This window comes from Passer domesticus, chromosome 3 (genome assembly GCF_036417665.1).
Source record: "Passer domesticus isolate bPasDom1 chromosome 3, bPasDom1.hap1, whole genome shotgun sequence".
Lineage (NCBI taxonomy): Eukaryota > Metazoa > Chordata > Aves > Passeriformes > Passeridae > Passer > Passer domesticus.
The window spans coordinates 50,745,617-50,853,098 of NC_087476.1; the positions used below are offsets into that span (position 1 = coordinate 50,745,617).

The 107,482-nt window shown below is 35.4% G+C and overlaps 1 protein-coding gene across 4 annotated transcripts; it reads right to left on the reverse strand.

The window, feature by feature from the left end:
• Nucleotides 1-16,990: 16,990 nt before the first annotated feature.
• Nucleotides 16,991-91,653, reverse strand: TBC1D32 (TBC1 domain family member 32). 4 transcript variants are annotated; one of them, XM_064413035.1, is made up of 35 exons: nt 91,499-91,514; nt 89,793-90,068; nt 89,241-89,395; nt 85,811-85,972; nt 84,465-84,642; nt 83,764-83,835; nt 82,487-82,612; nt 81,526-81,604; nt 81,273-81,373; nt 81,125-81,186; nt 80,492-80,636; nt 79,666-79,725; nt 77,131-77,230; nt 76,733-76,870; nt 75,258-75,350; nt 74,865-75,007; nt 74,021-74,145; nt 72,876-73,077; nt 69,556-69,638; nt 67,796-67,934; nt 67,184-67,271; nt 65,621-65,739; nt 64,922-65,038; nt 61,383-61,471; nt 51,093-51,215; nt 49,734-49,842; nt 48,804-48,897; nt 40,893-41,018; nt 33,978-34,061; nt 25,561-25,630; nt 24,652-24,767; nt 23,548-23,702; nt 22,006-22,146; nt 20,019-20,207; nt 16,991-17,734 (listed from the first exon to the last, which is right to left on the reverse strand). In XM_064413035.1, exons 2-35 carry the CDS (start codon nt 89,805-89,807, stop codon nt 17,576-17,578), a joined length of 3,957 nt encoding a protein of 1,318 aa, XP_064269105.1. In that variant the 5' UTR covers nt 89,808-90,068; nt 91,499-91,514; the 3' UTR covers nt 16,991-17,575. The 4 variants fall into 4 exon arrangements, with proteins under 4 accessions (XP_064269105.1, XP_064269107.1, XP_064269103.1 ...); XM_064413037.1 differs by lacking the exon at nt 89,793-90,068 and having other exon boundaries at nt 20,019-20,079; nt 91,499-91,653; XM_064413033.1 differs by lacking the exon at nt 89,793-90,068 and having other exon boundaries at nt 91,499-91,653.
• Nucleotides 91,654-107,482: the final 15,829 nt, after the last annotated feature.

Below are 107,482 nucleotides of genomic sequence, written 5' to 3' on the forward strand. Positions count from 1 at the left end.
TCAATTTGTGATTCTAGAATGGAGATTAGGCTTTTACTAATAAAGCTTGTAGTGAGCCTTAGAACAGAAAAGATAACCACATTGCTCTTTTTGCTACTCATTTCTGGGACTGAAATGTGTCTGAACTTTTTCAAAGGTGCAGAACAGCACTTTGGGATATTTTGAATAGTCTATTCTTCTTAATGGGCTTTAAAAAAATACCTATTCTGGATGTTTTTCAAGTTGAAGCCTATTTCAGCTTTTATCTAGCACTTTGCTTTTACTCTACTCCTACATTGTTATAGCCAGAAACTCCATATATCTGTGTTTCAGGGGAAGGCAGATGAAATATCTGCTTTGGGCTGTTTTGTTGCCTTTTTTTTTTGTTTGTTTTTTTGTGGGTTTTTTTGTTTGTTTGTTTGTTTTTTGTTTTGTTTTTGGTTTGTTTTATTTTTACCTAAGGCTTCACTTTTTTTGTTAGAGTACCATGGCTTAAATTTTACTTATTTGAACATTTCTTATTGCCAAAGCCACTCTTCAAATTGAATCCTCATTTTGAAGTCTTAGTAGCAGAGCCTCATATGGCTGTAGGTGGCAGATATTTTGATGAAGCACTGACCACTTTGTCAGGAGAGCATTGTCTCTGCTCAGGTTTAAGATTCCATTCATCCTGCTGGGAGTGTTCTCATCTCTTCTTGAAGGAAAAATGGAGTTATAGGAAAGAGACAATATCCTCTGTGACTGTAAATCATAGTAGGATTGATTTTGGAGGGAGGATGAGATGGGGAGACAATGGTATAAAGGTATAACAGGTAAGATATTTGGCCATAACAGGCAGACAAAATGGAATTTTTTGCAGTCCAGTACTATATATTGCCTCCTTCAGGAACGATCTTTCTCACACAAAGGTGGCATCTGCAAGAGTTTGTACATGTCCAGCCTGCAGGTACTGCAGTGGGTGAGGAAACTGTGGGGAGAGGATGCACTTAAACCTATCTGCCACGAATATTCTGCCCCAAATGTGCCCCTGGGGAGACAGTGAGAGCTCAATGCACTAGAAAATGCTAGTGGGTTGAATTAAAGTCAGGAAAATGTGATTTTCTCATCAAATTTTGTCAACCTGTAGAGAAAGGCATCAGTATTCCATCTGAGCTGATAACAGGTTTAAAAGATGTAGTATAATCAGTGCTGCCAGGAGACAGCATAGACACATCATTCCTTGTGTGCTGCTGTAGAATAGAAATTACATTGTCCCAAAGGACTCTGTTGAAATAGAACTTTGAACTTTTTCCTTTATGAAAAGTTGTGATACTTGGAGATCAGTGAACCAAAAGGTTGGTTTTTTTTCTTTTTTATTTTTTCATATTTATCTGAGGAAGTCAGAGAAGTTTTAGTATAGTAATGTTTCCTGGGGAGATCTTGAAGGTGGCCTCATACTCTAATGCCTGCAGCAGGAAGCAACAACCTAAACAGCCTCAGGGAAGGCTTTTGAATGGACTCCAGGATACCCAGTAGGCTGTGTTTGGAGAATTTGTCTTGATTTTACCGAAGCTAAAGTAAGGAAAGAAAAAATTTAAAGGAAATTTTCCCAGTGTAGGTCTTTGACAGAATCTTCTATATGTCTTACTCTCCAGTCTCTGCTGAATGAATAGTGAGAGGACTGACACTGTCAGTTGGGATGCATGCAGAAATAAATAACAAAATGTTGAAAAGAAACAGTTTTATATACTTTAGTTAGAGATCACAAAAGTTACAGAATCACATGAGGTATGCAAATCTTCACAACTTCTTGGAAGAAGAATTGGCTGGGGACTTTTTCGTTAGGTCCATTTATATGTCTGACTCATTTTTAGGATTAAAACAATCTAAAATTTTAAACCCACAGCATCCTTTTAATGCCGTGTTACTGTGGAATACTGCTTTTGCATAAGTGGTGTAAGCATTGCTGAAAAGCCAGGAAATGTTTCAGCTCTGCAAGTTGGATCCTTAAATGGTGACTCACAAAATTTTTTAAGTGTCTGAGAGTCTTTTATAGGTTTGCACAGAATCAGCTCTTGTTATGAGAGAAACATGAAGCCATAAATAAGCTTAAATGTTATTTAAAAAACAAATCAGAACTTAATAATGGAAAGAGGTATGATTTCTCATTCTTCCTAAAATGGAAAAAAATTAGTAGAAATTTTTCCTTGCAAGCTCTGTTAGAATTGAGGAGGGTGGAAAACTTTAAAATTTTTGATACTTTATCCACATATTGTAATGATTTCTGCATGCACTGATCATAAATTGTTAGTTCTATTTACAGAAATGTAATCTTCCTACATATTTGGTATAGAACAATTTGATTCTGTGTGAGGATAAGGAGGGTTGATCAAATGAGTGTAAGTTATGTTGACAGCAAATAAGGGACAACTTGTAATTGAACAGTCCTGGAAGCATGGCATCAGTTCTTACATGACAGGGAAAGCAACATGAACACTTCCTTGTTTTCCATGTCTGCCTCTTTGCATGAATTTTGATTAATTCATCAGCAATGGAATTCTGTAAGAAGCGTCTCACTGCCTATCAGAGAAAGCTATTGCTCAAGATGGCAGTGCCAGGCAAAATGGACATGGATTTCTCTCCTTTCTCAAATTATGAACTTCTGATGATGCCTGCTATTTTGTTAGAAGGGATTATGTTTCTGATATTTCTGGGAGCCCAGAGGATGATCCTAAATACCTCAAAGAGGCTCAGACACCAAGTTACTCTCTCTGAGTTGAAGAGCGATGAATTCTTGATCAACAAGAACCAGATGTCAGTTTTTCCTGATGCACTGCACACACAAAATTAATACCTGCTTGCAAAGTCTCCCTCCTTTCTCACAGCTGTTATTAGATTAACAGGCATCCTCACAGAGAAAAATGGACCATTTTATGCCACATCATGGTGTGTTAGAAAACTTCGGTAAGATGGCATTAAAAAGCCTGGAATTAGCTACTCATCTGGGACCTTCAGAAATCCAACGGCTGGCAGAGTTGACCTTGCCCTAGGTAGGTGCAGGTGTGGCATGTTAATGTCTGGTTCAGAGCTTAGGACTGAATTAGAGCTAATCACTGCAGACAGCATAGCAGGATGGAGAGAACAAATGGTGACATACAAATAGAGCAAAAGAAAATTGTGCTAAGGAAGGAAGGAATAAATAATTGGCTAGGTTTCTTTATTACCTTGTAATGAAAAATTTGAGTTTGTTACTGACCTGCTGTTAAAGCCAGTACCATTAAAGTGGATCTGGAATGTTAATAGCATAAGTATTTCTTTTTGATGTTTCTGGCTTAATGCACCTTTAATTAAATCTTTTGGAACAACTACTTTGCTTTTCTTGGAAAGGAGAACAATATTGGTAATAAACTATTGCTAATTTAGGGATATAATTTTTGTAACCATCAATGCAATTAGTAAAGGTTGCTTGGATATTTTGAAGGAAAATTAAATGTAAGAGCTTTGCAATGCACTCCATAATCTTTTTACATGTGTAGCTCTTAGCATGCTGCTAAAACAGCAAGGTGTTAACAGTAAGATGATTGTTCCTTTTTGTTATTTTTTCAGTGCTTTCCCCATGGCAAGTACTTCTGAGCATGTGAAAGATATGCCACCAAATCTTCCCTTTGACATACAAATAAAAGAACAATAAGAGTGTTGTCAATGAGGTTTAATTAGATGGGAAAATTACCCTGAGTTCATCAGAGGCCAGTATGAACTTTAAATTCTTAAGTGACTGAAAATTCAGTTCTGGCAGGAGGTGCAGAAAGCACGGCTGGCACACCTCAGGCTCTCACCAGTGCTCAGTCACTTGCCCTAACTTGCAGTCATGGTTCAGATGATGGTGGTGGAGGGGTAATGAGCTTGGGTAGGGTCTGTTCCCAAGGATGTACATCCCACTCATTTGCTATTTGTGTGAGGACAGTGGGGAAGGGAAAACAGAATTAAAAAGGGAGGGATCAAAACCTTCTGAATTTTCATTTTTTAAGTGGGAAGAAGAAATGCAGTGCTTAATGGATGATGGTAGACTCCTTATGAGGTCTAAAAGAGCCTATTTGTTTCTATCAATGAATAAAACTGGGGAAGTTTATCTACTGCTCTGATATCCAAGGAAAAAGAGAAAATTTAGTGGGAATATTGCTGATGCCAAAGGAGCTTCAGTTCTCATTAAAATTCCCCCCATGCTGGCATATAGCTCAATTTGCTTCTACTCAGTCTTATTTCAATACCTGGCATGATGCATCAACAGGGAAAGAATCCTCCTGAACTGCAATCACTGGCCTATGGCAATGGATGGTGGTAATGGCTCCCCTGGGACTGTTTGTAGACAGCATTCAGGTCTGCCGTGGTGTAGGCAATATTGCTTTGCTTAAGACAGAATAGTTTGCAACAGTAAAAAAATACCTTTAAAACAGAATAATTGGTGTCCAGTGAGACAACATTTGTAAGATACTTTTCTTTTTTCCAGACCAGTATGGCTGGGTTCACCCCAGCTGGATATCAAGTGCCCACCAAAACTTCTTTCTAACTCCTCCCCTCAGCTGGACAGGGGAGAGGAAATGTGGTGAAAACCTTTTGGGTCAAGAAAAGGACAGGGTGTTTTGTGAAACAAAAATACCAACGGCACATCTCCTCTCCAAGTACTTTTTGGTGAGGAACATCAAATGTTGCTGAAAGTCATTAACTATTCATGGGCTGGGAAAGTTTTTATCTTTGGGAATATATATTTTTCCATTACAAAATAAACGATAATGAATACATGCTTTGTACTGATAGATTCTCTTAGGGAAACACGGCCATAAAGAAGAAATTTTCAGCTGCCCTGTAATAAATATGTGTACCAGTAAGAAATAAGGTCTGCTGAGTTTGCACCTCAGGGCAAAGATAATTTAGAACCATTAGGGAAGTCTAATGACAATCCTGGGATGGTAACAAAAGTCTTGAAAGTATAGGCACAGGACCAGGAGGGGCCTAAGACCCTAAGCACAAATGAGCACTTATTGATCAGTCTGGATGCAATATGGAGAGAAACTTGTTTTAGGGCATAATAAGAAATGTTGTTTGGCTTTGCTAACTGAAGAGGCAGTAGTGGAACTGAGATGTGTATCCTGAACAGTGTTGAAAAAAGGAATCTCCTACTAGAAGAATCTCTATATTGTGAAAAATGGTAAGGAAAATCAGCAAATGTCTTTTAATTCTTCTGCCAAGTACTGTATGCAGGGCTCAGGTAGCTTAATCATAAATAGAATTGTGCATCAGCCTGTGAAAATTGACTAATAACTTATTATACAGGTGGGTTTTTGATTGTTTTTGCAAGTCTGCAAGACAAATTGCTGAGTTAACTGTTTCTCTACTTCAGAAAAGGACATGCAGAATTGATCACTGTAATATCCTCTGCTGTACATGTCATTCTCAAGGTTGTTTATTATTTCTTATCTAAAACATTTTCTGTCTGGCCTGCCAAGGTCTGTTCTGCAGGTCAGTCTGAGGCACACTCCGCCCACCTGGTGTTGTCTATACTACAAACTACATATTCGATATTTACAGTTATTTTCCAATACCTATCACATATGTTAGACAGTGACTTTCTATTCTAAACCAATCCCAAAATGCCACCATCACCAAGAAGATGGAGGCTAGGAAGAAGAAGGAAGAAAGACAGAACAATTCCCAAATTCCTCCATCTTGTTCCTAGAACCCCATAGTGAATTTCTTCAAAATTCCACCTTTCACCCTGTTACAACTACTGTTATGCTACTTAAAATTTTGTGACTTGTAATTCTTCATATAAAGTTGGTAATTTGCTCCATGGGTTGAGATCGAATTCCCAGGTGTCTTTGGCTTCCTGCCAGGGTCTTCGACCCCCCTGCCAGGGCTTTGAGCCATCCAGGGCATCCAGAGAGATGTCCTGGGTTCTGAAAGTACACACAAGTGTCGTTACTAAAAAAAGTTCTACCCAGGTATTTGGTTAAGGTTTGGTTGATTATGTTTTCATCAATTTCATTGGTTATATGCCTTTGAAAACTGGATATTAAGTATGAATGCAACAGAACTATGGGAAGAGCTTCAAAATTTCAGTCTGTATTCACTGTCATAGACATATTTTTCTCTCTGCATTTGGAGATAATGCTCTCTTAATACAGCCACTGTAGCAAATCCTGCTATCTGTTCAGTTGATCACGCATTATGATTTGGTTTATCCTTTCAAGTGGGTTAGAATAAATGAGATTTTCCACAGTTGAATACTTAAATTGCCTTAAGCTGAACTTGGCTATTGATGGTGCTGTGGAAATGGTGAAAGTTGCATGGCACCATTCATCAGTATACTGTGAAAGTAACATCTGAAAGGATGGGAATGAGGTAAATGTTACCTGTTTAAAAAAAAAGGCAGCAAAACCCAAAGAGTTACATTATTTACTCCAGTTTTACAAAAGTGCAGAAAATACCAAAAATAGTTGTTCATTTTCTGTGTGGAAGAAAAGCAAAGACACTGTAAGAATTGGAGACAATGTATTTGATTTCCTCTTAAAGTGCAGAAAATACATGATTAGCAATATCAGAAGAAACCAGATTGTGTGAGGTTGACATCAGCCAGCTGCCAGACTATCAAGTTGCCACTGTTTCACTCTGTCACAAAACAGGTGTTGGGAGGAACAAAAGGGGAAAAAAAAAGAAAAAAAAAAGAAGAAAATAAGAATTTTTCGCATATGCTGTAGAAGAGAGGACAAAAAGAAAGAAACAAACTGTAGTAATAATTTATCCAGACAGCTGGAATGGATGGCCAAAATATTCTTACTGCTTTGTTCTTGGTGTGGTTCCCACACCAGGCTGCTGGAGCACCTGCCTTGCTGCTCTTTCAATTTTTAAAATATTAGCTTTAAATGCAAAATACAAACTCAGTTTTTAGCAAAGGTTCAGAAAGACATTATGTCCAAAAATCTAAAGGCTTCTGTGTTTCAAAGGATCTGCTGGGAGCTCAGCAGGTCTGAACTTCCATATTGGAAGTGGTACATGTCATCATGGAGCCATGGACAAAGGGGGCCTCACACAGCCTGCAGCCCTGCGTGCTCCTGCCTGGCTCCTGGAGATAAAGCAGAAAGACAACAAGGAGAAATGCTAAGCAAAGAAGTGTTTCTCGAAGTGCTGATATGATTTGAGGTGGGTCATTAGCTACAAAGCCTATGTGGAAGAACTCTGGCCTGTAATTCATTAATCACTACTGCTTTAATCCACAGCTGTTTCTGAGCCTGCTGCAGCTCTGGTGTCACGGGCAAACTGGACTCCAGGTAAACTGAAGCAGTACAAATAAGGATCACTGTCATGTGCACGAACAGTACAGAAAAAGAGGTGAAGTTGAGAAAGTGTTCCTAGTAAACACAGAGGCCTTAGGTTGTGAAATAACAGATCCTTACAGTTTTTTTCGAAACGTTATACATGTAGCACTAGTAGCTGGTATAAATTTCTTTTATTGACCTCTTTGGTGCACAGGCAGGCAGGCTGAGATTATACCCAAGATTTAGGTATTATTTGGTATAGATCTAGGAATTATAGAAGAGCCAGGTGTAAATTTTAGAGTTTGACTTTGGTTTGGCCATCTCCCTGCCTGAAGTTTCACAGGCTGAAATGTCTACAGAGTTAGATCAGAGAACAGCAGTGAGTCTTAAAATATCAAAAGCAGATTAGCCGAAATACTCTTAAGTAGTTGGGTCTTAATTCTTTTGGTGTTATGAGAAGTGGCCTGATAATTTTATCAAGAACATAAATTATACATATATTTCTCTTATTGGCATTTGATAGCTGTGTGGAACTGAAACTTTAAGTTTTATTAGAAGATAATCAGGAAAAGATCACTATCTAACCCCATTTTTATTTATTTGTAGTAGTAGTGGTTTGAGGATTTTTTGGGTTTTTTCTTTCACTTTTTTCTTCTCCAATTAACTTCTGGTGTTTACTTGGAAATTTGAGAAACCAAAATATTTTGTCATTAATTCCTCTGCAATTCCTCTGTTGCAGATGTCTCATCTATATCAGGTTCTAATACTTGTGTTTCACTTTCAGTCTAACATACAGCAAGGAATGTGTTTTCTATCAAAGTGTGTATGTGCTTAATCCCTACATTTTTGTTAATGAAGGGCGTTAATTTTTTTCCAGCCTGAGCTCCTTCTCTTTGATGAACAGCCTTTGCTATTTAAGAGCTTTTGTACCTTTCATCTCTAGACCAGGTGAAGTGCTGCATTGCTTCATTTCTGAACAGATTTTCTTTAAGAGCATTCTCTCTTCACAAAGAAATGAATAGCTCTTTGCAGAATGATATGGGGTGAGTCGCAATTTAAGGAGAGTGAGAAACAAAGCGGTCTTCTGAATGAATGCTTTCCTACTGCATGTGGCTAATTAAAATCCATTATTGCTTTCTGCTTTCCAAAAAGCAGTTGAGATATGGATTATTGGTGGCTTGTGGAAAAAGCCTTAAAACAAGATCACATTGTAAAGCAGTGAACAATTTGCAGCTAGATATTGAATGGTAATGTATCAGTGATGTACATTTGGACTGACTGAATGACCAAAATACTGTAAAGCAAAACAGAATAAATTCTTACGGCACACACCCATGGCTGGCCGTGAAACATCCAACACATTTAAGGTGTTTGATCCTTCTGAAGATATGAATAATACCTTCAGAAACATCTGAGTACACATGTCAATTTGAATCCCTACACAAGGAATTGGATGCCAGGTGTTGAGTGGTTCCCCAAACTTTGAAACAAGTATGTTTCTTTGAACTAGTTTCCAAGAATTACTATCTGTTGTAGTGCTATTGGAATGACTATATCTAAACAAATGTATAGAGTTGGAATTTCCAGTAGATTTATTTTTTCTTATTGAAAAACCTGGAATTATTTGAGCACTTCCATTTTATAAGAAGGTGTTCAGAGTTTGCAGATTTTTGGTGTGATTTAAACTGGCTAGGCTGACATGGATATGGGAAAAGATGTGCTAGTTCAACGTTGATCACTCTTGCCTGAAAATTTGCTATTGATATTCTGGAAGTTGCCACCACTTCCAGAACAGCCAGGCTGGGAGGGTAGGAAAAGCTTGATCTTGGGTAAGGCAAGGAAGGTTTTCTAAATATTGGTCGTGTGTTTATAGAGAACTTTCACTGTAAGATATTTCAAAAGAGTTGCCTCAGGTTAATACACTGGTACTTCTAAAAAAAGCGTTCTGTCAAGAGATTTATGGTTGTGCAAACATAGCAAGGCATTGCACAGAAAACACCATTCTACAGTAGGGTAAGAGCTCATGTACCCCTAGGGGCTGATTGTTGTTCCAGGCAGATGATGCTTTCATATCCATTGAAAGTGCAATTTTAAATTCAGATGGTCTCTGTTGTGCTCTGATTATTTTATGAAGGGCCTTGCTTTCCAGCTTCATGCTGGCATACTAATTTGATAGTTATTTCTTTGCTAATTTCTTAGTCTCAGACCTAATCTTTATGCTCCTTCTAATTGTTTTTTATTATTACATTTACTGTTTTAAGCTCTGGTTTCTCTCTGTACCTTAAGTAGCTTGCTGCCAGTGCATCTTTGCTACACCACTGTGCGCACAATGTTCACTGCCTGTATTTGCATAATGAGCTAATCTTTGTTGGCTGATTACTTTGTGGAAAGAATTGAACTTTTAACTGATAATAATTGCAATCTATGAAACTGCACAGTCACCTCACAAATGATCAAAGTATGTTTGCTCAAAGTTCTGCTGAAATTGATGCGCTCTCACTCTACATATTGATACCCAGCTGGAAACTTTACCTAACATTCAGATCTATCAGAACAAAAACTGGGATTTTACTAGGTCAGCTGCTCTGGAATTAATAAAAGTAAAATATATCTAAAAAAATTCCCAATACTGTTCTTTGTATAGATAATGAGGTATCTTAATATAATGTTAGTTTGTGGCCAACAGAGAAAAGCACGTACTTTTCCAAGATATAGTTTTAAATTGAGCGCTTTGCCTTGTGCACTGAACTAAAATATTTGCAAGAAGAACACACAAAGTTTTAATTTCTTCAGAAAGATTAAATATGTCTGAAGCTACATATTAACTTGCTCATCATATCTAGCCTAAATTCCTTAATTTACCTTTTTTGTGAAAGAGATTTTGTAAGTGTTAGCATTGCTTTCTCTGTTCACAGATGAAACTTTTGAGGTAGAATTTGCAAATAATATAATCTTAGTGAAATTGTCATCAGGATTAAATAAAACAAAAATGTGTCAACTCTGGCCTTTACTACGCGGCCAATGAAGTAAAGTTGAATGTTTTGCGACAGCAATAGTGTGCACTTATGTCCCGTGGTCCTTGTGAGCAGCACATTCTTTTTGTGAATACTGGTTTTTTTCATGAACACAAACCATGAAATTGCTACTGTATTTAAAGGAATTATTCATACATTCTGTCTTATCACCTGAAATTTTTTGAAATTGCAATAGAAACTGCTGGTGCAAATACAAATGAGAAGGCTCTTTCCTGAAGATCTTGCATGAGCTAAGGGGGAGAGGGACCAAAACACTCTTCTCCGTGTTCTGCAGCTCGGGATCTGCAGCACGGAGAACTTGATTTGCATGCCATTGCCCATGAGGAGGGATGTGTAATGAGGAGCTAAGACAACCCTTTCCTGGCAAAAAGCATTTGAAGACATGTATGTGGAGTTCTCCATACTGCTCATACTTTTAAGCAACACTCAGATTATTCAATTTATGACAAGCTTCCATACAGATTTCTTTTAGGACCTGTGACAACTTTTAAAGAGTAGCAAGTTGGACAAACCCTTGTGTGAGGAGGCTGTGGTTAATGTCAGAGAGGCTGGAGAAAAGGCTGAAAGAGGCTGAAAAAAAACCCCTTGGCTAATCCAAAACCACATTGTGAGAGTTCAAAATCAATCTGAGTTGACTGTATTGTCATCGATCTGGAATTTGCAACTAATTGCTCAAGTACCCCTTTCCAGTTTGTACCCCTAAGATGAGTTTATCGTTTACTGTTGCAATTGTTGTGTAACTTCACTGTTGTTTTTTTTAAAGCTGTAGGTGACATGGGCATACAAGACCTTAGGGATGTAGAGTGGGAGAAAAGGACAGTACAATCAGCAAGCTGAAATAAAAGGTATGTGCCAAAGAATTCTGCTGTGGGTCTTACCAGGAGTTTTCCTGAAGGAAAACTTTTGTTTTAGGTGCTGAGCTTGTCTTAGTGTCCTGGGGTGACTTTATGATGTTGAATTGCACTCCTATTTGTCTGTTTAGCCCAGAAATTAGTTTGTGCACCTTTAAAACTAGATCTGAGAGCAAAGAGGGGAAGAAGGAGAAGCAGAGGAATGTCTGAGGTGGTTGTTTTCAAAAACACATATATAAGAGCTTCAGCTTTCCTTCTCACAGACTGTGTTGTCTGCAGCATGGAAGGACAGTGGAATAAAGCTCTCTTTTGCTTTTTAGTTAGTTTTTGTTAGCTAGCTGGGGCAGAGAAGTTCCCTGGACTGTGTTTTTTCTTTTTCTTTGAACTGTTCAAACCTGCTCTGGATCCAAAACCCAGAACACCAGAGAACACCCAGAGAAGTTCCATTGTCTAATATTATTCATTTTTCCATGTTTTGTGAGTACTTTGCTTGTTAAATAAACACTTTTTTTTTTCCAGTTTTCTCTAAAGAGATTTCTGTCTCCCAAACCAGGTTGGGAGAGGGGCCATTTGAATTTGCTTTCTAGAGGGACCCCTTCAGAGATTTCCTCTCTAAATTTGCCCTAAACCAGGACACTTAGTTAGAATCAGAAGTAATATTTGGGGTTTTTTCAAGTTTCTGGCCCATTTTTATCTTCTGAAAGGATCATCTGGAAGAACAGTTCTGGACATTTACCTCCTCTGCTCTTCAAAGTCAAACTGGTTGCTCACAATCCAGATCATGATGTACCATAAAGAATGTTAATGTATTTCTTTAAATCTTTCAAACTTCTTCATTGGCTGAAATTTACAGTAGAAATAAGTTCATGTTGGGGGAAACAAACTATTCTTACTTTAGGATTCTGACACTTTCATCTTCTCTACTGTAACAAATGACAGTTTAAGTGCTTGTGACACAAGTGGAGGAGCCATTTTTCCATGTGCACACTATTAGTCATATTAGAGGTTCACCTTGCAACCCAGATGGGGCTTCCACACCCCACCTGAGCATCTAGAAAACAACCCTCACAAAATAAGATTATGTCCTTCTGCTGTTTTAATTATATAAAGCATATAGTGGAAGGATCTGAATAGGAATCAGAGTGGTGCAAGCAGTGAGACTATTAATCGCTCAGGCAGGGATTACAGAAGGTAGCAGATTGTTAAGATTTTTTAGCTGCCTGAAACAGCATGTTCCAGGAGTTCTGTACTAGCATTTTTCTGTAATGAGTATTATGTTGAAATAGCTCCTTGTAATTTTGGGCGGCAGTGCTGATGGTGAGTGGACTATTTATTTATTTTTTTTTATGAGAGACATTTAAAAGGATTTGCCACTCTGAAAATAATCACTGTGCTTTTGGAAATATTTGATGAAATCTTGTCAAAATTCTGAGTCGAACTGTCCCATTATTATTTACCAGAGAGAATGAGCTAGCTGATTCAGGGTGGAAGACATCCCTGTTTTCCTCAGCATAGTGTGTTAGTTAGTTACATGATGTTGCCCATAGCTGTGTGAAACAGCTGGCACCAAGAATAGCCAGAATGGTAGCTGCAGCAGTGTTGCAGGCTAAAAACAGACCAATGGTTGTTAAACACTACACTGATAATTCTCCCACTCCTTCAGTTCAGGATGTTTTGGAAGCTTCAAGTCTACAGCATGTTGAAGGTCAAGGCAATTATTCAGGATATAAAATTAGTTTCTCTAAGGGACAAAGTTGCATGGCTCCAAGTGACTTGGCTGAAAATTCATCAAATTTAATTTTCATGGGAATCTGAAAGGGTTGGGATATCTAGAGACCATGGTTTCCTCTCAGTTCCAGATTCTGTACAAAATTAATTTCCTACAAATATCTGAATGACTCCAAAGTGATTTAGACAGATGGTCTAACTGGCTTCATGGGTCTATAGTTTCCCTCAGAACGAATTCCTTGCCAAAATTGTATTTGTTCCAAACTTTGGTTTCCTATTTTCTAGCAGGAGGCTTTTCTCTGTTGATTTAGAGCTATAGGAAAAAGGGCAGTATAACCAAACATCATCCTGGATCAGCATGGGAAATAAGTTTTTTGGAGAAGAAATCTTTGCCTAGAAAATCCATGACAGAAATTATGACACTGTACATATTATGCCATTGTTCATAACAGTGGGTTTTACAAATCAAGAAAAGGTTGAGCTAAAAAAAACACTTGTAAATATGCCTCCTAAGTGAAAATTGTGTGGCAATAGATAGCTTGGATAACTCAAAAAAAATCATATATAAGCCATCAAAAATTTTGAGGAGAGAGAAGTTTAATTGTATTATCATGCTTGTGAATGTATGTATTAAAACTAAAGCAGCATTTAAAAAGCTGAGTCAAATTTTAAAGGAGTTAATTGCCACAACATGGAGGAATCTGATTTCATGACAGGCTTTTAGTTAGAACAGAAAAATTACCAAGAGCTGATGAAATAGTAAACACTAATTTCTTTTAAATTGTTAATTTCCTTTGGAGTTTTTATTCCTGTGGTGGTTTTTTCCTTAAAAACCTACTCCAAAAAAGCCTGCTTTCCTCATTCATCATTTTAAGTGAATTTCATGTATTCTCCTTGTCTTCTTGTATTTCTGAACAGGAAACAGACCATATGAAATATTAGTCAGGTATAAGTTCCTGATTTAACATCTTCTAAACTAATTTTTCAAACCATGTTGAAACCTCCCTATGCACCACTGCTCTGTATATCATGCTTTAAGGCCTTTTTGTTTTTTGTGATGAAACAGAATCAAACAACATTATGCTCTGGAGCTGTGGGGATTTTTTAATTTACTGGTGTTTTGGTATCAGAGGAACAAGGAAGATGTTTTATCCTTATACACTGCTGAGTATACAAAACTTTTTGAATCAGTTCTTGCTAGGTGAAGTAATAAAACTGGTACCTTATTCACAATCTGAAATGTAAAGAATTGTTCTCCTTTAGTTTAGATGTTGACTTTAAAAGGATCTGTATAAATGGAAATGTCATTTTAAATTACTGGAAACTACCTTGAGTAATCTAGCTTGGAAGAGTCATATCTCTGTCTACTTATGTATGATCAGTTAATAAACAAAAATACCAGAAGAAGTGTCATAAATACAGCCCATGGATTTGCAGAAACACTGCAAACACTGCAGCTCTCCAAATGACTTCCTCATGGGAAATAAATGATAGTTACTTCTCCTGGCACAAATACACCATTCGTTTCAAACAAGTTTTTAAATTTTATCTGCTCAAACTAGGTAAAATTTTATCTTCAGTTCTAGTCCAATGTGATATATAGGTAGATATTATAATTTGAAAGGCAAAATGTATGCTGAAATCACCACCTATTCTTGAATCTATGGACAATTGCTATGGATTAGGTAAAAAGTACTTTAAGACAACACAAAATTATTTAGAAAAGCTGAGACCATTTTATCTGTTGTCATAAAACCCTAGCGATTGAGCTGGACATACTAGAACAGTCAAACCCAGAGTTTTGAGTGCAACTATTTACCACTGATCTATTTTTTTTCCTACCACATCTAAAATGTTTTGTTTTAAAGTTTTTAGCTGCTTTCACTGCCAGTATTTATCTTGTTTCATGAACATTATATACAGTAATTTCTACCTGCAATACTGTCATTAAAAAAATGGCAAAAGGCAACTGGGCAAACATGAAGAGGTGAAGAGTATTTTTGGATATTACTGTTTTTTATCACAAAAGGCTGCCTCATGGTATAGAGACTAAAAGAGGTAGTTTGGAGATGACATATCATTTAGAAACAACACAGATATTTCTATCCAGCATGGCATCCCAGCTGATGGTCAGGGGAACATGACAGACAGACAGAGGCAGCAGAGCTCAGTTTCCTCCAGTAGGAGGTTAGGACTGCTAACAGCATATTTGGGAGGGTCATGTCTTCCTACAACCAGCTTCTCAGTTTTTCCAAGTTGGGGATTTATTTACTGTCTTGTTTTGGGGGTTTTGCACCATTATGTTTATTTTAAATCAAGTTTAGTTACACATTTTAGGTACAAGGAAGGAAATACTTCTTATCCTTTAGCACTTGGGCTGTCACTGGGGATTGGGAACAATGAGACAGCTGAAAATAACAGGAGAAAAAGCCTGACAGAGGTAAATACAATCATGATGGAAAGCAAGGAAGAAGCAGCTGGAGGAGGAAACCAGAAAAATACAAATAGATTTTGAGATAAAAACTGTCTACATCTAAGTAGAATAGCTCCCTGAAAGAAAATAAGGAGCTGAATGGAGAAATTTATATATAAACCAGCAAAGCTGGATAAGGGAGTCTTCAGACTGGAGGTAATATAGCATGTGAGCATGTCTTCAGGTATCTGTTGCTAAAATGGTCATTTGTTTTCAGATTGTCATTGAGTTAAAGAAGATGCCACTGGTTTCCCCATCACTTCATGCTTTATTTCGGTCTACTTGTAATAGGTGTCAATGTCTTTTTTCTGTCATAGGGCACAACGGAATTTTAAATTATTACCAGGTATTAAGATTTAGCATTTACATAAGATTTTCATGCACTAACTATTTTATGGATGTTCTCTAATTAATCATCTCAGCATATACAGACTGTGTGAAAATGTAGCATTTTGCAGATGGGAAAACTGCAATCCATTGAATTGCTGGAAATGCAAAAATTGCTTTTATCAGTAGCACTTCTTGGTAGTCAGGCTGTTTGCTTTCTAATATTTGTATCTGAACTTTATCTGAACTGGATCTCTTTGGATTAATTTGATGCAATAGTGATGAAAGTTGTTAATATTAAGGGTCAGCTCTGCAGTACCTCTGTCTTCTTTGTTGGGGGACAAGGAATACAAAATGACAGCTATTTATATGTCAAGAGTCCCTGGGTTACTCATGTGCCTATCACAAAGGCCTATCTTCCCAAAAAAATTCTGCTGCTGCTAAAGGAACTGATGACTTCATAATGGATATTTAATCACCCATGGTCTGTCTAGAAATATATACATATTAGTGTTCGAGTGTTATTCACCACCTAGATATTTGTATTTTGTTGTTTCTTGGTTTGAGATATATGCCTAAATAAGGTTATTTAAGTAAAGAGAAACTGCTATTAAGGTTAAAAGAATCGATAAAATGCAAGTCATAGCACTCACTGGCCTCAGTGTCAGGCAAACACTTGGTTCTACCAGTTTTTGTTATAATTCCTTCCTCATACTTGCCAGCCTCTTTTATTAATGTAGATGAGCTAACAGAGTTCAAAAAAGTGCAAAAATATTTAAAACATATTTTTGCTAAACAGGAAAAAAAAAGATAAACTTATTGGAATGCACAGTCAGGAAAGTAGAAATTAGTAGCAAAACCTTTGTCAATGTTCACTCTTAGGTTGCATATAATTTCAGAAATTTCACTGCAGGTTCTAATGTGTTTTATAATTTGAATTTGAGTATGGGCTAAATTAATGTATATATAACTATTTTATCTAGAAAAGTTGTTTTTCAGGAACTTTACAGTAACATTTAGTTTTTATCCCAGGAATGTGGTAACAATATTGGATAAATCTAAATTCAACATTTGTGTTTTCCAATGGACTTGCAAACCACTCTATCATTATAGTCACTATATCACTACATAGTCACTGTAACACTATATCATAATCAAAATATTCTGAGATTCCAGACATTATGTCAAGAAAATGTTATTGCATGTATTGACAAAACACAATATTTTATATATTTTTAATATAATATTCTTTAGCCAAATAATAATTTTAAAAATTTTAATTTAATTCACAACAAAGGTTAATAATGCTTTATCATATAAAACTATTTATTTGGTTTTTTTTAAAGACAGGAATATCAAGTCTTTTTTCATTGCATGTATTCAAACATCCCATTTTCTCAACATTATCCACAAAGTTGGAACAGAGAATTTGGTTTCCATTTGTTGACTTGTCATGCACATGAATACACAATAGTAGTTGTTTCTAAATATTAAAGAAAAAATCCATTTGTCAGACCTGAGCAAAATATGAAGGCTTTAGGACAGTGCTACAAGGAGATGACAAGGAGACAATGAGTCAAGAACAATGAGTCAAAGGTTCAAGGCTTTATAAGGAAGAAATTTCAGCATCCTACAGGTGGCTTCTGAAGCTGCCTTCTGCTAACTGAAAATGAGACTGTGCACATAACCTGCCTGGGAAAATCTAGTTATCAAAAGTAGGTTATGTCTTATTGAAAAACTATATTCTAAAAACACTTCTTATTTATTTTACAGTATGCACATTTCAACAGCCTGGCTGATTTTAGGTGAGACTGAGGTATCAATCAATCAATGAATCATCATCCTTTTAAAGGATGTAAACAAAACTGTAAAATAAAGTGCTTGTTTGCTTCATCTATGTGTTCTCTTTCTGTTCTTCTGCTCATCTACGTGTTCTGTATCTGCTCTTATGGACTTCATGTCTTTCAGCAGCATTGGTCTGTAGATCTCCTCCAAGCTTTCCATGTAGTGTAAATAATCACTCACTCGAAATCCATGCAGTGCTTCCTCCTGCACAGATACACATAGAAACATTTATTAGCTAAGAAAATAAAATGTACAACTCCAATTTAATTATTTCCAAGCTTTTAAAGATAGCTCGTTTTTTTCTGATTGTCAGAGCCTGGCTGTTTAAAATAGATTTTTTTATGTTTTTTTTTAGAAATACAGATTTGGCAATCTCTACTTCCAGACAGTTGGGGTTTTTTCTAATTACACACTTGGTATCAGAATATTTCATTTCACTAGGATGTTGTTTACCTCATTTCTGGAGAATATTTCATTGAAGATTTTTTAAGGAAAAGAAAGCAAGATTTAAGAAGGGAAATCCAAGTACTAAAATATTCTTTTGAAAGAAGATTTCTTCACCAGCATATGGCATAAGTTTATGGGTGTGGCTTTTATATCCAGCTAGATTCTACAGAAAAACAGGAATTCTTTTTTTTAAAATCGATGATAAAAAGATCTTCATGAAGTGCTTAAATAAAGCCAGAATAAAATGTTCTGCACCACTAAAAGTGAATAATTCTTACTAATTCTGAAGCACAAAGTAAAAGAAAATGCCCTAAGAAAACAAACAGATAACGTTCCTTCTCATGGCTACTATATTGGAGGGATAAGGAGGATGCCCCACAGACCACAGGATCCTCAAGAATGGTTAAGTGTAAAAAGGGTTAACTTCTTGCTGTTGTGTACTCATCATCTACTAATCAGTATTACCACTGTTGGCAGCATGTGCTGCAAAAAAACCTCTCTGCAGCCAATCTCTGTGGACATAAGTTGTACCTCTGGTGTATTAACTATGAATCTCTGCTAAGTGGAATTCTCCTGAGAACAGCTACTCAGGCTTGGAAAACTGCACTTTGGCATCTGAACAGGAATTCAAAATAGTCTTTATATTTCTTCTCCTCTACACAGAAGCAAAGCAAAAGTAAGATTTTACCTTCCAAGTTGCTCCTCATGCACTGTGAGAAAGCTGACTATGGTGAAATATAAAATTATATATATATATATATATATATATATACACACACACGCATATCTGGAACTAAATGGCATGTAGTGACAAGATAAGGGGGAATGGCTATTCAAAGAGGGTAGGTTTAGATTAGGTATGAGGAAGAGCTTTTTGGTGAGGCACTGAAAGGAAGTTGTGGAACACTCTGGAAGTGTTCAAGGCCAGGTTCAATGGTGGAGTGGAAGATGGATTGGAACTAGATGATGTTAAAGGTTCCTTCCAACCCAAACCACTCTATAGTTTAATTTATTTTTTAGTTTCAATTAAGACTTATCAATAGCAGGAGTACAAGTATGCTCCTTTTTTTTCCTGCAGTGGTCACTCAGTAAATTGTAGGTGTTCCAGTACTGCATTAATTTACATTCTTTTCTCATTAATTTAACAATACCATGCCAAACCTTTAGTGTGTTTATACTGCATGTGGCAACATACAAATTCTTTCTCCTATATTTTACATATTCAATCCAACAATGCCATCAAGATACAGCTTTTAAGACACTTTGTCCAAAACCAGGGAAAACAAAACAATACATTCATTAGACTGTGTACCAAACGTTTTCAAGGTCGCTGATTGGGCTGAGATACTTTTCCATATTTAAGCATATGTGAATTGGATGCAAACCAGTCAGAAAACTATTATTCTTGAGACAGACTAAGATGCAGATATTTATTCTATTAAAAATTTTGACAGGTGAAAAAAAACTAGCAAAAAACCCAAAAATGTTCCTGTGAAGAAGGGTAAGATACTGTATCAAATTATGACTGCAGCCACAGCTCTGCACTACACTTCAAAAAACCCCAAACCCAAACATAATTTATAATTGGGAAAGAATATGAAATTGTGTAGCTGTTCATATAGCAATTGGCATTTCTTCAAACTACCAGCTTGATCAACTTCATGCCAAATCTCCACAAACTTCAGCAAGGAAAAAACCCACCTTTCTGGAGAGCACCTCGTTCAAAGAGATTGAGCCCACATACAGAGAACCGAAGAAAATGCTCTCCTGACTTAATGTGCCTATTTTCTTTGCTCATGAAAGAAATTGCTCAGTAAAAAATGCAGGAAAGCTATTTTCTGGAAAATACTACACACAATTTCCTCCAGGAAACAAATAAAATTAAAGTATTATTTCACTTGTTTAAAATCACTAAGTGAAATTCAGTAAGAGTTTCAGATTAAATATATAATAATATATATATCAATATATATTAAATGTATATCCTCAGTATTCAGAGCTTTGCTTCTCCTCAGCAGTAGAAAAATTAAGAAACCCTTACTTTCAGAAAAACCTGAAGATCTCGGGCTTCTGTGTGCTTCATGATGTCTTGTTGTAGGTGTCTGAACAGAGAAATACATATATATATTTGATAATCAGGACCAAGGACAATACATATGGCAATGTAGTGACAGATCTCACTCCAGTCCATGTAATTCCAGAAACACTGAGTTATCCATTGCAGACAGATCTAGATGAGAATGAAATTATATACAATTAAATCATTCTATACATTCAGTCATAATTAATCAGCTTTATCTCTTTTCTGTACTACAGAACCTTTTCCCTATAACATTACCCCAGCTATGAAAATAAAAGGGATAAAGTACAAAACAAGCCAAGATTCACCATTTTTAATGTGCAGCCTCTGAATAGATTCCTAGTGAGTCAGACTAAACATTACAGCCTGTATCCGTGCATCTCACTTGTATGAGTATATTCCAGCATCTCCTCAGCTTGAGACTCAAAGTCCAATGAAAGCAAAAGTGATTTTTTTCAAGATTTTGTTTTAAATGTGGCCTGAAGAGTAATGACAGTGATGAAGACATGTTCAATGTGGGTTTTCCTTTCAATTAAAGTAGTTCTCTGCATTATGAATGAATGTTAGGTCCTTCCCTAAAACACGTTTTCATTTAATGAAGTCAGTATGAACACAGTGACTCCTTTGCCCTGATCTAAATTACAATGTATTAAGAAGTATAATGCACATTTCATTTGGTTCTAGACCACAAATCTTCTGCTAATCATTCCTTAAAGTGTTTAAAAATATGCAGCAGAATTACCATGATTCTAATTAGATGACAACCATAGTCCGGCATTAAATATGTTTTGAGGTATTTATGGAGGCACACAATCACTTAAATATATCAGAACTGTTTCCACAGTTCAGAGTTTGTTTTTAATGCTGCACTAGAACTGCAAAATCACAGAGAAGATACAGTGGCACCCACGAGTGGCATTTCAGTAACTCATTAAATTAATGAAAAAAATCATTATTAGGAGTTTAGAACAGTACCTAGTCTATTATTGAATGTACACAAATGAAAAAAGAAAATAGTGCAAATTGCACAAGAATAGCTGAAGGAGTGACTGTCCCCATGTATTTTCTTCATCCTAAAACAGGAACCTTATTACAAGCACCTTATTCCTATGCTGGAATAAATTCCTTCATCTGCTACTCTCCTCTCCTCAAAAACCAAACCCCAAGCTGACTACTTTAAGCAATGTTTGTCCACACTGGCATCTGCCCCCATTAAAGAGTCTTTTCAGCTGCAAATGTCGCAGCAAAAAGGAATTTTGAAGCCATAAAATGAAAAATATTTTTCTTGCCTCGGCACAGCAATACACTCTCTCACTCTGGCAAGGTGTCCTTTGCACAGACAATCTAACTCACTGCATGGAGCTCTTTACTCTTCATCATGACTGCAATCTTTACAAACAATGCTTTATCCATAGCTTTCCATACCATCAAACAATTTTTGTAAGTAGGAAAAATGCAAGGTGGTGTTGTAGATAATTATTCTTCTGTTGTAACACCTCTTTATTATGAAAGAATAGTATGTTACCTGATTTTAATAGTTAGAGTAGCTCATATAAAATCAATTTTTCTCTAATATCACAGGAACTGCTTCCTAATATATAACTACTGCAAATTACCTATTTCTCTCATATGGAAAATTCAGATAATTATTCCAGGGAATAAGGTATTTTGTTTAAATGCTAAATCTGAGGATTTAGTATATATTAATCAATTTTTCTGCATGAACATGTAGAAGGTCATCAGCTCCCATACACTGGTATTATTCTATGAGTCAGTCACTTTCTATTTTCACATGCTCAGATAAGTCTATGTGTTCTTTTCCCCTCAGTTTTATAACCACCACACAAGTGCCATTTATAAAAAAATGGTCAGTAGGTCCTCAGTGTTCTTGATTTTGTAGATTTAAGTCAATAGGTTGATGATCATTTAATACACTTTGATCAGTTACCTGGGATGGAGTGAAACCAGACATGTGGAAGGCTGAACAAACAATGGGTAACTCAGCTTTCAGCAACATTTCAACGTGGTGAGCACTGCAAAAGTAGACTGGATGGATGCCATATTCCACTGTTGTAACAGGCAGGTGCATCTGGTTAACAACAACAACATCATCAACGAAATTGAGGAACAGGATTACAAATACAGAAATTGTTTTTTAATGCCTTGCTGAGAACAATATATAAAAATATACCCTTTTATATGTAAGAGAAGTAATTCTGATTATTTGAGAGACAGGAAACAGGATAAACAGAATAGGTTGTACTCCCATCAAGAAAAATATATAGGTAACTAAAGTGTTAATAAATATATCCTGATTGTTACTGTGCATTAGTAGTGTAGTTCCTTATTGTATATAGGCTTTAATTGTCAAAACAGGGATGGAGAAACTGTTGTTATATTTTAAACAGGAAAACAGAAGAAAAGAAAAGAGATTGATTTCTGCTTAGTATTTTTCCTCCATTTAGTGGTGAAGTAGAACTTCATGATATTTGAAGTTGGTTTTTGTGTGCACATATCTCTGCAGTATGTGTGGAGGGTGTGAGTGAAATTCTATTATGTGCAGCAAAAGGAGCAGAGGTTTTATCACTATGGAAGGCTCTGGATATCAATGCTCAGTTCCAGTTAATGAATCCTTGGCACCAGTGGTTTTTCAAAGTGGAGCAAATTTCAGCCCAAATTTCATTATGAGGATGCTGGAACATCCTCAGGCCAGACTCAGTGCTGAATGAACTGATACCATCATTCCTTCTGGTGACAAGACAGATCACTTGCTATTGCTGCAGAAGCCTCCATGCAGAAGAAGCACAGAATCTCATCTGTGCTTCTTGTACCTCAGAGTTCTCTAGTAGAGACTACAGTTTAGAGTTTATGTTCAAAACACAACATGACAATGTACAAAATGTTTTATTTTAAATAGCTGGGAACTCCCATAATGCAAGTTAGAAATGATGCTTCCTGTATTACAACCTCAATCCAGATACTGACAATTTAAAATTGTCAATCATACAGTATTTGTGCAGTAATAATTTTTAAAATTTACCAAATATACTCAAATGTATTAAGTAAATTTCAAAACTGTCACTAAAAAACCCTAAAAAATCAGATCAACGGACTTGCCCTCTTACTGGAATATGATAATTTAAAAAAAAAGGTCATTCAGCAGTATCACAGTCTTCACACAGAATTTAGTGCCACTAACAAAGTTTGTTTTACTGCCAGCTTTAAAATTCTTAAAATTAACAATGTCTTCAGTCCACCTGCTACTTCTCTCCTTTTAAACAAAAATTTGAGCAAATATCAGATCTACATTTTTCCATGAATTTTTCATAGTCATGTATTTATCTAGGGGGTCTTAAGGATAATATAATGCATTAGAAAAGTAAGAAAACAAAAAAAATGCCAAGAAAAAACGAAACTAAGGACATGAATAAATTCTCATTTGTAAACTTCCAAAGGAGCCTTTCAGAAGAACCAGGTTGTAAATTCTTACAGATAAATGCAGTCTTGGTAGCCAGAGAAATGCTGAAACAAGAAGACATGAAAATTGCTGAAGAAATGTCAGTGTCCGCTCCTTGTCCCCTGACATTATGAGGAAGATGGAAGATGCAAACCAGTCATAACCAGCATAGTGCTCCTGCAAGCAGCCTGAACAGGAAGGTTAAGGAACATGGGCAGAGATCTCCTCCTCACTCTCCTGCAGCAGCCAGAGCTCTCCTCCTTCTGAGGTGCACACACACAGAGCCAAGAGCTGGATTGTTAAACATGGCCAAGGGCAACAGAGCTACACAGAAAGCAGCACCAAGGCACAGTTATCTCTCAAACTACATTAAAAGAAACAATTTAAGCTGTTTTCCCCATATACTACATTTTTTTTAGTTCATATGTAGTCAAGCTAAATCAGTAAAAGTAAACAAAAAGCAAGTAAATGCAAAAAAATCTGCACCAAAATGAGTGTGCTTATAAAGTGGAAGAAAGGAGAATAGTGGAGGAATAAAACAGGACTTGAAATTAATGGGGGAAAAAAAAGAAAAACCTTAAAAATGAGATTCAGCACATTCTGAGTAATACACCTGAAGTATAATTTAATAGTGGTATGCAAATCTAACAGAATAATATAGCAAAGCTGGTTGAAAAACTATTATCTGTTTCAATTTTATTTTTTTTACAGGAAGTTCCACAGTAGATCCAAAATAACCACTCCTGTTGATCTGACTACATCTACTTATCACACCACTACATGGGCAGTATCATTAACAGTGTTGGTATTGTGGGAGTACCACAAGTGCTCACTAATGTTCAAAGGTGCATTGTTGCAGTCTCTATCACGTTCAAAGACATGATCCTACTCCAAAGCAGCTGATGACAAAAGTGAATGAGAAACATTCTAAAGTATGGGAACAAAAGGGTGAACATTTTCTTAAGTGCATTGGGAATGCATTTAATTTAATAAACTTTCAAAGTAAAAGGGCTCTTTTAATATTTTTTCTTTAATATAATATAACACACCTACACCTCTACTAAAAGTAAAAACCAGGAGTTCAAATTCCACTAAAATTTTTGGACAACATAACTTATACTATCAGGAAAAGGATACAAAGTGAAGATACCACAGTTCTTTGCTGTTGTTTCAGAAACTCCTCACAATTCTTTAACACGAAACACAGCCCATTTTCAGCATCTTCTTTTAGCAAGTTTAAGTATTTTCCATATCTATTTCAAAAAGTTTAAAAAAAAGCCCTCTTTAAATATTTTTTGAATTCCTAAAAAGGAAGAACTCATATTTAATAAACCTGTAAAAGTTAAGCTGTCATAAAGTTGTCCATCTCTAAAACTATGCTGTAGATATACACATAGACCATTAAATCAAACCTTCTGTGCTCTACCTGGTAAGGATTCAGAGCAAACATCTGCTGCTCATTGTTGCAAATCCTCACCCAAATTCAGCTTTAGAGATGGTGGTGGGGAGGAGCAATTACTCTGACATGCATGACTCAGTTTCTTCACGTACAATATTTAGAATTCGATATAATTGTTGCACGTGTAATTATTATAATCAGAATTCAAACATTAATGCTAAAGATAGCAATCTGTAGAAGTACAGATATCTAAGTTTTCCTTCATCACAGCTCTGCAAATTACCAGCCAAATAAAATGTTTAAATGGCATGTAACTAAGCTTAGCTAAACAGAACCATTTAGAGAAGTAATGCAAGGGAAAAAAAGACACATAATTCAGGATAATGCAATTTTATGGTAAATCTTACTAGCACGTTACAATTAGTCTTTATAAAAATAGAGGATAATAACATACATAAACTGTAAAGATGATTTAATTTTGTACTAATACCTTTTTCAATTCCAGTTAGAATTCATTTTCTTAAAGTTTATCTTAGATTTAAATGCTATAAAGCAATGAGTTGATGGATTAAGTATTATTAAAGCCGTTCCATGAAAATCAAACAAATCCTAGAAATACTCTAGGGAAATATTTTAATACCATGTACCTGACTGTCATTTCAACACCAAGCTGCTGCACAGATGAAAGGCTTTCTTTCTTCACATCTGCATCCATGGCTAAAACAAAATAAATTAAATAAACTATTATAAGAAATATGATTTGAACTGAATGCTAATGTAAAGCTCATTCTGTGTATGAATACCAATTCTGGAGAACTGTCTGCTATTCAAAGTTATTTTGGAAGTGTTTGGAAAGGATTCATAAAAAATCTCCATTCTTAACAAGACTTTTTTTTAAATGAAATTCACTCTCATTATAAGGAAATCTTCATGGTAGGTATGGTTATCACTACATTTACAGCAAGCAACATCTTTTTCAGCCCCATATCTTAGCAGAATTTTATTCTTTCTGGCCTAGAAATCAGACAAAGTAGCATATTCAGATCCACTTTTTTCCATTCCAGAGGCCTTAAAATTTCCTAGCTGTAATTCCAACTTTATTAACAAAAATTTTATTCTGATATGAACCACAGAAAACTTTAAAACTGATAGATTTAATAAATCAATTAAATCCTATATTTATGTGTATTTTTTCATACAGTAATATATAACCCATTTTCTGCAGTTTTTTTAATTAGAAATCCAAACTAGAAAAAATTTATAAATAAGGATTTAAAGCTGTTGCATTTCCTCAAAATTTTAAATTCTAAATTAAATTTTAAATGGGCATTTTCCCTATCAGGTACATGATATAATCTAAGATAACTAGACCATAGATAAAAATTGCAGTCTAATAATATTATGAGCTACAAAGCTGAGAGAATAAACCTTGAATATACTTTGAAAGTGCTGCTTAGAAGCAGAAATGAATGAAACAAACAAAAACCTTAATGGACAACACCTGTTAAAAATGTACATAGATATGGCAGCAGAAGTTAAGGTATTTTCATTTAAATGATAAATGTAAAAATCTAATTAAGCAAATCACACAGTAACTTCTCATTAATTTTTTCTATATCCTCAGACAGACAGAGAAATCAAAGTGAAGGATTCCCTGGCTATTCATGTGTAGGTAAACACTCTATGTTCCTGGCACACAAACTGGGACTAAGGTATTAAAGATGAAATAGTTACAAGTTCAGGGAGGAAAAAAATTCAAAGGGAAAACAAACAAACAAACAAAACAAAAAGAAAAAAAAAAAAACACCAAAAAACCAAAAAATAAGATTCCATCCGCTCATATCAGATGAGGTAGGGCAAAATTTTTATGAAGAAAATAATACAGCAAAATACACTCAACAATGAAGCAATAAAATTCAGCAGAGGAAGTATGGCAAGAATAAAACCGCCCTCTGTTTTATAACTTTCACAGGGAACAATAATTTAAGTGTTAGGGTTGTGAGAAGTTAACCTTGTACCTTTGACAATATATTTATACATAACAAATACCAACTGCTCTTTGAAAAAAATTATTCAATAATTTGATGAGACAGAAACAGTAAATGCACATCAGAGAGGTTTTCTGCAATCCAAAGAAGAGTAGTTCAAATATCTTTTGCACAGCATACCAGCAGTGCAATCTTTGGAAGAATACACATAAGTTCACAGAGCATTTCAGTTAAAACCCCACAGAAATAACTGAAACATTCATAACTTTTCACAATTCATATCCTGTTCCAAGTTACCTGTTTACTCAAGCTACAATTGCCATACTAAGCAAATATATTTTCAAGTTTGTGTGTGCAAGTGGAAAGGCAAGAGGCATACATACATCCTAGGAAATAGGGGCAATTTAAATGAGTTAGCTGTGGCTAATGAATAATGCAGTCCTGCCACCACCATGTTTAATGGCAGCAGAGGGCAAGGACAGCAAAGACCTCTAAGCTCCAATGCATTCCTGCTTCCATTTTAAGGTGGATGCTCTTGTGGGTGGCAATGCAGGTATCCCGGTCCTGCAAGGGTGTAACAAAGAAAGGCTGCATCACAGCCCACTGTGTGAGCCCAGTGTGCACTCTGTAACAGTTTACAGCAAGTACTGAATGCTCATTGTGCATTAACACTAAGAATGATTTTCATTGACTTCTCTTCTTTGTTGTAACATTTCTTAGTGGCTGGAAAGGGCTTTTTTTTCCCCACCACACTTCCTTCTGATATTTTTCTCTGTATTGTGAAGGAAGATAAAATTAACTTGAAGTCTGGACTCAATAATAATTCTCTAGCACACAGTACCTTATCAAGGCAAAACCTCTTGCTTTCAGACACCACTGTATTTGACATAGTCACACCTCTGTATCCTGCTAATCCAAAAATTGTGCTTCTTTGTCCTGGGTCAAAAGTTTTTGTCTTCCCTTTTGTTTATTGTTTAACAAACTGGGAAGACTAGGCCTAAGAACACTGTAAAGTCATTTAGAATACACAAAGAACTACTTTCCACTGATTAAAAGCTACACCTAGAAACCTTAAATGCTCCATTAAATTTAGAAAAATGCTATGAAAAACAAGTGGAATATTTAAATACTGTATATTGCAATCCATGGACAAAAAGCTTGTACTATTGTGATGATGCCCATATATCTGATTTAATGCACTGAATTAATTTCATACAAAAAATTTTGGACACATATTTTTCAATACACCTGATATAACTGTCTTGAAACACAAAAGATTTCATAACAAAAAGGCATGGAGAAGAATCAGTTTTCTAAATAAGAATGCCATTCATCGTCAAAGGCCAGAACACCTCTCTGAACTCTGAATTAATAATATGATACAACACTCTGGCCATTATTAAATTGAATGAACAACATATTTTGGCAGCTTCCTTTTTATTTATCTTAAACCAAAAAAATCTATGTTGAACAGATATTTCACACTTTTTTCTTTAAAAATGAAAAACACTGTAAAACAGAAGCCAAAATTAAACTGGACTTGATAGATATTGAAATTCTCTAGGAGCTGACTTACAATTTAAGAAAATTCTTAGAAAGCACCTTAATAGGCAGCACTTTTCAAAATGTTTTGTAGCATTCAGGAGCACAAAAAGAGACTCCCATGAGGCATGATTTTGTAAAATTATTAAACTCAGTGTATAGCTATAAGCACTCCAGCATAAGTTAACTGCCATGCAAGTCCTGTGGCATTCTTTCTGATCAGCCTATTAATTAAGTTTACAATTTATAGGAAAGATTGCTTTCTTATTAATTTCTCCTCTTACCATTACAAAGCTTTTATGTGTTTAAGTCAGAAAATGGGCTACATCGCATTCATACTGACATGACAGGATGCCAAGCTAAAACAGCTTTACAGCACGTGTCATGTAACTTGTATGGTAGTTGGATAATATTTAATTTATTTCCCTGTTTAAAATGCTGTACACCAAAGACACCACTGGCTTCCCTTTTGTCCTAAGTAAAAAAAATTACTAAAGCTGTCATTCACATTATTGGTTTAGCTATTTCATTCCTGGTGCCCAGGCCAAATGGTTTTATGTCTATATAAATAATCTTTGCAATATACTAATGGATGCTGAATTTTAACATCAGTGACAATAAGAAGGATTAGGTTTCTTGCTATGGATGAAAAAGACTTTTGATTCAAACAAAATATTTTAGTAAAGGTTCTGCAAACAGCTGAAAATACCATGATAGCCAGAGCCACCTGCTTAATTCCCACAAACACTTTAAAATACTTAGAAGTATATAGGTGCATTTGCTATCAGATGTCTAGTCCATGTCTTTGTCCATATAAACTGAATTTATGGAACTCGTATAATTTTTCTATGATTTATTATTTTTGTTAACAAACCAGCAGGTTTTCACTTACTCTTCAACAGGTACCTAAACACTGACCCTGCATTGGCAGATACCCAGGCAGTCAATATTAATCTTTATGCTAAGCCAGTAACTATCCTTTCTCATTCTGATGCTCTTATTAAAGTTTTATATTTTAAACATTATTTGGGCAGAGCAAAATTTATGAGTTTTTCTCCATTATCTGTTCTACCATTTTGCTACTGTTTCTCCTCCTTCAACTAGGCTACTCATCTAGAACACTTGTGAAATTCTGACCTCATACTCATTGTTAGAAATGTCTATAAAATAATCTTTTTTCAAAGAAAAATATTACTTTTGTTGGATTTGAACTGGGAATGGAGACAATGTAAACAGGATCTAAGAGTGACTGCTGGAGAGTGTTGATGGCATCTCAGAGGTAGCCTTGTGCACAATTCTACTTTAACTATTGAAAGTATCTGTTATGTCATCAGTACTCTTGCCATAACAATACAAGACCAAAATATTAATATATAGAACTTCAACTTATGTAAAGATTATCTCAAACACTCAAGCTGTTTCTGGCAACAGCTTCATTAAGAATGAACTACATTTTCTGTCCAGTTACCTAAATTGGCAATGGGTAAAATGCTTTTTGATAACAGCATCTTCAAAATGGTGGACAGTTTGAAGAAGTGAATTTATCAAATCATGCAGAAAGAATGGAAAAATTCCCTTCCTTCTTCTTTCCTTTCAGCACAATTTCAGGTTGTAATCCTGTGTTTCTCATTTGCTGCTCCTTCTGAACAGCTCTATATTGATACATTCCCCTGGTGTTTTTAAAATTTCTCAGTTTGATACCTGACCCACCTGACCCTTCAAAGATTAAGAGCTCATTAAATGACAGAAAGCTCCTAGAGATTTTGTTCAGTCAGAGAACTTAGGCTCATCTAGGAGAAGGAACACACCATGACATTTGAGTTTTACAGCCAAGACCTGCAATCCCGGAGGTTCTGTCCCTTTGGCAGTAAATGGCAGAGCTGTTTCAGAGACAAAGTCCAGTGGAAACAGAGGATTCAACTGCAAGGTCATCTGCAAAAGCAGAGCTCCCAAAAAAACCCTGCTAATCACAAAACATTGCAGCAGTCCCAAGTGTCTGCAACACATCATGGAGACCAATTAAGAAGCACAGACACCAACACATTAGATGACTTCACATTTCTCTGATAAATGGTTGTTTAAACCTTGAGAAAACAATGACATTTTCACAAAGTATTTCTGTTACATTGAATGGGAATTTGCTAACAGAAAGAGCGAGAGGCTATTTTAGCAACTTCGCATACCTAATATATAATGCATGGTATTTACTACTACAGAAAATTTCAGTTTCTTGCCATTTTGTTACCTATTACAGCTAGACACCAATGATTTGATTTTCAGTGTTTCAGGGTTTATAATGGAGAAAGAAAAATTAAAAGCAAACTAGAAATTATTAATTCTAGGAAAGGGAACAGACAGAGATCATTAACATATGCACAGATTGAATCATCTGAATAAACATCACAGCAGTATTGTTGCTGCTAGAGGAAAGCAAACTTCATTTAAGATTTGTGTTACTGTTTACAATTGAATATTGCAACTGCATAGTTTTTTATCAGATATTTTTTCCTTCTCTTTTATCTTGCAAATGGTAACAACCCAATCTAATTTAATTTTTCCATATTTGCAAATTTTATAAGAGACTGAAATCCTGAGGGGCTCCATGGCAGATGGATGACTGTGTTATTCTAATTACAGCTAGCTACAGGTTTACAAGGCTGTCATTTTTTTTAGGATAATCAAATTCTAATTTCAGGAAACATGATAAATGCTGAATATCTATGTGCTGTACTGAATCCACTTTCATGAAAAACGTGACTTTTCTTCATTGAAATGAAACAACTATTAAAAACAGGCTTTCAGTTCCTCAGAACCAAATTTATTTAAAAGAATGGTGGATACATACCATTGCCAAGTTCATGTTGGCTTACTTAGATGTGGAGCTAGAAAGATGTTACCTTCTAACAACTCACTAGGTTTACCTCATACAGAAAAATATCCCTACTGTAACTAGTTTTAGGATTTAGGTTAGATGGCTCTTACAGGAGTATATGAAAAACATACTGTGAAATAATACGGCATTCAATAATTCTCTTCAAAGAAATTGCAACACTTCATAAAGACTACCAGAAAACCTTGGGAAAGGTACAGAAATCTAGCCAATCATTGTTCAATCAGTGAGAAGTCTAATTTTAAACAAATTAGGCCTGAGAAAGATTTGAGCATGTTTTGTTGTCCCTTTGGTACAAACATAGGAAGCATAATGCATCCTGGGTTCTCAATGTGCATTACCCTCCCTTCACAGAAAGGCCATACTGTTTATTTTATTATGAAAAAAAAAAAAAAAAAGAACATAATTTTAGCTATGTGACCAATCCTTAAAATCATGCCCTTTTACTGTTTCAGAGTAGAATTAGAATATGATCACAGATTCAGTTTTAGAGCCAGACTTTTGTTTCACGTCAATTAGAATGAATTTATTTGCCTAAATTAACTTACCTGGTTAACCCTTATTTCTACACCTTTCTGGAAAAGGTGCTATGAAGTTTTAATAACCATTTTCCTATAAAAGTTAAAAGAAACCTTTGATGATACACGGTGTTTGCCTGAGCAACACTCTTTCCTGGGCTGGAGAACTCTTCACAAAAGAAGTCTGTGATAATGCTGTTGCTGACAGGGAAAGAACTCAACTGGACACCACCAGTCCTCTGCCTACCTCTTACCACCTGATTACTGACTACCCTTGAGAAGACTTCTTATTCTCCCATTTCCAAGCTCTTCTTCATTAAAGAACATGGAATATCAAAAGCATTTGCAGATGAAAACTATTTATTGGACAGCCTGTTAAATGTTGGCGCCTTTATCTGATAACCAAACCAAACCTACCCAGAATTAATGTCCAGTAGTGCCTGTATAAGATCCAAAAATCCCCTCATACAGAAAATAAAAAAAATTAGACAGAGTTGGTTTATCATTAAAAGAAAATCTTTAAGGCTCAAGAAAACCAAGAACTGAGGTTTTCACTATGTTATTTCTGTTTCCGTATCTATTCTTTTGGATTTTTAATTATATACAATACATGCAATTGTCACAGGATTTTCAAACTTGGTTTTCTTCGAAATTGACATTAAATTTTAGATAAATAATGCAGTGTTGATGTCACCTCTGTCTAATGAGTGGTTCATGGTGAAATCAATTAAATAGAAAATCTAGGTTCAACTTTCCTGAATGTACTTTAAATCCCAACTTTGACCAGAGGACTGAGAGGAGCAGATTAAAAGTAAGGTACTTGATGACTAAGGGAATGGAGTAAGGCCTACTGCTTCTCTTTAGAGATCTTTCATATTAGGTGGAAGCACTTAGCTATCATAATTAAGGAAGAGCACGATGGCTGTCTTTGCTGGGCAAGGCATCCATTCAGAGTATGCAAGTCAGATGTTTCTTATTCCTCTAGGTAGTTTTTGCATTTTTAGCTTTTAAAGGAACAACCAAAATTATCATTTGAATCAGGAAGTCTCAGAAATATGTAATTAGCAAGCCTTGTGTGTCCATAGAATTATTTTATTGCTCATTATGCCTCATGAGAAGTTGAAAAGTAATACAGGACAAGACAAAACACTTTCAGTATCTTTTAAGAAAAAATAAAATTGTGATTGAAATAACTGTCCCATCAACAACTCTCTTCATAAAGCAAAGAGACTGATTCTGAAATGAAATTAAGGGTATCCTGTTAGCAAGCTTTTGGAAGGTAAAGGCCACTAAACATAAAGAGTGACAGCTTCTAAAATTTCTAAAGGGGTTTTATGCTTTGAAACATCAAAGGCAGGCCCCAAGTCTCCAAGGACATTATATTTGCATCCTATGGATAGGAGAGTAAAATACCAGTATAAATAACAGACTCTCCCCAAAAGCAGACTTGATTCTCCACAGTTAGTAACAGAATAAGTACTGTAAATGGCTCAACTGCAACCTGAAAGAAGTCATGGACAAACAGTGAAGAATGAAAGTGCGCCTTCCAGCAGATATTAACATTGCTTCTAAATCTTCTAATTTTACCAGTGCTTCAAAGTATTAAAACACATTACTTTACACTCAGAATAAATCAACTTTATCATTCATCCTTTATGCTTGGCTGTAAGCACAACAACCGTACTAACACTCAGGTTACTCTGGCAACAGTAACAGTTCTTTAATACATATCACTTAATATAATATAAAGTGTATACCTTTGCGGGGCTTCCAAAAGGTGAGCCAGATTGCTTACACCATCTTAAATATTTATGCCACCAGCTTTGCAAATCATCTATAATAGGTGTCAACAAATACTCTGAATCACACCTTCACCTGTTCTTTATCATCTTTCCATTATTAACATACAGAAATGTGAAAGCCCATCACTAATAATTATCTGTTCTGTTCACTCGAGCACATAATTTTCTTCTCCAAAGTGAGGTTATTTCCCACCAGTGAAGTAATGAACTTCTGAGCTGTTAAAGAACATTTTAAACAACCCCCAAAATGATACAGATACATTTGGAAGAAAGGCAATTTAAACACTAAGAAGTTGCATGGCAATAAATTATTAGTAGACTGACCTTTATAGCTTCCCGTGCTGAAATAACAATCTGTTTTGCTTTCAGAAAGATGTGACACGAACTTTTCAATTAATTCTGCCAAAACTGCAAGAAGTAAAAACCCATTAAAAAATTAGAGGCAGCAAACAAAATATGTAACTATGTCACCTAACTAAATGACAATATGTGGGAAAGTAAAGCTATTTAATTTCCTGCATATTTATTCATATTTTTATAGGGGAACAACTCAAAACATACATTGTGCTTTTGCATTCCTAACACCATTCCTAACTTAAATTAAATTTTAATAGCTTTACTGAGAATATATTCAGTGTAAACAGAAAGAGAATCTCATATTATCTTCATATCCTCCAAGGATTACTTCAGAATTTGTTACATGATTTCAATATGAAATGAAAATTAACTATAATTAAACTATAATGTCTTACCACATTTGTCTGTGTATGGAGACATGAAAGGAAAACAATAAAACGAACAAACCACAAAACCAACCAACCAACAAAATACCCCAAATAAACCCAACAACCCACATAGAACCAAAAGCTGACACCATCCCAAAACTATGCTAACAAAAGCACATGAAGTTTAAGGGCTGTTTTCAAAAATCCTCAATAGAAAACTACCTATGCCATCACAAGAAAAAGATTATTCACTTAAATTTATGCAATATGAGTATTTAATTTTGGAAATTCTCCATTTAATGATGACCATAATGTTCTTTTTCAGTTCTTGCTATGGAACTTTGAGTCAGCAGACACTGCACAGCTAAGTCCAATGCTGACATTTGTTCACTGTGGAGGAAATCTTATCTCCCATCTTGATAGGATGGTAGCCAGGAAGTTAGCAAGGGTGATAAATCATTATCCAAACTGTCCCTGATTCCTCAGTTCCCCAAGTCTGAGGCTATGGCAACTGAACACTACACTGTAAAAGTTTAAACAAAGCTTATGAGGAAGCCTTTACACAAACTGCACAGAAGGGGCCCACATGAGGTAAGCCATAATAGGAATTTAGGATAGCACAAATGAATTTCTTTTATAAGTAAATGCTATCCTAAAACACCTCCTGTTGGCTCCATAAATAGGATATAAAGCATACAGATATGCATCCTGATACTTCTCACAACAATGCAAAGCAAGGGAGCGTATTTAGAGAGTAATGACTGCTGCCATCTGTGGGATTTCCTGTTTTAAGACCATGTTACCATTTCCCTGGCAGCACTTCAGTTAATAGCAATGAAGCTTCAGCTCCTGATCCCCCATTCTTGAACATAACTCCAGGCACCCACTGTCCAGGTGGGTTTGCTGATTTAAGCTAGTTCAAAGAATAGTAGAGAATGGCAGGAGTTGGAAGGGACCATAAAGAACACCCAGTACCACTGGTACCAGTATCACTACACTCATTAAGCAGACAGTGGTAGGAGCAGCTGCAGCAGCACAAGTGAGGCAGAGCAACGACACATGCTGGAGGTGGCAATGGAGAAAGCTAGAAACCTCCAGAGCTAGTCATGATGACAGGAAAACTGACACAAGCAGTTAAAGAGCAGTGCCTGCTCTTTTGAGAATGAGGAGAAGAAAGACAGAATTTCCACCCACACTCTGATACTTGTTATGCCAGAAAAACAATAAAGATACAATAAAGATAATTAATTCTTCTTCCAATTATTTTAAGCTAACATACTGACAGTAAATCACCATCTTTTTTTGTCTTGATTAATTGCCTAAAACATTTAGAGAAATTACACTGAATAAATCCAAATAAAGTTTTTAAAAGGTTGTGTTTTGGTAATGCTAAAGAAGTTTCACTACAACAGCTAAACATGAATTTTTCAGTTCCAACTCCAACAGTAAGAAAATTAATTTTGCATTGCAAGGGACTACTAAATTAACACTAAAAACCTACATGTGTAATTTATATTCTTAGGCATTCTTACAGTGAAATGAAACTGCTAATTAAATATAACATAGCTACTCTTAATCATGGTTAATAAAACACATGGGGCTCAAAAAAGCAATTTACTTTACAGAAGAGTAACAATTTATTCTTTTTTGAAGAATATACAAACTCACTAATCCTCACTAATATGCTTAGTGGAATTTGGCCCACAAACAATATAACAAATATTTGTGTAAAATGAGCAAACGTGTCTATTCCTGAAACTGCAGACAGCAAAAAGCAGAAATTAGACTTTAGGTTTGTAACTAGCTATATATTTACTGTATGACTATTAGTACAGTTATTACTGAAATATGCCCTACTATAATAATAAATGAGAACTATGTTAAGACTAAAATATCCCATATTTCAGAAAATTTAAAACCAAGCTGGGACATTGTACATTTCTTCTGTTTTTGTCATAAGGCAGACACATGCTTGACCTAGCAGGTGAATACTTCAATTTAGTGCTAGAGTTACTAGAAGTGAGAGTTCAACTGCTAATCAACATTTTGAAACTCAAGCACTAAATTGAATTCCATCATTTGAAAGTATTTATCTAAGTGCCTGGCAGGACTTTTGAAAATATTTTCATTAAGTTTGAGAGACAAAGACACACAAGAATGTGCCTCAAAACACATGTGGTTAATATGTAAGTAAATGGTTTTCACAGGACACTGCCTTTTCCAAAGGAATGTCCATGTGAAATGACAAGTAGCTATGTTCATTTTTTTTTTGTTTTAATACTACATAATTTAGCTGTCATCTGGACACCATTGTAGAAACTTGTTCAGTGATTCTTCATTTAACTGAAAAACTAGACAAAAGACATTTAGGCAGGTTCATTGTACAGTACAGTCAGTATTGCTGTAAAAGTCCAAAGTTTCAGGTAAAGTTTATGTGGCCTACCAACAGTGAAAATGTTGATTTTCTTAAACTATGGTAGCTTGGCTGTGTTAGTATTGAAGTTTTTAAGAGTCCAGAAATAATCTCATGGAAATTTAATTCTTACACACAAAATAAACAGAATTTTAATTTAGGTGTGTATAATCAGATACAAAATAAACAGAAATGTTTTTAAATTCTTAAATTACTGCAGTATGCTTATAAAACACCTACTTTCCTCCAGGGTTTTCTTTTTCCTTGAAAAAGTAGTGTACAAAAGGAAAGTAACTGAAACAGCTTCAAAACTGCATAAGAACACTGCTTTAAAAAAAGTATGTGGTTAAAACTGTTTTAATAGGTAACAACCACAAGCACTAGCCTAATTCCTACTCCAAAATTTTTAAGGCAAAATGGTCAAAAATGCAAAAGGCATCAGACTTTTTAAAGTTCTCTAATATAACTGCTGTTACTGGATCATGTTCTATGATCCAGGTGTTTCAGAGGAGTTTAAAAGAAAATACAAAGGACTTTTTTAACAGCAGTTCTGCTCTCAGGCACAAGGTGTGACTCTTGGGGATGGTCCTGTGCAGGGCCAGGAGCTGGACTCAATGATCCTTGATGGCCTCTTCCCACTCTGCTGAGTGGAAGGGATTCAGTGATTCTGTGACTTCTGTTAGAGGCTAGAAATTCAACAGTGAAAATCTTGGACAGATTACTTTTTTGCAAGAGTAGTGTCAGAAATTTTGAACTCCATCAACCATACTTCAGTTTAATAAGTATGTGGAAAAACAGAGTTAGCAATTCCATTATTGATGGCAACAACAAGGAGGACTTTCAATTAGCGTACATTAAAATGACAAATGAACAACCTACATTTTCTCTGAAAAGAAGAAAACAAGATAACAAAAATTCTGACAGTGCTTTCACTAGAGATGAACATTGCATATGTTATATCAATACACAAGTATTTTCTTTATTAATGGAAAAAACAGCCCTTCAAATCCAAACCAAATCTTTACACACCTGCACATACATTCACATGCCACTGCTTACAGTGGCTCCAAGCTGATTTGGGGATCAGAAGAAAGAATATCTGATCTGCAATTGTTCTTTCTACATAACATAAAGACCCACTGTTTCACTCAAATTCTAACACGAGCTTCCTTGAAAAATCAAGGACATAACAATAAAAACGCAAACATCTATTTTGTATTATTCTAAAAACTTCTTTTGAAAATCCAATATCAGCATTTTGCTATCCTGAACTAAAAACAATATTACAGCATACAATAGTCATGGGTTCTTTATCCTATGGGGAAAGTTCTGAAGTTAGTTTTAACTTTTTGTTGCAATTACTAAAGGGTGCAGCACACATACATCACAAACAATGACACTGCCTCAAAGGCACATTGTATTTTTTGTCAACATGTTTTGATAGAGGTATCTCAGATGATGGACAGCTCACACAATATTAAAGGATTCCAGAACACTGTGTTGACTGTAACCACTCTGCTTCCATCAAACATTTCACTTATAAAAGCTGGAGAAAATTCCTGTGTTTTACAGTAAGTTCTCACACACAAGTTCAAGAGCTGCTATATTTTCTTTTCTTGGTTGGTTGGTTTTTATTAAGAAAAGACTATTTGGAGGTAAATTAATAGGCCCTAAAATACTGGAAATCTAAATCCAGATCCTCACGGAGATAGGTGATGAAAAATCTGAAAGACTCTATGGAGCAAGTAATTTTAGCTGAATTTACTATCCCAATCCGTATCACATATGAATATAAAGCTTGAGAAGAAGAGGATTTGGTGACAGAGTATCTCATTACGAAGGGAAGAATGTTAGCATATAATTGATCTCTGCAACACCCTTAATTTATTTTGGTTTGGGTTTAAAGTCTCCTAAAAGGGGAGAGGAATAAGGATGTTGAATCTGCTGGAAATCAGGTGCTGATACAATGTTAACTGGGAACAGATGAACAAACAAGTTGCTGGAATGGAAAGCAACAGAAATGCATTCTGTCATACCTGAAGGACAAAAAGGAGAAAAAAAAAATTGAAAAATGCATGGCTAAAATAGTCAAGATGAGATTCTGGTTCAAGAGAAAAAAAAAAAACAAAAACAAAAAGCCACCTCTCAGTGATGTGAACTATTTGAACATGCACTATGCTAAGCCTAGATTCATACGGAGTAATAACTTTCTACATAAATCTAAGCTATTGTTCAGAGGAGTTGATTTGCCTGCTTCTTTTTCTGCCAAAGCTTAGATGCCAATACACAGAAAACTCTTTTCTAGATGTACTAAAGACACTTGAGGGAGGCCAAAAGTACTGTAATGAGTAGTCCAAAAGAAGTCAAGACATAACCCGATCAAAGGCTCTCCCCATGGTTCTCTTGCTGATAAGTGACCCAAAGAAAACAAGGAGCTATACACCCTAACATCCACAAATCTGTGATACCTTTATGGAAGGAATGACTAGAAGAATCTCTTTGTCATAGCTTATTGTGCTTAGAACAACAGATTGTAGGAGATGATTGTCTACAATGTTTTGTTTTAGGAGACCAAGAAAAATCCCAGACTTTCAGTCCTGATGCAGTAAAAGACATGCAGACCTGAGGAAGGTTTGTATCTCCTTTTAGCAGTTCAATAAAGCCTTTCAAAAACCAGATTTTGATGTTTGAGCACAGAAATTACTTAAAAGCCACAGTCAGAGGTGATGCTTTAGCAGAGAAATCCCCAGTCTAAAGGACATCCCAAAAACAATGCATTACCCAGAGCACTTAGCACAAAAGTATTGACCAAGTCGATGGGAGAGTAATCAACATGGGAAGGGTGAATTAGAGATGTTGATACTGTAGTTCGCTCAATAATTTTTTGATTGAATTCAAGCAGATTCTATAGATTCAGCATCTGGTAATCTGAACACCAGATCATAGAATATTTTTAACAAATCAATACACATTACACTATACAGTCCTTGAATCTAATGTTATCTTTGCTCATTATATTCTGGTTTAATTCCTGTTAATGTCAGTCCCCCTTAGAAGGGGCCCAGTACAGAAAGCACAAGTGTACATCTTTGTTCTGTAAACCATGGAGATTGCTCCATCTTGTAACTTTAGAGAAAGCTTTGATTTCTGGGCATCTGGACTGAAGTCTCTCATTCCTCTCAAATTTGGGAGAGCTTTGCATGCTGCAAAAGATACACAGCAGCACAGCTGTCTCTTATAAAATGGATTCAGTGAATATGATGTTGTCTCAAACCACAGAGCTGCAGATATCTTGCTGCTTCTGAAATATCTCCAAGCAGATACAGAACATCTGAAGAGCTTTGCAACAGCCAGTTGTATTAACTGCTTATCTAAATAACATAAAAGGAAACCTTGGGCACCTGTAAACAAGCCAGATTACATACTGACTGTAATCAGAATTCCTATGGAAATGCAAGCCAGCAATATCTGAGAACACCTCACTTCTTTATGACTACACAAGCTTATATGATATCATAAGGGAATTATTATATCTTACTTCTGATGATTTATGTCATATGTGATGATCTGTGTTTTTGCATTGGCTGATTTAGTTTTCCAACTGAGCTATAGCAAGGCTCCTGCATGACCACACTTTTCATTAGAAATGCACATGAAAATTAAGAAAAACCTGAATGAATGAATTCTTTGATGTTTAGTATGCCTTATTTCTGACATTTTTTACAGAAAATGCCCATTAATATAATTTCCCAACCCATGTTAACTCATTCTCTAATCTCTGAGAATTGTCTGTTTTCTTTCAGGCTTTCTTTTTAATTTTCTCATTATCTCAATAATGGACCCTTTAGAGATCTGGTACAAAGACTTGTATTTGAGCCCTCTTTCTCTGTCAAATCTCACTAACAACATAGAGGGATAACAGTCGTAAACAGAAAAATAGGACATAAAATACATAAACCTTGCTTTCTTGGGAAAATACCATTGAAATAGTTTTCATAATCAACACAAAATTATGTGCTACTTGTATAGATAATGAAAATAATAAGAAGAGTTGCAGTCTTTTGTCTGCTTTCTTTGTTAAAATCCTTAAGTCATACTCACTTGGTCCACTGATGCTATCTGGTCTGGTTTTCATGACTTTGCAGAACTGTTTTCTACAAATTTCTGCCCACCCAGTTGGCTTGTCTGGACTTTTTAAGAGTTTTAAGAGCTTGTCAAGATCTTTATCTGGAAGAAATGAAAAATTAATGTTATTCTCTAATGATCATATACTGACAGAATAGTTTGAGTTGAAAGGGGCCTCAAGGATCACGTAGCCCCAACTCCATTGCCACATGTATTTTTGGCAGACCTCATGAGAAAAGACTACATAAATATGCCTTTTCCTAAGACAATTAAACTGGAGAAGCAGTCGTAAAGCTGATGTCATTCTGCTTTATACACAACATTCTATTTACTGATGGGATTTTGTGCTTATTTTGGCTGGGGTAGAATTAATTTTCTTCACAGTGGCTGGTATGGGGCTATGCTTTGGATTTGTGCTGCACACAGAGCTGATAATCTAGAGATATTCTAGAGATCTGTGTAAGCAGAGCAGAGCTTACACAGATCTGGCCTTTTCTGCTTTCATACTGTACCCTGGCAAGGAGGCTGGGGTGCCTGGGAAATTAGGAGGAGACACAGCTGGGACAGGTGACCCAACCCGACCAAAGGGATATTTTACACCATACGATATACTCAGTATATAAAGTGGGGGGAAGAAAGAGGAAGGGGAGGAACATTCTGAGTGACGTTGACATGGTGGTGTTCAAAGGCTGGACTCAATGATATCCGAGGTCTTTTTAAACCTGTTTGATTCTGTGATTACATTTGTCTCCCTAAGTAACCATTACAGGTGATGGAGTCCTGCTCTCCTGCAGATGGCTGAACACCTGCCTGCCACCCAGATGTAGTGAATCAATTCCTTGTTTTGCTTTGTCTGTGTGCATGGCTTTTGCTTTTCTATTATACAATCACAGAATAAGCTGAGTTGGAAGGGACCCATCAGGACCATCGAGTTCAACTCCTGGCCCTATGCAGAGCACCCCAAAAGTCGCACCATGTGCCTCAGAGTGTTGTCCAAACACTTCTTGGAGTCATAAAGGCTTGCTGCTGTGACCATTCCCCTGGGAAGCCTGCACCAGTACCCAACCACCCTCTGGATGAATAGCATTTTCCTGATGTCTAATCTAAACCTCCCCTGACTGAGTGTCATACCATTTCCTCAAATCCTGTCATTGATCACCAGCATGAAAAGATCAGTGCCTGCACCTCCGCTTCCACTTGTAAGGATGTTGAAGACCACAGCGAGGTGGCCCCTCAGTCTCCTCTTCTCCAGGCTGAACAGACCAAGTGACCTCAACCATTCTGCATAAGGCTCCCCCTTCAGACCTTCACCATCCTCACTGCCCTCTTCTGGACACTCTCTAGTAGCTTAATGTCTTTTTTATGTTGTGGTGCCCAAAACTGCCCCCAGCACTTGAGGTGAGGCTACCGCAGCGCAGTGGGGGGGACAACCAGCATAGCAGCAGCATAGGGGGACAATCCCCTCCTTGCCCAGCTGACAATGCTGTGCCTGATGCCCCCCAGTACACAGCTCGCCCTCTGGGCTGCCAGGGCACTTGGCAACTACCAGGTAACTTGGCCCCAGAGTACTTGATGCTGCTATAAAATACTTTCTGGCCATCTGGAGGGGGAAAATAAAGATGGTACCTGACACAAAGCAAATGCACAAGCATTCACTCCAGATGTGTACAATTCCTCTGCTGTTAGACCATTAATATTTTTCATTTTTCATGTTTGTGAGTACTCTGCTTATTAAATAAAGTTTTTTCCATTTTTCTCAAAGTAGATTTTTTCTCCCAAGCTTGTTGGGGGAGGGGCCACTTGAATCTGCTTTCTAGAGGGACCACTTCAGAGATTTCCTCCCTAAATTTGCCCTAAACCAGGACAATTGTCAACAATTGCTTGAGCCAGTCTATGGATATGTAGAATATTTGCTGTTTCTTTTACTTCTTTATAGCATTTCTATTTCAAAACACTCTTTTCAAATGATCTTATTCTTTTTAGAGTATTAGAATATTTTCAACAGAATTATGATTTTGCATGTAATTTATTTTAAGCTCATCTAAAGACCTTAATGATTTCTAATTATTAGATTGTATCCCTGTCATTGGAATTTATTATACAATACATAACATTTCAAAACAATCTTATTATAGTAACATAATTATTATAATTAATGACTCCAAATTAATTAACCTGAAATTTCTTTGTTATCCTCACATAAATAAGTCCTCAGTATCTTCCCAAATAACATGCAGTGATGCTTAGAACAGCTTACTTATGAAAATTTAATGTGAAGAAGGATTTAACTCTTACAGTATTATCAGTATGATTTCTAGTTCTTTTTCTGCCCTTTTTTGTTATTTCTGAAACAGTTGAGTACTGAATGAAATCCTAGAATTTAAAAGAAACACTCCTTGATACAAGTTAAATAGTTATTTTACTTCCTCAAGGAGTGTAGTAATTCAGTTTGGCAGACAAGGATCACAGACTACAAGACGAGGCTTAATCACTCAATGTACCAGAGACCCATGCAACCAAGATACTGTGGTGCAGTCATGTATTTAATATATCCAGTACAAACTGAAACTGGTATCATACTGTGGAAACTTACTGTGGCTTATTTTCTCTCAGGTAAACCATTTGCTTCCCTTAACTTGTCATTAAATGTGGACTATCCCTTCTGCCAGCAGGTGATCACAGTGCAAAAAAAAAAAACCAAATAAATAAAAAGACAGAACCTTGGGGGGGATTGGAATGACAATTGCTTCCAAAAACTCATTATATAAAAGAAATGCCAGCTTACTTTCACAAGGCAACTATAACATGCCCAACAGTATTACCCTCTACCTGGAACTTAAGCAACAACACAGTTCTGGGCTTATATTAAGTGTAATTGAGCACAGGCTGTCATACTACCACTACCACTAGAGCATTCTAAACACACCAACACCAAGAAACAGAAGTCCTGCTTTTATTTTTTCTCTTTTCTGGTTTGTCACTAAATGAGTTCACAAGTTAACCTAAATTAATGACTTGAATTTTTTTTTTTCCTGGAAAAATACTAGACCCGTTGAATGATGTGAAGGACAGAAGGTGAGGGAACAGGGGAAGGAAAGAAAAAATAGAAAGAAGAGAAAATGTGAGGAAGAAAATGACTATGACCTTCCTCTACTGATGCTGGCAAGCTTTTCATGATTGAAAATAAGCTAATGCAAATTTAATTAATCTGCTGCTCTTCTACTCTCTTCTTCATATGTGGTTATATTTTGCCATCCCATCCCTTATTTGTACTTACTTTGTGCTAGCAATGGTTGTTCTATGAAATCCCATGAAAAAAAACCCAAAACCTCCATATTCACTAGTTTATGAAGCAACAAAATCGCACTATAAATAAGGTGCACTTTCACACATGTATGAAATCTGAACCACTACATTATAATAGTAAGTTTCAATTGATCTCCCTTTTCTAAAAGATGCTGCTTTATAATTCTTCAAATAATTCTTCAGCTAGCTTGTTTAGATCTTCTAAAGCAAGTAAGATCCAGAAAAATTCATCAATGTTTTACAGAACATAAGAAATGCAACAGCCACTTCTCATCTGACTGTGCTTTGTGGCAGAAGCGTTTTTCTGTGATTAATAACTAAGATCTGTAACTCTATGCATATCTTATTCAAAATCTAAATTGAGAAATGAATAACCTGACTACAATTTATTTGACTAGTACATAGAAACAAATCCATATAGAGATATATAATTTAGGAAACTTCATGCATATTTCTCACAGACCTTACTACTCTTTCATCTTTTTTTTAATTGAGTGGACTTAAAATCAAAAGACAACATACCATGACAAATATAAAAAGGAGTACAAGTCAAAGAAGTGTAGGTGATAAAGGCATTTATGAGACATTATAAGGGATAATGGGTAAGATAATACAGCTGATTCTTTGACAGAGAAAATTTAAAAAAAACTTAAGGACGCTGCTAAAACCAGGTATTACCAAAAAAAAAAAGAAATCAGATTTAAAGAACAAAACCAAACATAACAAACAATCAAACAAACAAACAAGAAACCCTCAATGAAACCAAACCTGAAACCTGAAAAACCTGAAACACGTCAGCAAGTTCCCATTGAAGTTAGAAGTTTAAAGCAAAGAACTCAGAGAACAGTGGCTGAGATAAATTATCAAAATACTTTTGATAAGAAATAACCACAGATTTTTGGTACCAATTCTGGAATGTACGGTTTCAGAAGAAAATAAGATTAATGACTGGTGGAGTACCCAAGTTTAGAGAAATGTTAAGCAGTGAAGGCATCATTGCAGGACATTTACGGACAATATTCTTCAGCCACAGTCATTACCAACTGTCATAACTGAGAAGCTAGGACTAGAAAGGAAAAACAAATTCTGTGCAAATAGAAGAGTCAATATTACAGTTTAGTAGCCTTCTAAAGAGTTTAACTTTTAATAATCGACACTATAGTTAATATTACAAGTATAAAAAAATATTTTCACAGTTGTATCCTGGATGTAAAAGGACTATATCACACTTTGAAAATTACTTAATAGTTCTTCCTCAAATTATCTCAATGAAATAATAATTGAACAAATAAACAAGAAAAGCAAAGGGTATCTTGCTGGAGTGTAAACAGGTAGAAATGGTATAATTAATTTTCACTTATAAATAATGATCCACATAAATCATTTGAAGTTTCACTATGAATTATCTTTGACAAAAGTGAGTCATTAATATATGGCTATCCAATAGCCTTCAAATTCTAACTGGTTGAAATTATTAGAGTATATTAATATACAATCAAACAAATTTATTTTTCCATAAATCCTTTCCTGCAGACCCATATACCACACAAACAAATACCTAACACCTCCAAAACCAGGACAGATATTTGTAAACATTAACTCACTACAAGTTTTCCTTCAAATACAAACATATTTTTGGGCGAGTCTGCTTTCTCAGTGTCCTCATGAAATGGAAGAGATACTCCACTAAGTCAACGCAGTTACTAAATTACAATAGAGTCCTTTTTTATGCAGTGAGTCAAAATATCCACTTGCCAGAGTCTGTGATAACAGACACTGGCAAGTGGATATTTTGACTATAATAGCACAGATAGCAGACTACAATAGCACAGAATAAAAGCAAGAGTGTTAAAAGAAGAGTTCTGTTACATACAGCCTTTAAGTCTTGGTGCTGGGAACATGTTCCACACACTGTCAGAGTTACCACTGCTCTGCTTTTTAATACAGCTGGACCATGAGGTGTTAGTGTCGCATTTGAGGTGTTAGTTTAACACTGTCCTTCAAAAGAATTTATAGAATAAAAACCCTACCCACAACTTGGGTTTTCATGCTGGAAAACTCAGTGTGAACAAATCCTTTTAATTAACCACCCCTCATAAGCTACTTTAAGTTTTATCCATGGTTTCCATTATACCAGATAAATACATGATAAATGAAGTCCAGAGATCTGGAAATGAAACTTCCTTTTCCCTGACCTCAGTTTGGCCACACTAGTTCCAAAATGTTCTGTTACAGCATCTGTCACTGAACTCCATCTGAAAGGAGGGTTATTAACAGAACTATTATAAGTATCATATTCAAAGCACATCTGTAAATCTTTTTTTTTTTTTTTAAATGCTCACAAGCCATCTCCATCTATTATATAGATATAATAAAAAATCAACTCGGGTTATGTTTCTACATCTGCCATCACAATTATGTGATGTATATAGGATACATTTTAAAAGTACAAAGAAAAGGTAAGTCTCTTGAGCTATAAAAGAGGACACAATAAGAGGTCAGGACAGACAGAGTAACCTACAGTTACAGCTTTTTCAGCCAAAGAAACTATACATTCTTTAATAGTACTAAGAATCTACTAGTCTTAATTATTCATATCATAGAAACATGCAAAATAAGAGGGCAAGAATGATACCTCACAGGTTACATAATGAAACACTACAGCATGAAATCTAAACATAGACAGTTTCAGGGAAGCAGAGACATCGTGCTGGCCTTCAATCCTCATCAACAGATACCATGAAGCAGTCATGCATTCCCACTCATACAACGACTGCAGAACTCTTGCCAGTCAAAAGCCTGTGTGAACTCTGTCTATCTCCTTGCACTAAAGCAGAATGAAAATGTAACAAGTATTTTTCTAAACTCCAAGCAATCGGAGTAAAACACAACATGAATTCTGAATATTCACAACAAAGAAGATGTAAGATCTCGTACAAATGGATCCATCTTGTAATCATATTTTTAACCTGTCTTGTGAAAGAAAACTTCTATCACTGCCATATCATACCACTTAAAAATACAGTTCAGATATTCTTCATTTTCTGTTCATGCTCTTTGATTTCTTGTTTTTGCAAACACTACAATAGCAATTTATGAACTTCATTATTTTAATTTTTGATCTATTTCTTCTAATGCTTTCTTTCAAAATAACTTACACATCATGAAAGCTTCTGTCTGGCAAATCAGATGTTCACAATTGAGTCGTTTGTTTGTTGTTGGTTTTTTTTTAACCTAGTACTGAAATAGAACACTTTCAATGGTTTATTTCCCTTTTATTTTCAAACAACAAATACAAAATATTTTGACTCCACTACCAAACCTTCTGGTCATTTTGCAGTTATATAGTCTTTTACTTTAGTTACCTATTCCAAATTAAAAGCCATTCCAAATTAAAACATTTCTTTGATTTCAATTTTTCATCAAACTCATTTGCAAACCTTTGAAACTTCATTTCAGCAAATTTATTTTTAGCCAAAATTTTACCCAAGTTTTCTTAGTTGGCTGTCATCCACAAACGTGACAACTGTAATATCTATTTCATTAGCCCACTGGGTAATGATGAGCAACAGAATTATGCTTAACAAGAGAACCAAGGGATCTTTTGAACATGTTCTGAGAATAATAACACAATATGCTTTTCCAACCCAAGACTGACACTACTGCCTCCTTGAAGACACCCACCTTACCATTATCTGATTGTTGTCTCATGAAACTTGCCTTGGGAAGCCTGGAACAGTATTACAAAAGCTAAGATACAGAAAACTCACTTATTTTATAACTATATGACCTTTCCTCTGGCCAGAGCAGGAAATCACCTTTTAAATTTTTTCCCCCAGATACATACAAACAGACTATTTTATAGTCCACAGTTAATGTAAAATTTCTATCACTTCTGTAAATCTGTCTCTGCTAAGGAAATTCACAGTTTCTAATAAGTTGATCTCAGGGCTGTAGTAAACATGAACAAATACAATGAATTATTTATTTACCAAACAATTCACCTAATTCTTTTGCATTGTCTATGCAAACTAAAACCTTAAAACAGTTTCTCTGTGAGAATTAAACTGCTGTGCCTAGGTAGTTCTTCAAAGGATTCTTCAGTCTGCTCACATTCCAAATTGATGTTCAATGTGGAAACCAACTATCCTAAACGCTGTCTATTTCACACACCACCAAGCTCAGTAAACACAGGGATGTGAATCACGAAAATAGTGCACAAAGAACTCTGCAGTTTAAGCAAACTGTTTTGCTTCAGTTACTGGAGAGATGATATAAATGTACCTTATGAGTCACCCACCAGAGACGAGCCAGGAGGTTAATCTTGAAGTGTGCATAAGAATTAGATTACCAAACAGCTTTTCAGATTGACAGCTCCACAAAGCCAAACAAGCAAAACCAAACCAACTTACTTAGCTACAATTGCAGCCAGCACTGAAATAAACTTAAGTACTTAATGAGATTATGATCAGTGGGATGTGAGGGTGGGAAGCAGGGTGCAGAGAGGAAGGAAAAAGAAATTTTTTTAATTGACTGAGATCCTTGCACGAAATCTACACTGGTTGCATGCTTTCTACGTACCTTGTCTGAATTCAGCTTTCCTAGGAATTTCTGCAAGATAGCACTTTGGCACAGGGAATGATGAAAACATTGGCCAAGGATATAGACCACTGCCCTAGAAACAAGACCAGAAATAAATTAATTTAGCAGAAACATTAACAGCTTTTTCTCGATTAACACACAAAGGTACAGCTCCCAGAATTACAGCCTATGCACCAAAATTGTTTGATACTACAATTTCCAATGAGATGTGCTATAACGAAAATAAAAAAAGGATAGAAAATCCAAAAAGCATTTGAGAATATCATTTTTATGGTGTATATACCACTGACAGTTTTGATTTTACAGTTCCTTTTTTCAACCACAAAGGAAATTGCAAGTTTTATAAAAAATATAAAAACCCCAACAACCTACTAAATGGTATTTCCAACTTTATACATTGATTTAGGTGACTTTGTTATGCTGACAGTAATCTGCATTTCATCTCAATGAGACTAACAGCCAGTGAGAAGTAGAACATTTAAAGAAGTTGCTTAACAAACATTCCTTTGTTAAAACATCGATGAAAGCTCCAGGTATTAGATACTGCATATGAAAATCCAAGAATGGCAAAAATATCAAATAATACAAAGATAAATGGAAAACTAGTAAAGAAAACACAGGAATATAGAAGTAAAAAACCAAATAAATTGTATTCGTTTAAAAGTAACATTAAAATGGAGCAAAATAAACATGTCGTGTGAACGTAGTATGTCCTAGGTACATGACAATCCCCAGACAGTGGGAGCAATGTATTTGCTCAGTGTATCACTTCTTTGAAACATTAACACTTCATAAAGATAAAGGTGGTCTGGTGTTAAATAATTTTTCACATGCCAAATTATCAGCAAAAATGTCCAGTTAATGAAAGCAGAAGTTACAGAAAGAAACTGGTAAACTTTTAATTCTAACCTTATCTAATTCTCTCAAAGGCAAAATCCTTTCCTGTGGTCCTCCGATCAGATTTATCCTTACAAGAACATGGTTTCTCTCCACTGACAGACCATCAATTATAAAAACTCTGTGGAAAAAAACCCAAACAAAACACAACAAACCTCCAAAAATTAGAAGCTTTTATTTACTGACTATTGAATTCAGAAAACTGAAAGAAACAAGAATATTTTGAGAAACATACCAGAGTTAAAACACAGCCTGGAATGCATATAGGCATAAATAAACAGAAACATTAAGCATTTTGAGATGTCTCCAAGCATTATTGTAACTTTGCGCTACCCTACCTACTACTGATTAGAAAAATTTGAGCAATTACTGGACCCAAAAGTGTAGAAAATCTCACAGATTTTCTTATGTCACATAAAAATAATAAAATTAGGGTAGTGACAGTTAATGGACCATAAAAATTTGCTCCTTATTTGGCCTACCAGCATATTTCTGCTGTCACAAATAAGCAGAGTTATTCATTACTTGAAACAGAGACAACTTGCTGTCTGAAGACACTGGGCAGCCCAAGGTACAAAATTTTTGAAAGCAGTAACATTTTTATTCACCATGTTTCTTAATAAAAGTTTTGCCTTAGGAGGGAAATAGCAGCTTTCATCTTCAAATAATAAATAACTATAATCTTCACCCACACTGTTTGACTTACATTCTGTAATGGTCCCATATAACAGTAAGAGGAAAATACTTAAAACTCAGCATGCCATGAGAAAGGAAAAAATGTCAGTAACTAAATGACTGTCCGCTTCTGTCCCAAAAATACTTTTTTTCTTTTGAAGGGATTCGCTGTGCAATTTTATTTAGAAGACAGCAGTGGAAAGTCACAGAAGCTGGAGAGTTGACGAAGCTACAAATAAACTGTTGGAGAGTTGACAAAGCTACAAACCAAACAATAACAACGTAAAAAACCCCAAAGTACTGATGATGCCTGTAACTCCTGATTTTATATTAAAAATGTAATATTAAAAATATATCAAATTAAAAGGTATACTTACATTCAAAAGCTTTAAACACTTTTTATTTTAGAAACAACTTAACAGCTGTTTTGATGACTAAAAAGTAGAAAAAATAACTGCTTTTTTATTTCTTATACTTTTGGGGTCAACATGGGAGAAAGAGAAAGCTATTGTATTGTGCCTGTTGTATCCTTTCATAATTTTAAACTGCTGACAAAGCTGCATGTAAAGAAACTTACGAACATTAGAAACCAGCGTGACAGCATTTGTATATTTAAAGCTACTAAGGCATTCATGTATTTGTTCTCAGAAGAGTAGTCTGATAATTAAAATAACATTTACATCAATCACTTCTTACCCTGGTCCTTCTGAAGTTTCTGTGACATTTTCCTCCTGAGCAGTTAGTAAAGCTTGTGACACTTTATACTGAGTCTCCAAGAGTAAAAGGGTATTGAGCTCACAGCACAGCACATTTAACAGCCTGCAGAAGGACACATTGAAATGGTAGCACATCAGTCAGGACTCGAGTAATGCACAAAAAGACAAGGGTTTACATGTTTATGAGATTTTGCAATGGAAAGGGAGAGGAGGAAAAAACAACAAAAAAAACCCACTCTAAAAAACTCAGACACAACTAGGTCAGGAGCACCCTTTTATATCTTTTTTAACCATTCAAGTGGCACAACCTTAAGCAAATGGGGAATGGTTCCCAACAGGTTTTTTTTTTGCATGCACTGAACAACCAGAGAAAATACCCACTGGTCAGCTCAGTCTGCTTTTGAGTTTACATCACAGTGTAACAAAAATTATACAGGCTTAGTAAGACACTCCATGTGAAATATAAGGAAATTATACAATAATAGGCTGGTAAAGCAACTCAGAATTAGGTTGTCTGAAGGGGGAAGAAGGAAAGGAGGTAAAAAAATATCTTTCATTTAGAAAAGAGGCTTTTAAGCCCTTCCGTATAATCACATTTAACGCAGTTCAAAAGCAATAAAAGATTTAACATGTAACATAACCAACAAATCTGCTGGGTTGGGTTTTTTCAGAGAAACACAAATGGTAAATGAAATTAATAATAACAAGTGCACAAGACAGTACATTATATACAATTTTCTTTCATAACTTTGGGGCAAATTAAGAGGGTAAGTACTCCAATATATTTTCATATAAATCTGAAATAAAGCAATCCAAATCATATTACTTTTTCTTTTAACTAATCTAGTCACTCTAAGACCACAACAGAATAATTTCATTGAGGGCTTCCAGTTCAAGGAAAACAATGTAACTAAACATTCTTGTTACTGGTTTTATTTCCTATTTTAACACAGTCATAAAATGCAACATAAATTAAGGCTGATCAGCATTATATTTTGCATTCACATAAGATTTTATATGAACTAGAAAATATACTGTTTTAAATTCATGGTCTGTTAGTCAAAGCTTATTTTCTTCCTTGTAATTCCTAATATGTTTCTACTGACAATAGCAAAAATTCATAAGCCATTCTCTCAATAATTTAACACCTGCAAATTCATACAGTTGTGGCCAAGGATTAAACAGCCAAGATGAGAATATGTCTCAGTTTTTTTCCTGTTGTTTTTTTAAACAACTTGATCTGTTCAGTTTCAGTACTCTTCAGCTTTATTTCTTTTACATTAACTATTTTGTGACATCAATTTGTTCTCAATACTTTTATAAATCATAGAAGAAGAAATGACAGTTCAACTATAATTTTTATTATTATTTAGAAAAAAAAAAACAGAAAAGAGCACTGAAACCATTATGAAGATGGGTAATTTTTTCTGTGAAGTACAATAAATGGCAAAGACCAGCAGTTAAAAACCACTTGGAAGACTAGTAGCTGAGAATGCTTTATAACATGATCTCCTCTGGTAGGCAAGACAGAGCAAAAAAAAACCAAAAAACCAAGACCAACCAACCATGAGCAAATAAAACCAGGTAGATGGAATAGTGGTAGAATAAATGACAAAATATACAAGATCTAGTAGTGTAAACAGCTGCTGCTTGGGCATTCAAATTAAAATTTCACCTATATAGAAAAATACATTTAAAAATGCTACTGTTGAAGTACAGGTTATTTGGTTAATAGTAATATTCCGTTAATTACCTTCCAAAGTCATAAATGTATAAAGTTTCCAATTAAAAAAAAAAAAAAAACAAAAACAACACCTATGTTTTATAGTAAGTGTATTTGTAACCATGCTTGAATACAGCTATTATAAAAAGGAGTTTTTCTTCCTTTTTGTTTGTTTTTGGAACATAAGAATTGGATCAGACTCGCCATCTCAGTATCTCATCTATAAAAAGTACATGCTTAGGAGAATGTATAAAACCTTTACAGATATAACACAATTTGATTAAAGCATATATTTTTGAGATATGCTTTTAAATTTTCTTTAGAAAGCAGAAGACAGAGCTCTCAACCTAAATACTGCTGAAAATTGGAAGACACACTTTGATGAAGTTCTTGTACCTGGGAAGAACCCAATGCAACAGTACAGGCTGGGGACAATCAGTCATAAGGCAGATTTGCAGACAAGTCTGAACATGAGCCAGAAACATGCCTTTGAGAGCAACACCATCCTGGGCTGTGTAATGAAGAGTGCTGCCAAAAGTTGCTTGAGGGAGGTGACCCTGCCCCTCTACTGGCTCTGGTAAAGTCATACCTGGAGTGCTGGGTCTAGTTCTGAGCTCCCCAGTAACCGCGTGACATGAATGCACTGGAGCAGGTCCAACAAAAGGCCAAGGGGACAATTAAGGCTTGGGCCATCTGACATAGGTAAAAGCTGAGAGAGCTATGATTGCTCAGCCTGAAGAAGAGGATCCTCAGGGGGGATCCTGTCATTGTGTATAAATATTGAACAGGAAGGTTTGAAAATTTAGTCAGACTCTTCCCAGTGATACCCAGTGAAAGGACTAGATGCAAAGGGCATGAATTGAAAGACAGGAAATTCCATTTTAATGTACTGTGATGGTAGTAAAACAGTGGAACAAATTGCCCAAAGATGCTGCAGGATTACCAGCCTTGACAATATTCTAAACCAGACTGGACACATCCCTTAGTAATGCTCTGTAGTTGAACCCACTTTGAGCAGAGCAGTTGTACAACACAATCTTCCATCTCCCTTTCAATTCTGATTATGTAATTCTCTGATCGCTAGTAGTAAGATATATACATCCAGGAATCAACTGCAATGAATATAATATAAAAGTTTATCTGAAGCCAGACCTTTATAGAAGAGTAATTCAATTCAAAGAAATTCAGAAATATCAAAATACATATCATAGCTGTGAAAATATGTAGGAATAAGTAGTTTTGTTCTGAATTCTGCATTTCCTGCCCTATCCGTTTTTCTTGAAAGGTGCTCTCTGGTTTCTAGCCCTTCAACTACAATTTCACAACTAATACTTCACTGCAGAAGTCCCTGATCTAAAAGAAAGCATTCTGACTATTCCTTTGTTCCACAGGCTATCTCCTTGGTTTTGGTATGTGGAATCATAATGACTTCTTTAATTATGACACAACAAAAGGTCCTTTGTGAGGTATAAATCAGCTAGTAAATAAACCTTGCTAATTTTTATGCCGTCTCTCTAATTTTTTTTGCCTGAAAATAATATAATAAACTGCCCGTGATTTACTCTGAGTTGTTAAAAATGCATATTATGAGGATAACTTATTAACAACTCAATATTTTTTCTTGGAGTTCCTTTTAAGAACACGAAACAGTATGTTCTTTGTTCTTTTTCCCAATGTCAAATCACATTTCTCTCAAACAGGACCTTTATTATGGTAAACTCAATTCTATTTTTCTGCAGTGACCACTACACCACCATACACTGTTCTTCCTTATTTTCATATGTTCTTTCCAAAGCCACACTGATGTTCTGTCCTTACTTCAGGCATATCTGCTAATGCTCAGCTGGTGGTGAAAGATGCAAGACACTATTCTTGAACACAGCAGCTGTAACAGTCTATGGTGGATTGACAGCAGTCAGCAGCTAAGCACCCACTCTGCTTCTCACTCCCTTGACACTTGTGCCTGGCCAGTCTCTGACCAATAAGACCTGCAAGACCAACCTCCAAGGCCCTCAGTTTTTACTACTGAGAGGGATGCTATATGGTATAAAACATTCCTCCGGTCAGTTCAGATCAGCTGTCCCAGCTGTTTTCATTCCCAACCTCTTGCACATTGCTAGGTATGGGCAATGTTGATAAAAAATAAAGCCCTGTTGCTGAGCTGTTGCTTGCACAGCGTCAGTGTCAGTGGAAACATGCTGTGTTATCAATACTCCTTTAGTCCCAAATTCAAAACACAGCACCCATGTGGGGTGCTATTAAAAAACTTGACCCAAGTCTGTATGTACTCCAGAGAAACAAGATAAAATTTTATGCTATAAGCAGCACAAAATTTCCACCACATAGAAAAAAGAAAGCAGCTCATCCAAAGTAAACTATACTACAATCTCAGTAATAGATGTGTGCATGCAGCATAAAATGACCAACTAAACACAAAATGCTTACATCTCTGCTATAGACAGTGACATGATGCTGAAATAGAGGACTAAATCAGTCCTTAGTAAAAGGTTTTCTTTTGGCTTGTAGTTACTGCCTTCTACTGATATAGGCATGGCTGAATCAGGCCAGTGCAAAATACATAGCATAATATTTGTAGAGAGCTCAGCTGTGGGGCAAGGTAAGGTTCTTTTTTTTTTTTTTCTTTTTTGTTTCATCTCTCAGGAATAAATATTAAAAACTGAAGAGCAATAAAACAAGAACTGGAACCTCTTTGCAGTAGCAGGAACTCCTTTTCACTAAATGATTACGTACAACAAAAGTGAAATCCAAAGCCAAACTTGCATTAAACAATTCCAGTGTCATCATCATGGGGGACAGCCTCAAAACATTTAACATCAGAGCTTACATTAACAACTTTATTTATTCTTTATTACGCATTAAGTAAGAGCCTAAGCTTCAACGAGAACATGAATCCAAACAGTGAATGGCAATTATTATCAAGTGCCAGACCAGTAGACAGAGACAATGGCTAAAAAAAAACAAACCCTAAAGATGTCAAAAGCCACTTAGTGTTGGAACACAAAGGGCATTTGGAAGCTTCAGCCAAGCAAAGCTTTGTACACTGCCTTTGCAAACTGAATGAAAGGCCTTTGCACTTGATCTAGCTAAAGGATTGAAGCTTCTAATTGTTCCACAGAGGGCAATGCATGCTTTTGAAAAAAATTATGAATTTCTGGATACAGGAGTTACACCTTTGGTGCCTGGGGCACTGGAAGCTACTACCTCAGGGCAGTCATGTTTCTCTCAGAAAGAAAACTCAGGGACTAATGTATTCCTTACAATGTTTACAACCTGAAAAGATTTTCAAAAGACTACCAACACCATTTCAGCTACCCAATGTACCTACAAGTGACAGGCAATGTGAATGCTAATGATAACAGGTTTCCTCAGGTAAACAAAAATGTTTTTCATGAGCATCACTTGCCAGCCTAGAGGACTCAGAAGTGAAGAGTTTTAATTTCCCTCAGTTAAGTAAAGAAAAAAAAATCAACAAACAAGTGATGTCTGATCACAGAATCTACTGTTCCTATTTTATTAACAATTATTTGTTTTAAATTAATAAACCTAATGAACTTCTATTAAAGTATAAGTTAGAAAAAAATTGAATTAACTGTGTAATTACATGATCACAGATAATGTGGAAGCATTCTCACATAATCCTGTTGCAAATCCCCATCACTAGCAGTCACTAATAATCCAGACCCTGTCCCCTTTTACCTTTGGATTCTTCTACTCATAATGTTTTTTAATAAAGAGAAAGGAAAAGAGAGTAGATATAAACAGCACTGCGTTGCAATCATTGAAATCACACACTCTCTTAATTAACAATACACATAATGCAAGTATAATTAAGGACTGACCTATTTCATATGCTGAGGCTACCTCACTATTAAAATGCAATTATATAAGAGGGGTGTTTAAAATGCAGTTGACAAAAGTAATGGAGAAGAATGCAGGGGTGTTTATTATTTGTATTTTCTAAACTCACAAAGTTATTTTTTACCTATCACTTTTTTTTCATTTAATTCATTCACCTGGATTTCACTGGAATGCTCTAGATTAAATTTTGACAGATATGTGCTGCTTTAAGGCAAATTTCAAGACGCTGATTGATTTTGATGTCAGTAAAATATAAGCCATTTAAATTTTCTTTCCAAAATCTTTCTCTACTACGTTTTTAGTGCAACAGAAATAGATACAATGCATTTTTATCATTCTCTGCAAGAAAACATGAACAAGTAAGAAAGAAAACATAAACAAAAAACATTCATCATAATATTTTATATGACAAAGAAAATGTGACCTAACAATGTCAAAATCTTTATTACACAAACCTGAAAACAACAAGCCAATATTATTTTTCAATTTGCAGTAGACAGTAGATTTACAATCCTGAGGCTAACACAGATGAGCATATGACTTGGACTAATATTTACAATTTTCTATAATTCCAGAGAAACAGAAATGCATTTATTCACACAGAGCATTGTCATAAATATTGGGTTTTCAGCCTTGCCTCAGAGAAGCCTAAAATAAATCTATTTTCCATTTCAGTTCAAATTACACTTCAACAAAATGGGTTATCTTCAGAGATCTCTAATGATAGGCAAACACATTGTGTCTTTAAAATTAAACAGTCACAAGTTGCATATCTGAAGGAAAAGGATTTACCCTCAGAATTTTCCAGGTATTTCCCTGCAGGCCAAACTCTTTAACAGAGTGCTCTCCTTGTCACTTGATGCTCACTACCAGGAGGCACCTCAGTGAACAAGTGTGGAGCTAACAAAGGTCCTTCTGATTAAGACTATATACACAAAAGATCTTTCGACTTCACAATATTTAGGAGTTTTATTGATTTATGCTCAAAATAAGCCACTGAGAAAAAAAATAAGATAGCCAACAAAAAAAAAAAAAGGGTCTAGTTTTCCTCTTTAAAGTATTCAAATGTCCCTTACTGCCATTTTATCATATATCCACAAAAAGAGATTCCAAGAACAGTATGTGACAAAAGTACTCAAATAAAGGGAATTTTTGCAAATCTGCCTGTAAACCACCTCTTATCCCCTCTCATTGCCCACAGTCTAGGCATATTCCAGTAATGTTGTTTCTCCTTCTGTTTACTACTCAAGCCCACACTAACTATCTTCTAATTTATTTTGGGGTATTGATACTGTTTAGAGACAGGATTAGCAAAGCTAGAAATTTTTACTCTGCCACACTTTAATCCAGCTAACAAAACAGTACCACTAACGTTCACAGAAAACCTATTTTCTGAATAAAGAGAACAGCAATATGTAAATTCGCTTCAGGCGAAGACTTTGAAAATATATATATTATGCATATATTTTCTTGGCAGGCTGTTAAAACTCAAAACCCATGCATGCATTTACTGTACTGAAATAGTAGACAAATTGTGTTGATAATATATCAATGAAGGAATCTTTCAGGTTAATGATATTATATAAGTTAGAGACAGTTAGAAAGTTCTTCAAAGAGTTTGGTCTTAACAGGAAGCTGGTGAAGACTTAGTGCCACATTTTAAGAAAACTGTTATTTCTCAGATGCTATCTTTTAAAATCAGATTGATGGGTATACTTGTATCAGAGAAATAAAGCTGATCATTAAACTAAGAAAATACTCTCTGTTTAGTATGTAAAAAACCATTGCCTTAATTATTGCTCTGAATGTCATTTCTGTAGGATTTGTGCTCTGATGGCAAGTTCAGAAGCATCTAAAACAGAAAGACCATTGAGAATTTCTGCATTAGTTGCCGTGCATCCAGATTTTCAGCTTGTACAAAAGAGTGCCTGAGACAGCCTTCAGAATTCTTTTATCAACTGATATTGGCCAACTGGGAGACTTCTCGATTCTAAATAAGTGTAAATCTGCTTTGAAGCTGAAAGCTGAACCGACAATTTTAAAATCTTTCTATACAAAAATTAGGAACTGTCTATATACTTAGACATTTCTATTCCTATCTCCAACTTCTTGCCTAAGGTTTCCCTTTAATAAATAAATAATAATGATAATAACACCTTTTTTTTTTCTCCAATTAGCTTAAAAGGACTTTCAAGTGAACAAATCTCATGACAGAAACACACAATAGATTCAATTAATGTAATACCAGATCACTGTCTGAAACAACTGTAGAACCATCCTAGGCCAAGATACTTCCAAGAACTTAAAAACAAACAAACAAAAAAAAACAAACAAAAAATCAAACCAAAAACCCCAAACAAACAAACAAAAAATCCCTAACAAAACCAAACAACAACATGAAAACCAAAGGAACCACAGATTGGAAATTAACCACAGGTTGCGGTGGAACTGCGTATTTCACCACTGACCACACAAACCCTAATCTATATGAATGCACCATAGAGAGTATTCTTTAAAGACTAAGAGATAATGGCTGTGCCCACCATATTTTGCTTCCCTATGTTTTCCCTTTACTTTCTACAGCATGCATACCACTTTACAGTGGTTAAGCTTGAAAAGTGAAGTTGACAGCAGAGCCTCTACCAGACTGTCATTCAAAACTATAATTCAGAATCCTACTTATTCAAAATTAAGAAAACTATTCACCAGAAAATGCAATAATGACACTACAAACATAAATATATACACCTGTGCATTTTGGATTAAACAGACTGTGGAAAAACCAATGTATTTTATGCTTTATATGCAATTACGCAGCTAATAACCAAAATAACTTGCAGAAGTTGTCTAACAATCAAGTAAATGTGTAACTGTTTTGAAAAAGAAAAGTAGCATCTCACAGTAAAACCTGTAAGTTCAACAGATCTGAAGTTCAACACTCAACAATGGGCTGAATTGAGTAGTGTATGGCTGTGTAGATCTGTGAAAAATTAAAAGAATGTGGGTTTGGCTGTACTGTTGGTATTAAGTCTAGCAGAAATGTTTCCAGACAATTGCTTCACAAAATCATACTGTTTTTCAATGCTGCAATTATCACCTAAATATTTAATTTCTACATAACAGCAAAGAGAAATTAGATATTTTGCTACAATTTCCACATTTTCAGATATGTTAAGCATCTAATATTATTTGGTATAACTACCACAGAACTTAGAATTCTTGATGGAATTTGGTCAAGGAGCAAATCAACTACACAAGGCAAGGTTCATTTTACAGAACATGGATGTCTGCAGTCAGTAGCATTCACAGGAAAGATCACAGAACTTTGAAATGAACGGTACACCTCTCATGTTCAGCTAATATAGGCCATGGTTACTTGCAAGTCTTAATACTCTAAATTAAAGTCTTAATACTGTAAATCCTGAGTTAGAAGGGACCCATCAGGATCTAGTCCAACTCCTGGCCCTGCACCACAAGGACACCTCAAGAATCACAGGACATGCCTGAGAGTGCTGTCCAATTGCTTTTGTGAACTCTGTCAGGCTTGGCGCTTTTGTCACTTCCCTGGGGAGCCTGCTCCAGTGCCCAACCACCCTTTATTTTAAACTGTAAGACATCTCATTTTCTCTTGATCCTAATTAAATCAATGAAAGTTCTGTCAAGTTTTCTATGGAGTCAGTCTAATCCTAAATGAAGGACACTTTTTTTTTCAAATTTCATCTTAAGACTTCTCATTCCTATATAAACTAGTGATTTCCCCCAAAGCAGCATTTATAACTTCTGATTTATATGTCAAAATCATATATACCTCCCAACTCCAATCTCTGCCATTGTCCATCTCCTCTATGCTCATCCTTATCAACAAATTGTACTGTATCTTATGGTCATTCATATATAGTATGAAATCATTTTACTGTGATATTAAAGTATAAATATGGCTGCAAAAAGCTAATGTTTCAGAACTTAATCAGTTGGGCTATATCTTGCTCAAGCAAGGTAATCAATGTTTTCCACATTATGAAGTACAATCCAACAGATTTTTATTTCAACTGTCTAAAATAAGTTCCCAACAAAAATGTGAATTAAAGGATATATATATAGACATCCTTGGAAAACAGAATAAAAATGCAGAAACTAATTTCTATGTTAAAATTATAAAGCACTGAATATTACAATTCATGAGCATAACAGTGTGAGCATCTTTTAAAGTGTACCTTTAGCTTCTAGAAATATTTGGAATCAAATTATACACTCCCTAAACTAAGTTTTTGTGAAAAAGGTGATACTTAAGCAAATAGTTAAAAAACAATTTTACGTACAGGGAAACTACATAACTTACATAAACATAGTAAAAATAATTTTAGTATTTTGGAATACAGCGGATGTACACCTTGTTTTTTACAGTCAAGTAGGCAAAGTAACATGCAATTTCTATCACTGCTTCTCATAATACAATATATCAATTTATAGATAATAAGATTAGCTACGTCACTGTTCTCATGTTGTAGGCCATTTTTCATTTGATCTTCTCATGGTAAAAAAAGGGGGGAATTTCACCTTCATACATAATAAAACCCAAACAATGTTATCTTGTCAGAAGCAACACATCCAAGCATATTATATCCTATTTAGTTAATATGAGCAGAGAATAAAAAACATGCATCTTACCTCAGACCAAATACATGGGATTGTTCATAATTGAATAAGGAATGAATTTTAGCCTCTGAGTTCAAAATTATAAGCCTGTCAATGACATCCTGTCAAAGGAAGAGAAATGTAAAAAACCACGCATGTTTTTATAATTTAAGCACATCATAGTTTCATAGGGATATTTACTATTGAATGATAGCTACTATTAAAACACACACTGAAATTATTTCTGCAACAGGAGGTGTTTTCCACACGAAAGTCAATGGCAAAATTGAAGGCAAAAATGGCAAAAGTTTCCTAACCATGTAGAAGGTTAGGAAAAAAATCTATTAAAAAATATAAACATACTAAAAGATCTTTGCAGATCAACTATCCTAGTTCTTCTTTAGTGTTAAACCACCAAAAAAAAAGTTTAAAAATTTGTTGTATGTTTGAAGTGTGTATATGTCTACTTTAATAAAGAGAACAGCAACTCCTTCAGTATAATAACCCTTTCTCACACCAGTTAGTACTATATGCTTCAAGACACAGCCGTTTAGTCTTGGTTTAACAAGGCTTGGCTCAGATGTTGAGGCTTACACCTTTCATCCTGGAGCATCTCATGTAGCAGACAATGACTTGTGACTGCTTCCCACTACTTCCACAATGCCAACCCAATTATCTTCCCCTCTGGCTCACTGCATATGCAAACTGCTTCTGAAAAAATTATTTCATTAAAAAAACTAAGGAATGAATAAGAACATTCAGTGAAGTTATGTCAGAGAGAGATTGCTGTGCTATGGTCACAAGAAACAAATTACAAAATCCTTAAGAGTTTTATTTAATCTCGATTAAATATAAAGTTTTATTTTCTCCACATTTTAGAAGTACAGTTTCAGAGACAGAGGAGGGAGTTATTATTCACCTAATTAGACCAATGAGCATTTCAGTAAGATATGAAGTTAAGACCCATAGTTTAATGAAATTAACAAAAGCTCTAGTTTTCAATGGAGAAAAGTAAAAATCATGAGTAAAAATCACAATAGAAGAAAAAAGTCTAGAACTTTTCAAAGTAAACTGTCTTCACAGAATGTACTCTTATATAAAATACAGTGAAAGATTACTTTTCCTATTAGATTGTTGGGGCAGTGGGGGAGAAAGCTTTTTCCACATAATTGATTTACAATAAAGTTATCAATTAAAAAAACTCAACTTGGACCTCAAGGCTGTTGATAAAATTGATAATGCAAGCAATTGATTTGTTTGGGAATTGAGATTTTTTCAGATATCTGTGCATACAAAGAGTTAAATGCTAAGGGATATTTCTCTGGCATTATCTTCCTTCTCTCATTTATAAATCAAAGCTTGGAGCTGCAAAAGAATACAAAGAGCGGGCACAGAGGACTATTGAGAAAGGAGACTAAGCTCTGATTTGGGATTTTAGGAAGCAAGATAATGAATAAGATCTAACACAGGATTACATCCAAAAAATGTGTCGATAGATTTGCATTGCTCAGCCACAGAACATAGCTTAAATATTCCAGGTCAGATGTCATCTACTTTGAATACCTAAAACAAGCCATCTAAGATTCTCTAGAATCACTGAAGAAAATCATCTTTTCTAATGTCTTTCAAAGCTACAGGTCTAGAGAGTACCTTCCAAACTAGATTCCCCTGAATATATACACTGCAAAAACCCTCAAAGACTGGAGGTAAGCAGAAAACCCTAATTTACGTGTTCCATTCTCTAAAATAATTTTATATGCCAAACACAGTAAAGAGAAATCTTGCATGTTTTAAGAAAATTTTTCCTAAGGCCTTAAATGAAAACCTGATTAGTCTACAGTTAAAAGTTGAAAAAATTGTTATCAACTATCACGATTATCAGTTGTTATCAACTGATAATCTGTTCAGTCAATGATACTAGTCAGATTTATCTGAGCTAGTCAGATAAAAATATAAAGCACGTAAAAATATTTAAATCCTGAGTATTCAAGAAATAAAGGATATACAAAATTGATTAAGTTCTGTGCATTAGCAAATATAGTTTAGCATAAACAAGTCACATTCTGTGGCAACGTGACACAATTCAGAAGTAGAGAAAAAATAAGATACACAATCAAATCTTCTAGCGGCACAGAAGTTGTTTTTACTTTGCTTCTTGTAGTTATAGCCAGTCAAAATCTTTTACCTTTTGCTTTCTGGAATCACTGCCCAAAAACATGGTCATAACAAATCTGTATCTCTTAACTTCAGAAGTTTTCTGAGTACTTGGACTCAGCCATTATATGTTAAATAAACATTAGAGGATTTCCATGACCATTTCCTTTCTGTTAACAACATAGTCTTGGATCCCTATCTTACATAGGCATATCTTGGATGGCTAGGCTTACAAAACCCACTGCTGCACAGTAGTTAACTGAGACAAGCTTCATCCGAAATACCTTTATCTCCTTAGGGAATTCTGAAAAATTGTAACAGTATTGGCATTTCTAAAAACCCAAAAAATTTCATAAAAATACTCAAGTGCCTCTAAAGCTAAAATAACACTGGCTTTCAAAAGTTGCAAAAATCATTCTTGAGATCTACCACAATTTGAATGCTCTCAAATAGTTGTGATCTTCAGCATACATCTATCTTCCTGACTCAGAGTTCATTAAAAAACTTGATAACTGAACAAAGCTATCCATCGGTGAACTCACTAGCATTGAGTAGATTGGAAAAATGAAATTTATCATACAATTTCCTCCTGAAATCATCAAAACAGTATTGCAAAAAAGCACTCAAAAATCCCTTCCAAACATAATATACCCTATTACGATAAAGTCTGTCTAAACAACTTAAAATATCACCAATCCAGAGCCTGTGCCAGACAAACACTTCAACATAACAGCAATTTAAAGTGCTAACTCATTATGAAAAAAATCTGATTTTAACTGCCACACAAGGTCACAAATTGTCTATGCTTTGTAGATGAGAAAAAAAGCCATAATTGACTGCAGTAGAATGATTGAATACAAAATAATACCAAATACAGAAATAGCGAAGCTATTTCTCTGAAGTATGTCTTAATCAGTAGCTTTCCAATTACTGATTTTTTCCTTTGTGTGAATTATGTGTCCTATTAAAAAATAGCCTGAGGTATGAGGCTTTTCTGTTTTCATTTTGGTTTTCTTTTCTTTTATTCTTTTTAAATCCATAGATAGTGTGATAGAGCAATGCTGTATAAAGTGCAAGTATATGTATTTTCCAACATTTTCCCATATGTACCTGTATGCACATACAAACATGATTATTTATGTTACCTTTTTTTTGTAAAAAACCAGAATTCTAACACAAGTCAGGAAAGACGATCTTCAAATTAGGCATCGAAATTTATATTACCTTTAAGATTTCAAAATGAAAATTTAGGTTAATATGAAGTGATATGTGCATATACTGCCCTCATGCTGTATATAATACAAAATGCAGAAAATTTCAAAATCTTTCAATAGGAAAAAAACTTACTCTTTTATAACAATAACATTTTTTCAGGTAAAAATGTCTTCACTGAATTATTTTTCTTCCAAATTACTTACAATGATATCTGTGGGTACTTCACGGAATGAGTACATGGGTTTATTTGGTATATCTCGTTTACTGAGGAGCTCAAAAACTGCTGGGTAAGTGAGCAAGTTTACCAGAAACAAAAATGACTAGAGAAAGAAAAAAAGGAAAGACAACAGGGAATGTTAATCAGTTAAGTGCAACCAAGTAAGTGTTAGCAATTATTTGTCATTTACATTGTCCTTTACAGGCTAAACTTAGCATAAAGAGACCTGTCCAAAATAAGACTGCAAACCTTGGTAGGCATCTATGTAATCTAAAAGGGCATGTATCTGAAACATCTATTACCTATCAAATTGTACATACAATTTTGAAAATCACAGTATTCCATTACCACTCAATTCTAAAATCTTGAGACAAAGAATAATCTAAAACGTCACTCTTCCTGATTTTATTGAAGTAATCTGGACATAAACTGATGGCCAGCACGTAAGACTTAGTTTTGTCATGATTTTTATCCATTATTTCATAGTTAATCCTTAGCATTGTGAACTGCCATGCAACATAAGAATTCTGTACCAGTCATCATTTAACTAGTGTATTATACCAATTTTGACACACATCCCAAGAAGCTGATATAATAAAAATTTACAGAAAGGTATGTATCATCCTATCTGAACCACAGCACTGTTTCTTTCCAAACAAAAATGTAAGATTAAATAATTTCTTACCTTCTGACAACTTTGGTCAATAGGGTCAACTGGAGTAGATTTGGGTTGGGTTATTCTCAAATCATCTTTTCCACATTCCAAAAGAGCCCATAATTCAGTTACAAGTGCCTTTATAAAGCCTAAAACGAATGTTTGTTCTAACCATGAGTTTCATATTAGAAATGTTTTACACCACAATTCTAACCAAGATTTGCAAAATTTCTGTATACTGAAGGCTGAAATTTCATAACAGATTGCCTTAGGGTTATTATCCCTGCTATTCTCAATCCTTTACTCAAAACTACCTTTCTAGAGCAGTTCAATCTATAGTCTGCAGCAATGGTTTCCAAAGACTATTATACTAGAGCAGGATTACAGTCATATATCTTCTATGTAAATGAGCTTCTGACCTTCTTAAAAAAGTTAATTGCAATGGATCAAGGCTTAGCTACTATTGTCTCTGTGGTTCTAAAAATACAGATTCACTATAACTCATAAATAAATTATAATAGACCATAGTGAAAAGGACTAGAAAAACCCCAACTTTAAGAGAAGCACTACTAGCTGAATTTAAATTGCTAAAATTTAAAATGTTAAATATTTAAATAGAAGAGGAAAGAGTCCTCTTACTCTGAAATCTTCAAATGTAAGGGTTTAAAATGCTGATTATTTTTGGTATATCATTGGTCTCTGACGCCAAAGGGCATAAAAGGGCCATAAGAAGCAATTTGGCTGAAAACCATACAACAGGACAGATAGGTAACTCCTCAGTGGATCTGCTCCCTGCTTTGTGAAAAATCCCAGAGGCATAAATAGTAACTAACTAAGAAATTAATCAGTTTCCTTGACTGGCAGAATTTGCCTGTCTTTCTGACAGTCTTTCAGTCAACAGCAATCCCTTCTAGATACTCAGAGAGACGATTTGCAACTTTTATACCTCATGGACTTCCTTAGCAGCTTAAGACATTACATTCATTTTATCAATGAGATTCTAGTTTTAATATAATGGCTACCTGGACTGTTGATGATATGGTAACAGTTGGGTTATCTGAGATTGACTCTGAAGGGACTTTGTCTGACTTGACAATTCTTCTCACACCACAATCTCTTTTATATCTCACTAATGTGTAACTGCACTATGACATCCAGGCCCTTGCAGTTCCTCACCCTTTGAGCAGTCAGTAACCATGGAAATGCACATAAAATTAGAGACATCAACACTTATTAATTCTGATCTGCAGATCAATAAGAAGCACCTGCAAACTTATTTTTAAACAGTACAGATGTCTTCACACACATACAGGAAATTTCTGGAAATCCAAACTAGTGAAGTAAAGATTTTGCGCATCAGAAGAAAAAATAAAACAAACCCTAAAATGCTGCATCAAGATTAATGAATGTCTTGAAAGTTGGAGAGAATTAATTTCCATCAAGAAATAATTAGCAAACATTTAGGAGTTGTTGTTAATACTGTGTAATTATTTTACACAGTTGATCTTTTTTTAACATCTTTCTCACTGTCTTTTTTCAAAATGAAAGACTACAGCATGCAATTATTCATAATAACATCATCCTTCAGTTTACCTGAATTCTGCAGAGCCACTGCAGCCATTGGTGTAGTTGCCATTTGTGTAACAATGATTCTATTACCAAAATCTTCATATTCATTTGTCTGTTGATAAGAAGTATAAAAGTGCAGTGTTAGTTATTCAGAAGACATGAAACTCTCAAATCAAATGATCTCTTAAATATTGATCTTTCTTACACTTGTTTACAGAATTTAATCCACTTTATGTTGAACAGTTGAACTTGAACAGTTCATAGATATTACCCTCTACAGACTTATCAGGGTCAGATTCCTAACCAAACATCTTTATCAAGTATCTTATAAAAATTTAAACACAAAATACTGTGGTTGAGACATGCAATATTAGCAAATAAAACCATTAGTATTATAATGTTTTTGTACACATTCAGTAGGATGCCTTTGGCATTACTTTTTTGCACATTATCCAACTAAAAATGCACGTTATCTGATTTTTTGTTTTATTTCAAGCCTTGTCTAACATATTTAGATTTCAACATGACCTACCAACATTATGTAAGAAAGTTTGCACTTAGAAGAAAAGAAAAAAATTTTTTCTAGCATTTCAAACTTTACAGTAAAAAATAATCTACAAATACTGCAATGCTTACCTGGATTTTTTTTGACAAACTGTTAAACATAAAGTTCACACAGTCATTCATGGCATCTGTACTATGAAGCAGAAATAGTCCTTTGGGTGTGGTAGAAAAACTTAGCAAGGCATCTAACAAAGTCTCTTCCCATAACAAGCTGCAAGAGTAACAAAATAGTAATTAAAAACTATATGTAAAATGGGAATAAAGAAAAAGTATGATTCCAAACTCTGACAAACAACAGTACTTTACTCACTGTACTCTATGCTTAATTTATAAGCTTATGTTAGATTAAAAAAAGCATTCGGGGAAAAAGATAATAAGATAATATACCAGACTGCATTTTGTGTGAACATTCAAACTCAGCATGGAAAAACTAAGGTTATGTAGGAGCACTGAAGACAGAGATGAGGTAAAGGGGAACCCAAAACATATATATGTGATATCCCTAAACATATATATGACTTACAGTCTGACTCCATACAATCTTAAGATATTAGCGTGGCAATTACATGTTGGCAAAACAGGCACAGAATTTCTCAACAATGTAAAAACACTATGAGGAACTCACATTTGAGGAGCTAAAGGTTCCTGCAAGAAATTGGTATGGAATTATGAAGAAAGGTGCTATATTTACACAATACCTTCACATAATATAAACAGTAAATGGAAAATCAACGTTGTCCTGAACTTTCAGACTCCCAAATACTTGTGTATTTTTCATCACAATGAATATAAACTTCTATAAAGGGACATTTAGTTTCAGTATAAAAGGAAGGACACCTTTCATTTGGTATCAGCCAAAATGCTGCCAATCTTGCTACATAATATTTTGAAGGTGTAAATATGATTCAGCAGAACAGCATTTGAAATTAGCACCACATCAAAGGCATAAGATAGACAGCTATTTTGTCTTGTGCTTTCTAATTCACATTTTCCTTGAACTAAATTTAGTCATAGAGGATCAACTATAAGTCAATTTTACATAGTTCAGACACCACACTCTAAGCCAAGGAAGTTCTCCAAGGTCAGGAAGAATTTCGTAGCTCTACTGAGACCTATGCCAAGATAGTTTGTCTACCTATCACTATCCTTTTGGCAAAAAAAAACTGTCCTGGGTTTGGCTGGGATAGAGTGTGTTTTCTTCTAAGTACCTGGTGAAGTGCTGTTTTTTAGATTTAGGATAAGAATAATGTTGGTAACACACTGATATTTTAGTTGTTGCCAAGTAGCGCTTATCAAAGTCAAGAGCTTTCCAGTTTCCCATGCTCCGCAAGTGAGCAGGTACACAAGAAACCATGAGAGAGCACAACCAGGAGAGCTGAGCCAAACTGGCCAAGGGGATATTCCATAGCATGGGAAGTCATGCTTACTACATAAACTGCAGGAAGCTGGCCAGAAAGTTGGCCAAAAATCACTGTTAAGAGATGAGCTGGGCATCACTCAGAGGGTGATGAGCAATTGAATTGTGTGTCACTTGTTTCTCTTGTGTGTTACTTCTCTCTCTCCTTTTCATTACTATTAACACTATTATTACCATTGGCAGCATTATTATTATTAGTATTACTATATTTTACTTTGTTTACATTATTAAACTCTTTGTATTTCAACCCATAATTCTTTTTTTTATTCTCCTCCCCATGCTATTGGGGTGCAAATGGCTGTGCAGTATTTAGTTGCCAGCTGGAATCAAAGTACAACAAGGACATGGGGTTAGATGATGTCTCAGTTGTGTGTGTTCACACTTACACATGTGCATAAGTTAAGTACCAAATTACCTGGTTTTTGATTCTTGACTTATCGATGAAGTGGAGTCTGCATCAGTTACAGGAGTAGGCACTCTTTCTGAAAGCAAACTTGTCTGTAAAATTTAAAAAAATAAATACCTCCTTAATATTTATTTACAGCATTTTTAAACTCCAGATCTTGTTAATTCTCTTTTTATATAAAAAGAAAAAAAAAAGCACAGTGATCCAGTTATAGTCCAGTCTTTGGTACAGAATACACTATTCCACTACACTGTTTTTATTCCAGAAAAGCTTATTTTTTACTTCCTCTGTGGGTATAAACAGTTTGAAAGTTAGCAATTTTTTTTAATAAGAATTCTTAAATAAAGCTCTTTACTTTCCAACTGGAGACTCCCAAATCAGAAATTGGTATTTAAAAGAAAAAAAGGAAAAATTGTTAACACAACTCTTTACTCCGTTTCTATCACAAGAAATGGAAATAACAGCCTCTGGAGTCACTATACCAAACTTACTGATTAATTCTGACATTCTTTATTTTATTTATTTATAAATTATAAATAGATCTGTATTAGTAGGAATGACATTAGAGTTGCAGACAAATATATACACATATTTTTATATTTGATCATTTAAATTATGAAAGAATGGCATATTTTAAATTATTTCATTTGTTTTATGTTTATGGGATAAAAAACAAATTACCCCATTGAAATATAAGTGAGCAGTTATTAATTTACTGTCTTATAAGTGTGATGCAAAAAATCAACAACAGATTATTCTATTAAACTAGTAAACTGTACTGGATCCCCTTTTATTGTAATCTCTATAAATTCTGTTTTAGAATTTCATCAGAATCTGCCAAGAAAAAAAATATTTTTTCTCCATTAATCTTAAAACTCCAGGAGACATGTAAAAGAAAAGGATACAAGTGACCAGTCCAGCCATTAAAAATTGAAATCATTGCTTGGAAAGAATCTACCACTATTTTTTCAACACTATAAATGGCAAGATATTTTATAAACTTCAGGGGTTTTAAAAACAAAAAATGACAGAAAATAATTTTAGAAGTAGTATGATGATGGAGTTGACTTTCCTGTAATAGCATGTTAAATCTTGAAGAATCTTGAAGAATAGATTGATTCTACTTCAGTTTATATCTGACTACCAAAGTGAAGTGAAGAAATAACATTTTGTAGGATAAACTTTGTTTTCACTCAACACATTCAGTGTACTTATCTTGTACACGTCAAGACAATTTGTCTAAATTATGTTCTATAGCTTAATAAGGGATTTTAATGTGGAAAGAAGTCTTTTGTACACAGTGTAAATGCTGTGGTTTTTAGAGGAAATAACTGGAAATGCCCATCAAATGCTTTTAACATTCTGCCTGTGGTAAACATTAAATAGAGTAAGAGGCTAGTTGGAGTAAGACTGACAAGTTACACAATATGAAAGCATCAAAAAAAAGATTGCTAGATTGCTGAGTTACGTAAATTACAGCATGGATCAAGTGAACTAAGCTCCTTAATTCAATAAAAATCCTCAAGTTTTCAATGCAAAGAATAACATATGTTTCAAAACCAACATTCTTTGATGAGAAACAGTATTTACTGTGATATAATTATGATTTTTAGTAATAATATATTTGATTTTTAAGACAATGTATGGCTTTGTGGCAATATTAATATATGAAACAGAGAGAAATACCCTCAAACTGGGGATTTAAGTACCTTCTATTCATGTTCTCCCTTTTGGCATTTTCTGCCTTAGTTTACATTGTGACTGTATTTTTTAAATGCCTCATAATAATAAAAGCATATAGTAGAAGGATACAAGAAGGAAGAAAAGCTCTTCCATTCTTTTTCCCTTGCATTCATTTTCCCTCCCACTTCCTCACCTCCAGAAAAAAACAAATTTGGTCTTTTAGTCCATCCTTTGCTCCAGCTTGATCTGATCCCTTTCTAAGATATGAAACGGTAGTTCCATTTTCCAGGTTAAAGTGAATAGCACAGCTAGACTTTGGTTTTCCCCTATGAGTCCTAATACCTACAGTTTAAATACGCTTGCAGTTAAGCTGGAAGCCAAAGTTGAAGATTTGTTTGCTACCTTTACCTAAATTGTCGCAATGTTATTTTAATGATTCAGACGTTGAATTTGCTTCCCTGTGAACTTTTTGAAAACTGCATTTGCAGGATCTGCCATTATTTCTCCATCTTAAATAACTTTTTTACAATACACAAGGATTTTCACACTGCATGTGACTTTCAGAACAATGAAAATAGAACTGATGATGATGAGGGACTGGAGCATGATCATTTATGAAGCAAGGCTGAGAGAGATAGGCCCGTTCAGGCTTGAGAAGAGATGACTGAGAAGGGGCATCATCAATGTCTGCCAGTATCTGAAAAGACGGTGTCAAGAGAAGGGACTCAGGCTCTGCTCAGTGGTGCCAAGCAACAGGACAAGAGGCAAGGGACAAAAACTGATGCACAAGAAGTTCCACCTGAACATGAGAAAGAACTTCTTTAGTGTGCAGGTGAATGAGCACTAGACCAGATTCCCCAGAGAGATTGTGGAGTCTCGCCCACTGGAGATACTCAAGAACCCTCTGGACACAGTCCTGTGCCATGTGCTATAGGATTACCCTGCTTGAGCAGGGAGGTTGAACCAGTAGACCCACTGTGGTCCCTTGCCATCTTACCCATTCTGTGATTCTGTGATAACAGAAAGCAAAATACAGAGAACTGTTGGATCCAAGCACTTTCTTTCATGTAGAAAAAACACTGGACTAGCAATTAAACTGAAGTTAAAGTACAGAATCTAAACTTGATAATAAATCCACGTACGCAGGGAAGACAAAAACTCCTGCCTGGCACTTCTCACTATGGTTTCTTGAGAATATTTCAGTGTCAACTCACTATTTAAAAAACAGCTGCAATCTACTATTTTTTTCTCTGTATCTCTCACCTAACACAAACCAGTTTAACTAAAAATTAATAAGAGCACATCTCAGGAGTATCTTCTTTCCAAATATCCCAAACCAAGAGTGAAGGCAAGATCTGTCGTGGTCAGTGGTTATCATGACATCTAGCAACTTCTATCATCAATTAATGACAATGACAGGTCTACCAATGCATCAGGAGTTCCTGTTTTAATCTAAGGCATAGAAATCTCAAATTAAATTTCTTTTTGGTTTACATTCAAAAGGAAAATTTGCAAGTAGAACTTCATTTTTACAACATTTTCAAGTACTACTTAACTGCTTAAAAACAATTAACCTGTAAGAACAACTATTACACAAGCTGAACCTCTCATTGGAAGATGTTTCCCAATCCAAAAGCAAAATTTACCTTTCTCCAGGCCTCTGCAATAGATTCATGCAAGCCATAAGGAATTAGCATCTGTAGGCCTTCACAAGTTTTGTACATTTGACGGCATACAAAAATGAAAGCTCCTTTAACAACTGGCATAAACTCACATCCAGATAAAAGAGAAATGTCATCATGAAGAAGTTTCTTTGTGAACTGAACAAGTACATGAGCAGCTGTAGAACTAGAAATAAAATAATACATTTAAAATTTTGTTTTGTAGTGAGCCTTGAAACAAATCCTCTGACTAAACTTACCTAAAATTTTTAGGGGAAAAGAAGCTACGGAAAAAGACTAAGACCCCCGATGGAGGGACAAACTATGTTATAACTTGTAACACCAGTCAGAAGAAAAGAAACTTACAGCAAGTGATGTCACCTTGGCAAATAGTTTTGCAATGCAAAAATACATCCATTGCCTTCCACAGAAGCCACAGGACCATGAACTACATAGACTCTAAATTTTATAGACCAGTTGGAAAGACAATTCAGAGATTTCTCCATTTAGAAGACATACATTGCAAACATTTTCATGACCTGCTGCTTAGCTGTTTTCAAAGGATCGTCTCAGTTTTACTGCTGTTACAAGCTTTAGCATCAGCTAACTACATTCCACCCACAGGAACACACTGATCCTAAGTTAGGTGCAGTATTGCACATGGCAGCTTCTTATACTAAATCTGTCTCTACTATATGTACTGAAATGTAAATGCTACATTAAATCTATTCTTTCAATAAACTTGGTTAGTTTAAATACTTATTCCAAAATCAAACATATAAAATTGAAGAAGAAAGGCCTTTGGTCTGAAAAGTAACATTACAAATATAATGGAACTATATTCAGAGAAAAGAAAGTCCTCACATGAATTAGAAAAATAAGAAAAATGTTAAAATCTCCCTTATTATCAGTATTTCTTTACATTGTCATTTCACCTGGTTCTAAACATAAAGATCTCCCTCATACATTCTATAAAATGCTTAATAGTTTAATTTATAATCAGATATTTTACTCAAACAAAACCAAAATGTATCACATTATAGATAAATGAAAGATAAGCAAATGAGTCTCATAAGAACAATGTAATTCATTGAAGTGCTCACTAATGCCATCCATTAATGCACTCTTACCTGTCTTTGGCATTTTTTTCATTTTCTCCATAAAGAAGAAGAGAAAGACCATTTTCTGAAGCAGCAATCCTTGCCAAAATATCAGCTACATCAAGTAAAGTGGTTTCAAGGCAGTTTATATACACCTATTTGGAAGAAAAAAAGAAAAAGGATGCTTTAAATTCAATGGTTTTGTGAAAGCTGTTTTTTCAAGTCTGTCTTAGGTATGCAGAACCTGAAGGTCACATTTCTGATGATTTCTTAATGTCTTAAACACAGTAAGTTAACAGCTTACGTTCCAGTGTCATTACACAGAAATCTGCATCACAAAGGGCACTCATTCACAACATTTTCCATAATCCTTACAAAAATGTTTACAGGGAAAAAAAATAAAAAAGGAGAAAATCCCTTTTTCTTTTATCAATCCAGAAAATAGTAGCTTTCAATAAAGAATTATAGATTTTATTTACACTAGTTATTGAGAACACCTAACTTACAAGTTGCCAACTGAATTAAAAAATAAAAGCAGGCTGCCTTTCAAATAGAAGGTAGAGAAAATAGTCATCCATGAAATATCCAAATGATGACAGAAAAAAGCCAAAACCAATGAAAAAAATTGAACAGTGTGTTTCTTCCCAAGGAAACAGTCCCACTACAGCACAATTTTTGTTACTATTCACAAGACTTCCGTGTCACACCAATCATAGTAATGGACTAAACTATTCTGTGCACACTAGGATAGTTAATGTATAAAATACCACAGAAGCTACCATATTATGCAAGTAAATAAACTTTCTACATAGAAAATATGGATAAAGTATAATATTCTATACATATAAAAATCATTTGGAAGATTATTACAAACCTCTGTGCCATTCAGCAAACTTTGAACAGGATGAAGCAGGGCATCTATCACTGTGTCCGTATACAAACATTCAGCAGCACATCCTGTTTGATCACAAAAAACCTGCAGAATCTCCATAACAAGACTTTCTGGAGAATAATTTTCTGGTGAACACAAGAAATATTTATTTATACTTTCACTTAAATATCTGTATATGATTTTTGTAGTTGCTTCTGACTTATTATTAATTTTGTTAAGTCCTGATTCAACAAAGAGGGAGGAAGAAAGGGTAAGGGTGGAAGGGAAGAGAAAAACTGCACTAATAACAGATGAAAATTAAAAATTGCAAAACAAGTTATCATATGCCTCATTATAAGTATATATATTAGCATAGAAGGAAAAAAATGCATTTACCTGTATGCGCTGCCACAGCTGTCTTTGGGTAACTTGGAGAATAATAAATAAGTTGAGCAAATAATACCAACACATCAGTTATGGATACAGTAGCTATTAAAAAAAAAAGAAAGTACTTTGTAAATTAAAGATTAGTTTAATTTTCCAAATAAAAAATTGATTTTGTAAATGTATGTGAAGAATGCTTTGCTGTATAGAGGAAATCAATTATGTACAAGTTACAAAGCAAAGGACATACATGTCCTTGCAACTCTACTAATGTATTTCATGATCAACTTATAAGGCCTGATCTTGCTCTCAATTTAGCCAATTGAAATTTTACAATGTCTTTCACTGTAACAAATAGCAGCCAACATTTGAAAATACTGGCTGTAGAAAAAAAGCGTTACCTTACTATTAGATTAAGTGAAACAACTGGAAAAGAGAGGAGTCACACAACTCTTACTCAGGTCTAAAACAAAACCAATAAATATAGCTAAATGCAAGATGGGAAAAATTGCTCCAAGTTTAATGTAATTATGTTAATAAATCAACCAATCTGTGAGGAAGGAGTTGTGATCAATTAAGCGGAGAAGGACACTATTAAGAAGAGAAATGGTGAGATTGTTACATTTTATGGGAAAGAAATAAGCAACCACCATCCCAGGATCTCTGCTGGATGGGTGTTACACTGGTAATGCATAAATGACAAAAGCACTTTATTAGTAGATGTTTCTAATTCACAACTGTTCCACACTGGATCAAGTCCTGATCCTCTAACCAGAGGGGCAAAAGACAAGTCACAGAATATCCAGTAAGGTTTGGAATTCTACATTGAATTAATAGAGACACTAAAGCAGTGGAATGCTACAATTGCCCTCACACACTTCTGTTTGCCAGCCCTGCACCACAGAGGTAGAGATTTCTCTCTCTGTTAAAGAGCTTTTCCATCTCATACCTTGTGTCCCTATTAACACTTCTGTTCCACAGGTATGAAACTTTTCTTCTACTTTTATCTTAATTAACAGATTAAACTCAGAGCACTCATTTTTAATTTGCAATTAGCTTGAAATACTGATTTTTCTTTCACACCCAAAAAACAGTTTTGGTCCCTGAATGTGTCTCTCTTCTAACCAATTACATCAAACGTTTTGACAGAAGCTATTATTCGCACCTAGTAGATGTAAGTGATTCAGTAGAAAAACTGAATCCCTTACACACTGATCCAACTGTCCTTCAACACAAAAATAATGTATTAAAAGTAAAACACATAAGCAATCCATTCAATCATATCCATCAAAGAATAAAACACTGTGTGTAGATGCTCATATATAGATATATACACACACCACCGCTATGAAAGTTTCCAGGCGCAGAATTGGTGAATAAAGTATTGTTCTTCAATATCCACAATATTGCAGTGAAAATATATAAATATATATTGAGAATGGATAGTTTTTCTGAACAGGCTCAAATTTCCTCAACTCTCCCCCTACCTTTTTTATTTTTCAGCTGTACTGGAAAGAGATTCTGGCCTTCCTTATAGATCAACAATCTTCCTAAGAGGCACAGCGAATGAACAAAACAAATGTACTGCAATTCTGGTCCAGTGTAAGAAAAATTCTGCGTATCACCTATAACAATAAAGCAAAGAAATTAGAACTTTACTCTTGTAGCTTACGGTACCTAGTTACTTCCTGCAACACAAGCAGATAATTTTGGATATAAAGATAGTTTAAGTAATCAACCACTGCTATCAGTTTTCTCTTAAAAGAGTCATACAACATTTGGGGAATAGAATAGATAGAATGTCTTCTACTTGAGGTAGCATGCTCAAAGCCCTAAATAATGTGGATGTATGTGCTTATAATCTGAGACATGCAAAGATACTTACTACGGTGCTGCTGGGAAAAGTCACTGACTTTGGAATTTTTATTAACTGCTGCCTTACAAAATTCAAAATAATCAAGACATTGCTGGACTGCTGCATTAATCTGTGGAATAAAACACAAAGGAATAAAGTACCTGATATTTCACAATAAATTCATTCTCTCTTGTATGCAAGTACTGTCCTTTAACACAAGAGCTTAAATATCCACTTCAATTACTTGATTTTTCAGTGCTTTGGATGTATTAACCAAGAGTAGGCAAAATTTTATAGGGCTATTAAAATATATCACCATTATTATTATTATATTATCACACAACCAGTTCTATACACATAAAGACCGTCTATGAAAAAGAGTTCAGAGAACATGGAAGTGTTTTGAGAAGTCAACAGCAATCTGTGGATGCCCTATTTCATTACTGTGGAAGATTTTAAATTTCCACATGTGAAAAACTTTGTCTTCAATACACTTACTAAACTGTAGGTTTGGTTGCTGAGTGCTGTCAGTGCTATAACTGCTCTTGGTGGTGTATCATTGTCATAGCACTATAATCTAATCAAGGTATATAAAAGCTTAAAAGTTATAAGCATTGTTGTAGCAAGGAAACACAAAGCATATTGTCCTGGTTTCAGGTGGGATGGAGTTAATTGCTTCTGTTTTCTAATGATCTGAAAAGAATTATTTGATTTATTGCACCTTGGAGCTGCCAAGATTTATTCACAAGTGTATACACAATAAAAAAAACCCCAACCTTAATCAGATGTTTACACTTGCTTATAAATTAGATTAGACTAGCCTGCTTATGGACTTGCTATTATGACCTCTTTGTTGCATGGATCATGATTTAGTCTATGTCCTGTTCTATGCACACAGATAAAAAAGATCTCTTATAGCTGTCTGTGTCCTTTTCTCCATCTTAAGGTTTTATCAGTCCCATATATTTTACATTTGATTTCATTCATCATTGGTTTCTCTGGGTCTGGACTGAAGGCTCTTGAGACGGTGGTTTCATGTTCAGACTCAGCTGTTTATTATTTCTTATCAGTAAAAGAATCTCACAACCAAGAGTTTGGCAGCTTTTCAAAAGAAGGCACAAAATGGCTAACAATCTCTTGTTACAAGGTCTTTTAAGACTAAACCATCCAATTAAGAAAGGACACCTAGATTATTTTCCCTTTTAACCCAATAACTGATTCCAGGAAGCTCACAATGCAGACTTTTCTGCTCAATTACAAAATGCCACCCAAACCCACGAAGAAGGAAGAAGCATGAAAAAGAAACTCAGGATGACAGCCTGTGCCCTCCATCTTTTTTCCATCTACAACATACTAAAAATCCTAAAACCTAAATTTCTCACCAAGTGATAAACCTACACTACTGTCTATAATCTATTTCACACTTTGTGGATTCTAGTCTATCTTGAAGTCTAGGAAACTTTCTCCATGAATGAGGGTCAAAGTCAGTGCTCCCCTGGGGGTCAGCACACCCCAGAGCAGACAGAAAAATATTCCCAGTACCCTGGGTTTCCACAATTTATATGACAATATTTTATAAAATATATAGCCAAGTCCTTTTTATATGAATGGATCTCATATCTACAGTGGTCTTATAAAAAACAATGCAAATTCTACCCCAGTAAAGAGATTTGCCCATACCAAATATATGATAGGAATAACAGCTATATTACTAGATATATTTTCCCAGTTTAATTTATCTTGATGACTTTGAACCCTTTATGCTTCAGAGAACACAATGGCAATTTTTTTAGCCTCTTTTCAACAAAAATCCAAATTTAGCACAGTGTATTTACAGTATTTATCACGCACCATTTGTCATTTTTATGCTTTTTTGGAAATAATTCTAAGTATGAATGAAACATAACAAATTAATAAATTATAATACTAAGTAAACACCTGCAATAAAATATCCAAATTCCCCTTACACTGAGCTGGCCATATATGCTTCTTTGCATTTATCAATTATCCATTTAAGCAAAGAAAAATTGACAAAAAAGTTCAAAAATCCAAAAGGTTTATCTAGCTGAAGAACATGGAATAGCTACCAAAAAAAAAAAAAACCCCACACACAAAACAACAACAACAAGGAAAACAAAACAAAAAAAAAAAAAAACCCCAAAAAAACCCCAAAAAAACAACAACACAAAAATTGTACAAACCACTATGTGCAAAAAAGACTAAGCTGCAAATAAACATGCCTTGTAATTCATATAATTGTAGAATGGCCTGGACTGAAAGAGATCTTAAAGATCTAGTTCCAAACAATGTCTTGGGGGCAGGGACGCCTTACACCCTCATCCAACCTGGCCTTGAATATTTCCAAGGGAGGGGCATCCACAGCTTCTCTAGGGAATCTTTTCCCATGTCTCACCACCCTCACAGAAAAAGAAGTTCCTCCTAATATCTAATCTAAATCTACCCTCTTTCAGGTTCAAGCCATTACCCTGTGTTCTATCAATAAATTTTATTTACAGACTATTATTGCATATATAATCAATACAGTATATTAATAGAAGTACTTACCAAGGATTTATATTTCCTTTCCAGAAGCCCAAATACCACTCTTCTGCTGTAATGTGCATGCTTGAATGACAAAGAAGATGTAATGTCAACTACAAAGAAATGTTCCAGTTTTTAACTAAAAAGTATAAATTATCTCTGATTTTGTTCTAGTAGAGATCCCATATATATTACATATTCAATGTATTGAACTCCAGCTCGAGTAAGCCAGTACTATACTCAACTGAGACTTTTGTTTGCAGTACACTTATGACAAAAAAGACCCTTATATCATTAGAAAAAAAAATGTAGTAGAACATGTAGATAAAAGAATTAGGAAAAAAGTGTAGTAAAACTTGTAGTTAAAAGGGAAAACCAATAACCACACTGAAATGCTAAACTTTGTATTTCAAAATTGCCAAGTAAATCCTAAATTGTAAGTTTATATATGGTAGGCTGGAAAAAGTTCTAATGTCCACTAAAGTTAGCAATTATGTGTAGTGTGTAATACATATGTGTTCTTTCACGCTCATCACTTCTTCCAAAAAAATACTTCCATCTTTTAATGGCTGACAGTCAGTTCTTCCAAAGGGAGAAAATTCTTCCAAAGCACAGAAAATCCTCCTAAATTTCATGAAAACAAGTAACTGAACAGAAATTGAGGTGGAGAGTAATATTGAAAAGCAGTGGACATAAAAGTCTAAAAAAAATCTGCACTTCCTTAATTACAGTTCTCAGTGTAGGTTGTTATAAGACACAATAGATCTGTGATGTCAGAACCATAACTTTTCAAAATAAATATCTTACATGAACAAGTTATGTGTTGGTGGGTTGCAGGTTATTTGCTTACCGTCCACTTCTTAAACCACACTGCTTTGATATCTAGCAAGGCCAAGAAGTGCATTGGACTCAGGAAGTCTGGGGAGGCAGGATGATTAGGCTTGTGTTTTAATGACAGAAGTGACAAGGTACTCTCCACTACTTCTTCCATGTACCTTAAGACACAAGTAGGAAAAAATGGACAGGAAATAAAAAAAATCACTGAAGTCCTTCAACCAGTAATAGTCAAGAACAATCTTCCAATAAAACATTGTTCAGATAAATCATTAATACCAACAGCATTATCTTTAACTTGCTCTTGTATGGGCATTAATTCTTTGTAATACCACGAATAAAACTAATATGCATCTATATTCTCCTAAGTTATTACAACTTCTAAGTGTATTACACTTGCTACACTTACATCCAAATTATTTTTTGTTCAAAAGTACTTAGAACACTCCAAAAGCTAAGTAAGCTAAATATGACTCCTATGCAACTTCCTCATTTTACTTTTTCCACCCTCTGCTTTTATTTCCCCTGTTGTCACTGACCAGCCACTGTGCATCCTATAATCAAGCCTTTGCTAAAATTACATGCATATTATTTCATGTCAATAACTATTAAATTAAGAAATAGTTACAGGGTGTTGAAGGTAACATACTTTTCTGGATGTCGAATCCAGGAAGATGGTGCTTCTTTTTGGTACTCATTTAAAAGGCGAACCTGAGAACATAATTATTAAAATTTAAAAATAATTAATGCATAATGTTTCAGTAATGACAGAAAAGCTACAAAAAGTTCATTTATACCTTTTTAAGTAAACGATTTACATCTGAGTTAGATACATCCAGACCAACTGAAATATGAAGAGAATATTCTTCAGAAAGAAAGTACAACTCCAAGTGTCGTGCTAAAAAAAAAGAGAAACCAAACAACAAAAAAATCACTTCAGCTCCATGACACCAGTGACAAAACACTGACTTATACAGTCTTCATTATAAAATTTAACTTTTCAAAAAGTACATGACCCACAAAGTTTGAAATGTAATTAAATGTACATACCTAAACTTATATAGACTTCTTTTGTCATATTAAATGGAGAAGAAGAAAAGGTTTTTGCATAGAACCTAAGAATTTTCTCCTAAGGGTGCAAAAAGCAAGCAATGGATTAGTCATTAACTGTGTATTATAACTGCAAAATAATCAATACTTCATTTATTCTTAATTCATTTATTCTTAATATTATTCATCCAGACATCTGTGCAGATACTTTTAAGCATACTTTATAAAAATACAGTTTCTGATCACAGAAATCTCAGTTCAAAGGAAATTTTATTCAAATACTTGAACTACAGCACCAATGTAAAGCCTCACTGAGTTACAAAGCAGACCAAGGAAAATTACTTTTCCATTAAGAATCAGTAACTTGTAATTATCACTGTTTTAAAAGAAACTGTAGAACTCAGATGAAAGAGAAATATACGACAGCAGCTGGGGCAACTTTCCTATTTATTTGGTAATCACTTTAAAATTTGAAGAAGCAAAGAAGTTTAATTGACATAATAAATAACCTAAAAGCCATTTAAGCTGCTGTCATTTCTCTTCCTCATCACTGCCTGCGTCATATTACTATGTATCATTTTCTCATCATCATGGGGCATAAACGTGACTTGAACACGAAATATTAACATGACCTATTTTACAGAGCAGTTTTGTCCATTCTTTTTACATGGGTTTCTGCTAAAAGAAATTTAAATGTCTTCACTGCCATTAAAAGAAATGCAGATCACTACTCTGGAGTCTCAAAATCCTATTGAAAGCCTGTTGCAGTCCTTTAAACCAAAATGTAATGGAACTCTGTATTTCTGTTACTTAAAAAAATAGTTTATGTGATTCACACACAAATAATAAAATGTCTTAATCCCTGCTTGACACCAATGTAATAGGTATAACTTCTTACACCTCTTTGGTAGTCCTTTCTTTGGATACAAATCTGATAATTAGATACAAAACATTCCCTTACACTGACTGTTGAATCAGGATCTGCCAGAGAGATTGTCAGATGCTTACTCAGACTTGGCCAGCTCTCAGAGCTTAGGATATCAGAGGCAGGGGCCAAGCACAGCGTCTGCAAAGCTTCTTGGCGAACCTGGAGCAGTCAAAAAGATAAACAACAAAAACCTATTCACAGCAGCCTCTGAAATTTGTAATTTACAAGTCAGAGGGAGGGAGGACAGGAAGCAACACAACTTGGCTGTAGAATAGATAAGGAATAACAAATACTTATCTTCTGCTATTTTTTTATGGCTATTTAGACAAAACACTACATCATTGAGTAGGGAAAATGTGTGCATTCAAAGAAGCAATAAAACCATTTTAACTGGGTTTTCAGTACTGGATGCAAGGTTTATGTTTTATTTTCTGCCTGTAATCAAATATTTTGAAACTGGGGAATATAGCTCTCTAAAGCTCTCAGCTAGGAGAAGCAGACACAGTTATTAGACATTGTGTTATACTGCTGAATTTTCATCAGCATTCTAAGTAATTTCAAGTAACTTTTTTTTTCAATTCACAGACAAGTGTTACCTCCAGCAATTTATTTCATTTTACTGAAAGAAACTGTAAGACATTTTAATAACATTTAATAGCATCAAACTTTTTAGCTGGTTTTCTAATAGAGAAAATTGTTTGTACCGTCTCCTACCTACCATGCCTGTTTCAACAGCCAGACAAGCCCCAACAAGTCTTATCAAGGCAGCACATTCAAACTGGTATTTTTCCAAGCTTCAAAAGTGCCAGCAGCTGGTGCTGGTTGTTGGTTAGAGACACAAATTAGTACTGCCACTGACATGACAACAAACCTAACTTGGATTTATATTTTCCATTTGGCAGCAGGTTGTTGGCAAATCAAGCAGGCATCTCTCCCTCCAGACAGGGGTAACTCAAAGGGCAACAGAGAAGTTACCAAGAAGGGCAAGGGACATGTATACAGGACAAATAATGTTCAATAATTTTATTTATCATGGAACAACTTTCTTTTGAACTAAAAATGACAATCTATAGCACACAGATCTCTAAAAAATATAGATACTTGCTGCAACACTAGTTTTTGAACCAGATGGTTACAAACAATGAAATATTGCACTGCAGAGTAGCTTCTGCCCTGAAGGGAAGATAAATGAACTAATAAAGGCAAGTATCCACTCAGGTATATAGGAACTCGTATGTACATACAGGCTACTCTACAATATGCAAAAACATTCATTTGTATCAACATTCCATTTCTGTTTTTAAACTTACTTCCTTGGGCTGACTAGGGTCAAGCTTTTCTGTGAGTAGCTGCAATTGTTCTTGACTCATGAATGCATAACTCTGTAATACACATTATAAAATGATCATTAGTATATTTTATTAAACTGAACAGCAGAAGATTAAAATCATCAGTCTTTCTGATTCCTAATTTACTTTTAATAATTAGGACTTCAACGTTTATACTAATTTTACTGTAAAGTCAACATTTCAAATGTTTTCTGCTGCTTGCCCAAAGTTAAACTTATGATAATGAAATCACTATGACATATTTTGTTTGCTTTACTTCAACATTTTCTGTAGCTACAAAAAGTCCCTTACAATAATATATTCAGCAAGAAATGTAGCCTAGTACAGTCTGGAAATGCACTGCACATTATTTGGCTTCTGAAGCTATATGGCTTCTAAAATCACAAAAGTTAGATGATGTAATTATTTTATCTTTCTATACCATACTTGGATAGGTACTTTGGTGCATATGGGCATCATATTGATCTCATCTAGCATATGATGCCTAAAGTAGCTAGTATAAGCCTAGTACTTAAAACTGAAAGAAAAGCAAATAGTTTGGGTTTAAGATATAACAAAGATGGGAAAAATTAATCTTTCTCTAGGGCCATTCCACTGAAAAAAACTTAACAATTTTGCAGTATCACGTTTATTTCATAACATAGAGAGAAAACCCATTGTACTTGGTTGAAGGAGGAGTCACTGTCAGAACAGTTGTCTGTGTAATAGCCACTCCGACGTTCTTTCTTTGCTTTACTAGCCAGCTCCTTATCATGCATCCGATCTTCCTCAAACTTGTTAATCAAAGATTCTACCACAACCATCATGACATTCTTCAAGGCATGGATCATTTCTCTGTATCTTCAAAGTAAAGATGATTTTAAATATATAAGAATATAAAAATCACTATGTAAAAAACAAAAAAAGGAATCACTATATCATAAATAACTGGATATAATGTAATGCTAATATGCTAACTGGACTTGAATTCACTGAATTTACAGAAATTAATGAATACAAATCCAAACTGGGCAAGGAAACATATGTACCTTACATCTTTCAGTTAATGATGTTTTAAAATCACAACAAAACTCCTTTTGTTCCCTTCTAGAACCATTCAATGAAATACCACTATCATAATTCTATTTTGGGATGTTCTTAAGAAAGAACAACATGAGTCCACCAAAAAGGAGGATCTGTCCCTGAGAGAACAGGCCAGTTCTCATCCTTGTTACTGTTTGTTTCTTGTAGCTCAACATCCAATTTTTCTTTTGCTATAAACCCTGCGCAGATCCAGTAGAAGTGAATATCATCTTGATTCAAGATCTTGAGTACAGGTCATGCACACAAAATAATTTTCTTTCAACAAAACACATGTTTTTCTAATTTCCACAAATTGAAAAATAATATCCACAAGGATGCAATTCAAAATAAAAAATTGCTTCAGAAAAGCATCCTATCATAAAATGTTGATGTTTTATTTCAAATTATTTTTGACTTTAATGCTACAATTATTTATTTTACAGTCATCAACGATACAGATTATCATACTGTGCTTTATTATCTTCCTACATGTCAAATTAAAAATATAAGATACATATTTAGTTCATTGGAGTTTCTTTTACCAATTTTAATACACACAAAACCCTAAGGTCCTGATCCTTGAAACAAAATTATACAAACAACATAATCTAAAAAATTTTCATGCTAACATCTATTTTCCTATTTTCTTATTCTGCAACACGTAAAAATGACCAATGATGCTAAAATCCTAAATACCTCAAAAATTTCACATATTTGGTACCTATCTTTTTATGCAATTGTTCTCAACCTTAATTCCAGGGTGAGACAAAGCACAACAAATTGCAATGTAGGGTGGGAATATCTGAATTTCTTAGCACTGATTTTGGTTACATGTTCAGAACTCTTATTGGTTCAGATCTTATTTTTCCAAAACACATTCTAGCAAAGCAAAAAGAAGACTAAGACAAAGAAGAAACAGAGATGTGAATTTCAGGTATATACTCACTCTTTCGATTCACGGGCCTTCTTAGTAAGATGTTGGACAAGTGTGTCATAGCCAGATATTTCACCCTGGCTTTGAGCAGAGGTACATTTTTCTGTTTCCTCTTCAATCACAGGTCCCACAGTCTTTTTTATGTATTGTCTAAGGTATTTCACAAACTCATAGCTGTAATAAACATGCAAAATTAAAATGTTATATCTCTTTGAATTCACCATGAAACATTTTCAATATTATATCAACAACCACTATCTTCTGTCCCAGAACATCTGTTACCCTGAGGTAAGAGTTTATGACTTGCATGGAAATAAACTTCAGGAGTGTAAAATAACATATTACAGTTTGATTTTCGTCAATATGGTCAGTACCAACATATTGTAGGAAGAAACAATACCAAGAAGAAGAAACAAAGCCAATAGCTAGTTTACCAAAATGCACATTTTCACTTTGTGCTTCTTCTAAAAATAAAGATCCACTCAGACAAAAGGTAAAGGTTTTGCAGACAATAAACAAAGAGTATCAAGAAATTTCAAATTCCAAAAGAAACATTCCTCGTAACACTCTGAAGATGTCCTAGAGTATATACTGCCTGGTAATATTATTTATTCATCATACATATAAAATTAGAAAACACACAGAAGACAGTTTATAAATTAGAGCATATGAGAAGACCTATGGCCTATGAAATTCTATGTGTCATGACAATATACAGATCTCAATCAAACTAACAAAACAGCCATCTGTGATTACACAAACATATCAAATTCAAGAATTCACCACTTTGCAGTCTTATGATCAGATACCCCCAGACAATACACTTGCTAACAGAACAGAATAATCACAGAGAGATCTCAAACTAAAGACTCTCCCTGGGTCTTACAACTTTATGTTAGCTATAGAAATTGCTAGAATAGTGCTCAGAATAAATCAGCTTCCCTTTTTGGCTATATTTGTGATTTGTATAAAGGGCAAGGCAAACAGAAACATATAAAAAAGTAATCATATAGTAACAATACATGCATAATTTTATTTTCATTGATTCAAAAGTAGATGCGCAACTACTTCACATTAACTTGGATTAAAAAAAAAAAAAACCAACAAAGCACACAAAATTGTATCATGATAGATACTTCCTCACTGGATTGCCTACTTCAGGTTCCATCAGGTATGTCAGTATTTTTCTTTTCCCCTACCTTTCCATTCTTATTCTCAGTGAAAGTAACAGAAATACGTCTCAAGAACTACACAAAATATGTTTATTTTTGTTTTCATTTATGAAATTGCACACAACTCTCCACTGCATGAAAGCTTTCATGAAACTGTCTCCCCTTTGTTCTATAAGGGTAACACTTCCAGGGTATATGTTTTTGCAGTGACTCCTTCACTCTGAAATATACAGTAACCACATCGCTGTTCATACCACTACTTTGATGAGGTTCTAGTCTTCATCTTCTGCCTTATTCTTCCACCTTAGACATGTTTTGTAACAATTATGTGTTTCAGCAATGACAATGCTACTTCTTCACAGGCAGAATCAATTCAGACTGATCTGGTAGGACTTACAAAAGAATAACACTTGGGTGTTAAAATACTTCTAATATAACAGAAAACATGCTACTTATGTAATTTAAAATCCTTTTGTCTACTACTGCACAGAAGTTTTTTACTTGATTCAATTTTCCTTTTTATTAGCTTTCTGAGGATCCTGCATTTCTGTCTTTTCTACGTCAAAGTGGGAACAAAGGGTAAAGCAAGGCCTCAAAATCTTGTAAAATTACTGTGTCAAAATAAGCACGAGGCAGAAACAGTACTGCTCAAATGCTGAGCTGAACCAGAGCACTGCACAATTCAAAAGCACACACTACTAATAACAGACCTTGCACTCTGGATGGATAGGTTAAGGATAAAGTTTCTTAATGGCCTCACTTATAAACGACCATATGACCTCTCTGACTTTCCACGAAAACCAGTCTGCACCGCCATGGGTCACAAACAAGACAAGAATACCTCCAGAAATATTGCAGCACCAGATAGTAATCTTCATGTTCTGAATTTAAAGATCACTTGATTTTCCATTAAATGTAAATTATAAGTGTTCTCACGAAAAGAAGTATTTTTAGGATTGCCAATTTTCTAACATAAAAAAAAAGAGTAATGGATGTCAAGGTTTCACTGCTGCAAAAGGAAAAGCTATACAGGCATTGCTTCAACCACTTACAGACCTTATTCCCTCACCCTCGGTATTCTATTAGGTTCTCAAAAAAATTGTCAGAAATAGTGGTTTTTTTTTGTTTGAGCTTTATTGTATATATCTTCTCTAAATATTTTTTTTCTTTCAGAATTACATTCTTTCAACTCTGACATGTTTACAACCAAAATATTTTATTATCATGCTTGTCACCCAGCAACCTATTATTCAAAATTCACAAGTACAAGCAACAGTGTAATTCAATACATTGGTAACAAAAACTAAAACTGAACTAAAACACCTTTTAAAGAATCTTCAGAACATATGCAAGTGTCAAGATTTTAAAATTACAGTGAAATTTTAGATAAACCCTAGTTCTACTTCACTTTTTTACTTTTACCTAACTGCTACCACTGACAAAGGAATGCTAATATCTAGGTAAATTTAAAAGAATGTAAATAGGGCCACTTCTGAGAAAGCTGGTTCCCTATCAGTTTTTTCAGAAGTCAAATCACAGAGCTCTTTCTTCTTAAAATGTCTTCAGGTCATTTTAGCCTGATGTTGTCTTGGTTGTCATAAACCATGTACTAAAAATTTCCCATGTAGTAAAAAATAATCAAGTTATAACATCATGGAAAGGAAAGAGGAGCATGGGATCTAGAAATTTACATTGCATGTGAGGTCACACTGTCAAATCTGATTTAACAGAAGTGTGATGGGGATACATTTCTGTTTTACTTACAACATAAACTAAAAGAATTATTGGAATAGAAAGATAAGACAGTTCAGTAACATAGGCTAGAGAGAACAATCAAATATGGAAGCCAATGGCCCTCTGAAAAAGTACTCTGCTTTGAAAAACACAACTATGCTGTCTAGCAGGTGTCAAGTAGACTGACAGTCTCCAGTGACTACTTCTTCTAGCTCCTTTTCATGTGTGCACATGCATCAGAGCTTTGTAAATTCCTCTCACAAACAGCTCATGAATTACTACTACAGCAAAAATGTATCAGCAAGAGTGGATGAGGAAAAAAGCAAACCAATAAAATGGCAACGTTACTTTTATTCTTTAAATTAGCATCATCTGAGAGTTGATTAGTGACAGGAATATCTACATGTGTATAAATACACACACATTTACAAAGTAATGTAAAGTATAGACATTTCCCAAGAATCATTTCCCAGGAATAGTACGGTTTGACATACCAACTTCTTAAAAAGACTAAAAATAGCAAAAAATATTTTTACTTGTGAAAATTCTCATCCGTTTCCTCCAGATGCAAGAGAATTTCTTCTGCACATTCTACTGATGGGGCTCCAGTGATTTTTTCCTTCACACTCTGCAGCAACTGTCTAAGCATAGACTGTAATAGAGCTTCATCTTCACTGGTAAAGTGAGACATCTGCAGAAAACAAACAGAAGAATAAGAAACTCTCATAGTTTTGTTTTTCCTCAAGATGCTAAGAAAAGCACAAATCCCTTAAATTCCCACTTTTTTACTGTTACCAACAGGATTTTCATCAAAAGGCATAATCACAGACAGGAGATATTTGACAGAGTTTATCTTAAGACCAACTGAAAACACAACAATCAAATCAGTTTCACTAAAACTCCTGATATTGTAGCATAATATTCCTAAAGGAGATAGTACATTAAGAAAAGTTTGAATATTCCCCTTTGTACTTGCCCATGATAAAGGCACAAGACCACATGGTAAGCTAAAAAAAATAAAAGGAGGGAAGGTTTCACAGATATAATGACTGTATTTTGATAAGAAAACTTGATAAATAGTCTCTCACCTGCTTCTCATCCATTATTACTACCCAGTTCTGACTTTGGAATCCCTCTGCTCAGAGCTATTGCTGTGCCCATGACTGAAAGTGTTGTCAGCTTTTGCAAGGGCCAGGTGGAATTATCAGAACAGTTTAATTACCCTGTGCTAATCAACAGCAGTGACCTGACAGAGTCCTGTCAAATGAAATGGAAACTACTGGGAAAAACTGGGAGGAGAAGAAGCAGTGAGAAACTGGAAACATCTGCCAAGTCCAGAAGACAATCAGTTAAATTTTCAAGAACTGAAAAAAAAAATACATGAGCTCATTTTTAATCTTAATCAATGGCTTAAAAATCGTTATATGCCATGGAAGACTTTCAAACCTCAGTGGCAGTTTTAGCTTATATATTTATAGCCTATTTAAGGAAAAATTACTTAGAGATATTTGATTTTTCTGAATTAAAAATTAAAGACTCTCTAAGAACCTATGAATAAACAATACACACACACTTGGAAGAGACAATACAGCAAATTGCTGTTTAAGTATCAAATAGTATTATCAACCAGAGAAAAAAGAAAAAAAAATACATCAGCTGGAAGAGTTATCTTTATAGAAAGATAATAGTTAATCAAGGTAACACTCTTCTGTAGTAAGTAACACAGTTGCTGAACATTTTACTTAGATCTATCATTACTCAATATTAACTCAATCATCCTACCAGAAATTTCATTAAACTAAACTCAGAGCAAACAAACAAAACATCCTAAATCCCCTGCAATAATCTTAAATCACGGATTTGCAGCCCTCTTTTTCTTATAGAATCTCAAGACACTTAAAGTCAGTGCACTTTTAGGTCTATATAAACATCAGACAATGTTTCCCTGGGGGGGAGGGGTGAATCACCAAGTATTTTTGTATAACTAGGCATTTTTAGAAGTGCAAGGTATCCAGATACTTGCTGGCAATCAGTGCAAAGCCCTGCTCAGGTTATTCATAGAGAGAAATCATGACAATATTGCAGCTTCACCTCCAGTTTGCCTCGAAAAGTCTTACCTGACTTATGTAATCACTAAGATACATATCTTACATTTCATTTGCAAAGGTTTGCGGTTTGTTGTGCTTGTTTTTTTGGTGGCTGTTGCTTTGGGGGTTATTTCCCAGCAGGTATATCCCCCACTCAGTTTCCAGGCAACACTTAAATGGTCATTTTCTCCCTAAATTACAACTTTACCCAAAGCCCAGTTTGGGCAGTCTTTTCGAGGTCCCGCACTATCCCAGATGAAAATCCTGCCCCACATCTCAGGCAGGATTTTCAGAATTCAGAAGCGGCCTGTTGTTGCCAGCATCTATCCTCACACCAGCCTCTGCCCGGGCAGCGAGGCAATGTTAGCCACAAGCCGAGAGGAGCAGCTCCCAGACCGCGAGCAGCGCGACAATCCCTGCCCCTGCCGGCGCTTCCCCGCCCGTCCTTCGGCCGCGCACCAGGGCGGGGCGGCAGGCGGCATTCCCGGGACAGCCCGCAAAGGAGGGGAGCAGCCGGTCTGTCCCCAGGCGCCGGGAGAGGCTACGCCTGCCCAGGTGCTTCCCTCAGCTAGCGCTGACAGCGCAGGCGAGCTGTGCTCGGGCAGCCGCTCAGCTCCGCCACGCACCCCCCCGCCCGGTATCCCGGGATCCCGCATTCCCAGTGTCCGCCCGCAGCCCGCGCCGCCGCCCGGCCCGCCGGGATTCACCTTGGGCGGCCGCGGCCCTTGGCAACCGCGCCGCCGCCGAGTCTCGCCGGGCCCTGGAAACATCGCGAGAGGGCGCGTGGGCCGCCCGCGCCCCGCCCGCCCGGGATGGCGGAGTTGCCGCCGTGAGGGCTCCGCGGGGAGCCGCAGCGCCGGGAGCCGCTCCGCCGCCAGCCGGGATGCGTTTGCCGATACGGGCAACCCCAGCACAACTCAGGAACGTTCCTGGCTTCAGGCTCCTCTCTTTTCAGCCCGGGGTGGTGGCCCTCAGGTTTTCCACTGAAATCGAAGGAATGCAGTCGTGCCGTTATTCCCAATTTACATCAGCTGGGGAGCAGGTTGTCTCAGTAAATAAAATAATGAAAGGCAAGGAAATTTTCAGCCCTCTTTGGCTCTTCATTCCCTTCTGTGATGAAGGAAATATTACAAAAATATCAAATAATTTTTTTTTCTCTCCAACAATAAATGTGTAACACAAAAAACAGCAAAAGCAGTTTGATATGAAATAATTTATATTAGGTCAGCTGTAACAAACCAGAATTTGGTTACCGTAAACACTCGTAAAGGTGTTTTTCAGTGCTTGCATGCAAAGTGTTGCATAGTGCATTATTATCCTTTCCTTCTTCATTTTTCTAATGATTCTGATGTTGGGTGATGCTAATTTTCCATTATGATGTCCTTTAAATTTTCCGTGATGTGTCCTTTAAATCTTAATCCTCCATGTAATGCTAACCTTCCATGAGGACTTGTTTGTTTAACTGTAGCCCTTCAGTTAACTGAGCTCTGCTTAGTTGTGGGGATCCACTTCCACAGTAGAATTAAGCCTGTAAGCGCCTGTATTTCTATTGGAAAGGGATGATTCAGGAGCAACACAAACCCCCTTACTGCTGGTTCTCAGAAACTGGATTTTGAGCGGTTGCAACAAAGTTTCTGTGATAACTTTAGAAGTGAGCTCGTCAGTGCTTGGATGTGGCCAGTGCGCTCAGGTACCCACAAAATAAAATTGGAAAAATTGTCTGCTTACTACTGCTTGCAAAGGAGCTCCAGGAAGCTGACCAGAGTCCTGGTAGCTTGGCCATGCACTCTCCCCATCTTCTGCATTGTTTGGAATGGGCTACATGTTACAGCAGCTTATTCCACATCCATGCCAGGCTCTTCCTTCACAGGCAACAGGACAGTTTGCTTCTTTTCTGTCCTCATACCCACTGAGAGGTGCAGTGGTGCAACACTTCTAATTCCTTTATCACTTCACAAGCACTGATTCAAGTGACAGCATCTCAGTTTCGTAGCTGATAAGGAATAGAAAAAAAAAAATCAATGTACATAGTGCTCAGCATTCATAGTCCTTACTGAAAGAGCCTCCACTTCAACAAGCCTTCCCTATCTTATAAAAAACCTTATAAGAAAAGTTGCGCTTGTAGTGGCATCGCAGAACAATGTCCTCATGATGCCTGTAGTGTTCCTGAAATCCGTCCATTTCTGTCTACCCTTTCCCTGCTTCTGTATAGCATCCAGCTTCTTTAGCCACATTTTGCAGCCATTGGAACCTGGAGCCCTTTCTTGTGAGCAAAGCTGGCAGACCTCAGATGCTGTTGGCTACAATTATTAGGATGCATCCAGGCAAAAGATGATACCACTCCGAGGGTGATACTCCAAAGTGAACAGCACCATTCTGAAGTACAGCGTGTTTACATGAGTGGATATGTCTCATTGAGGCAGGTTGCAATCACTGTGAAATTGTTCGTGCAGATTTCACACTGGTGATTTTCCACTCTCACTCTAGGAATTCATTCTCCTTGGTAAAAACACTCCAGATGTTCTCCCTCTGTTGTACAAACAGGAAAGCCCGGCTCGTAACCCCAGTTCAGGAAGGCATGGTCTTCATAAGATCTCAGCATTGTTAGAAAGTCACAGTGCTGACTTCCATAATTTTAGAAACTTAGAGGAAACAACACACAAATTCTTAGAGTGTGTAGCATATAAGATAAGCAGAGTTTCAAACTATGAAACATTATAGGAATGTAATTTAAGTATTATTGAGAAGTTCAATTTAATTTAATTATTTATTAAATTACTTAATTTAATTAATTTAATTATGGCTTTCTCCCCATACCTTGAACATGTCCCGAAACTTGAACTATCAGTTTATGACAAATTTCTGTAAATTTAAAATGTTTCTGCAGTGTCTTCAATGTGGCAGACCATATAAAAAAGGAAACTCTGAAAAACAGAAGAATTTTCTTTACAGCAGGTGGTAGTAGTGGAAACAGCTTGTGTTGGTGCCCATGTCATTACAACAGGCACATAATTTCTCTCCCCTCTTTCTGCTCTTTCTGACTTTTCTCTTTTCCTTCACTGGAACTTCCCACAAGACCACTCTTTTTCTGGATGGCACAGAAAGGTTTGGAGAAATTTTGATTTTATGTAGTTGATGCACAGCTGGTAGTTTCTCCACGACTTTAGCTACAACTTTCACCAACTGTACACATAGGACCTGCTAATGAAATTGGGGTTTAGTATCTGATGAAAAAAATTAGTGTAGCCAGTATCTATTGAAATTCCAGTTTATCAGCCTTTCCTTGTCTGATACAGTTTTCAAAGAACTCTATACCAAATAAATAAAAGGGAAGGCAAACTCCACTTGACTAAGACAAACCCAACCAAACCAAAACAAAAGCAACTTTCTATATTCCAATTTCAGAGCTAAATCAAGATCAGAAGGAGCCACGGTGTCCTCACTTTAGAGTTTCCCAAACAGGGACTAAGATATGAAAAGGAAGAAATAAGTTAGGAAAGGAGAAATATGTGTGAATTCTGATTTTGGAGGTAGCACAAGAAGTCTTCACCACCTTGCTGCACACTGACATCCCTTAAGCAATTCTTGAGTCTCCAAATAAAAGATGAGGACAGTTCATCAACCCTTGTATGAATGCTGTGGCATTTGTTGCCCTCTCACCTCACATTTATGGCAGTTTCCCAAATTTGGAGGAACAATGAACATGTTTTAAGACATCATTAGATCATAATCTAATCATAAATATCAAAAAGGAAACTGCTTAAAATATGACGGCTGATGGGAAAATCTTTTTAAATAATCTCCAAAGGAAATTTTCTGTTTTGGAGACCATCTGTCCTTTCCTCCCTGTGCACTCTGGGGAAATACTAACCCCTGGATAGATGTTTCCGCTAAAACAAACACTAAGGAACTGGTGGGTAAATGGTCACGAGGGTTGCAGGCTGGAGCACTTATGTGATCAGCTGCACTTAGAAATCTTGTGTTAAAACTCATGCAAACAGAATTTATATCACTGCCCTAACAGGGAGAATGTAAAGTGTCCTGACAGGTCAAAAGTTACATCAGATGACTTTGTACGTACCTGTTGAGAGCTAAGCTGGTATGAGATGCATGTAAACTATTACAGGAATCAAAAAATTAAATTGGGTCAGTTTGCTTATTTGGTGATTAAACTTCAGTTATGCTGACATTTCAAAAAGACTGAAGATCTTATTTTGCTGTTCCTGATCTCTTTTTTTCTGAAAAGTGAGAGACTGGCAGGAAATCAATAGCACTCTCACAATGGTGCATTGTAAAGCACCAGCTCTGAACCAGCCTGTCCAATACCAATCAGGAATGTTATTGATTAAAAATGTAACTTAGTGAATATATAGGTACTGATTTTTCCATCTGTATTTTATGATGCAGTTTTCAATAGATGCCCTGTTTGCAGTTGTAAAAGTAACTACTGGAACTGAGGTGATAAAATCTATATTGCAATGCTAAGTAACTACCTCAAAGAATCAAAGGCAAAATAAGCTTCAATGACAATGTAAATATCTAAATGCCAATAAAATAATTTTCTGATCCACAGCTTTTTTTTGGTGAAACTTCAAGGAGCCAAGGACATGTGAGTGTCTAGCTCTGAGTGGCCTTAGGCAGATCTCTTAGTGTCAGACTTAGGTCTTTATTGGAAATTTAGGATAATAAAATTATCCTTATATGCCATTACAAAAATTAATCTCACAACATAATAACCAAATGGCATCATAGGTCTTGACTTTATTTCCCGTTTCTTTTTTAATTAATATTTTGGTCCTTTTTTATCATGTGTTTCCTGAAGGTGGCAGCAATATTCAGGATTTGCACGAATGTCTGACTTTTGAACCTATTGACCTGTAATACAGCATTTCTTGCAATGTAAATATGTTTGTATTTATGGATATTAATAATCTGTTTAAATCAAAATTTGATGATGTTGTTGTAGACAACAACTGTTGCTGTAGACATAGGATGTACAATATTACTAGAAAATATGAAGAAACTATGTTGGCCTGGAGTGTTAGAATTGCTTATTCTTTTGTATGATAAAAAATCATAAACTAAAAGAGGATTCCTAAAGTATTTAATATTTTTAGTTAACAATTTACCATTGCTTGCAGTTAAAATTATCCATTTCATTATCTTCATTGAAGCCTGTATTTTATGCTTTTTCTAAAGTGAACTGTAAGCTCATTTGTGGACACTACATTGGCAGTTCAAAACACTACAAATGTTGTGTGTGATCACTGAAGGAAGGTTATAGCCTGTCTGTAGGGTTTCTTTCAGTTCCATTCCTCCATTTGATCCTAATGATTTAAAATTACTGCTGGAGTCAGGCAGGCCAGCTATCTCACAGAACTGCAGTGTTTCAATTAAAAAAGAAACTTTAACATTTCTCCTTTTGCTTCAGATGTGGTACACTGCGTTGTTGTGAAATGCTTCTGCTAGTGAGGCAAGGCAGTTGCATCAACATTAGAAATATTAAATCATTTAGAGAACTTCTGTCTTCTTTCATTTTGCTAGTAGTTGCCTGGTCAGGGAGTTGCAGATCCCACGGCAGTTTAAATGGAGGCTCATGGAAGCCCACAAAGACATCTCTGCAGCAGAGAACTAACAGAACTGCATTATATGAGGTGATTCTTTTGCCTGCAAGTCTTCTGTCAGCTCCAGGGCTGCTCTCACAATGCATCAGGACAAGGGCCCAATACTGGTACTGCTGTCCCAGAAATGCCACTTTGATGCAGGGCTCCTCAGTACAAGAGAGTCATGGAGCTCTTGTAGCAGGCCCAGCAGAGGACTATGAAGATGATGAGGGGACTTGAGCATCTCTTTTAAGATGAAAGGTTGAGGGAGCTGGGCCTGTTCAGCCTCAAGACGAAATATCTGAGAAGGAACCTCATCAATGTCTGTCACTATCTGAAGGGGAGTGTCAAGACAATAGAGCCAGCCTCTGCTCAGTGATGCCAGCAACAGGACAAGAGACAGTGGGCAGAAACTTATGCAAGAACATTCCACCTGAATGTGAGGAAGAACTTTTTTACTGTGCAAGTGGCCATGCACTGGAACAGGCTGCCTAGAGAGGTTGTGTAGTCTCCCCCACTGGAGATGTTCAAGAACCATCTGGACACAATCCTCTGCCATGTAGTCTAGGATGACCTGACTTGAGCGGGGAGGTTAGACCAGATGACTTCCAGTGGTCCCTTCTATCCTTATTCTGTGATTCTGTCAGTTGCATCCTGCCAATGACCATGCTTCTAATGAAAATGCAAAACAAGGCTTCTTTCTGAGTTTTCACTGGTCCAAATGAACTCCCTAATCCTTGCATGCCTTCAGATCTGAATGTTTCATCCCGAGAGAAAAGTAAGGAAGAATTTTTTTTTTTCTTTAAAGTAATCTCCACTCCTAAATATGCATGGAACACAAATGCTACAATTTTAAATTATACTGACAGAATTTATCATATTTTGCTTTTTAAGGAGTTTGCTCGGCAAACATGATGGCCTTTTTAGTAGTTGTATATGAATATTTCCATGCCTTAGAATTATCCATCTTTCTTCTTGTGCTTACCAATGACTGTTTGTGCTACCCCTCAAAACATTACTTTGATATCCTGAAGTGGAATACTTTCATAATTGCTCAATTTATGTTCATCCTTAGTGAAGTATTGCTAAAGTAACTTCCTTTAGATTTCCTCTCAAGATCAGCATTAATTCCTGTGCTTGTCAAATTGACATTTCAGAATGCATTCATCAGCTTCTGTGAACTGCTGATGTGGTATTCTTTTGCAGACATTAACTGGTATTCCTCTTTGCATTTCTGCTCCCTCTTAGATTTCCCTAAAATGTGTCATTGGTATCACTTCCTTTATTACACCATTATTCCTACAAAGCCTAACACTAACTACAAAGCCTAATTACTAACAAAAGTGATTTTGTTACTTGTGGTTTAAGTGTTGAGTGACCCCACCTTCTCTTTCCTGTTTCCCATTTGTCTTCTGGAAATTTTACCAGTCCAGATGAACTACTGCTCTTCTTACCCAATGGCTTATCCTGCTATAGTTCTGAATCCCAGTGTCAAACACAATACAGTTTCCTTCCTGGATCCTCAACCAAGTGCTGTCTGTAATCTTAATATTTGCAGGGAGTCAAATGCTGGAGACATTTGCTGTGTAAGCTGTTGTTTTATATCCTCTTGTTAATATAAGTTATAGTCTTCTTGTAAGAGTCTCTTCTACGAGTACAGATTAGTCTGACCAGATGTGACGCACAGATAACTTTGTTCTGTTCATTTTTGGAATGTTGTAAAATGCTTGAAAAGTAAGCAAATCGTGCTCTTTGCTGCTCATTTGAAGCTGTACTCTTCATAAGACAGTCTCAGGAAGACAGAATTTGGCCCATCCTTTGCCATGCTTTATTCCTTTGTGTACTTTCAGCAACATGAACTGTGTGCTTTGTTTTTCAAATGTTTTGTGTCCTAGCAAACTGTGACCTCCTCTTCAAAGTTATGTTTTAAAGAAATAGTCAAAATATTGCTTGGTAACAACACTGTTTATTTAAATTCCAGAAAACACTTGTTTTTACTTTTTTCTTTTATTTCACTTAGATATTGTCTGTGATCCTAACAGAATTTTACGTCTGAGAAAATTTTTTGGAGATTCTGTGGACAAATGCAGTGTCTGAAATAAAAAAAAAAAAAGGATGAAGAAAAACACCAGTCCTGAATACCTTCATACACAAAATATGGTCTTTTAAGAAAAATGTGTCTTAAGATTGCTGTGTAATAGAATCTGTTGTGCAATAGAATCATATTAGCAACACACATTCCTTAAGATAATTATTCTAATTTCTTTTTTTAAAAAAGTTATAGTTTTGCATTATTGAAGCCAATATGCCACCATCATCTCAATGTAATTCCAGTGAATTTTAGTGTTAAGGATGAATTTGATTCAGTAAATCTGCAAATACATTTCTCTGAAGTGAAAAATAATCTCCACGTAACAAGAAGAAGACTTAATATTTTCACTGGCATTTTTTAGTGCCTTCATGGTGTGAGTGAAATTCCAATAGAGACATGTTTTTGTCAATCAAATTCCTTTCACTGAGGAATAAGACAAATACTTCTGTATCTTGATACACCTGCTCACTGACTGTTACAAATTTTGTAATGCATGTTTTATCATACAGCCTGTAGTGCTGGGTTGTTGTGACCCAAGGGCACAACTTGGCACTTGGCCTTGTTGAACCTCAGACAACTGGCCTTGGTTCATCAATCCCGCCTGTCCAGATTCCTCTTCTCCCTTCGGAAAATTAATCTTTTTATTTCTTTTTTTTCAGGGAACCACCTTTTCAATCCAGGCAATTGTACTTTTGCACCTGTCTGAGGCTATTCCCAGAACAAACACACACTGAGTCCCTGTTATCCTGCTTAGAAGTTTATTTGAATTCACAAGATGAGACTCAGGTCTCTTGATTCAGAAGGTATCTTTTTCCTGGACTTGTGAATGCTCTTGTTTACTATATCAGACCTGCAGTGTGCAAGTCAATGCTACTGAGGGGGAAAGAGCTGTGATTCTGGAGTAAAAGTAACTCTTGATGGAGGTTGGAACTTCATAACTGGCTTTACAGTCAAAGCAAATGGGAGCATATTCTGTTTTGATGAGGTTGAGTGTAGTCTTCTTCCCTTTGTCATCTGTCAGATGGGTTTTGTGAATTTGTTGTGATTTAACTGGAGACTGATTATTCTGCTTGGAATCCTTGGAGCACTCCTGTTATGTGAAAAATATGCTATGAATGTGATACTTACTGTTTTAAAGTCTGATTCTCTTTTGGTGCACTCTTTTTTGCTTAGCTGAGGTTCCTGAGCTTTCGTTGGAGAATAATGCAGTAGCTGGAGGGAAGAATTCATGTGGATGTAGACTCTAGGCTGTTGTAGGTTAATGGACTTGATTTATGCTGATGGATCTATCAATGTACACCAGTAGAAGATTCAACCCCAATTTTAACGAGGAAGGAAGATACACTCACAGATGAATAGTTCTTGGCAATGCTCTCAGAACGCTTTAAAAATACCTTTTTAGTTTTTAGAATAATTTTGCTAGCTACTCTGATGCTTTATAGTGTTTATTGCACTAAATAATTGTAATGCCATTGTGTTTCATACTCTTTGTTTTACTGCTTATGCACCATGTGGTATTGATGTGTATTATATTGCATATAACTCAATACAATAAACTTGGTATTACAAAACGGAGTTTGTGGATTTTTATTATAGGTAGTTTACCTACTGTGATGAAAATAATATAAAATTATAGAGAAAATATTATTCCCTTTCTTCCTAGTTTTTATTCCAGATATAACCCGTGGTAAATTAAGTGCAATTCCACAAAGTTTTTATAGAAGCATAGATCTTGGTATAAAACAGTAAATAAGCTCTGCTAGGATTTTATGGTTTTTACACCTGTCCTTTAAAATGAGTTTATACTTGTAATGCTTTGCCTCAAAGGTTACTTGAAAATCACTCCTGAGTGTTATTACACATTCTCAATTGTTTCTGAAGGCAATGAATACCAAGAGTCTCACTTTGCAGACCAAATCCTTTTATTCTTTCTTTTATTTATCCCATGCAGATTTTTTTGCATGTTAAGCACGACACCTCAATTCCTATCCATTAAAGATTTGATACTTAGACAAGAGAGTAAATTTAGACACTAAATAAATTTTCTGTTGTTCTATGATATGATCCTAAGCTTAGTGAGATAAGCCGACCTCTGCAAAAATAAACTATGTGACTCTTATTTTGTTGATTTAATTCCAGAATGGGACCTAAGAGGTAAAACAAATCACTGAATTTGCATTTTTTAGGCAAACCTTGCTCTCTCAGCTTTCCATATTGTGAGCTCCACAGAGAAGGGAAAGGAAGGGAAGGAAAGCATTCCTTTCCCAAAGGAATTACAAATTCCTTGAGATCTTACACAGTGATGAAGCTTTACTGTAGCATTATGGTTAAGTACTGATGTGGGAGTGTATGTACTTTGCTTTTTATTAAGTCCAGTCACTATTTAATATAAAATGGATGATCAGTCCTGACAATAGAGACAGTCCCACAACTCACTCCTACCCAAGTCTCTCTCCAGCATCAATTTTCCACTTGTTGGATTTCCCTCCCCCTTTGGCAAATTGCTACCTCCTTCACAAATCTTCACCAGAAGAGGAAAGCCCTGCTCAGCATAGCCTGCTTCTCAGCCACTAAAAAATTCTCCTAGAAGCAGATTTGTTTTGAGTTCCCTGTTTCTAGAGCTGATTTAGATACTGCCAGTAGGCACTGTGAGACTGTGGTGAAAAGAGGTGTGTAGGCATTTGGGGTCTTCAGAGCCAAGGAGGAAGCTGCACCCTGCACCCTAATTTTCAGTTTCAGACCTTCTGAATCTGGTCCTAAATGTCTTTCATTTTTCACATGTGCCTCTTTTTCTAGGTCAATGACAGGTTATGTATCAATTCTGTTACCTACGATAACATAATAAGGATAGGATGTAGAAGAAGTTAGTATCTTTATATAAGCATAATGGGGTTTTTTTTCAAATTTTCACTCATTTTGTGTAAATGTAAGACTTTTTATCTGACAGATGTTACAGCAAATTAAAACCTGCATGGGGTACAGAAGGAAGTGAACAATCTGGATCAAACATATAAGGAACTGTGCTGTATGTTTAGAAGTTTTATCTGAAAAAGAGACAGCATGTAGAAAAATTCCTGTCAGCTTTTCACATCATCTGTCTGTCAAAGATGATTTGTGTTTTATGTAATGTTAGTTGAAACTGTCATCTCCCAACACTATATATTGTTTTATCAGAGCACCAAAGCCTTGGTTCATAGTATGCCATGCAGATTCATTTGTCTTGAATAATTTTTCTAGCGTGAATAACACAGACAGTCTTATACTGTTACGATTTTAGAGCAGCACAAAAGCAATGGAGCTACTTCACCTGCATCATCCTCCCCTTCAGTCTTATGCTAGCGTAGCACATCTACCAAAAAGAAATTACATCTATCTGCTCTACCATTAGTGTCCTAGTCATTCTTGGTACTATAAAGGAACGTGGGACTGCCCCCATGGAATGAGTATCCAATCGAGGCTCAGACTCCCTGCAATCATTACTATTCATCCTACTGCAACTGTGCCCCCCTGGAATTTTAAACACAGGCACTGCAGAGGCTCATTAGGAACAAGTGAAGCTGTTCAAGTGCTGATTACTCTGGCAGAGCCTGAGCAAATTAGTTAATAATTAGGTGTGAAATTAATGTACACCTTCTGTTTTCCTTAGTGGATTTCCCATGTTGTTCATTTGCTTCTGTACCACCAAGGGACAAAGTACATTTAAAGAACATATGTGGGAATGAGCTAAAAGTGTCCCTAGGTAAACCTTGTTACATTTGTTATCTAAATTTTGGTATTGTATAGAGCTTTGTCTGAACTCTTCAAAATGTCTCACTTCTTAAATCCTTGCTATGTATAGTGCCTGTTTGAGCAAGATTTAGTTGGCTGATGAGAAAAATAAAGTATTGCTTTGTCTTTATGTTACATTATGTTAGATAGATATGTAGTATATTACTTCATTATGCGTTATTATGTATGTAGCATTTCAAATGTTGAGGGTGTTTATATAGAATGTACTAACTAAAAATTTTGTGACATGATCTTAGACCTGCAGTTTAGTGCCTAATGTAGCAATGTGTTGTGGAAGGGGTTTTAGATATTTCTATATGTTAAGCAGGATGTTTTACTCAGAGTGTTTTGTGATTCTTTACTATGAAAAATACATAAATTAAGTTAAATAGACCTGAAAGCCTCTGTAGGAGCTTGTAGACTGCACTATAGACTGCACCAAAATCTGGAATGGACATTATCAACCTTTCACTGTCACCCTCAATATAGAGTGTGGGAAGATCTCTTGGAAGTCTGAGGTAGTGCAAGATAAAGTTTGAATCTCTGCTCCTTCTAAATGATAACCTTAGAGACTTTTCGCTCTAGCAGACCATTTTTGGGCCCTTCACTATATACATAAAGCTAGCTATGCCAAATCATTGTCTCACTGCTTATCCTGTTAACTCAGACTGTAACTTTTGTTTTCTGTAGCCTCTCTGACTTTTTTGACCACTCCAGTTTACTGGACAGGGACGAAAATACCTGTAGCAAAAGGGCAAACATGTAAGTGCGGAAGCTCCTATGGGAGTAGGTAGAAGCAAGTGCCTTGAGAAGCACACATTGCTGTAGCAAGCAGGGCACATAGAAAATGAGAAGTTCTTTCCCTTTTTCTAGAACAGACCTGGTGCAGGGATCAGCAAGTCTTTAAGAGATTGCTTTGTTGCCTATTTTGAATTTTGTGCTATTCAGGTGTCTCACTTCTGCTGGAGGTAAGAATACCATTTTGGGCAACTGGAAACATTGCAAGATGACATAACTTTGGCAAACTCTAACAGTCTGAAGTAGCTCATATATAATGTAGGTAATTTCCCAAACTGTTCTTAATGCATATGTTAAACAAACAATCAAAACAAAATTGAGCTAACCCATCAGGTTCAGATTAGCCTTCTTGCAAGAATGTCAGCATAGGGAATTTTTGTGATCTCTAAGGGTTTATTGTAATGGTACACCAAAAGGTAACACTTTCTTTTCTTTGGATGCTATTTACCATCAAAAAATCTAGGAATAATCTGAAGGTTAAATAGTTAGGCTACTTGTAAATTGTGGTAGGAATATATGCCAACATTTCAGTTTACAAAGGATAGTATTTGCATATAAATCTAAAGAACAGTTTACGTAAAAAATTTTAAAAGGCTGATTCATCAAAAATCAGTTATAAAAATACATTAGGATTAAATAGAATCTAAATGTTATGGCTGAACTTAAGTGGTTTGATTATACTTTTAAATATCTGGCATTGAGTTTCCATAGTTCTAATAAACTGAAGCTTTTTTTCTTCCAAAAATTGTTTCTACTGTTTATCCCATTTGAATAAATATTAGTGATTGAACTGGCTGGCAGGGGAAGAGAGGCAAAACCCTTTCACTCAAGTCACTGCTGCTGAAAACTCTGAGAAGCACCTGCCATCTAGACTATGACCTGTGCCTGGGTGAGGAACTGTGTCTTCATGAATAGTCAAAGCTGGTCTGCTCACCATCTCCCAAGATGAAAATTTTACAGCTCTCTCAGTGCAGTCTCAGGTTAAAATATTTTTGAGGTAGGCTTTTTGTTATTATGGATTTTATTTTATTATCAGTTTTCTGATGTGGGTTTTCTTTTTTTTCCCCATCTCATCTCATAATCCCTTTCTAAGGCCACCCATTCTGCTTCATGCATGCTCATGAGTGATAGAGGACCATTTTTACCAGGCTGTAGATAATGATCTTTTTAGATTATGTGTCTTTCACTTTAACCACAAAGAGTTTTTCTGAGCTAAAACCTTCTCTTCAGTGTTAACTTATGAATGCAAGACACTGTATTTTATTGGCCCGAGATTTGCATTCTCTCTTTTTCTCATGACTAGCATACTTGCTTCTTCTTGTCACCAATGCAAAAGCTTTCCTGTTTGTCTTTGCTTTTTTGCTTTCAGTTTTATTGGAATTTGCAATAAGAATAACAAAGTGGGAGAGGTACTTGGAGGATACTGAACCCTTTCAGCTTTAATCAGAGCTCCATAAAGGAGCTTCCACCTGTGTTATTCATTTCCCTCTGCTGTGCCAGGTTCATCTTCCTCCCTCTTAATTGGCCCACCTTGCTTTAATCATGTCTCTTCCCTTCCCTATCAATTTCTCCAAGAGGTACATAGCCCATAGCTATTCTCCTTTTTGCCTCCACCATTCCCCATTTTTCTGCCTGCCCTCCTCCCTTATTGTTCTTTTCTTTTTTTTTTTTTTTTTTCCCCTTTCCCCTTGTTAGGCATAGAAAGGCCAGGACCTTGTCCTCTGGGCTTTCTTGAACTTTGAGTGCTACCCATAAGTTCATTTCACTTCATTCACAGAATGTCAGAGTCTATTTAAGTCCATGGAAAGACTCCAATAATTTCAGGGAGGTTTTGGTACTGGCCGTGAGACCGTGTCTGTGTTGGTCAGAATTTCTTTCCATAGCAACTTATCCAGGGCAATGCCATGGCTTGCCCTCATTCTCCAAAACACTTGTTCACTGTTTCAGTAAGTGATAACTACAGCAGCAGTGAGAAACTCTTTCTTGACTTGTTTCTTGAGCTATTGCAAATATTACTTTTTCAGTGATCACAATATTATGAATTTTTGCTCCATTCTACAAAAAAACCCTTTTTTTAAAATAATAAGAAAGTGGCCAACTGATTCATACAATACATCTGCACTTTTACAATGATGCTTCACTTACTAAATATTCCTGTGGTACACAATTTCTTTAATTTTTCATAATGAAAACCAGAAGATGCTTATTCTTACTTTTGTCTGATAATTACCCAATTTTTCCCCAGTTTTACTTTATCCATAGCATATTGAGGTTAACATTTTTAAAGAAATATCTGTGACTGGTTACATTACCCTTCAGTCAGCCCCCTGCTAAGTTTGAGGTATTCTTTTTATTATATATATATTTATTATATAATTTATATATATATTTATTATATATATATTATATAATTTATATATATATTTATTATATAATTCCTAATTATAAGGAACAATACTTTTAATTGTTCCTTATAATTAGTCCCAACATTCTGACCATTTCTGTTACTCTTCGCTGAACTTCTTAGTTTAGTAATGTTTTTCTACTTCTTGAAAATATAAAAATTCTCGACCTATTAGCCAAATTGTCCTATTCAAATTTCATTATTTGACTGGTAAATTTGTATAACAAGGTGGACATGATGTATTAATATTTTAAATGAGCTATTGAAGAAATTACTTCACATATCTTGGAACTCCTAATTTTCTTCTTGGCACATATATCCAACTATGCATACCCATGTAGTCATGAGTTCTTGGCTTAAGTTACACAAGATCTTTTCTTAATTTTTTTTTTGACAGTTACTTCTGACCCCAGGATGCAATTTTTCACTTTAGGAATAAACCAGAATATCCTCTGGAGTCTTTTTTTTTTTTTTTTTTTTTTTTTTTTTTTTTTTTTTTTGTAACTAGAATTTTCTGGTTTTTTTGTAACTAGAATTTCCTTGGGGTTTATGCACTGGATTTGTGCTTTAAATTTATGCCAAATGAAGATAGTACAAAATCTATGCAAGCTGATCCACAAATTACATTTTTTGTCAATATTTATAATCCTTTCCTCATTTTATTGTGATTTCTCAACTGTAGAATTTTTTTCCTATCTCTTAGCCCTGCCAACTTAGATGTTCAAAGTAATTTAGTTTATTGAAAAACATCAGCATGATTCTTCATCATGGAAAAAAGAGGTCACTGCAACACTGATAATTTTGCTATATTAGCCAAAAAGTCACAGTGTGAGGCAGTTATGCCATTTGTTCAATGGCTGACTATGAATTGGAACCACAGCAGAAGAAAATTTTTCATGTCAAAACCAAATCCTCAAATAATGTATCAAATCTGATTTAGAATCCAGGAGAATTTTAAGGAGGATGAGACAAAGGAGATAAAACATTTTGGAGAGATCTGTGATGTTACCTTGTTCAGGCAAGCAAATGGTAAATTGTCCCATCTGCTTTGAAATTTCAAGCTTGGATGGAATTCCTGAATTTAAAAAAAAAAAAAATTAACAAAAAAAATAAAAAAAAGAAAAGCACAACTAAAAATCCCAACAAAACACTACCCCCAACACCAAAACAAAAAGCAACCAACCAAAAAAAAATAAACAGCAAAAGTAAACTGATTAATAATGCATGTCCAAATGCTAAAAAAAAGTAGTAGATGGGTCACAGAATAACAGAAGAGCCTAAGTTGGAAAAGATAGTTAATTTGATTCAAACTTTCATGGGAAAGGGAGCCCTAATGGCATCTAGCACCTTGTCCAGTGGTATCTTAAAAACCTACAATGATGGAGGCTATTACATAAGTGGGAGAGTGTTCCAATTGCTGATTGTTCTCACTATGACAAAATTATTTTGTATATCAAGATGAAACCTGTCCTTATGGAGCTTGAGCCCATTGTCCCTTGTCCTCTCCCTGTGTGTCCTTGTGAAGTGACCTTCTCTCTGCTTTTTAACTGCCCTTTAAGTGCTAGAAAATTTTGGTGAGGTCACATGAGTCTTCTCATGAGAGAAAAGGCCTAATTACTTCAGTTTTGCTTGCACGTCAGGTTCATCAGCAACTGAATCAACTTTGTGGCCCTCATTTGGATCCTCTCTAGTCTGTGCATGTCTTTTTTTGAGTTGTGCAGTTGAAAACTGGACACATCCACACACAGAGCACATCCTCATTTTTGTTGGCTAATACCTCTGCAGATAGCCTTCAGAGATGTAATGAAGCATTACATTTCTTTTACTGTCTTTAAACTCGGTTAAATCTTGGCTTTCATACACTTTGCATTACTAGCATTCTTGCAATTTTTTCTACAAGACTCTTTATATATATATATATGAATAATTTGCTAGAGGATTTTGAGAGGAGGAGTACTTATAGTTGATGAAATATTTCTTCTTCGTTCTGTTAAATTCTGGTAAGCTTCTGCTGAGTTGTAAATGT

Excerpts from the sequence above, each read along its gene's own strand:
- TBC1D32 (XM_064413033.1), bottom strand. The coding sequence starts at position 91,561 with ATGTTTCCAGGGCCCGGCGAGACTCGGCGGCGGCGCGGTTGCCAAGGG. Across the intron at positions 75,351-76,732 it reads ACAGCTGAAAAATAAAAAAG|CTACTGTATCCATAACTGAT; the intron begins GTAGGGGGAGAG and ends TTTTTTTAATAG. Across the intron at positions 41,019-48,803 it reads GAAAGCTGAATTCAGACAAG|ATAAAGATCTTGACAAGCTC; the intron begins GTACGTAGAAAG and ends CATTTCTTCCAG.